We start from the raw sequence: 127081 nt of genomic DNA on the forward strand, positions 1-127081 counted from the left end.
TATATTATTCAATCACTTTGGATGAATCAGCTGATACTACTGACTCAGTGCAGGTATTATATTTCATTGAGGTCATAACAGTTTCTTTGCTATGAAGAATTACTTGCTTTGGGCACTCTTGTGAAGTGAACAGAACACAGGAAATAGATATCTTCAAAATAAATGTGAAATTGGTAAATTTAGTTAGTGTATGTACAGATGGTGCACTTTCCATGACAGGAAAACATGAAGGGTTTATTGCAGAGATTAAAAAAACATATATATTAACAGATCCAGATGTTCTCATTTCTTTTCCTTGCATCTTGCATCAGCAAAATCTCTGTCCTAAAGCTACTATTTTTAAGTGACACTTTGCAACAAGTTATAAGTATTGTTAACTATGTTTGTGCAAATGCAACACAGTGTCATCAGTTTCATAATATGCTAAGGTTGAATGATGAGGTATTTAGCCTTTATTTACCATATTATTCTAAAGTGCTTTGGCTATTGCTGGGGCAGGTGTTAGCCAACATTTTGTCTCTGTAAGAATAGTTATTATAAATTTTATTAAGCAATGTGAATTATTGAAAGAAGATTTCTATAGGAATGTAGAGGAATCTATAGGAATGATTATATGTCCAATCAAAATGACTTGAATATTTCTTTGCAAGGTAAAACTAAGTATATTTAGTATGTGGCAAAAAAATCCAAGCATTTCAAAAAAAAAAGCTTTCTTTTTTCAAAACACTTCTTCAAAAGGAAATTTCAGATGAACATTTTCCCCAGTTAGCAAAGGTCATTGATGAGTAGGATGATATATGCAAATAATGTGAAGAATAGGCACCTGTTGTAGACCTATTAATTGGACAATACAACGAAAGGTTCACTGACTTTGAGAATCATGACATCACACTCAAATTAGCATTTCAGCTTCACCTAGTTGAGATCACCGAGGCACCTAAAGAACTGCAGATGAAATTGAGTTCTCAGTAGGTGACATTTTAAAGTCCATTGTTTTATGCTAAGAATGATCCAATTGAAATATGGAAAAATGCAGTAGCCTTCAGCAACGTGCCTGAAAAATGTTTTTCTAATGCTTTTCAACCACTTATTCCTGCAAATCTACATTCTCCTACTTGACTCAAATCAAGATGTCCTTAAGGTCACAAATGACTGGTACCCACCTAGAGGATCCGCTGAAACTGGGGACCTTCGTGCTTCAACCAAATATTCAAATGCTTTCCTACAAAAAGCAGACACAACAAAGTCATTAAAAAGTCAGTTAGCTTTAAAATTAACAAATAGTTTTCATTTTTTGAAATTACTAAGTACATAGTAGTTAGATTTTTACAAAATAATGTACATTTTTAAGTATATCTCATTGAGGTTTCTTGAGTGCAGCCTTATTTGATTTCTGCTAAATTCATGTGGACTTCCAACATGAAAAGTTTCCCCTGGTGTGGACTAGGTGGTACACTAATTAAGTTTGTAGATAATAAGGGGCTTGGAGGGTTAGCCTTTTGTGGAAATTAGTGGAGTATAGCAATATAGGACACAACATTGGCCTTGGAGTCAGCAGACCTGGGTTTGAATTCCAGCTCTACCACTTAATAGCTTTGTCATCTTGGGCAAGTTTATTAACCTCATTCTTAGTGTTTTCTTATCTCTAAAATATGGCTCAAACCTTCTACATAGAAGTATCATAAGGGTTGAATAAGTGTACAGGGCTTTCACATCATAGAACTCTGCGGAACACCAGGTGGAATACAATGTTGTTGAGGTTTGTTTTATGACTTAGTATATGGTCTGTTTTGGAGAATGTTTCATGTACGCTTAGGAAGAATGCTATTATTAGGTGAAGTATTCTGTAGATGGGCATTAGATCTAGTTGGTTTATAGTGTTTTTCAAGTCTTTGATTTCATTGTTGATTTTTTTTGCCTAGTTCTATTCTTAATTGAAAATGGGGTATTGAAGTCTCCAAGTACTTGTTGAATTGTTTTATTTCATTTAGTTTTTGTTTCATACATTTAAGGATCTGTTGTGTAGTATATATATATGTGTATATATATATATGTTTAAAATGTTCTATCTTCTTGATCTGTTGGCCCATTTATAATTATAAAATGTTCTTAATCCTTTGTACCATTTTTTGTTTAAAGTCTATTTTTATTTTGTCTGATAGTGGTATGACTACTCCAGCTTTCTATGACTGCTGTTTGTATATCTTTTCTTTTTACTTTCAACTCTTTTGCATCTTTCAATCTAATGTGTGTCTCCTGTAGACAACATATAGTTGGATTTTGTTTTTTGCCCAGTCTGGCACTTTTTGCTTTTGGGTTGGATTATTTAATCTATTCACATTTGGTATTAATATAGTTGGACTTAGATCTGCCACTTTTGTTTTCTTAGATCTGCCACTTACTTTTGTTTTCTATGTGTTTACTTTTTGTTCCTCTATTCTGTCTGGCTTCCTTTTGCATTAAGTGAAGATTTTTTAGCGTAACATTTTAATTCCTTTTTAATTTTTTCAACTTTTTTGAAGTGTTTTTTGTAGTGGTTGCTCTAGGTCTTACAATGAATCTTATTGGAAACTACTTCATGTTTATATTATTTCATTGAGATAAAGAAACTTTTCTTTTATACAGCTCATTTCCCTCTTACCTGTGTGTGTGCATGCGTGCTGCTATTGCTCTACACATTGCATCCGATATATTTCAAACTTAACAATACCTTCTTATGGTTATTATTTTATATAACTTTGTGTCTTTTAAAGAAATTGAGCTAGGACGTAATTATAGCATTTGTTATATTAATATTACCTTCTTATTTGTCATTTCTGGGTTTTCTTCATTTCTTCCTGTGGATTTTAGCTACCATTTGAAGTCATTTCCTTAGTGCAATACAGCTTTGCTCCCATCCATCTCCTCTGTGCTTTTATTTGCAAAAGTATTAGATTTCTATATGTTATATTTCCAAAAATACAGTTGTGTGTATGTTCTATACAATTGGTTTTTTTAAACTAGTTAAGAGAAGAAAGAAGTAATATGCATTTATACTGTTAAATAACATACTTATCTTTACCAGTGCTCTTTGTTTTTTCATGTGAATTGGATTACTGCCAGGAGTCACCAGTTTTTAGCTTGAAGTATTTCTAGAAGGGAGTATCTGTTAGCAATGGATCTTCTCAGTTTTTGTTTATTTTACTTTTGAATATCTTTGCCTTTATTTTGTATTCAAATTTTGAATGTCTTTATTTTGCCTTCGTTTTGTTTCTATTTTTTTGTTTTGTTTTGTTTTAGTATATGTGCTGCCGAAGTGAGCACTTGTTTCTGTTTTTGAACTTTTTTTTTTGAGACATAGTACAGTGGCATCATCATAGCTCACTGCAACTTCAAATTCCTGGGCTTGAACTATCCTCCTGCCTGAGCCCCCTGAATAGCTGGAACTACAGACATGTGCCACCACACCTGGCTGATTTTTCTATTATTTTGTAGAGATGAGGTCTTGCTCTTGGTTAGGCTAGTCTCGAACTCCTGTCCTCAATCAATGTTCCCGCCTTGGCCTCCCAAAGTGCTAGGATTACACTTGTGAGCCACCATGCCCGCTGTTTTTGAACACTTTCCTTTTTTTTGTTTTTTCTTTTTTTTGTGTCATCCTTGCGCAGGGGCCATGCTAATCTTCTCTGTATCGTTCCAATTTTAGTATATGTGCTGCTGAAGCGAGCACTGTTTTTGAACACTTTCATTAGTATGTGTCTTGGTGTGGCTCTCTGCGCTTACACTTGGAGTTTTTTGAGCTGCTTTGATGTCTAGATTGTTTTCCATCAACTTTGGTAAGCGTTCAGCCATTAATTCTCTGAATATTTTTTTCTGCTCCTCTCTGTCCCTGCCTCCCTCCCTCCCTCCTTTCCCTTTGGTACTCACATTATATTATACCTATATGGTTGCTCTTGTTGGTGTCCCATATTTATGAGGCTCTGTTTATTTTTCTTCTTTTTTTCCTTTCTATTTTTTGGATTGCATAATTTCTATTGATCTACCTTCAAGTTTACTTTTTATTTTTTTGCCAGTTCAAGTCTATTGTTGAGCCCTTCTGGTGAATTTGTTACTGTACTTTTTAACTGCAGAATTCTTTTTTTAAAATAATATCTATCTATCTATCTATAGTGATATTCTCCATTTGATGAGATATCATCATCATACTTTACTACTTTAAGTATGGTTTCTTTTGTCCTTTGAACATATTTAAAATGGTTATTCTGAAGTCTTTGTTTACTAAGTCTGGCATCTATTCCCCCTCACAGGTGGTTTCTGTTGTCTGAAAAAGAAACACTTTTGTTCCTTTGCATGTGATGATTTGTTAAAAACTGGATATTTTATGTAATATATTGTAGCAACTCTACATATTGGTCCCCACTCCCTTGTGTATGTTGCTGCTTTAAAAAAAAAATGCTTGAACTATTTTAATGAAGTCCATTCTCCCTATAATGAGAAGCTGCTGATGTTGCTCTGCAGAGGGCACAGCTGTGGGCATGAGCGCTGTCACCTTTAGCAGGGTTCTTTTTGACTGTCTGCTGGATCTCTCTGTTAACCTATCTGCCTCTGCTGGTATCATACCCAGCTGTTAGGATCCATTCAGTGCCAAATGATTGGCATGTTTTCTCAACAATTGTTTTCAACAGCGCCCTAGAGCCTGACTTGCTCCACAGTCTGATCCAATTAAATCTGGCCTCCTTTACAAGGGTTGCTTTTGAGGCCAGTGTTTGAGGTTTGTTCTGACTCCAGAAGGACCCTTTTTAATTCTCCCTTGGTCTGATTTTCTCTGGTAGACTCTAATAGTAGACTTGTGGTTTAGCTTGTATCTCTCATGAAGCTACAAGCCTTCTCTAAATTGTTCCACTGCATTTAACGGTACCCTTACCCTTGAACTTCTCTACAGGTTGAAATAAAGTCAGTTCCTTTAGGGAGATATTTGGAGCAGGTGTTGGCACTGTGGCATGCTTCTCTCTGAGTGAGAGTCCTGCTTTAGGAGCAGGGTACTAGGTGCGGGCAGCACTCTGGTTTTTCTGCTTACCTCCCCCAACATGGAATCTCCACCCTATGAAAGAGCTGGGGTAAAAGCATTTGGGGTCTAAGTATTCTCAGTGTGCCATGCCTGAAATAGAGCTTTCCTTTTATGAGTGGCAATGGGTGAGAAAGAAGGGAGACTCAAATCCCTTAGATGCACTCATCTCAAATTTATGCCCTTCATTGTGTAACTGGGGTGGGAGTGAAGCTTGGGGGGAGATAAGAAATGTGGGTGGCTTGCTCCTCTCAGGAAGATCTCATAGCCTTAGATTGGGAGTTTCTTCCTAGAGTGGAGGTTCTGTCATGCTGAGCTGAGAGGGAGGGGTGTTTGTTGTGGCTCAAATGCCACATATTCTTGCTATTCTTTTTTTTTTTGGCAGACGCCTGAACAGGGACTTGAACCCTGTATTCTTGCTATTCTTACTGAGTCTTAGCAGATCTTCTTTAGTAATTGTGTAGTCATTTCCTGTGTGCTTTAGGACAATTTCCAAAATCTTTGAATTTTTTTTTTAAAATAACTTTTACCAGTTATGCTTCACTGGGGCTTGTGGAGCTCCTCATGCTGCCATTCAAGAAGTGGAACTCTGGCTGTGAATATTCTTGTTTGTGTCTCCTATTGACATGACTAAAAGTTTGTTTAGGTTAGAAATACTGCATTACAGGGCATGGAATGGAAATCAATTTGGCACAGTCATGTAAAGTTGAACAAAGTAGTTGTACTAAATTACTACCAGCAAGATGTTAGAGTTTTTGTTGATACACATCTCTCTGATACTTCATACTGTCATTGGACTTCTTAATTTTTGCTTGTCTAGGTACATATAAAGTGATATCTCACTGTGGTTTCATTTTTTTCAGTTTTTATTAATTTATTTTAAAGTCTTTTTGCTGATTTTTAAACTTTTTTTTTTTTTTTTTTTGGAGACAGAGTCTTTCTCTGTCACCCTGGCTAGAGTGCAGTGGCATCATCATAGCTCACTGCAACCTCAAACTCCTGGGCTCAAGCGATCCTCTTGCCTCAGCCTCCCGAGTAGCTGGGACTATAGGCATGTGCCACCATGCCCGGCTGATTTTTTCTATATATATATTTTAGTTGGCCAGATAATTTCTTTCTATTTTTTTTTTTTTTTTTTTTTTTTTTTTTAGTAGAGATGGGGGTCTCGCTCTTGCTGAGGCTGGTCTCGAACTCCTGACCTCTAGCAATCCACCCGCCTGGGCCTCCTAGAGTGCTAGGATTGTTAGGATTACAGGCATGAGCCACCGCGCCCGTCCAAGTTCTTGCTTTTAATGTAGTTGAATTTATCAAACTTATTTTAAGAAATCCTTCCCTATCCCAAGGTCAGAAAGATAATTTTGTATATTGTCTGAGATTTTAAGATTTTTTACTTTTTATGTTTATATCTTTAATGCACCTAGGTTTTTGTGAATGTTTGTGAAATAGGCATCTGGAATATCAACCTAAAAAGAAGAGTCTGAGGCAGACTTTTTTAATATAAAGAGGTTTTTTGGGTCAAGTTGAGGACAGCTGACTGGGACATACTTCCAAGTTGCCTTGAGGAGTGCTCTGTTTGGCTTTTATTACAAGCAGGTTTTTAAAGCCACAAAAGGGGACAAGGAGTGAGCTGATAAAAAGTTTGTCAGGAGTGCTCATTGATTTACAGAAATATCATTGATTAGTGATTGGTTATACATTGAGCTGTATGGTGTGGCTTAGGGTGTCCAATGTGTGGCTTTGTTAGGATGATTTATAGCTACTTGTGGCAATAGCAAGCATTTTCAAGAGATGATTACATAGCTAGTGGCGGTTGTGGGGAGTAGGATATGATAATTCCTCTCATTTTAATGCCTCTCTGACCCTGATAATTTAAAAGGACTTGAATTTCTCAGGAAATATTTGTACATTTTTTTCTTTGTCAAATTTCATCTTTTCCATATAGATGGTTAATTGACACAGCCCTATTTATTGAATAGTCTCTCCTTCATAAATCTGCAGCGCCTTTTAGGAAAATTTGATATGACATACCCACATGAGTCTATTTTGGGGTTGTCGATTTTATTAGTCAGGTCATATATTCTTGTTACCACACCATCTTAATTATTGTAGCTTTTTTTTTTTTTTGTGAGATAGAGTCTCACTCTGTTGCCCAGGCTAGAGTGAGTGCCGTGGCATCAGCCTAGCTCACAGCAACCTCAAACTCCTGGGCTCAAGCAATCCTTCTGCCTCAGCCTCCCGAGTAGCTGGGACTACAGGAATTATTGTAGCTTTGTAAATGGTTTTGATGTCATGAAGGAAAAGTATTTTGAGTTCTTCAGGAGTATTTCACCATATGCTTAGATTTTTAATATTTTAAATAGCTTTGAGTGAAAAATTTTTCCATCTTACATATAATAATTAGCAGACATGAACTTCAGTGTGTACTAATCACTTATTCAGAGCATTTTACAGCGTTGAAAGAAATGGAAGAAGAAAATATGTGATGATTATGCTTTATTAGTTCAGAGGTCACAGTTGTTTTTTTTTTCTCTTTTAACTATAGGAACAGTTTTGATCAGAAGTAATAGTGGTCAGTTGATGCTAGTATCTCCTCAGCAAGCCACAACAAGAGCTGAGACCACAAGTAACATAACTGCAAGGCCAGCAGTACCAACGAATACTCAAACACTCAAAATCTGTACCGTGCCGGTAATATACCTTAAAGCTTTTTTCAACCTCCTATTTCCCAGCTCTTATCTTCATGTAAATGCGTATGTGTTTGCCAGGAAAAAATTAAGAGGTGATTCTGTTCAATTTTTTAAATCCAGCACCTTTTGGGGAACATGTTAATTTAATCAAGATTTTTGGTTTTGTCCTTTGATGATTGCTAAAATAATGAAAATTGTGTCATCATATTCAAAGATTTTATAGTTCTCAAAAGAATGTTCAAAGGACCAGTTTTTTTTTTCATTTTTGTGCTCTCCTAATTTTGATTCTAGGTTCTTAACCAGTCATTTTCTCTATTACTGTATCAATTACTGTATCAATTACTGTATCAGTAATAGCTGCTCCTTCCCTTTCTTGTTTGGTTTATCTAACTGCTGTGGGTTGAGAATATAGGTTTATAATTAAATATTAAATAAGAATCTATATTTTCTGTATGAACCAGAGTCAAGATTTTAGTGCTGAATACTATAACATTTACTTAGTTTGAAATTGCAGATAAATGAGGTGTTTATTGAATCAGTTGCCTCCTTAGAAATAGGAAATAAGTGTTAACTGGTCCATTGACCAGTTAGGTTTATAGTATAGAATGTGCGTGAAACCCATAAGGTTGTTATTAATATAAAGCCAGTTATAACAAGTAGGTTTGCTATGGTAAAGTGTTCTGATGTCCACCATAGTACTGACTGTTTTTAAATTACTAATGTCAATGACTTTATGTTACCTTGCTCACCTCTTCACCCCCAAGAATTCTAGCTCACAATCAATCAAGAAAGTGGCAGTGACACCTGTTAAAAAATTGGCACAAATAGGAACTACCGTGGTAACCACTGTTGCGAAGCCTTCCTCAGTACAAGTAAGTTGTGACTTGAAGCCATTGTGCACTGGTTATTCTCTCATCTTTATTTATTATTTAGCTATTTCCTGCCAGATGTATAAGTTGCTGACTGTGGGACATTGAAGACAGCAATTCAGTGATATATGATGACCCTTATCAAATTGGGAACTGTTGGAGGTATGGGAAACAAGATAAATATGGTATATATTCTTGGAATCTCAGTTTTACTTAAATGTTTTACATTAATACAAATCCATGTAATAGCCATGTGTTGCAGTGCTGAGATAAAACTTGGTGTATGAGATATTTAGGGATCAGTGTCTGTGGAAGGGAAAGAGTAGGCATTTGAACTATATGCAGGTGAAATAAAGCCTCAACCGACATGGTAGAGAACTCTGGAACATATATGGTTTGTCAGCATTGTCCCACTGTGGGCCAGGGGGTCGGTTGGGCCTGAGTTCCCACTCTGAGATCAGTCACTGGATATGGACTCTCCTGGGAAAGTTATACTTTGGGGCGAGGTGATTCTCTGCAGCTGAAGGAAACCTGATGGAACTGACAATTGGAGGTTGTCCAATAGCATTCCCAGTAGCTAGCTGGGACAATCCAAATCTCTCCTTGTGGTTCACAGTCTACGCCTTGCGTCACTTGATTCTACTTCCTCATACATGTCGAAGATCACTGTTCTGGGATTCTAATGGGTTTCTTCCTTGGGGAAACAATGAAGAGGAGGTTAATAGGATGAACTGCAGTCCGCATTGCTACAGCTGGTCTCAAGTTGCAGCTGATACTAATCATCTCCTTCCTCTACTATCCATTCTAAATTCCCTTTACCCTCAACTACCAACTATACTGGTCTTGGTAGCTTAACTGGTAACATGACCAGACCCTCATCCCTGAGAGAGCTGAGATCCTGATCACCATGCTTTTTTGAGGCCAGGGTTGCTGCACTTGTCCATTTATCATCACATTTGGGCAAGGAAATACTAGGGGGCATTTAAATGAATCACCTGGATTTACCACACATATTCGTTTCTCTTTGCTTCCATTGTATAATAGCAACCCTACCTCCTCCAGATAATCAGCATCAATTATGCCTCCCAACATAATGACTGCTCTCCTTGCTGCTGGTCCCTGGACATAAGGAACCAGAAATGCCCAGGTGGCAACCATAGTGTCTAGTTTAATGGACACAGTGGTTTGATGGAAGTGTATTCCCTGTAGGCAGAAATGGGAAGCACAGAGTTTCCCAGTGAGTCTTTGGGAGTGACGGTATGTGGGGCTGCTTATGCTTTTCCTTGATTCTTTGATCTATGTTTTGGTTCTATTGGGGACATAGTATCATATAGAAGTTTTTGATTTGGTTTGATATACTGAGTCTTAAAGGATGGAATCCCATCCTTATAGAGTATTGCCTCTGAGTTTGCACTTCACTCATCCCTTCTACAGGCTGTTCTAATACTTTACCAGGCCAGCAACTTCTAAGTCATGCCATGTGTGATACAACCAGTAGATCCTGTGGTCCCAGGACCACTGTTGCCCTTCCTTTGCCATAAAGAGGATATGTCTTGAAGCATGCTCTTTAGAATCTTATGGTAGTAGATCAGACCCTCTTTTGGTATTCCAAAATTAATTTAACCATACTACTCACATTCTTTTCCTCTAGCAGATTAAGTTAGCTCACAGATAAGCAATGAATGTGATTTTAGACATAATGTTTTCTAATAATGTCTACCATTTATTGAGCACTTAATGTGCTTGACACTTTTTTAGGGGCCTTACATCCATCATCTCATTTCATCCTTGTGATTACTCTATAAGGAAGTATTTTATTTTATTCTATATTATATTATATTTTATATTTTATTTTAGTCTGTATGACAGAGTCTCACTCTGTCAGCCTGGGTAGAGTACAGTGCCATCATAACAGCTCACTGCAATCTCAAACTCCTGGGCTTAAGCAATCCTCTTGCCTCAGCCTCCCAAGTTGCTGGAACTACAGGTGCACACCACCACACCTGGCTAATTTTTCTATTTTTAGTAGAGACAAGTTCTTTCCCTCAAGCTGATCTTGAACTCCTGAGCTCAAGCAATCCTCCCGCCTTGCTTGGCCTCCCAGAGTGCTGGGATAACAGGTATGAGGCACCGTGCACAGCCTATAAGGAAGTATTGTTTTCATTTTATATGTGAAAATAGGTTTGGAGAGGTTAAGAAACTTGCTATGTGGCAAAGTGGGTATTTGAGCTTAGGTTTCTTTATTTGACTTTGGGAACTCTGTTCTTAATGACCTCTGTATTGACTATCTCAAACTTGTTTTTTTTTTTCCTTAGGATAAATTCTAAGGAGATTATTGGGGCAAAAAGTATGGATTTAGGCCTATTAATATCTACGATCATATTGTTTTATGAAGGGGTTTAACCATTTAGACTAGCAATGCTTTGAGTATATCAGTTTTTTCATTGGTTGTATTTCTTAGAGATGTAGTACATATCTAATGCCACGGGTTAAAAAAGTATATTACAGAGAGATCATACTTAGCAATGTGATCTTGGATGCTTAAGATTGCTGTTTGTACATTATGGGTTTTCAAGACACAGCAATTTACATTGTACTGGGATAACTGAAGGAACTCCACTACACTCATCCTTCTTTAGGGTCCTTCTGGGAGCCAGTTTAGTGGTAAAGTGAATTTCTTGGACATCTCAGAGTGTTTCAAAGATTCTCCACATCCATGGGCTTTAATCTTTCCCTTGCCAGCTGTAGCCACAGCTCTATTTCTGTACTCTCTGAATATTCGTTGAAGTCTTAATAGTTCTAGAAAGTGAAAGCTTGCATTCATTTAGTTAGTAACCACAGTTGGTGAACACTAATTACATTTGTAGTTTTTATAAAAGGGACAACCAGGAGTTTTTTTTTTTTTTTTTTTTTTCAATATGGAACATGTCACAAATTTGTGTGTGTCATCCTTGCTCAGGGGCCATGCTAATTTCCTCTGTATCATTCCAATTGTAGTATATGTGCTGCCGAAGCGAGCACAAACCAGGAATTCTTAACCTGGAGTCTGTAAATTCAGATGAGGGAGGAAATCTTTACTAAGCTCAAACTAAAACTTAGAATTTTTTTCAGCTGTGAATGTAGGCTCCAACCCATGGAACCAAGAAGTACTACATCATATTAGTATATATATGACTGTCACAATAGAAATCATTGATATTTTTATATTTCCTTATGTTATAGTTATCTTGAAATGTTGCTCATGCTAATTACTATATTGGAATTATAGTAGTTATTAGCTTTACTACCAATCTTGTTATTTAATATATTAATAAAGAAGTTGCATATTTCTTTTTTTTTATTCTTATTTCACCATATTGTGGGGGTACAAAAGTTTAGGTTACGTATATTGCCCTTGCCCCGCCCCCCAGTCAGAGCTTCAAACGTGTCCATCCCCTAGACAGTGCGCATTGCACTCATTATGTATGTATATACCCCTCCCCTCCCCCCCCACATCTGCCTGACACCCGATCAGTGTTATTCCTAAATGTGCTCTTAGGTGATGATCAGTGAAACCAATTTGATGGTGAGTACATGTGGTGCTTATTTTTCCATTCTTGGGATACTTCACTTAGAAGAATGGGTTCCAACTCTTTTCAGGAAAATACAAGAGGTGCTAAACTATATCACCATTGTTTCTTATAGCTGAGTAGTACTCCATGGTATACATATATGACATTTTATTAATCACTCATGTAGTGATGGGCACTTGGGTTGTTTCCACATCTTTGCAATTGTGAATTGTGCTGCTATAAACATTCGGGTGCAGATATTTCTATATCAAAAAGATTTAGTACATACAGTTCTAAAATGGTATATCCGGGTTGCGTAGTTTTTTCCTTGGATTATTTTTCCATATATATGTGTATCATTGATATTTCCGTGTGGACTTTTTCATAATTTAGATTGATGTGTTTTTTTCCTTTTGAGATGGGGTTTCTGTTGCCTAGGCTGCAGTGCAGTGGTACGATCATAGCTCACTGTAGCCTCAAACTCCTGGTCTTGAGCAATCCTCCCATCTCAGCCCGCTGAGAAGGTGAGACTACAGGTGTGTGCCACCACACCCAGTGACTGAGGTGTGTTTTAAACTGGCTTGCTCCTCAGTGGTAGTCTAGAGCAATAGGAATTATCAAAGAATGAAGTTAATATCTGTCCCCTTTGAGGGGTAAAACATCTCAGTTTTAGGCACGTCTTGGAATTAAGGAGCTAGAACTCAGAAATGAGCGAAGATAAAGCTCTTTCTACTTGATTGTTTGACTATAAAGGCACCTGTGTGTATTAAGAGATTTTTTTTGAAAATATTTTCCTACTAGTAGATATTGATATTTGCTTAAAACAACTTGGAACATGACTCAGTCTGGTAAATATAAAACAAGAACTCATTTGAAATCTTTGAGTTCACTTTTATGTTGTATTTCATGATGAAGGTAGAGTTTGGCCTATTGTTATATTGGAATCTAATGTGCAAATGATTTGATTTAGAATTCCTATTTCTAATTAAATATAAAGGGACCTAAGTGATTGCTCCTTTAGACAGATACAGAAAATGACCCTCCTTGAAATGCAGTTTCATCTGCAAAATTTGCATACAATTCATTTTACTGGCTCTGTTTATGATTCTCACTCATTTATTTCACATACTCCAGCCCTTTTCTCTCCTGTCCCCAAGACATGCCTAGTCAGCACTAATGCAGCCTTGCAAAGCATGGAAGTACCATCAGCTAGTCTAGATCATCAAGTCAAAGTCAGTTACCATTGAGTTTAAGAGGATCCATCCAACACTGAAATGGGATTAAAGAGATAGAGTAAGACCCAGGTTGTGTACCTCTCTATGCCTCTAAAGGGGTGGAAGTGGCATGGAAGGTGTGTATGTATCTGGTAAGATACGGGTAGTAGGTATGTTACAAAGCACTTTGAAGGACAGATTTTTGTATTGGAAACAGGATAAAAGATTGATAAGAAAAGTAGAATGCCATAAATGCTCCTTCTCTTTCCTACTCAGAAACAATAGGACGCTTTTCCTAAACTCACATTTCACTGGATCTTATTTTGCTTCACAAGGGAGAACAGTGCTCCCCTGAAGAACCTGCCCCATCAGTCCTTAAAGTAAATCATAATCACCAGCTAAAATTCCAGATTATACTTTCTTAATATAGTAGTACAGAGAGATAATGGCTCATTATAACATAGATTCACTATATATGAACCTAAATGTTTATTAGAAAATCTGTGGAAGGATTGAGAAGAAACTGCATGACAGTTGTCTCTGGAGAGTAGAACTAAGGCTTTGAAAAGGAAGGAGACATTGTTTTGTTGCCTGTGGGGCTCTATCTATAGTTAATAAAATTGTACTAAATTAGGTATAATTTTAAATTTTACCTCTTTTGCTCAGCATTTCATCATTAGTTCTTGTCTTCATCATTAATCAGTATATTTTAAATTTTATTAAAATTCTTTCCAAGCAAGCCTTTAATTGATTTTCCTTCTAATATTCTTATTCAATTTGAAATATAAGTTACAGACTGTCTCAAAATGAATTGGACAGCTTTTCCTACTCTTTTTTTTTTTTGGAACATCTTTTATAAGACAGAAATTATGCAAAAGTGAGGAAAAATCACATGGAAAGTATCTGAGCCTGGAGATTTGGGAGAGGGAGGTCTCTTTGATTATTGTTTTAGCTTTAATTTGTCTATTCCAGTCTCTGTATCTTCTTGTGCCAATTTTATCATTTCATATTTTTCCAGAAATCTATCCTTTTGATTTTCATTTCAAATTTGTTACCATTTGGTAGCTAATACTTTTATTATAATACATTTTTATTATGAAATATATTTAGTACATACAAACAAGATTATATGTAATATGTACACATACAAGTTGAGAAAAATAATAGTAAAATAAAGGCCCATATACTCCAAACCCACCTTGGGGTCACCATCTATCCCCACCCTTCTCCTGTGAGTCCCTAGCATTTTTACTTTTCTTCCCACTTTTACCCTCAAAATGTTCTTGTATAATATATATGTTCTAATCTTTGTAAAGTGGGAAATTTCAGTGTACATTCAAATTCATCTATCTTGACTATTACAGAGGGAAATTTTCTTGAAGGTGATAGCAGCTTGACCTTTATGCTTGTAGAACAGAGGCATTTAAATTAAAGTGATGTGCAATTTCAGTTTTCTGTATGAATTGTAAATACTGCTCTTTCCCTGTTCCCCTAAACTTTTCTTACATCCTGTAACTTTTGGTGTTTGTCTTTAAAATAAGATTGTTGCATTATCTCAGTGTGGCTTTCTAAATTACTACCCAACTTGTGATTTCTTGTATAAAGCTTTTTTATCCTGCAGATGGTGCTAGAGTCACACTTCATTTCGATAGAAGGTGGAAAAAAAGACTGAAATTTTTTTCAGTGTGAAAATAAGATACCACATTTTGTAATCTTTTTTGTTTGGTGTTTGTTTTTTTGAGACAGGGTCTCACTCTGTTGCCCAGGCTAGAGTGCAGTGCATGATCACGGCTAACTGTAACCTCACACTCCTGGGCTTAAGTGATCTCCTGTGTTGCCTCCCAGGTAGCTGGGACTATAGGTGCATGCCACTGTGTCCAACTAATTTTTCTATTTTTTTGTAGAGACAGGGTCTCGCTCTTGTTCATGCTGGTCTTGAACTCCTGACCTCAAGCCATCCTCTTGCCTTGGCCTCCTAGAGTGTTAGGATTACAGGCGTGAGCTACTGTGCCTTGCCTATAATATTCTTTATGCTTACTCTAATGGTCTACATAAAAGCAGTTTACCTGAATATAAGATAATCAGTATATTGCTCTGCTTGATAATTAAGAAAAGAATATTCTGTATTTTCATATAAAGACTTGCTATTTCAAATACTTTTCAGAGATGTATTAATAATATTTTTTGAGGATGTATATGCTTGTCACTGTTTTTCACCAACAACCCTAGGACAGTAGGTACCATTAATCCTTGTTTTGTATAGGCAGGAATCAGAGGATTAGCAGAATTAAGTAACTTGCCTGTCATCAACACTTGGTAGGTGGCAATAAAATAGTAGGTAGACAGGTGAAAATGAAACCCAAATCTGCTAGAGCCTACAGTTCCTATAAATATGTTACGTTGCTTTGGACTAGTAGAGTATAACACAAAACAAAGATGTCCAAATAAATTTGTAGTCTTATAAGTGTGAAATGAAGCACCCACTAATGTGTCATAGGAATGCATATCTAAATACATATTACTTTTAATTTCAGTCTGCGGCTGTGCCAGCCAGTGTTGTCACAGTTACTCCTGTAAAGCCGTCGAATACTGTAACTACCTTGAAGCCTTCAAGTTTGGGAGCATCATCCACCCCCTCAAATGAGCCCAATCTCAAAGCAGAGATCTCAGTACCTGCTCAGACTGATCTCTCTCCGGTAAGTTCTCACTTGTACCTCATAAATACAGTTCCTTACAAATATTCTTGAATTCTGTTTCCTCACTAACATTTGTGAGTGTTTGTTTCCATTTATATTTCCATATGTAGACAATGCTAGAAAATGTGAAGAAATGTAAGAACTTCCTTGCAATGTTAATAAAACTAGCATGTAGTGGATCACAGTCCCCAGAAATGGGGCAGAATGTGAAGAAGCTGGTGGAACAACTTTTGGTAAGTAGTTCTATAAAATTTTGTAAGTTCTGTAAGCATTCATAGAACATGTTTTAAATGGAAAATATATATATTTCAATGAAATTTATTTTAAATATACTTCTTGATAAACTATGTTTTTGCTTTTTGGGAGCTTTGTAACGATTATAAATCTTAGACAAGTAAATCTTTCATGTTAATTTCTTTTTTAAAATTTACTTTTTATTTTTTATAGTGTACATTTAAGGTATGCAACGTGATGGTTTACTGCATATTATTTTCTGTATACTAGTCTTGTTTCCTTTAGCCTAAAAAGGGCCTTGGAGAGAAGGTTGACTATTGGGTCAATAAATAGGAAATTGTTATTAGAATTACAAAATGTCAGAAAGCCAGGCTATCAACAAATAATGAAATTCAAGCCAAGCTTTGGGACCTTTAGAAGTTAGTTAACCTTCTAAGGCCTCACTTTCCTTATCTACAAGACAAGAAGAATAAACGTGATGATCTTTGAAGTTTCTACAAGTGCCAAGATGCTGTGACTTTTAGCGATCAAATTTCCTTGGTTTCTTATATCCTTTTTCAGGTAAAATAATTAGATACGCTAAAGAGGATGAAGGTGGAGGTTAGTAAATATATGCTTAACACAGCTGAGGATGTAAGAAACAAATGTAATTTTAGATCTTTTTGAACTATTATAATCTACAGATTTCTCTGATCATAGTTAGAATTTCTTGTATATTTTTCATAAAAAATGGTAATTTTTTCCCAGGAGAAATCATGCATATTTTAAATATTATACAGGGAAAACAAGCATAATCTATAAGTATTAGCATACCTTCTTTACTACTGTTTTTATGCTACCTATAAGGTATAAGACATAGAGCACATTTGAAATGGTTAGTTTTTCATTTGGGAAGATGTTTTTATTTTAGATATCTAAAATTATAAGCCATGTAAACAAATTTTTTTTTTGTTTGTTTGTTTTGTTTTTTTTTGAGACAGTCTTGCTCTGTTGCCCGGGCTAGAGTGCTTATGGCATCAGCCTAGCTCACAGCAACCTCAAACTCCTGGACTCAAGCGATCCTCCTGCCTCAGACTCCTAGGTAACTGGGACTACAGGCACTCTCCACCATGCCTGGCTAATTTTTCTATTTTTAGTAGAGAAGGGGGTCTTGCTTTTGCTCAGGCTGGTCTCGAACTCTTGACCTCAAGTGATTGGAGGATCACTTAGCACTCCCAGAGTGCTAAGATTATAGGCTTGAGCCACCTCACCCTGCCTAAACAAGTTTTTAATTTGACTTTTTTTTATTTTTTAAAAGTTTTAAAATTTTTGTATAGATGAGATCTCACTATGTTACCCAGGCTGGTATTGAACTCCTGGCCTCAAGTGATCCTCCTGCCTTGGCCTTCCAAAGTGCTAGGGTTATAGGTGTAAGCCACCATGCCCACCTCCTTTATATTCTTAAAAACTGAGGACTCCCCAAGGCATTTTGTTTTCATGGGGTTGAAATTAAAACTGATAAATTTTTAAAATTTTCAGTTATTTAAAAATAACAGTAAACCCATTACATGTTAACATAAATATCATTTAAACAAAAACTATGGTTTCCAAAATAGCAACAATAAGAGTGGGATTGATTGCTTTACTTTTTTGCAAATCTCTTTACTGTCTGACTTACTAGAAAACGGCTGGATTCTTATGTCTCCTTCTGCATTTAATCTGTTTTGTAATGTGTTATTTTGGGGGAAGTATTTGGAGAATATCAGAGAAGTGGTTGGAATGGTGAGTATTTTAATAGTTTTTCTCCAGATTATTATGGATATTCTTGAGAGTCTGCTGGTTTAGCTTGCACTCTGAATGAATCTTTTATCCATTTTTATAATGGCATGTATTGGTCATTTGGAAAATAGTGGTTCACTGAGTTATGTAGATCTTTCAAATCTTTCCAGATCTGTTATTTAAGATATTAAAATAACATGTTCATTAATTTCACCAATAATCTTATTAGAAAATTCTTTTAAGTGCTGGGAAGCTAATCAAGCTTAGAATAGTGGTTATAAATTATCCAAAATTCTAATTTTGGCTTGATAGCCTTTTTCTTTTTTTTTTTTTTTGAGACAGATTCTCCCTCAGTAACCCTGGGTAGAGTGTAGTGCCGTCATTGTAGCTCACTGCAACCTCAAACTCCTGGGCTCAAGTGATCCACTTGTCTCAGGCTCTTAAGTAGCTGGAACTACAGGCACTCACCATGATACCTGCCTAATTTTTCTATTTTTAGTAGACACGGGGTCTTGCTCAGGCTGGTCTTAAACTCCTGAGCTCAAGCAATCCTCCCTCTTCGGCCTCCCGCAGTGCCAGGATTACAGGTGTGAGCCACCTTGCCTGACTGAGAGCTTTAATTTTAATCATTAGCAACAAATACAATTGGTTGTTTTCATTACCATAACAGGCTTAGTTTGTTTTTGAGGAAATGTTGACCAAATACTCAAGTCTAAATAACCACAATTGCCTTATCATTCTTTCCAGTGAAAATGAATAAAGCAGCTAGTTCAGTCACTGATTCAGTGCTTTTCCTTGATCGCCTTACTTGAGTCTCAGCAGAAATGTTTTATGTATGGTTGCCATTTGTTACATACAATATTAAAAGGTATCTACTGAAGAGTTGAGATTTAGTAAAATTAATTTTTATTTCATCAAGAAAATTTTAAAGTGAAATGATTTAGGCTGGGTGCAGTGGCTCATGCCTATAATCCCAGCACTTGGGAGGCTGAGACAGGAGGATTGCTTGAGGCCAGGAGTTCATGACCAGCATGAACAACATAGCAAGACCCCACCTCTACTTAAAAAAAGAAAAATTAGCCAGATGTGATGGCACCCACCTGTACTCCCAGCTACTTGGAAGGCTGAGGCAGAATTGCTTGAGCCCAGCATGTTGAGGTTGCAGTGAGCTCTAATGACACCACTGCACTCCTATCCTGTCTCAATAAATAAATAGAAAGAGAGAAAGAGAGAGCAGAAAGAAACTGTTTCTCTCTCTCTTTATTTTAACTGGAAGTACATAGCAATGTAGAGTAAATGACTATTTCACTTTGTCATTGCCTTTTTACTGGCAGTTTTACCCACTGTTGCTTTTTGACTATCTGTTGAAATCTCAGCACAATGTAAAAGGCCCCCTAAAAATTTTGGTATTAATGCGAAAATAATTTAGACCTCACAGACCTCTGAAATGCTTGAGAGTATAAAGCATTTTGTAAGGGTTCCTCAGTTCTTTGGAACTGATATTACAGACTTGCAATGGCATTCTATTTTTTTTTTTTTTTTTTTTTTGAGACAGAGTCTCACTCTGTTGCCCAGGCTAGAGTGCCATGGCATTAGCCTAGCTCACAGCAACCTCAAAATCCTGGGCTCAAGCGATCCTACTGCCTCAGCCTCCCTAGTAGCTGGGACTACAGGCATGCGCTATCATGCCTGGCTAACTTTTTCTATATATTTTTAGTTGTCTAGCTAATTTCTTTCTATTTTTAGTAGAGACAGGGTCTCACTCTTGCTCAGGCTGGTCTCGAACTCCTGAGCTCAAACAATCCACCTGCCTTGACCTCCCAGAGCACTAGGATTATAGGCATGAGCCACCACCCCCTGGCCCATTCTAAAAATACAGTCTTAGCCTGGTTAAAGTAACTTAGAAATTAGAAAAAAACCCAAAAAACAAAACCAAAATCCCAAGGCTCCCAAACCAAATATTTTCATATTTCTTACCCCAAGACTCCTATGTCGTCACTTCTTTATTTTAATTAAATTAATTAATTAATTGATTAATCAATTTATTTATTAAGGCTGATCAAGTGAAGCAGTTGGGAGTGGAGAAGGAACAAAGGAATCTTTAACTGGTTGTGATCAATTAGTTATAAACACCACCGCACTCGGACCAACCAAGAACCATGCACTTCTTAACTGTTCTTTTGACAGTGTCGCTTTGTTGCCCTGGCTAGAGTGAGTGCCGTGGCGTCAGCCTAGCTGACAGCAACCTCACACTCCTGGGCTTAAGCAATCCTACTGCCTCAGCCTCTCTAGTAGCTGGGACTATAGGCATGCACCATCATGCCTGGCTATTTTTTTTTTTATATATATATATTTTAGTTGGCCAGATAATTTCTTACTATTTTTAGTAGAGACGGAGTCTCACTCTTGCTCAGGCTGGTCTCGAACTCCTGACCTTGAGTGAGCCACCTGCTTCGGCCTCCCAGAGTGCTAGGATTACAGGTGTGAGCCACGGCGCCCGGCCTCTTAACTGTTCTTAACAAACTATAATAATGTAGCATTATTCTGCCAGTCAACTCTTCTCTCATTTTATTGGATTAAAAAAAATCATCCCTTTATTGTATTCTCTATGAATAAATATCTCTATTATTTATGTTTACTCATAGGTGACATAAAAAAATGTCTATTTAATGATGGACTTTACTACTTGTAAAAGCTTGCTGTGTCTACAATCATGAATTATATACTTTGCCCCTTTTAAAGTATTTGTAGACCTAAAAAATTTTTTTCCCTTCATTCCTCAGGATGCAAAAATAGAAGCAGAAGAATTTACTAGGAAACTATATGTTGAACTGAAGTCTTCACCTCAACCTCACCTAGTTCCTTTCCTGAAGGTAGAATTTTATATCACTTAGAAGAAATAGTTTGGGTTAGAATACTATAAAATAATTTAAAACCTGAGTATTTCAATAGGATAATGTGAAGATACTAAGAGTATGGGAGAAACCTCAGTGCTTTTGTAAGCTATAAAGCACATTCATAGTATTCTTTTCATTTGAACACTTTGGAAAAAACAGAAGTAACATCTTATTTATGAATATAACTTAATGATTTTGTTGTTTCATGCTTGTACAGGAGTATACCATAGAGATATTACAGGTTTGGTTCCAGACCAACATAATAAAGCTAGTATCTCGATAAAGTGAATTATGTGTATTTTTTGGTTTTCCAGTGCATGTAAAAGTTGTGTTTATACTATACTGTAGTCTATTAAGTGCACAACAGCATTATGTCTTAAAAAATGTACATACCTTAATTAAAAATACTTTATTGCTAAAAAATGCTAACAATGATCTGAACCTCTAGTAATTATTTTGGTGGTAGAGGGTCTTGCCTCTGTTTAAGGCTGCTGACTGATCAGGGTGGTGGTTGCTGAAGGTTGGGGTGGCTGTGGCAATTTCTTAAGATAAGACAATGAAGTTTGCCACATCCATTGACTCTTCCATTGACAAAAGATTTCCCTGTAGCATGCAATGCTATTTGATAGCATTTTACCCACAGTAGAACTTTTTTCAAAATTGGAGTCAGTCCTGTCAAACCCTGCCACTGCTTTATCAACTAAGTTTATGTAATATTCTAAGTCCTTTGTTGTCATTTCAATAATGCTCATAGCATCTTCACCAGGAGGAAATTCCATCTCAAGAAATAACTTTCTTATGTTATCCATAAGAAGCAACTCCTCATCTGTGAAAGTTTGATCATGAGATTACAGTAATTCAGTTACATCTTTAGGCTCCACTTCTAATTCTCGTTCTCTTGTTATTTCCACCACTTTGGTTCTTTTTTTTTTTTTTTTTTTTTTTTTTAAAGACAGGGTCTCATTCTGTTGCCCAGGCTGGAATGTGGTAGTATGATTATGGCTTACTGTAACCTCAAACTTCTGGGCTCAAATGATTGTCCTACCTCAGCCTCCTAAGTAGCTGGAACTATAGGAGCATGCCATCGTCCCCAGCTAAATTTTTCTTATTTCATTTTTTTTTGAGATCAGAGTCTTGCTATATTGCCCAGGCTGTTCTTGAACTCCTGGCCTCAAACAATCCTCCCACCTTGACCTCCCAAAGTGCTGGGATTACAGGTGTAAGGTACTGTTCCTGACCTCCACTGAAGTCTTGAACCCCTCCAAGTCATCCATGAGGGTTGGACTAAACTTCCAAACTCCTGATAATGTTGACATTTTGACCTCCTCCCACAAACCACAAATGTTCTTAATGGCGTCCAGAATGGCAAATCCTTTCTAGGTGATTTTTAGCTTGCTATGCCCAAATCCATCATAGGAATCACTATCTATGGCAGCTATAGCCTTACAAAATGTTTTTCTTAAATCATAAGACTTAAAAATTTGGCCCACCGTGCATGGTGGCTCACGCCTATAATCCTAGCACTCTGGGAGGCCCAGGCAGGAGGATCACTCGAGGTCGGGAGTTAGAGACCAGCCTGAGCAAGAGCGAGACCCCGTCTCTACTAAAAATAGAAAGAAGTTATCTGGCCAACTAAAATATATATATAGAAAAAATTAGCCGGGCATGGTGGCGCATGCCTGTAGTCCCAGCTACTCAGGAGGCTGAGGCAGGAGGATTGCTTGAGCCCAGGAGTTTGAGGTTGGTGTGAGCTAGGCTTACGCCACGGCACTCACTCTAGCCCGGGCAACAGAGTGAGACTCTCTCTCAAAAAAAAAAAAAAAAAAATGCTGTCTAACATTTGAAAGTAATTTAACAAAAAGTCCTAGATTCTCCTGTGATATAAATGTAAATAAACCTACAGTTACTGAAGTTATTAATAATCCATCATGGGGTTTAGATGGCTACAGAAAAGTATGATACAGTCTTTTGTTTTACCAAATTTATATTGAGGTATACAAAATAAGCTTCACACTGAGACATAATAATTTCACATTGAAAAGTAAAGCACTTTTGGGCCTTAAATTGATTGGATTCTAGATATTGACAGGATTTAAATAAGTGATATCAGATGTCTTCAACTGAAATAATTGATACACTTTTGGTTGGTTTTGTTATTAAAGATATGAAATATCAAGTTTTGTTAGTAGCTTATTTGTTTAGTTACCAGTGTTTTTTTTTCCCTCCCCTATGTTTCTAGAAAAGTGTGATTGCCTTACGACAACTTCTGCCTAACTCTCAGAGCTTCATTCAGCAGTGTGTTCAGCAGACTTCTAGTGAGGTGGTGATTGCTACCTGTACTGCAACAGTAACAACTGCTCCTGTAATGACAACAACAGTTGCCCCAATCCAGTCTGAAAAGCCCATCGTTGTTTCTGGAGTGACAACACCCAGAACTGTGTCAGTGCAAACTCTGAATCCACTTGCTGGGCCAGGGGGAGCAAAGGCTGGAGTTGTGACACTTCATTCCATGGGCCCAGCTGCTGTACCAGGAGGAACAGCAGCTGGAACTGTTTTGCTTCAGACTTCGAAACCACTTGTGTCATCTGTACCAAATACAGTTACAACAGTCTCACTTCAACCAGAAAAGCCAGTTGTCTCTGGATCTGGAGCAGCAGTAACACTGGCCCTTCCAACAGCGACTTTTGGAGAAACTTCGGCTGCAGCTATATGTCTTCCATCTGTGAAACCTGTTATTACTTCTGCTGGGACCACATCAGACAAGCCTGTCATTGGCGCTCCAATCCAAATCAAACTTGCCCAGTCCGGTTCTGTCCTTCCACAACCAGCTGGTATTCCACAGGCAGTTAAAGTCAAGCAGCTAGTGAGTAACATTTCATTTCTGCCTCAATTATTTATTTTGAAAATTTTGAACATTCACAAAACTGACAGGACTAGTAAACAACTGGCAAGACTGTATCCCCTTTATCAAATTTGACCAGTTGTTAATTTTTTACCTCATTTGCTTTGTCTCCCTCTTTCTACTCACATCCACAAATACACACATGATTTTTTCTGAACCATTTGAGAATTGGTTGCAGAAATTATGACAGTGCACATTGTATGTGTCTCTTGAAGGGTGATTTTTTACATAACCACAACATATTGTCACACATAGAATATTAAGTTTGGTATAATATTTCTTCAGTTGTGCCAGCAATTTTTTTGTCTTGTTTTTAATGAAGAATTGCATATTACATTTAGTTAACATTTCTCTTTAGGCTCTTTTAATCCAGAATAGTGCTAGCTTTTTGTGGTGGTTCATTATGTTGCAGTGTTTTAAGTGCCCAGGCTAATTGTTTTGCAGAATGTCCCTTTATTTTGTTTTACTGGTTCCTCAAGATTAGATTCAGGTTAAATATTTTTGGCAGGGTTATTACATAGGTGTAATTATGGTAACATTTCTTTTAAAAAAATACTGAGGGGAGTAAATAAGTAAGAAATTGTTTTTTCCCTAAACCTGGTAGATTGGGAGGTTCTTGGGTAAAGGAAGGAAATTTTGGCTGTTTATCAATTAGTATTTAGAATGTTCTGCTTAATTCAAGAAAAGATAAGTTTTGTCAAAGACTTTGAAAGTATTGTTAACCCATGGGAGATACACTACATGGTGAATTAATCAAAAATCATACTGTTTTTCAGTACAGTTCCCTACCTTATACCATAACAGAGCTTGCTGTTCTTGTGAATTTTGGTGATTGCCCTTGTTCTCTTTTGTAGCCCTTTGTGTTAGAGGCTATGTTTTGAATCTCTTTGTTTTAGTTCCTTCTGCTTCTTGGCATAGTAAACTCTTTAGACTTTCCAGACATTTGTGTGATCGGCATAAGAGGTTACTATCTGTGGATGACTGTTTTGTGAGGCAGAAGGGCTGTTTTGGACAAAAGGGGGAAGATCAGTGACCAGAATTGGAGACTAGTCAAATTCTTGGGTAGGTAGAAAGTAATAGTCATTTCCTGGGCATTGATCTTTTCTCATCCCTTCCTACTCTGGGTATGATTTTCAAATGGAGAAATGTATCTACCTTGTAGGATTTCTCTTGGGTGCCTGAATATTAATCTCCGAGATGAAACAACATTGTAAGAAGCATGATTTTTCAATATCGTTCTGGGCAGCCAGGTTTGGGAACCACTGGAACAGAGGAATTGCCTCAAGGAAAGGCCTCTTTTTGGTGGCACTGAACAGAATTGAAATCCTCTTTATGTGTCATAGCTGATTCTTGAATCAATGTTAATCTTTATTCAATATCCATAGCATTTAGGTCCCTGTGGTGAAATAATACTTTATAGCCACCTAGAGCTTTAAAAGTGTGTCATTTATATGCTATGGGTTTTTAAATAATTTTATGATGAGAAAAATGCAGGAAGAAAACTGCAGAAATTCTAAGTGACCCATCCAGTGGCAGCCAAGTAATGGATCTCAGACTAAAACCCAGTGACTTTTAAATTAGGTCACGGTGTTCCTGTCAAGAACTTCTAGATTTCTGGTATGTCCTGAAGCAGAAAACTGTCTGGTGATAATATCTTGACGGCATTTACGTTTCATAGGTTTGACTTATTATTCATTAGAAATCATTTCAATAAAGAAAAAATGTAACAAAATCTGATGTTAAATATTTGGGGTTTTTTACTTCCTGCTTTCATTCTTAAAAGAGTATGGAATAATTTAATTTTCCCTGTGAATTCTGCTTTCTTGTTTTGGCCTTTGTTTCAATTTTATACAACAGATTTGATGTTAATATTCATACCTATTTAAAATGGCAAAAGCCAGAGTGGCTGGACACTGAAGATCCATTGTAATTTATTTCACAACAGATTTAGGGACAAAACAACATAAATCATTCTGTATGGTGGTGCCATAGAGAGGATTGAACTAGGAAATTCTTTCAAATGAACTATTTTAGAAAGCTAGTATTACTCAAGTTTGAAAATAATTAAAGAATATCATCAGTCCAGTTTAACCCTAGATCTAAGTGAGGAGGAAAACTCTCAGGGTGCTAGAAAATAAGAAAGCGTTCTATGTAGCTTATAAGAAATAGGACAAATAACCATTTAAAATGTGAGAATTGCCACATTGGATCAAATCTGTGGTGCATGCAACTCAGTCTGGTCTGAAGAATAGACATATGACTATCTTGTTTGATGCTAGATTTAAAATTTTTGTAATTTATTTCCTTTAATCATGGATTTAAAGATTCCTTCCTAATATTTGTTTCTCATTTGTGTTTGTTTTTCTAGAGAGTCATATAGATCTCCTGCCTCCTGGAAAATATGTTTAAATACAGTGTTTTCAAGTTATAGGAATAATCCTATCAATCTGCCATTCTAGGGTTTAGATTTTATATTTTATGAAATGATTAATTTTTATCCCCTCATCACTTTACAAAAATTTAGGTTTATCACTACAGGCTATCTTTTCTCATTGATTATTGTATATTATCTTCTGAGAAGTAAATTAGCTAGAATTGTTCACAGTTTTTTTTAGGTGTACGTTTTTTCTTTTGTGCCAGCAGTATAGCACTTTATATATTTTGGTCCTCAAATGCTTGAACTGTTCAAGTATTGATCTAATCAGCAGTACTGAGGATTTCACCAAAGAATCTAGTTCTTATAAATGTTTAATCTTTTATCTATCGGTTCTGGTAGTTTGCTATATGATGTTACGACATCAGAGTAAATGTTGAGCTTAACATTTTATCTTTGAGTTGTTGAAAAGTTAATGAAAAAGTGAATGACATGGATTATAACAGATAATGAGTAGAAGCTTTCAGGAGACTTGATGCTTCCTTTGGATATTTTTGAAAAAACTTACTCATATTTGAGCAAAAGCTAAATTTTTAATTAAATTCAATTTTAATTAGTAAAAGCTAATTTACTTTAGAAAAACTAAACTTTAATTTCAGTCTGCTTATTTTTAAAATCTAAATTTTGATAAATTCTTATAACCAATTTTATCACATAAAATTAAAAAATAAAGCCCCTCAAATCTGTAGGATATGCAAATAAAATTTATGAATGGGAAAGTTTAACCCAAAATACCTAGTCTTTAGTTTTGGCAAAGAAGGCTGATAATTTTTAGAGTAAACTGGATATTATTACTCTTAATAATCTTCTATTTATTTAACACTTAGGTGTCTTTACTTGGAGATAAGGCAAGAAGTTTTAGTAGTATTAGGTTATTGAGCATGACATGTCTGATTTCCTTAAGTACCAAGTTTGACAATTGATATCTGTGACATTTCACTTTGACACTTCTTGTTTTATTTTTATTGTGAAAATACAACCTCATTCTTTAAAATGCACAGTTTGGCTTGTGATTATCTTTCAAAGTTGTTTTTAGAGGAATTTTTGTGAAACCCTGGATAAGTTAAAAATTTGTGTTATTTTTAAATATGAGTTCTGTTGTGGAACCAATGCAGTGTAGACAGCTTGAAATATCAACGAAGTGTTTAGGAAGGATGTGGATAATGAACACATAGTACGTTGTGGTTTGAGAAGTTCCGTGTTGGTGGTTTCTAGACCTGTAGTTTCTATAAACTATTAGAACATTAGTTTATGTTAGCATCCTAATAAAACATCAGATCTTGACATGTCAAGAGAAAACCTAAGGTATGTACTCTTTTCTTAATTCCAGAGGCTTTTTCAAGGGAAAGTAAATAAAGGACTTAATTTTTTTAAGAACATAAGAGCTCTTTCTTTTGCTTGCGAAATAGGAGCAGATACCTTTCCTTTGGGCCAATTTCTGTCTCTCTAAAATAACTTTAATGTCCATAAGAGACCTAATACTATGGTTTTATATGGTACTTTCTTTGAAAGAACACTAATGAATTCTCTCACATGCTATCACTCAGTTTGTTTGGCAAGAGTGGAGGAGTGCTGCCCATATTTTTTTTAGACTAGGTACATATACTGCCCCAGGTGTCTGTTGTTAAGATGAGTTGTGATGGAGATCTAGGGTTAAATCCCAGCTCAAAACTTTGTGTTATATTTTTGTGTACTCATCAAAAATGGTATGAAGACTATCTGATGTCAACCTAAATAACAAAGACTCTCTAAAAGAAACAGATATTTATCTGGGAACAGAGCATTGCAGTGGGAATACATGTGCCATATTAAACTATGTTTGTATTGAGGGAGATAAAGGAAGACAAAGATTTTTTATTTTTATTTATTTATTTTTTTTGAGACAGAGTCTCACTCTGTTGCCCCGGTTAGAGTCAGTGCCGTGGCATCAGCCTAGCTCCCAGCAACCTCAAACTCCTGGGCTCAAGCAATCCTTCTGCCTCAGCCTCCCAAGTAGCTGGGACTATTGGCATGCGCCACCATGCCCGGCTAATTTTTTCTATATATATTTTTAGCTGTCCATATACTTTCTATTTTTAGTAGAGATGGGATCTCGATCTTGCTCAGCCTGGTCTCAAACTCCTGACCTCAAGCGATCCTCCCGCTTCGGCCTCCCAGAGTGCTAAGATTACAGGTATGAGCCACCACGCCCGGCCTGGAAGACAAAGATTTTTAAAAGAAAAATGAAGAGGGTTACATAATTGTTTTGAAATTGTTATCCTCAGCTACACAGATCAATAACAAGGGTGACACCAGTCTGAGGGTTGGACAGGCAGTTGCTGAACAGATGTCCTTGCAGAATTATTTTTTGTATAAGGTTATGATGGCCTTTTTGCAAGGTTGTGATTTTGGCAGTCTTTTGTGATAGTTTTTTGTTATTAGGCATACAAGCATGAGAACTGTCTCTTAGCCTTCCCTTGCTCTTTGTCAAGGTTTTCTTTTTTTTTTCCTTTTAAACACAAGTTTAATTTTGATTCTGACAACTTTTATATTGGTAAACAGCTTTCTTAATATTTGATTACTATCTTTCATAATTAAAATTCTGAAAAGAATACCTAATGAAGAGCATTAAGGAAGAAAATACAATTTCCCTAAGTAATTTCCCTTATTTCCCTAAATAAGGTGGAATTGTTGGGAGTGTTTCTCTAGATTTTCAGTTTGAAAGAATAAGTGGAACTTTGAATTGTTAGAGCCGGTTCCCATCTGCCCCGGGAACAGAATCAGAAGACTCATCCAGAAGAATTTGCAGTTTTGAAGGTGCCAGGGCGGTGCATTGTCAAGCCTCTGCCTGGGGCTGAGGAATGTCTCTCAGAGGCCTTCCCCTGGGCAAGACACTCGACTCTGCACCTGGTCTCCAGGCACCGGTGGTCGCCACTTGCACTATCTTAGGGCAGGATCTCGGTGGAACCTCCAAATGTTATGGTCTGAGATGCGAGAAATGACCACCTGAAGATCGAATTGAGCCAAATCAGGAGTCTTTATTAGCTGGCCAGCGACTGCCCTCTGCACCGCCCAAAGGCGGCACAGAAAGCAGCAGTGAGCCTTTGAAACAGAAAGTTTTTATAGTGTAAGTTTGTGGGTGGACAATTACTAAGACAGAGCAAGCACGTGTACAAAAAACCTTGAGTAAGCATGACATCATTTTCTTATCTTTGGTGTAACAGGATCTGGGCAGTTTGGGCTCTGGGCCATATCTTGTTCACGTAAAACATGAGTGTCATAATAGCTTTACGCAAAACGTGGGGGCTGTCATCATTTTACGCAGAACATGGGTGTTGTAGTCACTTAGGAATTTCTGTGTTGGGGGTAGCAAGCAGGAGCAAGCAGGTTTACAGAAGCAGAATGGCAGATTAATGATCTTTCAGCGCAAAACTCAGACTGTAACAGAATGAATATATTACTTTGTATAATTTAAAACTGATTCCTAGGGCTTTGTAATACATGAATTGAGTGTGATGTAAGCTTTATTGAAATGTGCCAGGTATGGTGGCTCATACTTGTAATTCCATTGCTTTGCATGGCAAAGGCAGGAGGAGCTTGAAGCTGGAAGTTGAAGCCAGGAGACAAGTCTGGGCAGCAAGCAAGACCCTATCTCTACCAAAAAAAAAAAAAAAAAAGCCAGGCGTGGTGGCCTGTGCTTGTGGTCCTAGCTTCTAGGAAACTGCTAGGGAAGCTGAGGCAGGAGGATTCCTTGAGCTCAGGAGTTTGTGGTTGTAGTGAGCTATGATTGTGCCAGCCTGGGCGACAGAGTAAGACCCTGTCTCTAAAAAAGAGTTCATCTACTCTCAAATAATGATGGTGATTGAATTATTCTAACTTATATTTCTTCTCTAGGGGCATTAGATCCTATAGGATTACTTATAGGACATTTGTGGTTTTTGTTACTTTTTTTTCTTAAGTACACATTAGACTTTTAAATTTTATTTGCAAAAAATTAGAAAGTTGAATAAGTTTTATTCCCCAAGTTCCGTTCAGAAGTTTCATTTAAGATTGTGACTCATATGTATTAGCTGTATAAGAGCTTAAGTTCTAAATAGTTCATTACCAATAGCTGGCTCAAATACATGGTGACTGTTTTTCTTCTTTGGAGTAAAAAAAAATGATGCTCTGCTATTCTGTTTTTTCTTTAAAGCTAAAAGTAAGGCCCTGCTATTTCAATGTCTTTTCCTTTATTTCCTTCACCCTTCACCCTCTAGATTTCTTGAACATCTTGAAGAATGCCTTTAGCATTGTCACTTTCAAATGGTTTAAAAGAATACTTTTAAAAAATGGCACATAAAAAGTCCTTATCTTTCAGAGATATATTTTGAAATATTTATGGATCAAAAGATGTGTCTGAGATTTGCTTTAAAATAATTGAGGGTGGCAAGGAAGTGGGTAGGGGTATAGATAGATGAAACAAAATTGGTCAAAAATAATCATTGTGGAAGCTAGGTAATGGTATAAGTGGTTTTATTTTTTTCTCTCTACTTTTGAGTATGTTTGAAATTTTCCACAATAAGTTAAAAAAATAAAAACAGAATCCATATAGAGATTTAAATTGAGCAGTGTGAAATATAAATTTGAATTCTACTCTAAAAGATGTGTGAGATAGTCATGTTTTTTACTTTTGCACAAAATAATTTTGGTACTTAAAAACTTAACTTTTAACTAGATATTCTTGTTATGCCAAGATAAAGGTGTATTTACAGGTGAGTGAGCACAGTCTTTTGTTAAAACTGAAAACATGTCCTTTTCTAACTCTGGTTAAGTTGGATGACTTGACTGTATTGACAGTTCTCATTGTTTCAGGTAGTTCAGCAGCCTTCAGGAGGCATTGCAAAACAAGTGACCACATTTTCCCATCCCTCAGCATTGACCATTCAGAAATCTGGACAAAAGAAGATGCCAGTGAACACTGTAATACCTACCAGTCAGTTTCCAACAGGTAGATGCTGGCCCATCCCAGACCTATCACATTGGTTTTGGAACATGTAGAGGAGTTTTGCATAATTTTATTGTTGTTATGTTAAGAGAGACTGGTCTTTCAAAGTTGGCAACTATGAAAGAAGACTGCAAGATGACTACTTATTAGATTTATTGTACATACAATGTAAACCATATATGTTGTTTTAGAAGAAACTACTAATGGTGTTCTGTAATTAGATAAAATAATCTAGTAAATGAGGATTTTTTAAACTTATAAAATTTGCTATAGCCTCATTTCTTCCTCAAATATAGTTCTTTCTCTAAGTTTGGATATCAGGCCAGCGCAGTGACTCATGTCTGTAATTCCAGCACTTTGGGAGACTGAGGCCAGAGGATCTCTTGAGGCTGGGAGTTTGAAATTAGCCTGGGCAACATAGTGAGACCTCATCACTACAAAAATTTAAAAAAAAAAAAAAATTTTTTTTAGCTGTGCATGGTAGTGCCTGACTGTAGTCTGAGGCTACTTGGGAAGCTGAGACAAAAGGATTGCTTGAGCCCAGGAGTTTGAGGCTGCAGTGAGTATGATTGTGCCACTGCACTCCGGCCTGAGGGACAGAGTGAGACACTGTCTCCTTAAAACAAATAAAAAATAAATTAAAAAATCAGTCTTACACATGTAAGGTAGAGCTTTTATGTGTTTTTAAAATATACTGATACAGATAACATGTTTCAGTAACCTTTTGTTCATAGTTTGTAATGCTGCTAATTCTACAGACAATTTGAAACCATGCAAAAAAAGAAATGGAATGATCTTTATTTCTTAAGATCATTTCTTATACAGGGAATAAATTCATTGTCTTGTTTGAATTTAAACATAGTTCTAGGGCAACTTCAAATTTTCTTTGATTATTCTATACAGATTAAAAACTGTTGTCCTGAATTTTTCTTAATATGGCATGATTGCTTTTTTGTATTCTACTTTTTTCTTTCTTGTTTTGTTTTTATAGCTTCCATTGTAAAGCAAATTACTCTGCCTGGAAATAAAATTCTGTCACTCCAAGCATCTCCTATTCAGAAGAATAAAATAAAGGAGAATGGAACAACATGCTTCAGGTAAAGAAAATAGTTAAATGTGGTTTAAGGAAGTAATATTAAAAAAAAAAAAGAGATGACAGAATAATACCTTAATAAAATAGATTTATTGATACCTTTTTAGAGAGCTAACAGCACTTTATTGAGTATAATTTGTAAATAGTAAAGTACACAAAAGTGTATAGCTCAATGAGTTTTGTCAAATACATATACCTATGTAATCATAATCCAGATCAAGATAATGAACATACCCATCACCTTTGTGTACCTTTCAAATTAATTACCCCCATCTTCTGACTCCAGCAGCCACTCAGCCACTGTTCTTATGTCCATCGCCGTAGATCATTTTTGTCTATTCTAGAACTTCATATAAATGGAATATTACATTATCACATCCTCTTTTGCATCTGTCCTTTTTTACTCAGCATGTTTTTGCGATCATCCATGTCATTTTGAATACTAGAAGATTGTTCTTTTAAATTGCTAAGAAGTATTTCATTTTATGAAATTAGTTTATCCTTTTTGCTATTGATGGACATTTGGTTGGTTTCCAGTTTTTAGCAATCATATATAAAACTTCTATAAACATTCACATACAGAATTTTGTGTGAATGTAGGTTTTCATTTTTATATAGTAAATATCTACTACTATGATTGCTGAGTCATTTGATAAATGTGTGTTTAACTGTTTAAAGTCCTATTAAACTGTTTAACAAAGTGGCTGTGTAGCATTTTGCATTCCCACCAGCGATGATGAGAATTCCAGTCACTCTCCAACTTTGTCAGCACTTGGTACTCTCAGTTCTCTTAATTTTTTACCATTCCAATAGGTGTGTAGTGGTTGTTATTATTGCAGTTTTAATTTGCATTTTCCTAATGACTAAAGATGTTGATCTTGTGCCTATTTGTTATCCTCAAAAATCTTTTGCCCATTTTTGTTTATTGCCTATTTTTGTTTTCTTATAGTTTAGTTTTTTTTAAGAGTTTTTAAAATATATTTAAGATCCAAGTCCTTTTCCAGATAAATGATTTGGAAATGTTTTCTTTGTGTCATGATTTTTTTTAATTCTCTTAACAGTATCTTTCACAGAGCAAAAGTTTTTAATTTTTTGTTGATTTTTAATTCTTTAATTTTTATCTCTTATTAATTGTTCTTTTCACGTCTAAGAGATGTTTGTGTAACCCAGGGTTACAAAGATTTTTTCCTATGTTTTCTTCTAGAATGTTTACAGTTTTAGGTTTGTCCTTTTTGTTTTATTGCTATCCTTTAATTCTCACCTATTGTCTGCCTATATAAAAACTGTCGTGTTCACATTCTATACTTTCCTCATTTTAATAGCATAATTTCTTCTTCACAACATATAACATTGGTACCTCATCTTCCTCATCCCCTCCTTTATTTGTTGTAAGTCTACTTTTATATGCATTTATTAAAGTGCTTACCTTCTGTCCTTTTTCTGAAGTGTTCTCATTCATCTCTTGATTGGATGAAGTTTATCCAGTAGTAGGTTCCTCAGGAGAGGTTCATAGGTGTCGAATTCTCTGAGTTCTTAGAATTCCCTAAGTTCTTGTGTGGTAAAACTGTTTTTCAGTGTCCTTGATACTTAAAGGATAGTTTGGCTGGATTTGAAATTCACACTTTTTATGTTGCATTTTTAAAAAATGCTGTTCCATTATTGTCTTGATTTGTGTGCTATTATTCAATCTTTTTGTCTGAAGGCCTTGGGGATTCTTTTTGTTTATTTTTGAAATCTCATAATTTTGTACTAGGATATGTTGTGAAGGTAATTAGTGTAGCTTAATTTTCCTAGGTTCCCATTTGCCCTTTCGGTATGTAGATTCTGGTTTTTTGTAATTTCTGGAAAGTTTTCTTGGATTGTAGTTTTAAATATTCTAGTCCATTGTTTTGTGTTTTTTTTTCCTTTATAGATTACAGTAGTATGGATTTTATTCCTTTTGCCTGTATCTCATTTTTGTTACTTTGTCTCTAACCCTTTTTTACTTTTTTAAATTTGTTTACTTTATTCGTTGAACTTTAATTAATTTTATTTTTTATTTCAAAATATTAATTAAGGGGGTACAGATGTTTTTGTTACATGGGTATCTTGTATAATGCTTAAAAGTCAGGGCGTTTGGTGTGCCCATCACCAGAATAGTGCTCGTTGTACCCAATAGGTAAGTTTTTATTCCACACCCACCACCTACCCTCCCCTCTTCTTGGTTTCTCACGTTGTTTATATCACTTTGTGACCATGTGTACCTATTAGCTCCCACTTATTAGTGAGAATATATGGTGTTTGGTTTTTCATTCCTGAGATAACTCACTCACTATAATGGTCTCCAGTAAAGTACCCGTAAGGAGGAAGTTCCTAGCCTTAAATGCCTACATCAAAAAGACAGAAAGAGACCGGGCGTGGTGGCTTATGCCTGTAATTCTAGCACTCTGGGAAGCTGAGGCAGGAGGATCGCTCGAGGTCAGGAGTTCGAGGCCAGCCTGAGCAAAAGAGCGAGACCCCGTCTCTACTAAAAATAGAAAGAAATGGTTTGGACAGCTAAAAATAATATAGAAAAAATTAGCTGGGCATGGTGGCTCATGCCTGTAGTCCCAGCTACTCGGGAGGCTGAGGCAGGAGGATTGCTTGAGCCCAGGAGTTTGAGGTTGCTGTGAGCTAGGCTGACGCTACGGCACTCTAGCCTGGGCAACAGAGTGAGACTGTGTCTCAAAAAAAAAAAAAAAAAGATCACAAATTAATCTAACGTCACATCTCAAGCAACTAGAAGAAGAACAAACCAAACCCAAAGCCAGCAGAGGAAAAGGTTAAAGCAGAACTAAATGAAATGGAAACCAAAAACACAATACAAAGGATCAATGAAACAAAAAGTTGGTTCTTTGAAAAGATAAACAAAATTGACAGACCACTAGCCAGACTGACCAGAAATAGAAGAGAAAGAACCAAAATAATAAAGATTTATTGTTTTTCACTTTTATTTATAGTTTAAAATTTGGGTATTCTTTGTCTTCAAGTTCTGCTGAGGTTGTAGTTACTGTTTTATATTGTTTTGGGAGGAAGTATTGAAAGATCGTGTTCTAGGCAGTTATTGTCTTCCAATTCACTGAGTTTTGACAAAAAGCTAAACCCCACATTACATCCCAGGCCCCAGACAACCACTGATCTGCTTCCTATCATTGTGCATTAGATTTATCTTTCCTAGGGTTTTGCCTAAGTGATGTCGAAGTCAAAATAAAAATGCAGAGGTGAATCTCTAAATTTAATGTTTTATTTGGGAAGAAAGAACTGCAATTCGGGGTTTACATGCAGACCAGATGGGAGTTGTTATGTATGAAAAAACAAAGTTGAAGGTTTTATAAAAAAGAGAAATGTTATATACGGCTCTTTGAGAAAGTTCATTGGCACTAGTAAGGTTCTGGAGAGCTGGTTAGCTCTGATTGGTGAGTGTGGAGGTAGGCAAAATTAGTCCCAGGTTTACATCAAGTTATCTCAGCAGTTACAGATAAAACTGGTCTCAGGTTACAGCAGGTGATTTCAGCAGCTGGACTTACAGGGAATTACATTTCTAGAGCAATGTTATGTGTCCTGAGTGCTTTTTTCAGCCTTCTCAACTCTGTCTTAGTTGGGTTTGACAACAATGACTCAATTAGAATGATCAATTTTAATGCATCATACAATTTGTGTTCTTGTATCTGGCTTCTTTTGCTAGCATAATGTGTTTGATAGACATCCATGTTGTTGCATATATCAGTAATCTCACTTTATAGTTTTTCATTATATGGATATATTGCTTTTGTTTGCACTGAACTGTTTATCTGTTGGTGGACATTTGGATTGTTTCCACTTTTGGGCAATTATAAAGCTCCTAGGAATACATGTAGTCCAAGTCTTTGTATGGACATAGATTTTCCCATTACTTCTGTAAATACAGAAGAGTAGAATTGCTGTATCCTATGGTAAGTATAGAAGTATATGTTTAACTCTGTAAGAAACTGCCAAACTATTTTCCTAAACGGTTATACTATTTTACATTCCCACCAACAAAGTGTAAGATTTCGTTCCATTTGCTCCACATGCTTGCTAAAAATTGATACTGCAGTTTTTTTTACTGTTTTCTTCTTTTTGTTTTTTTTGAATTTTAGCCATTCTGGTTGCTCATTACAGCTTTAATTTGCTTTTCCAAGTAACTAATGATGCTGAGTCTATTTTCATGTCCTTCTTACCCATTTGTGTAACTTCTTTTGTGAAATGTCTTCAAAAATTTTGTCTGTTCTTAAATCAAGTGTTTTTTTCCTGAGCCTTTTCTGCATCTATTTAAGGTGATCATCGATTTTTCTTGTTATTCTAGTATTGTTAATTACATTGCTTTTTAAGTTTTGGGTTTTTTTTTTTTTTTTTCAGAGACAGGGTCTCACTCTGTTGTCCAGGCTAGGGTGCAGTGGTGTCATCATAGTTCACTGCAACCTCAAACTCCTAGGCTTAAGTGATCCTCCTGCCTCAGCCTCCCTAGTAGCTGGGACTATAAGCACTCACCACCATACCTGGCTAATTTTTCTATTTTTTGTAGAGATAGTGTCTCATCCTTGCTCAGGCTGGTCTCGAATTCCTGGCCTCAGGTGGTCCTCTTACCTTGGCCTCCCAAAGTGCTAGGATTACATGGGTGTGAGCTACCACGCCCAGCCGGTGCTCCTCTTTTTCTAGCCTCTTAAAGTGGAAATGTAGATCATTAAATCTAAATCTTCTTTTTCTAATGTAAGCATTTAATACTATCAATTTCCCCCTAAATCCTGATTTATCATTCAGTTAATTTTAATGTTTTCATTCGTGTCAAAATATTTTTCTCCTTTTTCTTCTATTTAATAGTGCAATATTTAGGGTTTTCCCATATATTTTATGTGTTTATTTTCTAATGTAATTTTGAGATCAGAGAACATACTTTATATAATTTCCATTTTATTAAATTTATTGAGACTTCTCAATGTGGCTAATTTTGATAAAATGTTATGAGCACTTAGAGAAAAATGTATATTCAGTTGTGGGGAGCAGATTTTATTTTTTTATTTTTGAGATAGACTCTCACTCTTGTCGCCCCAGATAGAGTGCAGTGGTGTAATCATAACTCACAGCAACCTGACCTGGGCTCAAGCGATCCTCCTACTTTACCCTCCCGAGTAGCTGAGACTACAGACGTGTGCCACCATGCCCAGCTAATTTTTTCTATTTTTATTACAGACAGGTCTCACTCTTGCTCAGGCTGATCTTGAACTCCTAACCTGAAATAATCCTCCTGTCTCAGCCTCCTAGAGTGCTAGGATTATAGGCATGAGCCACCATGCCCGGCCTTATTATTTCTAATGATTTTCAGATTATTTTAAGTTATTTATATAGATGGCATCAAGACTGAGATTAGAATTACAGGTTTTTTTTTTCTTTTTTTAAAGATGTCATTCTGTTGTTTTTTGGTATTTTTATATGTATTCACAGTAAGGTAAACATGTAAGGAAGTCACCTTGAGTCAAACTACCGAGAAACAGCAACATATCTGCAATTCCAGTGACTTTTTAAGAATTGAATTTGATCAAATATTGAATATTAAAAACCATTATAAAATGTTTAAAGTATGGAATCACAAAAATGAGCAAGATACAATTATTTATTAAAAAATGAATACAGAAATTTCACAAAGAACCAAAGAGAACTTTTGGAAGTGAAAAATGTAGTTATTGAATTTAAAACTTTGTTGGCTAGGTAATCAGGTTAAACGTGAGGTCCTAAATTGAGTTTGCTTTATTCCAGAGAGGATTTGTGCTTGTTTCTGGGAGGAACCAGGGATGACTATTGACTTGGAAGCCCTCCAGTCTTGTTGTCCGGAACCTGAGTTACCCAGGAGTCTTAGATACAGTAATAGAGACCCAAGCACTAGTGCTAGCCCCTGAGGTATTTGCCCCTGAGGCAGTTCTTCCTTTAGGATGTGCTTATTGCTTATTTTTATTGACACCTTTTTTGAAGGAATCTGTGAACCCAGTAATGGAATGAAAATGCCTTATGCTGGTCCAGTTATAGTGCTGTATAACATTGCTCCTCAGTAAATGTCCATTTACTACCTGAGGCAAAAATGTCACCATTCATATTTTCTTTGGGAAATTTCTGGCTTATTACTTTTGCTCATTTATCTGTTGAGTGCTTTATTGCTTTCTAGACTCATGTGTATATACTGGAGAATAATTCTTTGTTGTTTATGTTGGAAATATTTTTCTCCCTATTTTTTTTTTACAAGTTTAACTTGTAACTTTGTTTTTAGTGTCTTGTATATGGAAATTCTAAATCACAAAGTTTACCAGTCTCTTTGTGGCTTTTGAATTCTAATATGTCCTTCTGTATTATGAGCCCATAATGATGTGCTTCTATAATTTCTTAACATATGTATACATATTTACTTTATGTATGCACTTTACATCTGCAGTACTTCTTGATTTTATCTTTGTAAATATCTGAAGCAGAGATTAATTTTTTTTCAAATGGATTGTCTCAACAATAGTTACTCATCGTCTTCACCTTATTTGAAATGCCACCTTTATCTTATAGTAAATTCCCATTTATACAAAGGTACATTCCATGTTAGTGACATGTTTTTGTTTTATTTTGATTTTAATATTTGGTGGTTTTGATTGTTATAGTGTCATTATTTATCTTTATATCTGATAGTGTAAATCCTTTCTCTGTATTCCTTTTTATCAAAGGTAATCTTCATTTTACTTGTTATTTTTCTTTTTTTTTTTTAGGCAGAGTCTTGCTCTGTTGCCCAGGCTAGAGTGCCACGTATCATAGCACACAGTAACCTCCAGCTGCTGGGCTCAAGTGATCCTCCTGCCTCAGCCTCCCAAGTAGCTAGAACTACAGGCAGTGCCACCTTGCCTGGCTATTATTCTATTTTTAGTAGAGATGGATCTAACTCTTGCTCAGGCTGCTCTCGAACTCCTGAGCTCCAGCAGGCCTCCAGCCTTGGCTTCCCCGAGTGCTAGGATTATAGGCATGAGCCACTGTGCCTGACACTTATTATTTTTCTCTTGTGTATGAATTTTACAATGAGCATGGCAGTTCCATGGAAATTTCATATTGAAATTATGTGATTAGGTTAATTTGGGGGAAGAATTGCCTTTTTTATAATATGAAAGATTCCTATCTGAAACCATGGTTATATTTGTTAGAATTTGGTAAGGTTGTGGTTGACAGAAAAACTGAAAAATAGTTGCATGAAAAGATGGATTCTCACGTTCAAGAAAATTGGAAGTATTCCATCCATTGCCAGTGTCATGTTCTTTCAGTGTTGGGGACCCATGCTCCTTGTTTGCTTTCTTTCTGTTCTTCAAACACACTAGTCGCATAAGTACTATACAGTTTTAGGTGTGGTATGTGCTAAACTCCGTGACCCCCACTCTTCATATGACATGGTCCTTCATATTTCAGAGTTACCTCCTTAGATTTTGCTTGGCCAACCGATATAAAGCAGCTTTCATAGACAAATCTGCTGTGTTAAGGCACTTACCTAAAATTTTATTCATGTATTTGTTTACCCTTCCATGTATTTCCTACTCCTTTTTAATTCTTTGAGAGTTTAAAATAACTATCACTTCCTGTTGGTATGTATTTCTAGTGTTTAGAATAATGAATGGTTCATAATAGACATTCAAATATTGAAATAATGAATTTTGAAAAAGAGAATAGGAGTATTTATAATCTTAGCTATTTCTTAGATATCTTAGTTTTACAAAAAAGATAATGCTTTTCATATTTGCATAAAACTTTCTAATTCAAATCCTATGTGGTTTTGTGCATATCTTTTCATAGTGATATCTTTTTTTTTATTTATTTGCTTTCCCGGATACTTACTATCATTATCACTTCAGTTATTGTTAAAATGAAAAGTAGACCCTTGATGTTGTTTCTTTTGTTAAAAAAGAGTAAATAGTAGTGTATGGCATTAGATCTTGTCCTGACTAAACTGGATGAGGTTTAATAACATAGATACCTGCCTCATTTTTCAAAACTATCAAGTTAATTTAAAAGTTTTTTAGTCCATTTATGACTTTTTCTACTAAGAAGATCGTATCTTCTATTCTGCTTGTGACTGTAGTTTGGATTACTGTGGGAAGCTATATAGTGCTTAAACACCAGAGGGTGCCAGAGATTCATGTTATATCAGTCATACAGAAGTGACAAATACTACAGTATCTTTGCCTCTTGTATAGTTACCCCTATTTAAACTGGGTATTGGGTGATAATAAGGAATTAATATTGAAATTTTGATGTGATAATGATATATGGTTTAAGAGTCCATATATTTTACAGATACATATTAAAAATAAAATATTTATAGATGAATTATTTCTGGTAGTGAAAGTATTTTTAACAGCTAGAAGTTCAGTTTAACTTTATCAAATATAAATTTAGGTAACTTTTCATCATTTGTAACTCATTGTTTCATGTATTAAGAGTCTGTTTGAGCCAGGCACCGTGGCCCATGCCTGCAATCCTAACACTTCAGCAGGCTGAAGTGGGAGGATCACTTGAGGCCAGGAGTTTGAGAGCAGCCTGAGCAAGAGCAAGACCCCATCTCTACTAAAAGTAGAAAAAATTAGCTAGGCATCATGGTGTGCGCCTATAGTCCTAGCTACTCGGGAGGCTGAGACAGGAGGATCATTGAGCCCAGGAGTTTGAGGTTGCAGTGAGCTAGGATGATACCACTGCACTCTAGCCTGGGCAATAGAGCGAGACCCTATCTCAACAACAACAACAACAAAGCCTATTTGTCCTTGTCTGTGCAAGTGTATCAATAATATGCTGGCTACATAATGTATGATATAATGGTTATTCCAGAGCAGGGATTTTAAAAAAGAGAGGAACTCTCTGGTGAGAAAAAATGCTCTCATCTTGGAGTGACAAGGGAGACAGGGAAGATGCCTCCATGTAAATAAACTGTGCCCAGATTAGAACATAGGATTAAAATTTAACAAAAAGGTCTTAATAGAAATTAGGTTCTTGAACATTCCACACAGGGAAATTATGTGAATGAAGACTTAGAGATGAGATTGTGAAGCCTTTCAAAGTTTTTAGGCACATTTTGTCATAGTAAAATGATGTTCAGGAAGAACTATCTTTGTATTTATGTACAGAATATAGAATTTATCTTACCTGTCCTGGGCATCCTCAATAAGGATCAATGCCAAGAGGCAATGATAATGCTGTGGTGTGATTCATGCTAAAAATTTCTTAACAGGATTAATAATGTAATTGAGAACATGTAAATAAAGGAAGGGCTGGTAGGTATTTTTAGAAGCAAATTATAAGCAAATATTTGCTAGTACAGTACAGGTCAGCAGTTTCAGAATTGTTAAAATTTCAGATTCTGGGACCCATCTAGAATGAAATCTCTGGAGATTGGATATGACAGGAACCTGTATTTTAAAAGCTGTTATTGTATTTCTGATGTTCATTGCAGATTTAGGAACTATACATATAGACTAGCATTGACAGACAGTTTCATGAAAATGAATGAAGTGAGCCTTTCACTTTAGGGGGAAAAAAACTTGACAACTTTTTTTTAAAACCAGTGATAAAGTTTGCGCTTTCAAGCACAGATTAAAATTTTGGAAAACTTCTACTCACTACCATGAGTTTGACAGCTTCCCAATACTTAGATTTTTCTGATCTGATTGGTGGAGATATTAACACATGATTTTTGGATTATGTATGAGTTTAAATTTGGAAGATCTATACAACTCAGTAAACCAATATTTTCTACATTATCAATGCGTGATGTTATAAAACCATGCATGGTTAAAGGATCCATTCAAACTGCAAGAGGACCAGTGGATTTTTAAAGCGATTTGCAAAATTAGAAGACAGTGCTATTGTTCTGACTATTTATTAATTTTGGTATGTTAGTTTTCATAAAAGTGTGTTGTTTATGTGAACATATACTTCTTAGGTCATTCCCCAGGACACTAAAGTTTGAGAAGTACTGCAGTATGCTATACTACATTTGAGTTAAGAAGAAAGAGGAAATTTCCCATGAGAAAAATAACTTCAAAAAACATATAGAAGGAGGAATAAACAGGGTATTATGTGAGTTTACAGACATGCTACAGTAGAAAGGCCATGCCTGAGAGAGCTGAAAAAAAAATATTAAAGGCAAACATATTTTACTAGGGATTTAATAATCTAAGGAAAGCAATCAATCTTCCTAAAATAAAATTTTTTTGTTTATATATGTTTAAAATAAATTATTTATTTGACTAGGTAACATGTACATTTTACATAAAACTCAAAAGATACAAGAGGGAAAAATAAGACTTTCCCCCGCTTTATTCTTCTGCTATCTAGGTTCCCAGCCTCAAGCCAACCGCTGTTACCAATTTGTTGTGTATCTTTCTAGATATAGCTAGTCTTTTTTTTTTCCCCCTTTGTGGGAAACAGAGTACTTTGTTGATGGTACATGACAAGAAAAGACTCCCTAGATATAATCTTTTCAACACAGATGGTAATATACCATACATACATACATAATGGTTTTTTGTTTGTTTGTTTTATTTTTATAAAAGACAGGATCTCTGTGTTACCCAGGCTGGAGTGCAGTGACAATAATCATAGTTCACTGCAACTTGGAACTCTTGGGCTCAAGAGATCCCCCTCCCTCAGCCTCTTGTATAGCTGAGACTATAGGTGTGAGCCACCACACCTGGCTAATTTTTTAATTTCTTTCCTTTCCCCTCCGCCCTCTCCCTCCCCCTATTCCTTTCCTTCCTCTTCTCCATTGGCTCTCTTCTCCCCTCTACTTTCCTTTCCTTAGAGATACAATTTTGCTATGTTGCCCAGGCCGGTCTCCTGTTCTCAAAAAATCCTTCCGCCTTGGCCTCCCAAAGTGCTGGGATAACAGGTATGAACCACCATGGCCGGCCATGTTTTACCTTTTGGTTTTTACAACTTAATAACAGTAAATCTTGCAGTGAGACTCTGTCTCCCAAAAAAAAAAATAGTAGTAAATCTTGGAGATTATCCCATATCAGTACATGTTTGTTGTGATTTGATATTTTTAACAAAGTTCCATAACACATTAACTGTCATGTGAGTTGTGTTTAACTCACGCTAGTTTTGAGCCTGGGACCTGGTGAAGCATATATAACACACATATCTCTCTACCGTATTCAACATACCTATAGGATACAGAAAACCATAAAAAATAACAAATTTTTCATTAAATTAGAAAGGATCATTTTGTTTTCAAAGTTTTTATTCTGTTTTTGTAATAAACCACCATGGCCTCAAGGAAAAAAATTTTTTTTTTTTTGAGACAGAGTCTCGCTCTGTTGCCTGGGTTAGAGTGCCTTGACGTCAGGCACTGACCTCAGCAACCTCAAACTCCTGGGCTTAAGCAATCCTTCTGCCTCCGTCTCCCGAGTAGCTGGGACTACAGGCATGTGCCACCATGCCTGGCTAATTTTTTTTCTGTATATATTTTTAGCTGTCCAGATCATTTCTTTCTATTTTTAGTAGAGATGGGGGTCTCGCTCTTGCTCAGGCTGGTCTTGAACTCTTGACCTTGAGCAATCCTCCTGCCTCGGCCTCCCAGAGTGCTATGATTCCAGGTGTGAGCCACCGTGCCGTGCCAAAAAAATATTTTTTTTTAGTGTGGCAGTCAATGTCATAGTACAGTTTAGGTTGTTTCCATTGTTTTGTACTAGAAAAACAAAGGTGCAGTGACTATCATTTTACATAATTTTTAGGAAGAGTGATTTCTTCATTTTAAATTGTCAGATAACGCCAAATAGCCCTTCATGGAAGTTGTATTAACAGATTATACTCACAGCAACAGAGCTTAAGATAACATATTTCCATGTGTTCTGGTGAACTTTAAAAAAAATGGTTGCCAATCTAACAGGTGAAAGATTATAACTTATATTGCTGTTATGAGTTGGATAGAACATCTGCATCTTTTTTTCTTTTCCTGTTAACTGAAGATTCGTATGCTTTGCCCATTTTTCCATTGGATCATTAGTCTTTTCCTTAGTTATTTATAGGAGCTCTTTATATATTAAGGTATTTCCTTTTCTATGTTATGAATTCCTTTAATCTTCATTCTAAAGGTAGGGACCATTATTGCCCCAATTTTACTGAAGATGCAGTTTTAGAGTGGTTAATTGCTTTATTTCACGTAGATAATAAGAGGTAGAGTCAGGATTCGAAGATAGACAGTTTGACCCAGAACTTTCATTTTTACACATTGTTCTGCTTCTCAATATGTTGTAATAGATAAACAGCTGTTCTGAGTGCATAGAAATTTTTAAAATATTTAAATATGATTTACATACTAGGGTGTGATAGGTAATGAAGATGATTAATATGATTAATAAAATTAGTCTAGTTGGAATTTAAGGCAAACACATTGACTATTAAAGAAGACAATAAGACCTATCATAACAGAGACAAACATGTATTCTCAGAAATTCAAAAGTTATAGCTATTGGATAAATGATTTAAAAATAGTCTTGAATGTCAGGTTGAGTTCAGGGGTACATGAAAGGTTTTTCAACAGGAGATTAATGTGATTCACTTTACTTTAGAAGAATTAGTCTAGTGCTGTTACCAGTGTTGAGGGTGGAAGACATTTAAGAAGGCAGGCATGAGCAATGGTCAACTTTATCAAAAGCTAAAGAATTAGATCAGTTTCAGAAGCCAGAATGCAAGGCATTTCTGATAAAGGAGTGATATTTTGTAATTTTTGCATAGTACTCTGCTACACTCCATAGAATCTTGAGTTGGAAGGTTTTTTGTACTGAGTCAGTCTTCAGTGTATTTTTCTGAATATCTTTTAAAACAAAACAGATTGCCTTTCACAGCACCTTCATCAGAAGACACTGCATCAGACCAGAAAACTTGAAGACTTGGTTCAGTGATTCTTGCTTTTGTCTACTTTAAAATTAAAATCAAACCATAATCACAAATATCCCTCAATATCAAAGCTTTTGTTACTCTCCTGGCTTATCTTACCTTTACTGATAATGCTGCTAAAACACTGTGTTGTCTTTTCTTTCCTTCAGTTACCCTTTCTTAGAGGAAGTTTTAAATGGTGTGGGTGCTGTTTATTGTGGAACCGATATTCCTCTTCCCTCAATAGGGTCCTCCTCTACTCCCTTTGCCATCTGTAACCATGGTAACTGGCAGCTGTACTAGAGGGAGCTGTATTCAGCTTGGGGCCAGATAAGGAGGGATAACAGGCAAGAACCAATCTTAGTGGGCATTTAGTTCTCTGCTTATTTATAGGGAAAGGCGGCATGATTCTATTAAAAGACATGGGACTGTCCCCTCCTTGACTGGATTCTGTTCGATTTTATTACTATGCTAGGTACTGATAGTAAATTAGCGTGGTACTGGTCTCTGCAGCCTGTATGTGAGATGTCAACAGGGGCTATATAGGAGCCCTGCTACAGAAGCAAGGTGCAGGTTACAGGGGCATGTGTATCTGACACACTTGAGATTACAGGCACTCAGTGTTGTATGTATATTGTATAAAGGCCATGTGGCATTACCTTTAATAACTCCAGTTTTATTTTAAGGGAAGGATGAAGTTACATGTTTAAACTTCATTTTTTCTATCTCATCTTTAGTTTTCTTTCCCTAAATGTTTATTTTTGACATCACTAATTATTTTGATTAGGTAATCCATGTATACAGTACAACATTCAAAAGTTAGAAAGGGGTATAATAAGGTATAAAGTAAGTTGTCTTCCTAGCCCCGCTTTCCTGTTTCCCTCTCCAGAGCACAATTTCTCATGTATCTTTCCAGAGATATATTATGCCCGTATAAGCTTGTATGTACTCAAGGTGCAGTGTCTTCATTTTAAGTCAGTCCAAAGAGAGCTGCCTCATTCTTTTAAGTGGCTGAGAGGGACCTTAGAAAGCATCTGAGTTATTCAATTTTTTTTTTTTTTTTTTTTTTTTGGAGGAGGAGGAAACTGAGTCCCAAAGATGTTAAGTAACTGGTTAGGATTCTGTTTTGCAGTGAACTGACTTTTCACTGATGTTTACTTGGTCTTTTAAAAATACTATTTGCTCAGTCCCTTTAAAATATTTTTTTATTCAGATTTTGGTCCATCTTTAGGCTTATGATTTCTACCATTGTTACACTTTAGATGTTTTTTTTTCCTTTTCTTTTTATCTTAATTTTTTTAATTTTTTTATATTTTTTTGAGACAGAGTCTCACTCTGTTGCCCAGGCTAGAGTGCCATGGTGTCAGCCTAGCTCACAGCAACCTCAAACTCCTGGGCTCAAGCAATCCTTCTGCCTCAGCCTCCCAAGTAGCTGGAACTACAGGCATGCGCCACCATGCCCAGCTAATTTTTCTATATATATTTTTAGCTGTCCATATAATTTCTTTCTATTTTCAGTAGAGACGGGGTCTCACTCTTGCTCAGGCTGGTCTTGAACTTCTGAGCTCAAACAATCCGCCCACCTTGGCCTCCCAGAGTGCTAGGATTTCAGGCAGGAGCCACCCTGCCGGCCTAAGATTACTTTTTTCTTTTCCCTATTACAGAGACATACTTTTTTTTTTTAAAAACGGTACAAAGATACATATTTAGAATTAGCCAACTGGACTTGGTTTATATGATCCCAATTTTGTTGGCAACATACAAAGCATTGTAATCGGGAGCAAGTCAAACATATGCCTTCTTCTGTCCGTCAGGCCTGATCAGGGTGTTGACCTTGGCCACATCAATGTCATAGAGCTTCTTCACAGCCTGTTTGATCTGGTGCTTGTTGGCTTTGACATCCGCAGTGAACACAAGTGTATTGTCTTCTGTCTTCTTTATGGCAGGCTGAGTGGTCGGGGGAACTTGATGGCACAGTGGTTGAGTTTGTTTCTTCTGGGGGTGCTCTTGCAAGGATATTTGGGCTGCTTCCGGAGCCGCAGTGTATTCAGCCGCCGGAAGTTGCGTGATGTACGGATCTTCTTTTTTGCGTGTGGCTGTGGATGCCTTAAGCACTACCATCTTGGCCTTCAAAGCCTTTGCTTTGGGTTCGGCTTTGGGAGGGGCAGGAGCCTCCTCCTTCACCTTCCTGCCATCTTGTGAAAAGGCAACATACCTTTTAATGTTGAGCTTTTGTTATACTGTTCAGATGATAAGACCATTGTGCTTTTCTCTTTACGTTCAATTGCTGCGTCTAGCACTTTCTTTCATTTAGCTTGCATCTCTTATATATGTTTGAGTATGGGCCCTTCCCCCTCACCCCTAATGTATTGTTTTTAAAAGTTGAGCACTAGAGGCCTGAATTTCTTGAGCATTTGACAATTATAACTTATTTTCCTTTCCTCTGCACAAATGCATTACCACAGGGAGGTTTGTAATTTAAATCTATTGACATGAGACCACATGACATACCATTTGGCCCATGCAATAAAGAGAAACAACAGCTTTTTAATATAATCCTGTTTGTGTAAATTATGTTTTGCATTGTTGTATGAATTATAACCAGTAAAGTGCTTGCTATTACATAAGGTGGTAAGGATGCTGTGAGGGAATTTTATATTTCTTTCTTCCATCTCATTTCTGTGCTTAAATATATATGAGGGCTGTCCGGAAAGTATCCAACCATGTAGCTTTCTTGTTATAGTCACAATGGCTGAATACTTTCCAGACAGCCCTTGTTCACTCATCTTAGTGCTATGGCCATGTAGCAATTCTGTCAGATAAAAGCTACTGTTTGCTGGTGCAAAGCAAGGAGCCCAGATGTGGTTTGTATTTTATATGTATGTTCTTTATGGTATTGTATATGTATGTTTGTACGTGTGTGTGTGTGTGTAATTTTACATTTTATCTATAAGCCCCTTGCAGCCAATTGCTTGAGGATGTGGTTTAATGAATTCAGTTGGTACAGATGGAGCACACCAAAAGTCTGAAGCAGGAAAACAAAACTAGTTTTAGTGGTTTGGTTTCAGAACAGCTAGTTGAGTAAGCTTCTTCTAAAGGGCCTTTATGTGGGTGCTGACTTTTCAGGACCAGGGAGTTTCTGCTGGCCTTCAGTGCAACGGTGGCGTGCGCTGGGAAATCTGAGGGCGTGCATGAAAACACAGATGTCTGTCTTCATTTCTTTGTCTTTCATTGTAGAGCATTTCTAAATGAATTAGTATGACTCCAAATATCTCTAGGTGTATCTCGTTTACCAAATTAAGAAAGGGAAAGATGTGCCCTCGTAGACAAAGTTGCTTCTGATTCATCTTTCTGATATTAGATGTATACTAGTGGTTAGGGGCACCAATTAATTTTAAAGGCTTGTAGGGAAAGATAGCCATTCTTCAATTCTCTTCTTTGCTGGATAAATTAAGTAAAATAATATCATTAGTCATGAAGGGAGATCTATGATTCTTTTCCTCTCTGAAACCAGTCATTCATATACACACACACTATACACACTCCACCAAAAAACTACAACTTTTTTTTTCTATTAGAGAGGAAGATGACATCAATGATGTGACTTCCATGGCAGGGGTCAACCTCAATGAAGAAAATGCCTGTATCTTAGCAACAAACTCTGAATTGGTTGGCACGCTCTTTCAGACATGTAAAGATGAACCATTTCTTTTCATTGGAGCTCTACAAAAGAGAATTTTAGACATTGGTAAGTACAGAGTTATAGTTATTGACCTGATAGAAATGTCTTTTTGAGGAAAAATATTATCATAAGAGACAACCTGGGTTGGTTGTCCAGGAACTCTGAGGCTTAAATAAGGCTCTAGAAATAATCAAGGTTTTGTAGGTGTTACAGAAAAATATTTTATTTTAAAAATGATTACTGTGACTTAAATAATATAACCTATGGTTTTTGGTTTAGATAATAGACGTTCATATTTTATTCATATTTCTTAATGGGGGAAAAGTTGAGTGTATTTTTACATGAATATATGTTATTTTTTTTCTGTCCTTTGGCCCTTGGCATGTATGTATCCAAATGCCCATTTATGTATGTTATATGTTTGTGTTTATGAAATATAGGAACAGCCAATGAGAGTAAGTCCCTTTTCCCTTTACTCTGAAATTTAAACCCATCCTCACTTTAAAAGAACTGGATTAGAATCTTAGGGTTTTCTTTAGGTCCAGTAGTATAGTTAAGTAGCTGCAGTGTGTGAAAGAAAATGGGAGAGAACATATCGTTGCTATTCTGGAGCCAAACAGCTTTTAACTGTTGTTTGATTCCAAACTTACAGGAATGTGAAAGACTACAATCTCCCCAAATTAGCTAGAAAAAAAAAGACACATTGGAGAGAAATTGTTGTGTGTGATTTAAACCATTTCTTGTATCCTGACCCTGGGACTTATTAGAGACCAGCTATACTTGACCCATGTTAAATTTTGGGGGCCAGTACTAATAAGCATTGAATATACTTGAGTAAGAATCTTTACATTTTATAATGAAAGTATAACATAAAATGTGAAGGCTTCTGATTTTTATATGCCCATGGTATATTTAAGGACTACAAAGTATATTACTAATAAATATTTGAGGTCTACTTCACAATTAGTAAGTAAATGTTTGATGTACTGCATGCTACAAATGACCACTATTTTATATTTCTAATTTAAATTGAAAATCCATTATCTTTCTTTTGTTGTGAAAAATTATAATTTATAATTCTGCAAGATAGGAATTGAGACAAGCTGATGGTAACATGTTTGCTGTTTGCTTGTGTTTTGCCTCCCTGGCTGCCTTCCATTTCCTTCTTTGCATATATCTTTTGTATTGTATAGGAACCAGTTCCTTAATTGTATTATAGAACAAGCCTAAGCACTATACCTTCCTTTAATGGCTTGGAAAATTCACTAATATATTAACCCCTTAATGACATAATTATCTAGAGCTTTGGTGGAGTATAAGTAGTTACTTAGTTTTATCACTTTATACCTTCCTGTACAAATTTTATTTCTAGTTTGATTTATATGTGGATTATATGATAGAAAAATTTTTAGCACTGAAAGAGCGTTTTTGATTACTTAGGACAGGGACCAGCACCCCTTTTCTCCAAAAGGCCAGTTAATAAATATTTGTCACTTTGTGGTCCATATGGTCTCTGTCACAACTGCTCAACTATCATAGTGCACAAGCAGCCATAGACAATATGTAAACAAATGGACAAGACTGTTGTCTTAGCTTGGGTTGCTATAACAAAAGACCATAAACTGGATGGCTTAAAGGACAAACATTTATTTCTCACAGTTTTGGAGGTTGGACATTTGAGATCAGGGTGCCAACAGGGTCAGGTTCTTGGTGAAGGCCCTTTTCCTGGTTTTCAGGCAGCCAGTTTCTTCTCATTCTCGTGTGGCCAAAAGGGAGCTAGCTTGTTCTGTGGCATGGGGCACTTATGTCATTTGTGAGGGCCGTACCTTTATGACCTAACTATCTCCTAAAGGCTCCACTCCAAGTACTATCACATTTGGGTTAGGGATTCCACATGAATTTTGGGGGAACACAAACATTCAGTCCATTGCAACTATATTCCCATAATCTTCATTTACAGAGAGAGATCATATTTGACCTGTTAGCTGTAGTTTGGCAGTCTCCAATTTAGGAGAATAAGGGGACAGTTACGCATTTTCAGTTCTTAATGATCAAGTACAAACTTACAATACGATGGAAAACTACAAAAATTCTTCTGAATGATCTAAGCTTTTTTTAAAAAGGAAAACCATAGAATGAATGGAATTATGTATTTCTAGGAATGTTTTCCATTTATATTATTAAAAATAATAAGCTTTTATCTTTATAGAATAGGTCAGAACCATGGCCATTCCTGAAAAACAGAAATTACAAATTTACCCAAAGGATTTTTTTTGGAAAAAGGATTTTTCTTTTTGAATAATGTTATGAGATTAAGTGGCAATGGTTTTTCATTTTTTCTAATTACCTAAATTAAATTCCACAGACATTTAATAAAATCACATAACTAGAATTCAAGCACCAGTTAGAGTTCTTTAATCAGTTATGTTGACTTTGTTAAAAAGTGTTTTATTAATATTTAAAAGAGGGAATTTTTGTACAGTATTTAAATTTGTAACTTTAAGTTGTGTTTTATTACCAATATAGTGAAGGAGTTAGAACATTTAGTTCTTAAGCCCTGAAATTGTTTAATTGCAGGACCTGTTTATTTCTCATATTTTTAAAATATGAATTTATTGTTGAGTGAATTACTTCTGTTTTATGAATGCATATGAAATTATTTTTAAAGATTCTCCCCAAATACTAAATATTTTTGAATGCTAATTTTCTTTAAGCATAAAATAGCATGCCATCCCCTATTTACCCTATATTTAGTTGTAATTTTAATTATTGGATTGTTTTCAAATTGTACTATCTCTTTTATAGAACAGGGGTCCCCAACCTTTTTGGCACCAGGGACTGGTTTCATGGAAGACAAATTTTGGTTTCAGGATGATTGAAGCCCATTACATTTATTGTGCACTTTATTTCTATTATTATTACATTGTAATATGTAATGAAATAATTATACAGCTCACCATAATGCAGAATCAGTTGGAGCGCTGAGCTTGCTTTCCTGCAGCTAATACTGCTGCTGATCTAATAGGAGGCAGAGCTCAGGCAGTGATGCGAGCAATGGGGAGCAGTTGTAAATGCAGATGAAGCTTTGCCCTCTCCCCTCCCACTCACCACCTGCTGTGCAGCCTTTGTTCCCAACAGGCCAAGTACTGGTACTGCTCTGCAGCCTGGGAGGGTTGGGGACCCACAGCTATAAAAGGCTGCACTTTTTGTTTATGCTGCAAGTTTTAATAAAGTAAATTTGATTTTTGTAGTATTTTTTTCCCTGCTTGAATCAGAGATTGGAGAGGAATTCAGTTTTGGTATAATACAAAGTAATGAATTCAAAGGCTTGGTTTAGGACAGGTTTGATAATTTTATATCTTCTTTCTATTGGTTTTATTGTGTAATAATGTCAAAGAATGTATTTAAGAGTTGTTGACTTTTAATTAAAGCATATTTCTGCTGTAGTCATTCACCCTTTGATGAGAATTTAAGAATATGTTTCAGGTAAATTAGAATGGGAAATCAAACAATATTTCAAAAATTTCTGTGTCTGTGTTAAAAACAATAATAGTAGTGGTTTTAAAAATTCATTTAAATTAGACTCCCTAATTACCTATATTTTTAGGTTTGGGTGTCTGTTGATACAGGTGTTTTCACCGTGCCTGAGAAATACTATTTAAATACTGATAAAATTGGTTTATAAATGAGCTTTTTCCTCTGAATTTGTGGTCCAAATTGTTTCCTTAAAACTTTCTTCCTAGTTAGCAGAAGGAGGAAAACTTTGGTTTATTTATAGAAAGGTGATCTAGTGAGAGAGAAGTTATTTAAATAGGTGGATGAAATGATAAAGCTTTGAACTCCTTTCAACTTGTAAATTGATTACCAGGTCAATTTATCAAAACATGAGTTAGTACTAAATATGCATGATTAGTAATGGACAAAAAGGAATATAGGTATGTCTTGTAGATAGGCATTAACGGAGACTCATAGTCTGAATTCATTGAAATAAATGGCATAAATTGTTAACAGTGTCAAACAGGGCGAAATGTAATTTTCTATTTTTTTAATTACTAAAATTAACAGAATACGGCACTAATTTCTGCAGTTACCATTTTCCTCCCTGAACACTAGACTTGATTTGTGTTCTTATTAACTTTGTCCTATAAATGACCTTGCAAGGAGAATGATTCTAGAGGCTAAGTGAAACAATGTCTATATTTTCTGAGGCTTCAGGCTAGGTTTTATTAATGTAATGTCTAAGATCTTTGAAGTTGTGACTTTACCAGGAAAATCATAATCTCCAAACCTTTATTCATAATGGGTATGACTTCCAGGGGGAACAGAATACCTGCTGTGCTAATTATTTCAATTATCAGCCACCACTAAAACACGTAATGGATTTTCTCTGCTTCCACAGGTAAAAAGCATGACATTACGGAACTTAACTCTGATGCTGTGAACTTGATCTCCCATGCAACACAGGAGCGATTACGAGGCCTTCTAGAAAAACTGACTGCAATTGCTCAGCATCGAATGACTACTTACAAGGTAAAGGAAATCATTAAAGAAGTACAAAGTCTTGAGTGTTACAGGCAGTTTTTTGGGCATGAATTTATATTCTAAATATGTTTTTAAAGGAATGATTGAGACATATTTCATATTAGTAGAAAATCAAAGACTTGTTCTTAATTTGCCTTATTTAGATATGCTTACATGATTAAAAAAATGAAAATAGAGTGTAAAATGGTATCCAAAGCATTTATGTCAGTGTAGATTGAAATATGTATCTGTTCTGCTGAGGCTCCTTAAGCTTTTGACTGGGAAGGAGGATATCATAAAGTAGAATATTGGCTACTTGTTTCTCTTCTCTTCTGTGGTCTGTACTCTACTAGCATTCCTGTTCCTTTTTTTGCCTTTAAGTTTTGCAGAGATTTATTTATTTTAAAATAAACTTCATTGTGTATATTTAAGGCTTACAACATGTTATATATTAACACATATGTAGTAAAACTGTTACTATAGTGGAACAAATGAACATATCCATCATCTCACATAGTTACCCATTTTTCCCTTTTGTGGCAAGAGCAGCTATAATCTACTCATTTAGCAAAATCCTGAATAGAATATATTATTAACTATAGTCTTCATGTTCTACATTAGATCTTTCCACTTGTTCCTCTTCTGTTCCTTTTAATAAGTGCATTGAGTGCTAATACTGATGCCACTCCTTGTTGTTATTGACCACAACACATTGTAACAAAACTAAATGCAAAAATACCCTGTCTTATCTCTAGTGGTATGAACCAAATGGCTTGCTGTTATCAAGATGAAAAAACTTGGTATGTTTGAATTATACATTTGGAGGAGGGTAAATATATTGGGTGATTAGGGATGAAAAAAAAGATAACCTGGGATAAGAAAAATAAGATAACCCCTTCCCTTTTTATCAAGAAATGCTGACAGCTAGTTTTTAAACAAGATGGTATGTAGTTAACTTTGTGAGATACTGAGTTTACAAGAATGGTCATTGCCCCATAGTATCCTAGTCATAGACTAAAAGGAATCCAGGAAAATATCAGCTACCATACTACCAGTAAGTTCCCTGGAGGAATCATTCTATTTTCTTTCCTTTCTACTTCATTTAGAACTTTGGAAGAACTATATATAGTTGCTGAGGTCTTCACTTGCATAAATATTTGTGAGAATTTGCTGGACTGACTTCAAAATGCATGATCAACAGGAGGAAAGGCTGTGGAAAAAACAAAATTAATATCAGTATCTATTTTTGTGTGTTTCTAGGAATGTGTCCATTTCTCCCAGGTTATCTGATTTGTTGCCATAAAACTTAATAATTTTCTTACATTCTTTTTTATTTCTATAAGATCAGTAGTAATGATCCTCCTTTCATTTCTGAATTCAGTGATTTGCATCTTCTCTTTTTTTGTCAATCTAGCTAATGGTTTGTCAGTTTTGTTTATTGTTTTGAAAGAACCAACTAACTTTTGGTTTCATTAAATTCTTCTATTGTGTTTCTATTACGTTTCATTTATCTCCACTATATATATATATATATATATATATATATATATATATATATATATATATATGTATTTGTTTGTTTGTTTATTTGTTTGTTTTCTCTTTATGAACCAGGGTCTCATTCTGTCACACAGACTGGAATATAGTGGCTTGATCATAGCTTACTGCAGCCTAGAACTCCTAGCTTTAAGGGATCCTCCGCCTATGACTCCCCAAGTGCTGGGATTACAGGTGTAAGCCACCATGCCCGGCCTACTCCAGTCTTTATTATTTTCTTCCTTCTGCTAGCTTTGGGTTTAGTTTGCTTTTCTGTTTTTAGTTCCATAAGGTATAATGTTCAGTTGTTGATTTGAGATTTTCCTTTTCTACTGTTGGCATTTACTGCTATAAATTTCCCTCTGAGCACTGCTTTCACAAGTTTTGGTATGTTGTGTTTGTTGTGTTTTAATTTTCATTTGTCTCTAAGTATTTTCTAATTTCCTTTGAGATTTCTTAGACCCATTGTTTGTTTAAGAGTGTGTTAATTTCCACGTATTTGTGAATTTTCCAGTTTTCCTCTGTTTTTGATTTCTAGCTTCATTTTATTGTGGTCAGAGAAGATAATTTAAATGATTCAATCATTTAAACTTTATTGAGACTTGTTCTGTGCCCTAACATATAGCCTATTCTGGAGAATGTTCCATGTGCACTTGAGTGGAATGTATATTCTGCTTTTGTTCGGTATTTTTTTTTTTTTTTTTTTTTTTTTGAGGCAGAGTCCCACTCTGTCACCCTGGCTAGAGTGCTGTGGCGTCAGCCAAGCTCACAGCAACCTCAAACTCCCGGGCTCAAGCAATCCTTCTGCCTCAGCCTCCTGAGTAGCTGGGACTAGAGGCATGCACCACCATGCCCAGCTAATTTTTTCTATATGTTGTTAGTTGTCCAGCTAATTTCTTTCTAGTTTTTAGTAGAGACGGGGGTCTCACTCTTGCTCAGGCTGGTCTTGAACTCCTGAGCTCAAATGATCCACCCGTCTCGGCCTCCCAGAGTGCTAGGATTACAGGCGTGAGCCACTGCACCCGGCCCTTTTGTTTGGTATTGTGTTCATATATGTTAGTTAGATATAGTTGGTTTATAATGTTAAGTCCTTTATTTTTTTATTGATCATCTTTCTAGATATTCAACTATTATTGAAAGTAATAGTTGAGTAAAAGGTTAAAAATCTCTAACTATTGTAGAACTATCTATTTTAAGAAATAATTCTGCCAGGGTTTGTTTGCTTCATATATTTGAGAACTCTTGTTTGGTGTATATATATTCTTGATGGATTGATGCTTCTATCAATATATAATGTCATTTTGAAGAATTTTTGACGTAAGTCTGCCTTCTCTGATATTAGCATAACCACCCATACTTTCTTTTGGTTACCATTTACATAGATTACCTTTTTCCATCCTTTCACTTTCAACTTACCGGTATGGTTTTATCTAAAGTTCAGAGAGCATATATTTTGATTATGTTTTTTATCCATTTTGCCAGCCTCTACTTCATTTGGGTGGGGAACCTGCAGCCTTGGGGCCACATGTGGCCTTCTGGATCCTTGAGTGTGGCCTTTTGACTGAATCCAAAGTTTATAGAACAAATCCTTTTAATAAAGACTATGTCAGAGGCAATTGTATCCAAGTTGTAGGGAAGAGAGGAAGGAATCGTAGCATGGGAATATGATTGGGTTAAAATTTAGAAAGTCTGTGTCCCCTTTAAATTTAGTTTTTGTTGTCCTTTTTATATTAAATCCTGTCAGTAAACTATCTCCAGAGTGTCTGAACACAAAAACGGTAAAGATGAAGTATTTAAAATACCACTTGTTATTATGTTTAACCTCTATGGTTAGCCTATAATGTATTCCATATTCTATCTTGTGCTATTTAACTTTAAAAACATTTGGGAATTCTTTTTGTATTAAACATGAAGTAAAGTAAGTAGCACTAATACATCCTTATTCCTTAAACTATGTAATACTCTTTTGATCTAGTTAAATACCAACAATAAAAATTTAATTTAAAAAGAATCTTGGGCATATGAAATCTCTCAGTCCCTGTTAATTGAATCAGCCATTAGCATGGGGATAAAACAGATATGGGAGTGGTGTTATACCCATAATTTCCAGGCCAGGCACTGGCTATTGAGCCAACTGCTTAAAAACATTCAGCTTTTCTGCTCTACAGGCTCCTTGGGGTGTGTAAATCACTGAGATGAGTAGATGGCTGGATGTCTTAAATACTGACTGGGAAGGTCCCCACCCTCCTGCCCTCCAGCACACACACTGCTCTAGGTACTACAGAAAAGGAAGGGTGATCATGTAGGCAAAGAATGTTAGAAAGTATTCAGGTTGGAAAGCACTGTTTTACAATCTAGAATATCAGAATAAATGGAACAATTTGAATTTTATCATTTTATGGAACAATTAAGATAAATAATCATACTTCTATATTCGTGCTCATTTATAAATTATATACTTACATTTTTTGACTACAGTTTCTGTCCAAATTCATACCTTAAGGGAATCCTCAAAACAGGGTTTCAGTATTTTAATGTTTGCCATCATGTTACATGTTGTATTCTGATAGAAGTTTTATTCATTAGTCAAGGTTGAACCGATGGTAACCAGGTAACCAGGTAACCAGAGTGATAACTTTTGTCTTTGGTATATTTTTCATTGAGGTGATTGTTTCTTTTTGTTTTTCATAGGCCTAAAGTTTAATTACTGGTATTAACATCTGCTGAGGTAAATTATAATTTAACTAAAAAGATGATAGGCAAATGGCGTTATCCTCTTGCTTTCTACTTCTTGTCAGGATCTGCTTGGCTTAATACCTTTTCTCCCTTCTGAATGAAGTTCATTAGGAAAGCTCTTTGAAACATAAATGGTTAATCACCTCTCAAATTTTAAAGATGATTAAAGTTCCGTGGGTTTTTTTAGGGGTAAGTTTATTTAACAGAAACAAAAATATTACTTTCTGAAAATTCAGCTTTCTATTTATTTAGGTGATACTCTTTAGCTGATTTATAACAATACTTAATGTAGAATATGTTGCCCAGCATCATAAGACTTTCTTTTCTTTTTTTTTCCCCCAGGCAAGTGAAAATTACATCCCATGTAGTGATACCAGGTCACAGCTCAAATTTCTTGAAAAGCTGGATCAATTGGAGAAACAGAGAAAGGATTTAGAAGAAAGAGAAATGTTACTTAAGGTAGCCAAGGTAAGGGCCTGTATGAATTATAAGTGAACATAGCCTGGCAATGTGGTCAGAATTGGTTTTATCATTGGTTGACTGTCTTGGTTTTATTAGGCCTTTAGATTTCTCTGGAGGATTTCCTAAAATGAAATTACTAATAGAATGTCTCACAGCCAGGATGGTGTGGTACAGTGGCTTTCAGATAATTTAGTTTAATGAGTCATAATCTTTTGTCTCCTCACATTTGCTGTGTACCAACCGCCCCCACCCCCAGGTAAAAATGTTTTATAAAGTTTTCAGAGTCTCCATCTCTACCCTCTCCCCCACCCTTTCTACACAATCATTAGTCTCCTCCCTTCTTCCCTACATCCTTCCTTCCTTCATTTTTAGTATTCACGAAGTTGTATAACTATTAACACGAATTAGTTTTTTCTGAACCTTTTTGAAAGTAGTCTTCAGACATGACATCCCACCATCCCTAAACATTGTAGTGATTTGCAAAAACAAGAACATTCTTCCTTATAATCCTCCAAGTCAAGAAGTCAACAATGAAACAATACCATCGAATGCACAGACCCCATTCCTGTTTCATCAGCTGGATCAACCGTGTCTCTTTCTTTCATGGTCCATTTTCTCATTCTGGAATATGTATTTCATTTAATTGTCATCTCTCAAGTTCCTTCAGTCAGAGTTTCTCAGTCTGTCTTTCATGCTCTCGACAGTTTTTTAACGAGTACAGACCTTACCTTCTGTAGGATGACCCTCAACCAGGGTTCATCTGATATTTCTTTAAGATTGACTTAGGCCATGCAGTCTTGGCAGGAATACACAGAAATGTGGTACATTCTTCTAGATGATCATATCAAAAGGGTCATGCGGGGTACCTACCAGTTCTCACCATTTTAAATTTGCCATTTTCCCCTTTGTGATGGATTACTTTTTCATAAGAAGGTATTCTAAGATTATGCCCATATCCTATTCCTCATCAAACCTCCACATATCAACCATAGCATCTGTTGTGGTATCTGCCTGAATTAGCCACTTCTGTGATGGTTGCCAAATAGTGAGTCTTTATGCCTGTCAACTCTTCTACATTTATTGGCACTGTACTGTATGGAACAACTTTCCCTTCTTCCTTATTCATACCAGTATGGGCTTGTGGATTTCTCTTTGATTCAACAGGTTTGATCTGTTATTATCATTGATTTTGATGCTCGATGCACCAATTGCTCCTGAGTGGGAGATCCTTCCAGCTGTCACTTGGGTCCTTTAGTCATGTGTCTATCACTAACTGAGCATGTCCTTACTTTTTGGCACAAGGGATTCTGGGTCCACTTTTTATTTTTCCTGCCCTAGCCTTGGAATCAGCCATTTCTCTAGGGAACCTACTTCTTTTTATTTGAGAATGATAATCAGATTAGATCATACAGTGTGCTCATTGCTGACAGGGTGTCACTACATGTAGGCACTCTCAATGGATAGATAAAAGAATTATATGTATATACACACATGAACATACATCTGTAACTTTCTATATCTGTATGTATATATTATAAAACCATGAGTTCATATGGATACCTCCAACTCCAATCCTGTACCTCAGGGTTCTTTCTATCCATAACCTTTCCATGTTTGTAAAAACTTTCTTCAGTAGTCAGAAACTTGGCTTCTATCATCCTTGTTATATTCAACTTATGTCCTCAATCAGTTTACTTATTTGATCAATGTAACTAATCTTTCAACCAGCCATCCTGACTGTCTCTTGTCTGCTATTACTATCCCCTCCACCCCATTTTGTTGTCCACATAATTGGCCACCATGCCCACTGGCTCATTCCTTGATGAGTCTTCCCAGTGCCTCACCACCCTATATTCTTGGTCACTAGACTTACTCTCATGGCCTGAACCCCCCAACAACCTTGTCACTGTGCAGCTTCCTGCTGTCCCATGGTTTTAGCCCTCATACTGCCCCCATCCCCCGCACTAGGAAGGGCAGGAAGATGCTCTTCCTTGAGCACTCAAGTGTTATAAGCAAGCACTTAGCCATAATAGTGAGGTGGTTTATTGGTATTTTATTTTCAATTACTGTGCTGTAAACAGGTTATAAACTATTAAATACTAGTTTAGCTATTATTGGATATAATGTATTATGCTTGCTTTCAGTTTCTAAATACCTTTTACTCATAAAGGTTTTCTGACCTAACTCAATAAATGACACCATCATTCAAGCAAAAAATCCTAGGAGTCATCTTTAACCCTCTGTTGCTCCTCTCTCCCCACATCTAGTTCACTTCCTAGTATCTTTCCAAAATGTATCTATCTTCTTTTCATCAGCATTGTCACCACTCTAGTCTAAATCATCTTTCACTTGGACTTTTATATCTTCTCACTCTGTGGTCCCCAACCCCTGGGCTGAGGACCAGACCATGACCTTTTAGGAACTGGGCCACGCAGCAGGAGGTGAGTGGTACATGAGCAGAAACTTCATCTGTATTTACAGCCACTCCTTGCTCACATCACTGCCTGAGCTCCGCCGCCTGTCAGATCAGCAGCGGTATTAGTTGCAGGAAAGCAAGCTCAGGGCTCCCACTGATTCTGCATTATGGTGAGTTGTATAATTATTTCATCATATATTACAATGTAATAATAATAGAAATAAAGTACACAAACAAATGGAATACACTTGAATCATCCCAAAACCATACCCCTCAGCCTGGTCCATGGAAAAATTGTCTTCCATGAAACCAGTCCCTGGTGCCAAAAAGGTTGGGGACTGCTGTAACTGGTCTTTTCCTTCTACAATCCATTCTTCATCTAGGGTCAGAATGTTTTCATAACAAGTCATGTGTGTCTCCGTTGCTTGAAAGCCTTTAGTGGCTTCCTGTTGCACTTAAAATCCAAACTTCTTACCAAATTTTAAAAGGCCTTATGTTATTTGTCACCTCACTCCTTCTCTGAGCTTGCCCCATGTCACTCCCTTCACTCATTATGCTCCCGTCACACTGACCTTTTTGATCCTTGAGTATGCCAAGCTTATGCTCACCTTAAGATATTAGACTTCTACTTAGGCATCTAGAAGTGAACATTGAGCTCTCTTCTGCTAAATCTGCTCTTCCTTAGATTTTTACTTTGTCAGAAAGTTGGAATTACCATCCTCCCAGTTGCTTAGGCTAAAATCCTAGGCATCATCCTCGATTCTTTACTTCATACCATATGTCAAATCCATCAACAAAGCTGATTGGCTTTTACCTGACAGATATGTTTTGAATGAAAGCTAAATATCATCATCTTCTCTGCTATGGTGCTGGTCCAAGCTGCCTTTGTCTTTCCTAATCAGTGTCTTAATTCACAACAGCTGTTTTGGAACAATCTCCTCCTTGCTTTCTGTGCCCACACCTTTAATCTTGATCCCTACAGTGCACCTTCTACATAGCTATCAGAGCCATCTTTCGAAAATGTCACATTAGTGGCATCTTACTCCTGTGTTCCAAACCCTCCAGTGGCTTGTTTTGATCAGTAGAATTAAACCTCCAACTTCTTGTCATGGTCTACAAGGCAACATATGATCTCTAGCCTTTCTCTCTTTCAGCTTTCTCTATGCTTTCAACCACATGGGCCTTCTTTCTTTTTTCAAATATGCCCAAGCTTATTCCCATTTTAAGATTTTTAGCAATTACTGTCCTTCTGTTTGGAATGTTCTTCCCCCAGATGTTTGCATGACTACCTCTTTCTTGTCATTCAGATCTCTACTCAAATGTCACTTCTTAGAAATGCTTTCTCTACCATCCTGGCTGGAGAAGTACCCAGATTCCTCTCCCTTCCTTTCTATCACATTATTCTATTTTCTTTATAGCACTTAGTACCAGCAATTATTTGTTTTATATTTTTACCCATCAGGAATGTTTTACATATTATAAATGTGATTACTTTTTATGAAATTGTTTTATTTTTCTCTTCTTAAAATATAAGATACTTGAGAGCAAGGACTTTGTCTAGTTATTTCATCTCTGTATCTCCAAGGCCTAGAACAGTGGTACATAGAGTAGAATCTGTCCTGTAGATGACCAATAAATACTTGATGACTTACAAAGAAAGACTTGATACCCACATGTGCCCATTTTATACTGGGGCAAAAAATTATATACATATCTGTATACATATATATACATAGGTATATATAAACACATATATAAGCATACTCATCCTCTCCTCATGCTATAGCTATACTAACAAAGGAATTTATCTTAGTTTGGGTTGAAATGAAATTGTTTAAATAGTTTGGGGACTAAAATTAAGAAAAAAATTACTAGCTTTGGGTAGAATTTTGTGTAGCTACTTAAAAGGCGCACTCAAATCAAACCTAAACAATCTCTTTTTTCCTTTAACAAAAGTGCTGGTCATTCAATAAAAGATCAAGTAAACTTAGTAAATATGAAAATACTTCTAGCTTTATTTTGTTAGCTGTCTTTAACTTAGGTAAGGTTGCACTTTATAGAACAAACATTCAGATTTATAAGCAGTTAAATAACTTTGTTAGGATGAGAAGAAAGATATACCTATCCCAAGTATATTTTCCAGTGGACAAATGTTAATGGTGTCAGAAATAAAGTTCCTTATCCTTTATTCCACGATAGCTTTATATATAATAGCTGTCTTTTTTAAAAAAATTATTTTATTTTTAATAGTTCTCTTCTTATTCCAGTCCTGTACTGTGGAAAGTGGCATTCAGTAAACATTTATTGAACATTTACTTGTGTACAACATTTTATTAAGTGCTATAGAGGGCCCAAAGATGATGAGATACTCTAATTAAAATATTGGGATGGATTTCCTAATTACACTTTTAGAAATTATGCTTTTCAAAGGAGAGATTTGGTTTAAGGTTAGTCAGGTTCTTGATTTTAATAGTCCTTGAAAATACCATGTTTTTCCGAAATGGCTTCACCTCAAGATCAGCCAGTGTTGATTGTTTTCATTCATTTGAGCCAACAGTTACTCTTTTTTTTTCTTTTCCTTCATGTTTACCATGCGTTTTTTAGTTTTCAGTGTTCCAACAAGAACAACGTCATGCCTCAACTGGACCTGACTGACATTGTTAGCATCATTTTCAGTATAAGCTTCCTCCGGGCTAGATAGAGCTGCAGCAGCCGGCCCAGATGACGAGGGGAGGGGGAGTGAGGGTGGGAGCGCAGCTAGACTGGATTGAGGCATTTTCCCCTGGAGCTAAGATACTCAATCACAAGAGAAAATTGTCATTTATTAAATATTTAACGGCAACTGTGGTGTTTAGATGCTAGTAATTTCTATTAAAATTTTCTTTTCCTTTGATAGAGTCGTTCCAATAAAGAAGATCCAGAACAGCTGAGATTAAAGCAGAAAGCCAAAGAGGTAGGACTTTCAAGTTACCATGCTTGTCTTTGTGTCTGAGGGAAGGTTGGCAGCTCTCTCCTGGCAATTAGGTCAGGGTTTATTTTGCTGTTGCATACCATTTGCAGAGGCCTTAGGGAAGGACAGGAACTGCTAAAGGCAAGGGCAGTACTTCAAATGAGGTCAATGAGTTATGTGCTCTCTTTTTAAAATTTATTTTCAAGGCTTAGACCTGTCTAGAAATGTCTTTGTAAACTACAGCAGTGTACTTGGAGGAATATAATGTGGGATTAAAAAAAAAAAAAAGAAACTTTTGAGATTTAGCGTCTGGGACTGTACAATAGGCTACATTTTTCCAGGGTAATTGTTCGTTTTGTAAATCTGATACTGCTTATAATTCTGTGGCTGGGAGGCGGTACTGGGATTTAGTTTTAAATGGAAAACGCCTCTGGCTTTTAATTTTCTGGGCCCAGCAGTTTTCTGTTCTGGAATGGAGCCCTTGTTTCACACAGTTCATGTTTAGCTGCAGGGGTTTTAGTTTATAGCTTAGACTGGTTAAGCTTTTACTCCCAGAGGCCTCTGCATAGCAACTGTAGAAATCAACAAATAAGTTCATTTATGTCTGCAGCCTCCTCTCAGTAGCTGACTTTTTACATTTCCCAATATCCATTTCCTGACTTTTCTAGCCCCAGAGAAAAAAGCTCCACTAATTGGAGCTTATTTTAATTGAGCCTTAATATTGGATCTCACTGGAGTTGCCCCCAGAGCTGCTGAGAACAGAATGAAATGAAAGTACCTAAGGTTGAAGATGTGGCGTGTGTATGGGTGTGTGTGTGAAATTTTTCACTTGACCTACAGATTCTTTTCCCTGCTGAATAAATCATCAAGCCTGTTCACATTTCTGATTAAGGATCTGACAGCAGACGATAATAAAGACAATTGAGGTGTGAGACGTGTGATATGGAGCTGAAGAAATTGGTTTCTATAGTTACTTGACTGATTTCATGCAATTTTTAAGGATCTTTGTGCTAAATAAGAGTGATTTTCTGAGCAACCTTTTCCCTTAACTGTGCCTCTTGAAGTATGAAATTTGTTGTTGCTTAACATTGCTGCAGTTGACTCCTAGGTGCCAGCAGCAGCAGGTTATTTATGAATGTTTTAGAGGCCCTTATTGTTTGGATTAATGTAGGAGCTGAGGCAAAACAAATGGAAATCTAGTAAGGTTCTTATAATCAATGTGGTGTGCTTGCATTAGCAGAGAGAGGGAAAATACATGAACTCTGGGTGGAGGGGTTTCCGGATTGGGACAAGAAAGACTGGAAAGGGAGAACATTAGAAATGGTTGAAACCAGAAATACTTTATTTTCAACAACAAAATACTCCTCATGCTAAATGTTTTCCATGGAAAATTTATCTAGAAATATTAATGTGAGAACTGTACCTGTAATTTCAGTTAAGCAAACCTGGCTTGATGATAGATTATTTGGGGATGGGCAACCTATTGTTGCCCTGAATCCTGGGTGTCTGTCTCTCCTTGTTTCAATTAAGGACTGATTCTAGGCTTATCTCACTATTTTCTAATTGCATTCCCTTTTTGGAAAATATGTAGCAGAGAGCTTGCCCTTTTAACCTTAAAGATTTTACCCTGTCTGTTCCTCCTTCATAGACCTTCAGAAGTATCTGTATCTTAGATTAGTTTTTCCTTCAGCTTTATATGGGATGATTTTGTTTTGTTTGAGGTTTTTTTTTTTTCAGTACAGTGTTGTTTAATTATTCTCTGAGGAAAGACTAGGTAGACATCATTTTTCAAAGAAAATTGTGAGAGAAAATGTGCAAAAAAAAATATAAATGCCTCTCGCAATGAGAACAGGTGGTAGCAAACCTGATTTTTTGTCTCCCTTTGCACCTCCATTTATTTTGTTTTTCCAAGCAAGATTAAAAGAACTCAATATAATTTCTTTCCAAAATATTTTGAAAGTTTTCTAGTTGCTTCCTATCATAAATCCCCTTTGATCAAAAAAGGAATCAAATACATTGGCCCCATTCCAAGAACAGAGCCACTCTGTATTAGTTGCAAATGTTTGATGAAAATTAAATATTGTCGTTTTTGTCATCCTCCTGCCCCCTAGAGCTCTTAATAACTTTAATGTTCTAAGGGCTCTAGTTCAGAATCAAACACACAGGGTTACTGTATTTTGTTTGATTGCATAAATATTGACCCTATTTTAATGTAGAGTTGAATTATTTACTTGTATAGTCAATTATAATGTTAGCACTTGTGATACACTAATGACTATCCACCAGTATAGACTATAAAGTTTTGGTTTGTCATTTTTTTGGTATTTGGCTGTCTGGGAAGTTTTCTTTGTTCACAGTTGTGAAAATTAGCACAGATGCCTTATGATGGTTTTATTTAGACTGCTTTGCTTTCCTTTTCCAGGTAACTACCTACGTACCAAGCTGGTGACAGGAATTAGATTGACAGTATCTTATAAATGCAAAACTCCGAAAAACTGATTAGAGACATTATAGGCTTTATGCTGGGAAATGTTTCAGCAATGATATTTTTCGTATTAAATATTAAATCACAAACTGAATCCCCTTCATATACAGTGTTATAATCCATGTTTGCTTTCAACTATTAAGGACTAGAGATTTTTTGTTGGTTTTTTTTTTTTTTTTTTGAGACAGAGTCTCGCTCTGTTGCCCGGCTAAAGTGAGTGCCGTGGCGTCAGTCTACCTCCCAGCAACCTCAAACTCCTGGGCTTAAGTGATCCTCCTGCCTCAGCCTCCCAAGTAGCTGGGACTACAGGCATGCGCCACCATGCCTGGCTAATTTTTTCTATATATATATTTTAGTTGGCCAGATAATTTGTTTCTACTTTTTAGTAGAGACGGGGTCTCACTCTTAATCAGGCTAGTCTCAAACTCCTGACCTCAAGCGATCCACCCACCTCGGCCTCCCAGAGTGCTAGGATTACAGGCATGAGCCACCGCACCCAGCCAAGACTAGAATTTTGATCTTGATCATTTCTCCTGTGGTTTTACTTTTCTCTAATAAATTTTTAGAGGCTATTCGTTTCTTCTTTGCATTCCAGGTGTAAAGACAAGTTGTATTAAATTGGACAGGCTTTTATAAAGGTGTCTGGTAATTTCTTTTCATTCTTCCTATTGACTTCCAATTTTGTCATTCTCATTTGGCACCTAAAATAAAAAAAAAAAAAAATAGGCTGCCTTTGGCTTTCCCTCCAGCCTAGTCTCTATCCATTGAAATGGTTCCTGCTACATACTGTTCTTATTGACCTGAGAAGTTATCTATCTACTTGAAAACCTTATTGTTTTCTGGCTAAAATGTCTGTGGGTATACCTGTAATTCAGATGTCTTATTTTAAACTTAGGGGCTGTCTTTTTTCCCTTTTTCTGTTTTTGCCTGAAAAAAAAGTTATAAGCATTTTCTCTCTCTCTATTATAACTTTATATTTTTAATACTAGCACTTTCAAATTCTGAATTTAAGATTTTCATAGATGCTTTTCCTAAAATATCTAAATACTGACATTCTTACATTTCAACATCTCTTTGTGAAAGGTTTTAAATAGATTACTAATTGCCAAATTCTAACCTCAAAAAAGCAGGCACATCTTTTGTTTAATGTAGCTGAAAACTTGTCTGAAATATGTGTTGTGTTAGAATCTAGACCTCAATATTTTCCTTTCATACCACATCATCCAGATTTCCACAGAGCAAGGCATCTGACCTTGAAGTTCAAACATTTTGATTCCTTAAACATTTGTTATATATTTTGTGACCTTTATTTTGTTTTGAATTTCTTCTTTCTCCTTTGGGAAATGTGAGTTCAGTGCATCTGTGCAGAGTGAGACAAAGAATTCATTTGCTTTCTTTTTAACAATTCCTAAGATTCCCACTTTGGTTTGTTATCAGACAGTAGAGGGGAGAAAAAGGAATACAAGTTCTATACCTGTTGACACAGGACAGCCTGTAGGAACTGGGCAAGAGAATAAGTATTTGATGATTAAAATGCATACCAGATTAGAAAATATGTACCCTGAAGTATTTAGGATTTTTGTTTATAAAAAAATACAGGATATAAAGATTGTCAATATAACTCTCCATAAAGCATTATGGTACAAGAAATCAAATACTGAATCATAAGGCTCATTACTGATTACAAAACATCTTTTAGGTATAAGAAAGGCAAAGTATATTTTTAAATGAAATATGAAAATATAGAGGCTGTGACACATAATAGTTAAGGATAACTATCAAATTATAGTAATTTATATTTAAACTTTATGTTAGTTCTGTATGGGCCAAAACTCAGGGAACATTGGGCAGGGGAAAATGAAATTTGTCATTAAAAATACATTCTAGGCTAGGTGTGATAGCTCATGCCTGTAATCCTAGCACTTTGGGAGGCCAGTAGTTCAAGACCAGCCTGGGCAATATAGGCAGAGCTCCATCTCTACAAAAAAAAAAAAAAAAGGCAGGCTTGGTGGCAGCCTGTAGTCCCAGCTACTCAAGAGACTGAGGCAGGAGGATCACTTCAGCCCAGGAGCTTGAGGTTGCAGTGAGCTGTGATGGCATCACTGTACTCTAGCCTGGGTGACAGAGCAAGACCTTATCTCCAAAAAAAAAGTAATGGAGAAAACAATCTCTAAGTGACAAGATATAAAGAGCTTGTGTATGACATAGCAGAGAAACAGATTCAGAAGTTTCAAAGCTTTGATAGTCTAGTCACAGTGGTGGTTTACAAACTTTGGTGTGCATGAAATTATCTGAAGGGTTTGTTAAAATACAGATTGCTGGGCCCCATACCCAGAGTTTATGGTATTGTAGTAGGTCTAGTTTAGGGCCTGAAAATTTGCATTTCCAACAAATTACCAGGTGCTGCTCCTGTTGCTGCTGCTCTACAGATCACACTTAGAACCTTTGGTCTATGATCAGAAAGAAGGAGGCTTTAAGATTTATCACTTTTATTTTCCCACTAAATGGTCAATGAAGGCAAATACTGTGATTTGGGAATCTGATATTTGACATCTTGAACTGGCAAAGTTCAGATACCATCCAGTTAACATTCAATCAGTTCTTTTGGAACTGGGAAAGCTATGTTAGGTCTTTTCATGGATATTTTCACAAAAGGACTTTATTGGTGGTGTTTCTTTACTGGTATACCTTAAATAGAAAATATTTTATTTAGAGATCATTAGAAGATTGCATGTATCCTTAATTTTGAAAAGTAGGACCTGTGTCTCTCTTGGTAGAAGAGGTGCATGTTCTAAAATAAGTAGCATTGAACTAGAAGTCAGGAGTCTTGGATTCTATAATAGATTGAGCCTGCCATTATTGAAATCTCACTTTTGGAAAGTTACTTTACTTCTTAGAACTTACTTCAGTTTCCTTGTATTTAAAATGAATTTAATAATACCTGCTCTGCTTATGATACAAGAATGTCATAATTTAGGGAAAAGTGAGACATGAAAGGGAAAAACAATAGCTTAAGAGCATTAGCTGTATGAACATTTACAATAGATGCCATCAACTCTTAGACTTAGGTTTGAGATTTATTTATATGTTAGGGTTTTTTTCCTTCAAAAGGACTAAAAAGAAAGTGAGAAGAAAAAAGAAGTAAAGGTGAGAACTGGAAAAAAAATTTTGTAATCTAGAATAACTATAGCACATTATATTAAAACAATTCATAAATCAAGTATTATGTTTAAGAATGAGTTTAACTGAGATTATGGGGAAGATGCTTTTTTTTGTTTTTTTTTTTGAAAGGTAGGGATGGATGAAAAGGGCTGACTAGCAAGGCACCAGAGTATATGTTTCAAATTCCAAGAATCTCAGGTGTTCTGAACAGTTTGATATGAAAACTTGTCTTATCGGTTGGGAGAAAAAAAAATCAGACTCTGTATCATTTGATTTGATGGAATGCCTCCCTAATAATGGTCTTTGAGGACTTGAAAAGGATCCTGTATTTCTGCTGTGGTAGCCTTGAATTTTAGATAGGGATGGTGGTTTTTTGGTAACTTGTTTTTTGGTTCCTTTGGCTTAAGATTCACCTGTTAATGTTTAGTGGTTTGTTTGTTTGTTTTGCATACTTTAGGATTTAACCTTGCTTTCCCAGGAACTTTGGTATTCTTAGCATTAATTCAGAATTATTTACAAGCATCAGTGAAAATTTTAGAGTTTGATCAATGAATTTTTGTAAAATATATCTAAAATTCAATTTAAATTTTTACTATTTTAGAAGTTTCTAGTGTTTAGTGTTAGGGTTTTATTGTTATCTTTATGTATACTTGCATTATGAAATCTAAGCAGGGTATTACTATTTGTATGCTGAATTCAAAACCTGGTGTAATGAACTTTATTTTTATTATTTCTTTAGATTTGTTCAAACATTCCTATTTGGTGACATTAGCTATTTTCATTGCTACTAGTGTATTCAGTGTTGGTACAGCATGCGTAAATTTTGCAAAGTAATTAACTTACCTCTCAGCTCTTTTTTTTTTTGGTCTCAGGGATTACCCATTGTTTCATACCTTTTTATTTCTAAAAGTTTGTAGCAAAACCAGGCTGAAAATGACATCACTTCATATTTTTGGATCATTTGTTATGAGGGACAGCTCTGCTGTTGTCTTTTGTACTTTTAGTGCCTGCATTTTCCCCCCTATATCTTGCCATCCTTAAGCATGAAAAATAAACACATTTTTGGTTTTCCCATACTGCCAGTGTCATAACTATCTGGATAAATTTGGCCCTGTATCTGTCCAGGCAGGTAGCAAATATGACACTTGGCTAGCTCTTCTGATTCTGTCTAATCTTTTGGTTTCTGTTTTCATTAATTTTTATTAACATTTTCCCATATCCTTTGTTCTTGAAAATTATATGCTTAACATCAAGAAGTACTTCTATTGAACTTTACCTTTGAGAGTTTATGTGATCTTTAAGGTAACCTATTAGTGTTTTTGAGGTCTTGATTTAAGGCTGTAAACATGAGTTGTACTTAAATGAAGAGACAAATACTGAGCATCAAGAATAAAATAATCTTCCATTAGTTTTCTCAGTTGCTCTCTAGTGCACTAACTTGAATTTTAGGAGACCTTTACTTCTTATCAGAGAGTCTATGATAAGGGAAATAAAGGATTCTGCCTTTTTAATTAGCCACAAAGGAAGGAATGAGCTGTACCTTAAAGAAAACATGCCAAGCCTATTTGATCTCTTAGGAACAAAGTGTGTGTTGCTGGTATTGGTGAGCAAGCTGGTTTATATTTTATTAAAAGCAAAGTCTAGTCGAAATATAAATAATGTAATATTAAATATAAATTTATTTATTTATTTATTTATTTTCTGGAGACAGAGTCTCACTATGTTGCCCAGGCTAGAGTGCCGTGGCGTCAGCCTAGCTCACAGCAACCTCAAACTGCTGGGCTCAAGGGATCCTCCTGCCTCAGCCTCTTGAGTAGCTAGGACTACAGGCATGTACCACCATGCCCAGCTAATGTTTTTCTATGTATGTTTTAGTTGTCCAGCTAATTTCTTTCTATATATTTTTTTTAGTAGAGATGGGGTCTCGCTTTTGCTTAGGCTGGTCTCGAACTCCTGAGCTCAAACGATCCGCCTGCCTTGGCCTCCCAGAGTGCTAGGATTACAGGCATGAGCCACTGCGCCCGGCCTAAATGACCAATTTCTTGAAAAGCACAAACTGTAAAAACCCAAAGATTCCACCAAGAGTCTTCTGGAGTTGATAAATAAATTCAGCAAAGTGTCAGGATACAAAATCAATGTATATATACCAGTAGCATTTCTATATACTAATAACATTCAAGCCAAGAGTCAAATCAAAGACTCAATATCATTCATAATAGCTACAAAGAAAATAAAATACCTAGGAAAAGATCTCTATAAGGAGAACCGTGAAACTCCAAGGAAAGAAATCACAGAGGATCCAAACAAATGGAAAAACTTGTGCTCATGGATAGTTACAGTCAACTTTGTTGGAATGTCCATTCTACCTAAGGTGATTTACAAATTCAACGCAATTCCCATCAAGTTACCAAAGTCATTCTTAACAGATCTAGAGAAAATAATTCTTTGCTTCATTTGGAACCAGAAAAGAGCTTGAATAGCCAAAGCACTCTTAAAAAAGAACAAAACTGGAGGCATCACGTTACCAGACTTCAAACTATACTGCAAGGCTATAGTAACCCAAACAGCATGGTATTGGTACAAAAATAAAGACATAGAACAATGGAACAGAACAGAAAACTCAGACATAAAACCATATACCCACAACTAACTGATCCTTCACAAAGCATACAACAGCGTATACTGGGGAAAAGAAACCCTATTCAATAAATGGTGCTGGGAAAATTGGATAGCCACATGAAGAAGAATAAAACAGGATCCCTAACTCTCACCACTCACAAAAATTAATTCAAGAAAGATAAAAGACTTAGATCTAAGGCATGAAACCATAAGAATTCTAGAGGAAAATGTAGGAAAACTCTAGATATCAGCCTAGGCAAAGAATTTATGAAAAAGACCCCGTTGGCAATCATGGCAACAGCAAAAATTACTTGCATTTGATCAAACTAAAAAGGTTTTGCATGGCTAAGGAAACAACAGCAGATAGACAACCTACAGAATTAGAGAAAATATTTGCAAGCTACACATCTGATAAAGGGCTAATAACCAGAATTTACAAAGAACTCAAGCAAATTGGCAGGAAAAAAAACAAACCTATTAAAAAGTGGGCAAAAAACACAAACAGATGTTTCTCAAAAGAAGAAAGACAAATAGCCAATAGACATATGAAAAATTGCGTGATGTCACTAATCATCAGGGAAATGCAAATTAAAACCACAATGAAATATCAGCTTACCCCAGTTAGAATGACTTTTATTAAAAAGTCCAAAAACAATAGATGCTGGCATGGATGCAGAGAGAAAGAAACACTTCTATGCTGTTGGTGGGACTGCAAATTAGTACAGCCTCTATGGAAAACAGTATGGAGATTCCTCAAAGAACTAAAAGTAGACCTACCATTCAATCCAGCAATTCCACTACTGGGTATCTACCCAAAGGAAAAGAAGTCATTTTATCAAAAAGACACCTGCCCTCAAATGTTTTATTGCAGCACAATTCACAGTTGCAAAGATGTGGAATCAACCCAAGTGCCTATCAATACATGAGTGGACTAATAAAATGTGGTGTATATACACCATGGGGTACTATGCAGCTATAAAAAATGATGAATTAATACCTTTTGCTACAATCTGGATAGAACTGGAGAGCATTCTCCTAAGTGAAGTATCACCAAGAATGGAAAAACAAACACCACATGTATGCTATTACATTGGAATTAACTGATGAGCACACAAGTGCACAGAGGGAAGTAAAACTTAGTGGAGGGGAATAAACCAACCTAATGGGTACTATGAACACTATTTGGGTGACGAGCACATCTATAGCCAGGACTCAAGCATTATGAAAATGATCATGTAACCTAAAACATTTATGCCCCCTTAATATTTTGAAATAAAAAACTTTGTCAAGATGAAATATATAACCTCAGTAGTTCTGTAATTATTAAGTGAATTGAATTTGTAGTTAAAACCTTTTAATAAAGATATATTTAGGTACAGATTATTTTACTTAGTAAATTCTACCATATATTTACAGAAGAATCAACACCACTTCTGTGTAATCTTTTCCAGAAAATAGAAGAGATAGAATATACTTCCAGTTCATGTTATGAGGCCAGTATTACCCTGATAATTAAAACCAGAAGTATGTTACACAACAAGAAAACTACAGACCAACATCCCCTATGAACATAGATATAAACATCCTGAACAAAATATTAGCAAATCAAATCCAACAATATATAAAAAGAACAGCATGTACAGTGGCGTGTCCTGTAGTCCCAGGTATTCAGGAGGCTGAGGTGGGAGGATTGCTTGAGCCTAGGAGTTTGGGTCCAGTCTGGACAACATAGCAAGACCCTCATCTCTAAAAAATAAATTAATTTAAAAAAGAAAAATATACCATGACCATATGTGGTTTACCCCAGAAATGCAATGGCAGTTTAATATCTGAAAAATCAATCAATATAATCTACCATATTAATAGTCTAAGAAAGAAAAATTATGTGATCATATCAATGAATGCAGAAATACATTTGACAAAATTTAATATCCATAATGATAAAAATTCTCAGGAATCTTGGAATAGAAGGAAGTTCCTCAATCCAGTAAAGGACAGCTTTAAAAAGCCTAGTGATAAAATCATTCTTCTTGGTGAAAGACTGAATGCTTTCTTCCAAAGATTAGGAAAAAGGCAGGGATCTCTGTTTTTACCAATGTTAGTCAACATTATACTGGAAGTCCTTGCCAATACAGTAGACAACAAAGGCAAATAGATTAGAGTGTCTTCCACGAGCAAAAGTTTTTAATTTTGATTAATATATCAGTTTTTTTATGAATATGCTTTAAGTGTTATGTGTAAGAAGTCTTTGCTGGACTCCATGTCACAAGGATTTTCTCCTATACTTTTTTCTAGAAGTTTTTATAGTTTTACATTTTGAGTTAATTTTTGTATGAAGTGTGAGGTTTAGGTCCAGAATGGTGGGGCTTTTTGGCACACGGATGTCCAGTTCCTCCAACATTTGTTAAAAAGACTATGGCAGACACTAAAGTGGTAAGGACAGATTTTAATCAGTAATACACTTTTGCCATGGGGAAAAGAGTCCAGCGTGAACTGGACTCAACTTTGATTGATTTGTACTGAGGTGACTGCGTGTTTTAAAGGGAGAATGAGGGAGTAGGGAAGTGAAAAATTTAAAGTGGGAAGTTGGAGTTGGTCCATTGAAAACCATATGGGTTTGCTAACTGGTGCTTATCGAAGTTAGGCTCCTACCCTTCCACAAAGTGAGGGAGAAGGCCTTGTCTTCAGGTGTTGGCTGGAACAAATAGTAGATTCTTCTAGCAGCCTTGATTTTCTCAGATAGGCCCTTTTAGGTGGGTTAGGGTCATCCTAGGGATGTGGCCTTGAGCTGTTAGAAACTGTGGTAGTGTTTTGTTCAAATGTTTTTAGGCCAAGGTAGAGAGAGACCTAGTTGAGAGGAGGGTTCAGAAGTTTGGTCAAGGAGAGAATTTTTGTCATTTCTCAACTGCTGGATTCTCTGTTTTGTTCCTTTAATCTATGTGTCTTTGCCAATGCTACATTATTTTGATTACTGTAGCCTTTTAGGAAGTCAAAATCAGGTGGTGTGATTCTTCCAATTTTGTTGTTTATTTTTCAAAGTTGATTTAGCTATTCTAGTTCATTTGCCTTTCCATATAAACTTTAGAATCCACTTATCCATATCTACAAGAAAAATTACTGAAATTGTGCTAAATCTGTAGATCAGTTTGGAGGGAATTGAAGTCTTTGTTATGCTGAATCTTATAATCCATGAATACAGTGTATCTCTCCATTTTTTCTATTTTTTTTTTAAATTTCTTTCATGGGCATTTTGTGGTTTATAGCATAGAAATATCTATACGTGTAGATTCATATCTCAGTATTTCATTTTGGGAAGAGCTATCATAAATGACATCTTTTAAATTTTAAGTTTCCAATTGTCCCTTAATGGTAAATACCATTCTTTCTAAATAGAAAGATTATTGTGTGTGTTGACCTGGCATCTTGCAGTATTGCTAAACTCAATAATTTGTCGGAGGATTTTTGGTTTTTTTTTGGGTTTTCTGCGTAATCACGTCATTTGCAATCCTGTTTCCACAAGCAAGTCTCTAACTCAATGGCTATTTTTATTGAACTGCACTCACTCATTGTAGTCTTTACTCTTGGTATATGTAGCAAATCTACATTAATGCCCAGAACTTCCTCCTGTTCTGGTAAAAAGTGCCTGGTTTTTCTGTTTTGTGCTGGCCAAGATACACTGTTTTTGAGAAAGTGTTTTTTATAAATACAGAGTCAATCAAAACTATAGTCAGTTTCCATTTCTTTTAGATTTTTGCAAAATTTTCTAAAATTTTGTGTGTGAAACTTGAAAAAAACCAAAGTATAATTTTCAGAGTGGGAGAAAATGTTTTACCACTTAGATAGGGAAATTTGAAGATAGGAGTCAATTGAAAAATTTTTTATCTGGTGTGACTATCTTGCAGATGCCATTTCTTTACAGGGAAGGACTTTAAAACTTATTTGATTTATGCTGCAGAATAGATTAACTAAAATCATTATTTTGTCACCTAGAAGTTCTGGATTGTGGCAGCATCAGACTCTAAAAACTATCTTTTTTTATTAAAAAGGCCAGCAGCAACAAAAGATATTTTACAGCTTCTAAAAACACTTTTTAAACAATTTATTTATAAGTTAGCACACAGTTTAAAAGAAGGATTTCTGCCCTGTAATTTGTGGAGCAAACGGAAAATGGTTCTTAGTTCATTTTCTTTGATTAATTGTTGTCTTAGTCCATTTGAGCTAAGATGACGTACCTTGACTGGATGGCTTGTAAACAACAGAGTTTTCTTTCTCATAGTTATGGAGGCTGGAAAGTCCAAGATCAAGGTGCCAGCAGATTCTGTCTGTGGTTAGGACCTGCTTTCTCTTTGTGTTCTCCCATGGTGAAAGGCGCAAGGGGTGTCTCTTGGGTCTCTTCACTAATCTCATTCATAAGGGCTTCACCCTCATGAACTAATCCCTTCCCAGAGGTCCCTCCTCCTAGTACTATCAACCTTGGGTGTTAGGATTTCAACATTAGAACTCTGGAGGAGTACAGACATTCAGAACATAGCAATTGTCTTCTGCTTTACTAAAGATTGTTACCCATGGTTTAGTCATTGTCTATCCTATAATATTAAAATAATCTGAAGTGATCTTAAAGTGGGGTTTATTTACTTGGTATCTCCTTGAGACTGACCATTTTACCACAAATTATTTCCTATTTTCATCCTGCTCTTTTTTTTAAAACATGTTTAAAAATGTGGTTAGTACTCTTTTGAAAAAATATTCCCAATATATGTATGGGGTTTCTGAACAGGTTACTTTCGGTTGACTATCTTGATCTTGTTTGAAGAGTGACTGTCAACCAGCCCCAGGGTCTTTCCTCTTTTCCCTACGTAGTGGTAAGATTTTAATGGGAACTGAACATTATTCCTCTTCTGGAAAAACTGAAGGACTTGATTATGTAGTGGTGTTTTATTTTTACTTTCTCACCTTGTTTCTTTAAAGAATACCTGAGTAGACACTTAGCTGCCTTAATGAAATGATGCTATTTATGCCTTTTAATAGGACATTCTTCACATATACTTCTTTATAGTTTTGCCCACATATGAAAAAATTGAATCTTGTAGATTTGGGCATTCTAGATTAAGAATGATGAAAGCTGTACAACAAAACAGTACTGAATCACTTTAGATTTTTGCCATGAAGATAACTATAGAGTAAATCTAAGACTTTGATTTGCAAATGAGAAAGTGTGATATTCTGAAAAGGTTTGTAACAAGAACAGTTGGCTCTGAGTGCTGTATCTACCACTTACTACGTGCGTGACTTTTGTGAAATTGTCCTAACCTCCCAGAGCCTCACTGTCTGCATTAGTAAAAAGGGGATGACACGTATAATTTTCATGTTATAGCCATTACTGTACACCTTTGAATATGGTTGTGAGAATTAAGTACTTTATAAATCATATAGTGTAGAACTATGTCCTATTATGTCCAGAAACTATTTTTTTTTGAAGTAATTTTCTTTTAATCTGAAAAGTTTGACTATAGTTTGGCCAATTTCTCTCTAATTTACTTATTCAACTTCTTCTTGAGGCATTTCTTACCTGTGCTTAAACTTGGGAGAAATGAAGCTTTAAACGTCTTTCTTTCTTCTTTTTCTATTTTATACTTCCCCTTTACCTAAGTTCTGCCTGTTCCATATAGAGATTAAGGACTAAAGAGTTTGTTGCAGTAAAGGAAATGTGCCTTTGCTTTTAGGAGAATGTAATAATTATGTTGCACTATAACTTTATTTGGTGAAGAATACAGAAATAGGCTTGGTGATCAGTTTCTTTCTCTCTCTGAGCATGAGTGTGTGTAAATATTGATTTTTTTTTCATCTTCTAGTTACAACAGTTGGAGCTTGCACAGATACAGCAGAGAGATGCTAATATCACAGCTCTTGCAGCTATTGGACCAAGGAAGAAGAGACCACTAGAATCTGGAAATGAGGTATTGAAATAATGTTCATTATTTTATTTTTAATATCAAGAAAGTAAGCCAAAAAGAAGCAAAGACTTGAAAATAGTTTACCCTGCTCTGTGCGCTGTTGCTGCCAAATTCTCCTTTGCCAATTTTATAAAATCTTAATTTTTTCCAAGCTTTTAAGATTTATATTGCCTTGAGCTTATTACTTATTTATTTTATCATTCTACTTGTTATTCACTTCATATTTCTTTAAGTTCTCATTTCCTTTCATTCTGAGTCACTATTCCAGTTTTTTTATTTCTATTCATTCTTTCTAGTGGTTTTATGTAATCCTCACACCTGTAATCTGGCTGAATCTGCCCTCTTATTTCTTCCATGAACCCTGACTTACTCCCTCCTACATCAGAAAAGCTCCTTTTCTGAACACATAATGTGTTTGCGTGGCATTAATTGTTCCTTGTATGAATATTTTTTCTTCTGTTTTAAACTTCTTAAGAAAGGACTATGATACTACTCTTTTGTATTCCCCATAGAATTAGGCACATATATATGCTCAATAAATATCATTGTTTGATTACTATCAGGAAAGGATCTTTCTTACATTTTCAGAATAATTATTCAAGATAATATTAGGCCTGAGGATGGATCATCAGGGCTGGGATATAGGGGTATGTTAAGCATCCCGAGATGGGGGTCAGCAATGAAAGAGCTATAGCTCATCTATTTTGTTATTTAGAATTTATTTTGTTTTTTCTTAATTCTTAAGATGGAAAATTTGATGTAGAATTTAAATGTACTTTGAGGCAAGCTCCCCACCAACATTGATCCCGAATGTTGAAAGATTTAAAAAGTCTGGTTCTTTTCACTTTAAATGTAATGAGTGTGATATGCTCCCTGTCCAGTGTCCAACTAGATGTGAGCACTATTAAGTTTTTCACGTGTTCTTCCAGAAATTTGTTATAAATATGGGCACATTTCTGATGTGCATTCACAAATCTATATAAGTGATTTTGTTTTACTTTTTTTTTTTTTTTGAGACACAGTCTCACTCTGTTGCCCGGGCTAGAGTGAGTGCCGTGGCGTCAGCCTCGCTCTCAGCAACCTCAGTCTCCTGGGCTTAAGCAATCCTACTGCCTCAGCCACCCAAGTAGCTGGGACTACAGGCATGCGCCACCATGCCTGGCTAATTTTTTCTATATGTATTTTTAGTTGTCCAGATAATTCGTTTCTTTCTTTTTTTTTTTTTTTTTGAGACAGAGTCTCACTCTGTTGCCCAGGCTAGAATGAGTGCCGTGGCATCAGCCTAGCTCACAGCAACCTCAAACTCCTGGGCTTAAGCGATCCTACTGCCTCAGCCTCCCAAGTAGCTGGGACTACAGGCATGTGCCTCCATGCCCGGCTAATTTTTTCTATATATATTTTTAGCTGTCCATATAATTTCCTTTCTATTTTTAGTAGAGACAGGGTCTCGCTCTTGCTGAGGCTGGTCTCGAACTCCTGACCTCAAGCGATCCACCCGCCTCGGCCCTCCAGAGTGCTAGAATTACAGGCGTGAGCGTTGTTTTTCTTAAATGTGGTCAAACTGTACCTATTTGTTCTGCCCTTGATATATTTCTGCCTTTCCATAATGTACCTCATATAATTTACTTCCATATTTTTACTTCCCTATTTTTTAAAGGTCTGTGACATTACTGTGTTTAGATAAACCATAATTTATTCAACTAGTCCTCTAATGGACATTTAGGTTGTTTCCAGGATTTTGCTTTTATCGTCTCAGAGAACATGCTTGTACTTATGTTGTGTGCTTGTACAATGTAACTGTTAGTGAAATTCCTAGAAACGGAATTCCTGGGTTAAAGGGTATGAACATTAGGAAAGACTGTATGGGAAAAAACTCAAATGTTACAAAGATGGGGAGAACAGTATAATGAATCACCGTATACCACCACCCTCCTCCAGTGACTATCAATTTATGCCTAATTTTGTAATCACCACCTTTCTTAGGTAAATTTTTCACCGCTCAGATTATTTTAAAGTTAATCTCAGACTCAATACCATTTTATTCATAAATATTTGTTGCTTTTGATTTTTGATAACTTTTAAAATTATTCTCTGAATGAGTTGTATCAGTTTTTGTATTCGTTAGTGCCTATTTCCCCATACTCCCATCAACACTGGGAATTATTTTGTGATCTCATGGTTGAAAATGCAATTTTTAATAGTGTTTAAATTATGAGTAATTTGAGCAGTTTTTCATGTGTACATTGGTACTTTTCAATTTTTCTTTTTCACAGAGTTATATTGTTTAATTACTTAAGGAGATGGAAAACCTGTTACTTCCATTTTCTTTTGATTTGTCTGGGATTTATACATCTAAAAATTTTTATTTTTCCTTAGAGGAAAAAAAAAACCCCCAGTCTTTTATCTTTCATTTTTGTCTTTTGTGTTTATGTTCTATTTAGGAAGCCCATTCTTAATTAGAATTATGTGTTAGCACTTTGATTGTTTCAATTTTTTTTTTTTTTTTTTTTTTTAGTTTTGGTGGGGAAGGAGACAGCATCTTGCTCTGTTTCCCAGGCTAGAATGCCATGGTATTGTCACACACTGCAACCTCAAATGCCTGGGCTCAAGTGATCTTCTTGCCTCAGCTATCCGATTAGTTGGGACTACAGGTGCACACCACCATGCCCGGCTAATTTTTTTTAACATAGAGATGGGTCTCACTAAGTTGCTTGGGATGGTCATGAACTCCTGGCCTCAAGGGCTCCTCCCTCTTCGGCCTCCCAAAGTGCTAGGATTATAGGAATGAGCCCCCATGCCCAGCCTCACTTTTTAAGGATAAATCTTTGATTCATCCAGAATTTCTTTTTAATAAGAGTTGAGATATGGATTTAGCTTTATTCCCTGAGTCCTCCCTAATTTTCCCCTAGGCTAGCAAATTATCCCAACACCATTTGCTCAATAATTCTTTCCCCACTGATTTGAAATGCCACCTTTATCACACACAATTTTGTATCAAAATTACAAATTCCTATATGTATTTGAGTCTATTTCTGTATACTCTGAACCAGTGCTACCTAATAGAACTTTCTGTGATTTTAAAAATGTTTTGTGTCTACGATGTCTTGAATAGCCACATAATGTCTATTGAGGTCTTGAAATGTGGCTAATGTGAATGAGGAATGAGTTTTTAATTTTTTTAGGTTAACGTAAATTTCAATAGCAATATGCTGCTGGTGGCTACTATATTGGGTAGTACTAGAGGACTATTATTCTGTTGAGATATATATACTTATGGCTATTTATGTATTAGTACCAGTTCTATTTTTTAAACCATCTTAACCATTTTTAAGTGCATAGTTAAGTAGTGTTAAGCACATTCACATTGTTAAAAAGATCTCCAGAACTTTTTCATCTTGTAAAACGAAAACTCTGTACCCATTAAACAATTCCCCATTTCTCCCTTCCCCCAGCCTCTGGTAACCACCATTCTACTTTCTGTTTTTATTCATTTAACTACTTAGATACCTCATATAAGTGGAATCATATGGTATTTGTCCTTTTGTGACTGGCTTATTTGACCTAGCATAATGTCCTCAAGGTTCCAGATCTTAATAGATTTAAAAATACGGTAAAACTTGGCCACTATAGATTTTTTTATGTTTCTGTTTTTCTAGCACAAGACAACTCACTGCCCTTTATTTTTGGTCCATTTTCATGTAAAGTGTTTAAAAGTGTTACTAGAATTGGGACATGCTACTTCATCATTAAGCATATTCCTATAAATGTGTCTTGTTAGCATACTTTTATGGCACGAATAGTTACTTGTAATTTTTTTTCATCCATATAGTTATTACTTATTATAACTCCTTTGAGAATGAGTTAGGAATGTCTAAGTTCCTGACCTACTTTTTTATTATAGTAGCATTATACTACAAATTCTGTTAAATATCTGCTTTGTGGGGAATCATCATAGCATATGGGGATAAGTACATGTGCTTTGGATTCAGAGAAATCTGGATTTGGTTCGTAACTCTATTAAGCTTTGGAACCTTGGACAAATTCTTTAAACCCTATACCTCAATTGTCCGCATTTGTAAAATGGGTATAACACCTATCTTGTAATGTTTTAAGGATTGGTTTATGTGAAGTACTTAGTTCCTGGTCTCATGTAAGTGCTTAATTGTCATCTTTGTCATCATAATGATAATACCATTATTTCAGCTTTTAATAGCATTTTATAAGTAGCATTAATGACCCATAGTGAATTTGAAATGTTAACCATTAATCTCTCCAGAGCCTTGTTGCTTATTCTCATTTGAGTTTCTCACAAATTTTAGAAATATTAATCATTTCCTGACTTATATTAATCAGATTTTAAAGTGTTTTTCATTCATTGTGTATTTGAATCTGAGAAAGTCTATATTTCGGGGGGCGGGGGATGACTGAAATTTGCTGTTTGTATTCGAAACAGTGATAAAAGTCAGCTTATATGACTTACCTATCAGTATTAAAATGTTGAATTATTTAATATTTAGTTTCAATTGAAATTAGAAAAGTCAGGCATTTTCTAACTGGGATATAAATTTGTTAAATCGTCTTTTCACTTGGTGCTTCTTTAGTTTGAGAACCTAGGCATATGTATTTTCGCCTGTGTTTCCTGGACTTTAACCTTAGATAATTGTCAGACTTGTAAATAGAGTTGGTCCTTCAGATCCATGGGTTTCACATCTGCAAATTCAATCCACTGCAGATCAAATATATTTGGGAGAGAAAACCCATACAATTAATAATCCAATAATAGAAAATATAAGTTAAAAACAATACAGAATAACAGCTATTTACATAGCATTTACAATGTATAAGGTATTATAAGTAATGTATTATATGTAGTCTGATTTAAAGTATACAGGAAGATGTATATGCATTATATGCAAATACTATACCAGTTTATATCAGGGATTTGGGCATCCTCAGGTTTTGGTGTCTATGTCCTGGAACCAGTTACCTCCAGATACAAGGGATGATACCTACCTGAATTGAAAATATCTATATTTCTGTAATGAGCTGGTGACATTTTAGTACAATTCTTATTTTGAAATTAGATGAAGACTACTTTCTTTTTTGTCAATTTTTATTCATGGTGTTTTAATTTTAAAGGCATTTTTCTTTTTAAAATGGGAAACAAGAGAAAACTATTTTGTATGCTCTTTCAACATTTAGGTAGACTGCTGATTTATTGGCCCCTCCAATAACTTGAATTGCATTAGTTAGGCTTATTACAAATGCTTTATTCACTTGTTTTATTTCCTCACAAATAACACAAAAATGTTGTATGAAACCATTTTTATTTTAATATTCTGGAAACACAGGCTTTACTTTTCGTTTGCTTCTTTCTTTATGGATGGGAACCTGAAATCTTAACCTATTTGGTTTAAACTTGTTAGAAATCAGCATATAATCAATCCCAGAGGGAAGTGGGGGTAGAGTCTAGTTTTAAGAGTAACTCTTTTAGTTCCAAGTGCAGATTTTTTCCTATTGAAGTGGGGAGAGCTTTCAGTTTGGTAGATTGAATAGAGTGATGGTGATTTTTTTAAAAGATTGAAATAAAAAAACTTAATATCTTTAGCATTCAGAGATTATCATTTTTGTTGATAATAAATTGGGGAAATTGGTTTTAGACCTTTGTCCTTTAGAAAGTTTTTGTTATGATAAAACAAAGCTAAACTTCCTCTTTTCCATAGAAACGATCTTTCTATTTGTACAATTTATATACTAACCTGGCCTTTGGAAAGTTACACTTGATATTCTCCGAAGTCTTGGTAAAGTTGAATAGCATCACCTATTGTCTCCTTACATTATCCTGGCAAAGAGCAGTGAGTACCAGTTATCATTTTGAACCAGTTATTTATACTGTAGGCTTATTGGCTTTGGTGAGGGGTGGGAGGGAGAAAATAGTTAAAATTTACTACTAGGGAGTACTTTGAATATGTTCTTTTTTGTTGTTTCATTGCTGTGGTTTGAAGTTATGTATATGAAATTGTTTTTAAATTAATGTAGACTGTACAGATATTGATACAGTAAAATAGAACCTACTTTACAATTTAGAGTATTCGAGTGTATATTGTGTAAGTATATTACATCAGTGACGTGTTTGGGGTCCTTTGGAATTTTAAAACATTAATTACTTCCTGTATTAATTAGAGATCCTTAGATTAGAAAGGATCTCTCTTTTTCCCCATAAGCTATACTTTCAAACAGTTTGCATGACTTATTAATGATCCAATATGAGTAACAGTGTTTATTTTATTGAATATAAAGATAGATTTTATTTTAACCTTATATAATAACATATCTAAAAAATCAAATTATACAAAATCAACTTTTAGAGCTATGAAAGTATAAATTATGGAATGTAAGCATACAATTTTACTTTTGAGTGTTTTTTTTTGAGACAGAGTCTCACTGTGTTGCCCAGGCTAGAGTGAGCACCGTGGCATCAGCCTAGCTCACAGCAACCTCAGACTCCTGGGCTTAAGCGATCCTACTGCCTCAGCCTCCCGAGTAGCTGAGACTACAGGCATGTACCACCATGCCCGGCTAATTTTTTCTACATATATTTTTAGTTGTCCAGATAATTTATTTCTGTTTTTTAGTAGAGACGGCGTCTCACTCAGGCTGGTCTCGAACTCCTGACCTTGAGCCATCCACCTGCCTCGGCCTCCCAAAGTGCTAGGATTACAGGCGTGAGCCACCGCGGCTGGCCTTGAGTGCTTTTTTAACTAACAAATAAATGAAGCCTCCCAAGTACATTTAATTGTTCAATTGGTTTGAAAATGCTGATATTTCTGTACAAATTAAGATTAGCTACATGGGGCTTACAGTACTGATGTGCCTAGTATATTTTACTTAAAATAGTGTTCATTTGCTAACCAAAATGAAGACATTATAATGTGTTTAGGTATATGTTCTTTCTCTCTAAAAGTATGTTAAAGTGCTACTTCATATAATTCTCTTCTTGGGGATAAGAGGAAAAAAGGCCTTTCCGAAACTTTGCTTAGCAATAAATTAGAAAATCTGATTGAAAATCATGATTACCTAATCCTGATTTCAGACGACTGTAGTTTTTCCATAGCAGAACTCTAATTCAGAGAGGAATGTCAGGTATCAAAAATAGTTTTATCTCTTACCACAATTAAGTGTCAATTCCTAAAATGTATTTCTTTATTATACTTTATTTCTGAGCCTTGAAAATAACATATTTCATTTTGGACATTCCTGTAAATACTTTTTTTTTTTTTTTGAGACAGAGTCTCTCCCTGTCGCCGTGGGTAGAGTGCAGTGACATCATCATAGCTCACTGCATCCTCAAACTCCTGGACTCAAATGATCCTCTTGCCTCAGCCTTCTCAGTAGCTGGTACTACAGGCATGCATTACCATGCCTGGCTAAGTCTTCTATTTTTAGCAGAGACAGTGTCTCTTTCTTGCTCAGGCTGGTCTTGAACTCCTGAGCTCAAGCCATCCTCCCACCTCTGCCTCCCACAGTGCTAGGATTACAGGCGTGAACCACCACACCCGGCCTGTAAATACTTATTTTTAAACCAACTGTTCTTCAAATAACATTAACCAGGGAACTATTATTGGGATAGAACTGATAAAATGATTCTGTTGCAAAACCCTAAATCCATATTCTTGACCATTTGTATTCGATGGGCTCACTATAAGGTCAGTAATAGAGGTCATCACATTGCAGTATTTTATGAGTGGAGTGGACTTATTAGATGTAAGGGAAAGAAGATCAGAAGGACCTTGACAATAACATGCTAAATTCCACTGTCAGGTATATTTCATGTTCTGGCTTGTGAAGAATGATTGCTGGGAGAATTGAACTCTTGAAAGTCCTATACCACAAATAGTGTTCCACAGCAATTGTTTGCTGTACATATTCAGTTAGATCTTTTTTTGTAAAAAATGTAAGGTTTTATTAGTATTTATTTTACTATTGTAACAACTTACCTTTACCTCTAGCTCCAGTTTGATGTGTTTTAAACATTAGGGTAATTTGTTTGATAGGGGTGATGGGGTGGGGAAGAGGTAGAGGATTTTCAAAAGGTTATGGGAAAACAGCAAGTAATAATCAGGATAAAGAAAGAAATGATGCTGTTATAAAGGAAACCAATGTTTTAAGAATCTTTTCCACATTTTTTCTTTGTTTTTATTTGGCCCTGTGTCTGCATGCCATAAAATACAAATAAAATAGTTCTACTTTGCTAGACAACTGGTCCTCTGAAGGACAAAGTATATTGTTAGAGCCTGGTATACAACTTTAAAAATTACATAGCAAGTAAAGCTCTTTTAAAGAAATAAACTGAACTCATTGTAAGAAAAATCAGGCTGTGCACAGTGGCCTGCACCTATAATCCTAGCACTTTAGGAGACCGTTGTGGGAGGATTAATTGAGGCCAGGAGTTCGAGACCAGCCTGAGCAAGAGCGAGACCCCATCTATACAAAAACTAGAAAAATTAGCCAGGCATGGTGGCGCATGCCTGTAGTCCCAGCTACTCAGGAGACAAGAGGATTGCTCCAGCCCAAGAGTTTGAGGTTTCAGTGAGCTATGATGACTCCACTGCCTGGGTGACAGAGCAAGACCCTGCCTCTCAAAAAAAAAAAAAAGTAAAATCATAAGTTATCTATGAATCAGTGCTGAAGCAGTATAAACGTATTAATAATAAAGTGTGTTGTATTTTGAAAAATGTTTTCTTTAGCTTTATAAGTACATGATAGCATTTGAGATAGCTGAGAAAATAATTCACATTAATTTGGCAAATTTGTATTGCATGCCTACTATTTTGAAAAATTTAATTTTATTCGTATGAAAAAGAAAACTATTAATAGGCAGCCAGAAATGAACTAGACATGACATTAATTTGAGTATATCTGAGCAAAAATTTACCAGAGTTATAGTGGCACAAACATTCTTTCCCTGTTCCTCATGATTTGATATTATATCCTCAATGTCTTAGTTGAAGGCACTCCATAAAAGAATTCCTTAATGGAGTCCCCCAACTCTGGCTCTATGAAGAAATCTGTGTGGTAGATAGCCATTTCCCCCTCTGTGCCAGTCCTTACAACAGTGTCCCCCCTCTCTCGCCCATTATTCCTGTGCTTTGGTGGTGTGCTCTTTCTGGGAAGTCAAAGTCGGCTAGTTCCGTGCCAGGTAGTGATGCACCTGGTTTTTACAACAAGTACAGAAAGCATTCCGCAGCAGCTTCCTGCTCCTTGCCAAAAAGGCAGTCTCTGGAAGCTAGATGGCAGTGTCCTGGTAGGGCAGTAATGGAACTGGAGAGGGTGCTGTCCAGGAACGATCAGAACTCTGATGGTAAGAGGAAAAATCAGGAGGCAGAGTGAGATGGAATCCTTTGTCATCTTCAGAGAAGATGATATTAGAGATTTATGGACTTAATTATTTCCCCCCTATTGCATTTCCACAAATCATTTCAGCATGTAGTAGGGTAGGGCTCCCAAAGCACTAGGCTTGTGGTGGGCTCCTCAGACTCAGAGTGCCACTCACATGTCTTTGACTCTACCTGATAGAAAATATTATTTTGTTTTTATTTCTTGACTTTTTCTCTATTCCCACCCACTTTATAAAAGGACAGTTATATCAAATTATTAAAACCAGAGCTCTTTGGAATGTAATATTTAGATTAGATTTCAGGAATAACTTTCCGACAGTGTTTATACTAGCATGAATTTACCTCAGTGTGTAATCACTAAGATCCTTTCCAGTGCCAGCATTCTCTAAGTCTTTGAGTTTCTCTGAAATGAAGAGGAATCTCCCTTGAAAAGTAACAAAAGAAATTAGATTGCACAGTCAGCAAGTGATTTATTGACTTTAGGGGAAGGGTTGGGAAGGGGATCTCCTATGTCTGCCATGCTTTTAAAGTAGTACTGCTTAAAGCAAGGGGTATAGCTGGCTTTTAATGTGAGGGAGAGGGGGTGTTTAACTATGGTCATGTTTAAAATGTTCAAATAGTATAGAAGAGTATTTAACACAGCTCCTAAGTGTCTTGGCTATCTTTTCTGAGCTTAAATCATGTGAACTTACCATTTTTTTGGCAATTTGTAGGTAAAAACTGTTAAGTATTGACACTTTCATGTAGTTCAACCTTTCAACCTAATACAGTTATATATGCTTTTAAAATACATGTGTAATACTTATAGTTTACCTTAAGCAATTATAATAGGATGTATCATCTTCATTAGTCCTCACAACTTCTCTGTGAAATCATACTATCGTTTTCCCCAAATGAAAAAATTGAGGTATGGAGAGGATTAGTTACTTATACAAACTTCTACAATTAGTAAGTAGAGGAGCCTAGGTACATATCCAGAGAATTTGATGTTCATCTATTCTCTTAACCAGAATAATAGGATCATACTAAAAGTACTGTTCTATAACTTGTGGAGCATTGTATCTTGGACAGTGTATCAGGGTTCTCCAGAAAAACATAATCAATAGGATATATAGAGAAATATAAGAGGGGAATTTTAAAAATGGGAATTGGCTCACATGATTATGGAGGCTGAGAAGTCCCATGATATGCTGTCTGCAACGTGGAGACTCAGGCAAAGTGGTGGTGTAATTCACTCTTAGCATGAATTCCTGGGAAACAAAGGAGCCCAAGGTGTAACTCTCAGTCAGAGGCTGAAGGCCTGAGAATGAAGGGGGTGGGGGGCAGAAGTGGGCCATTGGTGTGAGTCTCGGAATAAGAACCTGAAGCTCTGAGGTCCAAAGATGCACGTCCCAGCTCCTGAAGAGAACTTCTTCCTTTGCCTTTCCTTCACCTTTCTGTTCTACCTAGGTCCTCCATGATGGAATCCTGCCCACCCGCGTCGCTGAGGGTGGATTTCTTTATTCAGTCTACTGATTCAAATGTAAATCTCTTTTTAAAACACTCCTTTAACAGACACTCCCAGAAACAATGTTTTACCATCTATCTGGGTATCACCTAACCCAGTCAGGTTGACACATAAAATTAACCATCATACACATTTTCCCATCCCATACTGATAGTTTTTGTTTTTTTTTTTCCCCTGAGACAGAGTCTTGCTCTTTCACCCAGGCTAGAGTGCAGTGGTGTCATCATACCATCACTACAACCTCAAACTCCTGGGCTTAGGTAATCCTCTTTTCCTCAGCCTCCCAAGTAGCTGGGACTACAGGCTCAATCTACCACACCCAGCTAATTTTTTCTATTTTTAGTAGAGGTGGGGTCTCATTCTTGCTCAGGCTAGTCTTGAACTCCTGAGCTCAAGCAATCCTCCTGCCCCAGCCTCAACAGAGTACTAGGATTACAGGCGTGAGCCACCGAACCTGGCCTGATAAATATTCTTGTGCCATAATTCACTGATCCACTGATAGACATTTAGAATATTTTCATTTGTTTATTATAAACAGTCCTGTATCTTCATGTACTCATTTCTTTTACAGGATTGACTTCTAGAAGTAAAACTTTTGGATCAAAGGGTGTGCACATCTTAAAATTAAATAAATATTTTCATAATGCTTTCCAAAGAGGTTGTGCCAGTTTCTACCACTGAGTGCCTCTTACCCCATTCCTTTGCTAGCAACAGACATGATCAATCATTTAAAAATGTTTATCCCTTCGATTTTTTATTTATGTCATCTCTACCATTCCTCTGTGCCTTCTTCATTTTAGATTGTTTTTATATGAACATATGGGATAGAAGTATTGAACAACCTCTAAAATACCCTATGAGAGAATAATACTTAGATTTTAAAACATTTATTTAAATATTAAAATTATTTAGGGATAATTTTTTCATAAGTTAGAAATATGTATATTTTAAAATAAAGAACCAGACTGAATATTTATAGATATTTAAATGCTCTTAAGTAGATGTAATTTTCTTTACTATATTTACTATTTTCATCATTTGAGGATTTGGGTAGATTATGACTGAAATTATTTTGGAAAACACAAAGGCTTAAAAATTCACTAGGGGACAAACAGTTTCTCAAATTTTCTCTTTCTGGTTGCTATTGCAGGTGATTCTTCACTCTGAAAAAGGTGTATAAGTAATTTAACTAAAAGGCTATTGACATGAAAGGCCCAGCTTTAATCTTCATTTCCTTCAGGGGCACAGGTAGTAGCCATTCTTTACCTCCATTCTCTTCCACCAGGCTACAGGGGAGTATAATTTTCTGAAGTGTTCATTGTTATCTATTACAGCTGACTTATTAGAGGTTTAAACAGATTTATTATCATCTAACACTTTTTATAAATACCATACAGATCTAGAGCATATTATTACTTTAGATAAAGAAGCAACTCCATATATTTTAAGAGATATTTTTTACATTCTGTTTTGTTCACACTTCATGAACAAAGCTGCCTTCCTATTCATAAATGACCTAAATGTAAGTCTAAGTTTTAGTTGGGTCTTTAAAATTTTCCAAAGATTTAGAATTTGACTCTTTATCAACTATCTTTAGGGACTTCCTATGAAATATGTTAAATTGCACATTATTGGCTTATCTTTCCTTCTTTCTAAATTCCCCTTAAATGATAGGAAAAGACTCAAAACAGCATACGTTCACAAGCATAAAGAAGAAAGGAGAAAATAGCACTGAGGGTATTCAGTAGCATTTGAGTTGAAATTGATTCAGATTAGACACTAGAGGCATTTTTTTCTGAGAAAAATTACTAGCTTAAGAGAGGAGGCCTTAAATATTAATAGTTAGGTGCCTTATTTTTAAATATAAACAAATTGGCAAGGATCACCAGGTATTTGAGGAAAACCTTTTATATGAAAAATAAAAGGGGAAATATGGAGGAAAAACAAGGCATGAAGCAGAAGGAAATTGAAAAAAGTATATTGCCACCATTATGCAAGCCTAGAAGGCTACCTAGGGCGAATGTAAGACCCGTTGGAAATGTAAAATATAATGACAGAAATAAGCAATGATAGAAGGGTTAGAAGTTAAACTTCAAGACAGCTCCAAGAAAGTGTTTTTTTTTTTTTTTTTGGTTTTTAAGATAAAGATATTGTGCTGGATTTGTGTTGTGTCAAACTAGCTAAGCTGGAACTAAGTTCCCCAGAATCTCTTTTTTTGCATAATTCTTGGTTAGCATGGGCCATGAGGCATTTTGACTTTGAAAGGTAGAAGTAAAATTGCAGCCATATTCTTCTTATGCTTGGAAGTTTGAGAGAGGGACGTCCGGTACTAATGCAGCTCACAGGCATTGGCATGGACAGCAGCTGGCCTCCTTAGCTCCTCTTTTGTTTTGGCTTCTCCAAACCCTGGGCCAGACCCAGCACCAGATGCAGAGTCAACAGCTGCACGTAAATGGTTTAACTATGTTCACAGTTATACACAGCCAGATCTCTGTATTGTCATAGTCTGTATCATTTCTAATGTTCTCTGGTCAAATGCTAGCTGATACAGGATATTGTACCATAAGTAGGTGCAGTGAAGTAACACCTTAAAGGATGGGTTCCTGGCCGGGCGCGGTGGCTCACGCCTGTAATCCTAGCACTCTGGGAGGCCGAGGCGGGTGGATCGCTCGAGGTCAGGAATTCGAGACCAGCCTGAGCAAGAGCGAGACCCCGTCTCTACTGAAAATAGAAATAAATTATCTGGACAACTAAAAAAATATATATAGAAAAAATTAGCCGGGCATGGTGGCGCATGCCTGTAGTTCTAGCTATTCGGGAGGCTGAGGCAGTAGGATCGTTTAAGCTCAGGAGTTTGAGGTTGCTGTGAGCTAGGCTGATGCCACAGCACTCACTCTAGCCCGGGCAACAAAGTGAGACTCTGTCTCAAAATAAAAAAAAGGATCGGTTCCTGAATTAGTTCTGGGTTTTCCAGAATTGGTTCTCTGCTCTAAAATTAGATCTAATGGCAGTAATGACCCTGTTGCTGGTGGTAAAGGGTACACTGGTGGTCCACGGCATGCAGTGGGAAAATAGTTACTCTAATTACAGCCTGTAGACACTGGAAATCAGAAGGCAAGGCTTTGGGAAACTAAGTATTTACTATCACAGAACATTTTAGTGAAAAGAATAATGGGATAGGCTGGTCCCTTCAAAGTATACTGGGGGACTTAGAGAAGGAAGGCTTTAAATTCTGAGCTCAGAATCCAGATAAGGGAGTGAAAGCTTCTATGATTGCCCTAAAAGAAATCCTTATCTCTTATAGACAAAGGCAGAGATTTCTGGAAATCAAACCCAAAGTCTAATCTTGCAGGTGGCTGAATTACAATGCAAATTGAACTAGTCGTGTAGAGTCTCTTGTATTAAAGTTGCAACGTTGGGAAAAATGGAAAATTGAAAGTTGGGATGGGGAATATGAGCAGATTCCAGTGAACCTGGGTACCTTGAACTCCTCAATTATAATTCTACTGAGCCACCTTTGCTAGTCCTTCTGACCCTGTATGAGGGAGGTTAGTCTCCGAAAGCATCTGTAGTGGCTTCCCTTAGGGTAGTTGCCTTGCAAGAGATTCTACTAATCTTCCCCGGGACCTCCTTCACCACTTCTCATTGCTTCTGTACCTATAACCAGACTCAAATTCCAATAGCCCCAGAGGGTGAGGCAAGAAGATATATAAGTTATTGATACAGACTCACTAAGCTGATTCCAGATAGAAGGTGTTAGGTCAGACGGCTAGGAGTGATTCTTAACAGTTTATTAAGTGTGTTGGCTAAAAGCTAGACCAGAAGGTGGCCTAAACTAAGTGAAATTGAACTATTAATAGATGCCAAAATTTTATTTGTGTATTATAAATACATGTATCTAAAGGCTTAGGAAAATTGGGATGCTAGAGTGGATTTACCATATAAGTCTTGATCACACATGTGGGTCCAGATCAAAGCTATGAGAAATATATTCGTGATGGGAGCCTTATCACTCTTGAAGAGTTCTGTGGCTATTTGCGGTAAGCCAGTAATGACCGGGAACTGCAGCCATCAAATTGGCTCCCAGAATTCACTGGGAATGACAGAATTCCAGGGGGCAGAGGCAGGTAGTGGTATTAATTGCTAAGACAGGTTACTATAATGGTCAACAAAGCCAGTGCAGTAATCAAAATAGTCTGAGCTGCAGAGATCTCTGGTATTGGCTTGTTGATCATGGTATCCCTAGAACTGAAGTAGATGGGCAGCCTATTAAGTCCTCCTTGATTTGTATTAACAAAAAAGCTCTAGGTCTGGTGAACAGATATGTGACTTAGATGACCTCAATGAAGATTTATAGCCTCTCAACCAGTCCCCAGACTTAAGCCAATTCACAGACCCCTGTACCTTTGGATGAAGGAAAAGCCAAGTCCTCTTGAGGAAAGATCCTGCCACATAGCCAAAATTCTACTGTGAATCTCTTCTAGCCTTTACCCAAAGGACCTACAGTCATTTACCAGGGCACCTGTGCATTGGGGAGGGGTAAATAATTAGACTCTTTAGGGACTGGGTGACACTGGCTCTCAATCTACATGAATTCTAGAACTATGGTTCCCACTCCCTGGTCCACGGACCAGCACCAGAACCGGACCGCCCAATAGCAGGTGACTGGCAGGCGAGTGAGCGAAGCTTCATCTGTATTTACAGCTGCTCTCCATACCTGGTGCCAAAAAGGTGGGGGACCGCTGTTCTGGGAGACTCAAAACACCACCGTTTTCCATGAATTAATGGAGTTGTGGCTTAGGTCCATCTCACAGTGGGCCCTGAACCCACACTATCGTTATTGCCACATTCCTGGAATGCGTAATTGGAAATAGACATACTCAACAACCAACAGAGCGCCCACATTGTTTCCCTGAGCCATGGAAATGAGAGAAAGTCAAATGGAAGCCACCTAGAATGGTGTCTGCCTACCAAAATAGTAAACTATTTCCTGGCAGAATTGCAGAGCCACCATCAAGGATTTGAAAAATGCAGCAGTGGTGATTCTTACCAAATCCCCATTCAGCTTGCCTGTTTGCCTTTGAAGAAGACAGATTGATCTTGGAGAATGACAGTGGACCATCATAAACTTAATCAGGTGGTGATGTCAATTGCAGTTGTTGCTCTAGATGTAGTTTTGTTGATGGAATCCCTGGCTTTGATATGCAGATACTGATCTGGCATATGTTTCTTTTCTGTATACCTATTAGTAAAGACCATCAGAATCAGTTTGCTTTTGGCTGGCAAGGTCTAAAATACACCCTCTCTAACCTACCTCAGGACTATATAAAGCCTTACCATATCAAGCCTTATGCAAGGATCTGGATAGCTTCTCCCTTCCACACATTTTGCTCATGCCTTATATTTATTTGTACCATGCTGATTGATCTGGTGAGCAAGAAGTAACAAAACTCCTCTTGACAGTTTGGTAAGGTGCGTGCTTACCAGAAGATGAGCAGTAAGTTTCACAAAAATTTAGAGGCTGCCTACCATCTTGGTGAACTTTCTAGGGCTTCAGTGGTTTGGAGCATGTTGAGATACCCTTTCCAAGATAAAAGGCAACTTGTGTGAGCCCTCTCCCTTCACAAAGAGAGGGGCATTTGGATTTTAAAAGCAGCATGTACCTTATTTGATCTGAAATGGGGACTGTCCTCCTTTCCATGGGCCTTGTTCTACCTTATTACCCTAATCAGGAGCTTCAAAACCTACCCGTTTCTCTTACATTTAGTGTCTGGCATCTTTTCTGTCTGCTGTCTCTTACTAGATAGTATTTTATTTCTAGTGAGTCCTTCACTATCAGCTCTTCCCTGGTCCCTTTCCTTTTGTCTTCACTTATACCTTTTAACTCCAGAGATTGGTGATTTTTATTAGCTGCCCTCCTTCCTCTTTAAATCTGCATTTTTAAATTAAAAAGTTTTATATTCATCAACATAAATGTTTATTATAGAAAATGTAAAAGGTAATTAAAAGTTATACACATCCTATTACTTTTGTACAAAATTCATAGTATAGTAATATTTTTGATAATACTTTTTTACTTAATATAATGTGTGTGCTATTCATGTCATGAAATGCTGTTCTACACGTTTCATTGACATACTGTAATGTATTCATCTCTACTGTTGGACATGTTTTAGTTTCTAATATAATGTGTGAATCTATTTGTAATTAAATCTTTGATCCATGTTTTTTTAAATTCCTGAAATAGAATTGCAAGGTCCAGTGGGATATTTATTATTCAATTTTGGGGGTATTTTTTTTTTTAATAAAAATATGAAATACCCTGGGCTAGCCTACCAAGTAGCTGGGACTACAGTTGTGTGCCACCATACCTGGCCAATTTTTATTGTTTATAGAGACGGGGTCTTGCTGTATTGCCTAGGCTGTCTTGAACTCCTGGGCTCATGCAATCCTCCCACCTCAGCCTCCCAAAGTGCTATTATTACATTTTTTAGAAAATTCATTGCCAATTGCCTTCTTCCCAAGTTGAACTAATTTACATTCCTACCAGTGGTATAAGAAAACATCTATTTATTAACATCTATCAATACTGGATATTATTATTTTTAAAAAAACCTTGATAATATTTATCCCTCAGTCTTTTGAAATATTAATCTCCTTTCCCTCCTTTATTGGGGAATCATAATATACTTGGCACTTGTATTCATTCATTCAGTCAGTCATTTACTCATCCAATTGTGCTAGATACAATGGTGAGAAAAATGGAAGTAGGTCTCAGCTTGCTTGGAATTTAATAGTCTAAAAAATTAGTGTGCTTTATCACAACCGTGCTGGATTTATGCTGCTCTGGCCTTTTCTGCTTTAGAACTAAACATGATCAGGGATGTATTTGGAGCCTGTAATGAACCTTGTTAGTGTGGTGGTTATGCTACAGCTCCATGGATACTTGTGGTTAAACTAGAAATTAGCCGTTTATTATTGGCAAAAATACTGCGTTCACAGAGCTGTGAACCTCTAAGATTCCTGTCTTTTCCTCAAGTATTTTTATTGTTACATTCCACTGCTCCATTAAGTATTTTGGTCACTGTTCTTCCCAGGGCAAATTGTGTTTTAATGGTGTTTTATATGTAATATTTGAGGCTTTATGTGGTATTTTTTTTCTTCGAAGTATAGTTAGCCTAATCATGAGCTTATGCTGAGTATGTTTTTGGTTTCTTTTTTTTTTAGGTTGTCCAGATTTAAGATAATGTCTATGAGTTTTCAGGCTCCTAGGAAGTAGTTTTTGAAACACTGTATCTTATCTGCCTGCTTCTTCTGTAATTTAGACTATTATTCTTCTTAAATTGTAGTATTCTCAAATGACCAGTTATATTGTTGTTGTTTCATAATGTTGTATCAGTAGATGTTTCTTTCAGCTTCTTAGGCAGCTATTTAGTTCACACTTTAATGACTGAAAAGCATGAATTAATTGCCTGTTATATAGGATTACCTATAATAACTATCAGTTAGGTCTTAGTTTTCCAAAGTGATAGATGAATGTTAATTAACAGCAAATTAATGTTTATGGAAAAAGTGGTTGGTAACCTTTCCATAGTTTAAATGAAAGTTAATTTCTCTGTGAAATTTGCCCAGACTGGATGTTCAGTTTTTCAATTAATGTTACCGGTAAAAACCAAGCTTCCATGGAAAACAATGAATCTGCCTTAGGTATCCCTTCTAATGGTATTTAGTGTACTTTATTGAGTTCCTATTATACATTTTTTTCCCAAGAATTTCTGTTGAATAGAAGAGTAAACACAGGTTGATTTTGAAGTGTTTATTTGAACTTGTTTGTTTTGACTTACCAGTGTGTACCAAGGTTTGGTATTTTTGTTTACATACAATAAATTCACCATTTTAAAGTACAGGCAGTCCCTGAGTTACAGGCAACCCAATTTATGGCATTCGGTACTTGCAAATGGGCTCCCAAGCCTCCACATAAGGATAACTTACAATTAAATAATTAAATTAATAATTTGGGAACTAATTTCTTCTGCACATGTAAACAAGCCCTCATGGCATAAGCGGTTTGTTGGCACAGCATCTTTACACTAGTGGCTACTCTTACAGTGTATAGGGTCACTTATGCACACCATCAGTTTTATCTTAACTTTTATAGCCAAATACAGCAGTCAGTGGGGGGTTGTAAACCAACTTTAGTGACAATAATGTTAATAAGTTCTGATAACCCACTACCATCAGACCAGCCTGTCTTAACTTTTTTATTCAATTTTGTGAGTCTGTGTTTACCCTTATGACCAAAGCGAAAGTCCACTGTGAGTCCAGGTGAGCCTGCAGTGAAGAAAAAGGTGATTACAGTGGAAACAAAAGTAGAAATAATTAAGCATACAAAGAAAGGCCAGACTCCATCATTCATTGGGAAAGCATTAGGCTTCAGTTACTGAGCTTTCAGAACAATTATAAAGGATAAAGTGAGAATAATGGAACATGTGAAAGGCAGTGGGACAATGAAGGCATCAATTATTACTAAGCAGCATAGTGGATTAATTATTGAAATGGAAAGGTTATTATTGATTTGGTTAGAAGATCAAAATAAGCATTAACGTTCCTCTTAGCCTAGCATTGGTGCAACAGTAGGTGAGTGTTAACCTTTAATATTCTTTTTTGAAATTTCTCCTATTTAAACTTTTTGCATGAGTTTGTTTTTATGTTCTGTTTGTTTGAATTAAAAGAAAGAGCACAATATAGTTTCTGTAACTTATTACAATACAGGGGTATTGTATTATTAGTATTACACTGTATTATTCTTACATATGAACCATTATAGTATTATTATTATTGTTACCATATGCGTGCTGTTCATCAGGAATCCAAGTTACATACAAATCCAACTGTATACAATTTAATCATTTTTACTATGTTCATAAGACTGTGCAGTCACCCATATTTCTTTTTTTTTTTTTTTTGAGACAGAGTCTCACTCTGTTGCCCAGGCTAGAGTGCCGTGGCGTCAGCCTAGCTCACAGCAACCTCAAACTCCTGGGCTCAAGCAATCCTCCTGCCTCAGCCTCCCTAGTAGCTGGGACTACAGGCATGCGCCACCATGCCCGGCTAATTTTTTCTATATATTTTTAGTTGTCCAGATAATTTCTTTCTATTTTTTTTAGTAGAGACAGGGACTCGCTCTTGCTCAGGCTGGTCTCGAACTCCTGAGCTCAAGCAATCCTCTGGCCTCAGCCTCCCAGTAAGTGATGTTACTGTATGACGCTAGACCAGGGGTGTGGGGAACCTTTTCACGTTGGAAGCTGCATAAATTTAGCTGTAATCCAATAAGGCTGCACTCAAGAAACCTCAATTAGATATACTTAAAAAAGTACATTATTTTGTAAAAATCTAACTACTGTGTACTCAATAATTTAAAAAGTGAAACTATTTGTTAATTTTAAAGTTAACTAACCTTTTAATGACTTTGTTCTGTCTGCTTTTTGTTGGAAAGCATTTGATTATTTGGTTGCAGCACAGAGCTCTGCAGTTTCAGTTGATACTCTAGATGTACCCATCCAGAGACGCTCTTAAGTTCATTTATTTATGACCATAAGGGCATCTTGATTTGGGTTAGGTAGGAGAATGTAGATTCACAGCAATAAGTGGTTGAAAAACAAGAAAGCATTTTTTCGGGCATGTTGCCAAAGGTGTGGGTGTCCTACTGCACTTTTCCATGTTTCAACTGGATCTTTCTTGGCATCAAACAATGACTTTAAAATGTCATCTGCTGAGAGCTCAATCACTTCCATCTGTAGTTCTTTAGGTGCTCTCAACTAGGTGAGGCTGAAATGCTAATTTGAATGTGATGTCATGATTCTCAAAGTCGTGAAACTTTCATTGTATTCTCCAATTAAAAGGTCTATAATATTGGCTGGGTGCTGTGACTCACACCTGTAAACCCTAGCATGCTGGGAGGCCAAGGCAGAAGGATCACTTGAGCTCAGAAGTTGGAGACCAGCCTGAGCAAGAGTGAGACCCCATCTCTACTAACAATAGAAAAAATGAGCTGGGCATGGTGGTCTGCCTGTAGTCCCAGCTACTTGGGAGCCTGAAGCAGGAGGATTGCTTGATCCCAAGAGTTTGAGGTTGCAATGAGTTATGATGATGCTACTGCACTCTAGCCTGGGCAACAGAGCAAGGCCCAGTCTCAGTTAAAAAAAAAAAGTCTCTAACAGCTGTGTATTCATTCTTCAAATGATTTGCATATATCATCCTGCTCATCAATGACCTTTGCTAATTGGGGAAAATGTTCATCCAAAATTTCCTTTTGAAGAAGTGTTTTGAAAAAAGGTAGGTTTTTTTCAAAATGCTTAGCTTTTTTGCCACATATCGTATATAGATTTAGTTTTACATTGCAAAGACATATTCAAATGGTTTTTATTTGACATGATATCACACAGAAATGCTGCATTCCTATAAAAATCTTCTTTCAACAATTCACATTGCTGATTTTTTTCTTCATAAAATTTAACTATCTAGTCTCTCAAAGTTAAAATTTTGGCTAACACCTGTCCCTGCTATAGCCAAAGCACTTTAGAATGATATGGCAAATCCACACTGAATAGCTCATGCTTCAGCTTTAGCATGTCACGAAACTGATGATGCCGTGTTGCAGTTGCATGGATATAGTTAACAAATACTTATAACTTGTTGCAAAGTGTCACTTAAAAAGTAGTTTTAGTACAGATTTTGCTGATATAAGATACAGTGAAAAGAAATGAGAGCATCTGGATCTTTTAATACTTTTTTTATCTGTGCAATAAACCCTCAGGTTTTCTTGTCATGGAAGGTGCACCGTGTGTACATACACTCATTAAATTTACCAAATTCAGTCTAACATCATGACATTTATCTTGGAAGTGTTGAAGAGATCTCTTCCCTGTGTTCTGTTCACAAGAGTGCCCAAAGCGAGTGACTCATCATAGCAAAGAAAACCTTCTGTTATGACCCAAATGAAGTATAAAACCAGCACCAAGTCAGAAGTATCAGTTGATTCATCCAAAGCAATTGAATAATACATATTTTCATTTTGAAGTATTGCATGAAGTTGTTCTGTTTAGTTGAAGGCTAATTCACGCTGCCGATCAGTTATGGTTCTCCTTGAAAGGCAGTTTTTTGTCCTTTGAAATGTTATTGAGGTCTAAGCGTCCTACAACTTTGACATGCATTCTTTCATATCACTGAATGGCTTTCCTTTTTTCCCAAGTGTATAAGCTACTTTGTAAGTTGCTTCAGTGACATTATTTCCAGGTCTTATTGCTGCCTGAAAGAATTGTCTTTGCTTTTGCTTTGCATCTTTTAATTTCTGCAATACAACCTTTCATGCCTCTCCCTCTAATTTAAAATATTTGTGGTCCTTATGAGTGTTATAATGCTGATGAACATTGAATTTCTTTACTGTTGATGTTGTAGTATCACAAAGCAAGCAAATCATCTTATCTTTAGCAGAAACAAGATAATATTGTAATTCCCAATCCTCATTAAAAAAAATCTGTTTTCTTCAGCATTCTCTTGGTCTTCTTTGGCATGATGAGCTGTTAAGCAAACAGAATTAAAAATACCGTCCAGCTGGGCAACTATTCACAAATTCCACTTCAAACAGAAGCACAGTGCACCGTTATCAAAAGCTGATAACAAACTGGTGTACTCAACCCCCATAAACTCTGTCTAGCCAGCCTTGTGCGGTAGTGGTGCCAGTCAGGCGGGGGAAGTTAGAACTAAATCATGAGCATAGCAGCCACCAATTTAGCCCTTATGGCTTACTAATGTTCTAACTGTGCTGTTCAATCTGGGAGGATTATTTTGTTGAAACTTATTTCATTCTTTGGTATTTTAAATATGTTCATTTTAAAAATAATACAAAAGATGAACAACAATGTATTAATGAAAATAAAGAGATTTGTCCTGTAAAATTGGGATTTGGTCAAAAGTTGCACTTAAGGACCTAGAGGTCCACATGTCGCCTAAGGCCACAGGTTCCCTACCCCTGTGCTAGACACATGGCTCTCCTACAAACATTGATTGCATACCACCTAAGTGCCAAACATTGTAAAATATTCACAGGTACAAAGTCTTTCCCTTCTAGTGAGTGATAAGTTAAAGAGATAATTGTTTTGAACTGAAGACGTGTGTGATGGTAGAGGAAAATACAGAGTACTATTAAAGTACATAGTAGTTGTGCCTAGTCTAGACATGGGGTAAGTTTGTCTGTAGGCATCTGGGAAACATGATACCTGAGTTGAATCCTAGAGAACATAGGTGATGTGACAGGAAGATAGGACACATGGATTGGAGAATAGGATTCCAGGATGAGAGAATGCCATATGTAATTAGCTCCATAGATCAAAGAGGAAAAAAATGTTCTGTTCCACAATCAATAGTTTAAGACAAGAAGAAGGGAATGACAGATGAGACTTGGGAGAGAAGCTTTGGTGTAGTCAAAGATGACCATACATGTCGTGCTTGGATATTTACACTTGGTTCTCCAGGAGAATTTTAGCCATTAGAGCATTTTAAGGAGGAGAATACTATTGTCAGATTACTTATTATTTTAGAAAGATCATTCTCACTGCAGTGTAAGCAATATTAACACTGGATGTAGGAAGGTTTCTTAGAAAAGGTTGTTGAAATAATCTAGGCAGGATACAATGGAATTGAAAATGTAGAAAGTAGATGATTTGGAAACTCTTAAGGAGGTAGAATTGATAAGAAGTGGCAGATGGACTATAGACGAAGAAAGGGTTGAGGAAGACATCCAGTTTTCTGGCTTGAGCATTGGAGGTGAATGATACTACTATTGCTTGAAATAAGAAAGAGAAGAGGAGGAAGGGAAGGAATAATGGTTTGAAACATGTTGAATTTGGGATCCTTATAATATATTCAGTTGGAGACTCCATTAGAAAATTGAACAACAAGGTCTGGAATTTGAGAGAGTGTTCTGTTGGCGATAAAGATGGGGGGTGGTCATTAGCATATGGCAACCAGTATATTATCTATAAAGTTCTCATGATTACAAAACTAGAGTTAGAGCTCAAAGCTGGTGATTCCATGTCACATCAGTGTGTTTATTTCTGTAAAATACTTTTGAAACAAAGGAGTGACAAAATAGGGCAGAAGTTAACATGCAGTATGTCTGTATTCTGAAATAACTTGAAAGGAGTAGGAATGAAGGTGATGAAGGTAAGAGATCTGTTGCTTCAGAAGTTCTGCCTGTTGACCAGCAGAGGGCAGTCGATCTTGAAGCTAAGTATTTTTCTGTCCTGTGTTCCCCTTAAGGCCTAGAAGCTCAGGTCTTTTGAATATAGATTTTTGGGGTTCTTGTTACACTGAGTCAGGCATCCAAGGAAGTTTTATTTATCATTGCATCTGAAACTTAGAAGATATTCAGTTTTTGTTCTGAACCCAGATCTTCATTCCAGCCCCTATTCCCCATGTCTAGTCCTTGTTTCCTCCTTAATGCTAAAAAGACTTGAGTCATCCCTTGAGAGCTGCCATGGTGGCATGAGTTTGGGGACTTAGTGTAAGTCAAGTCAGGTAGAGAGTCAGAGAAATGTAGCAAATCTGCTTCCCAATTCCTGTCTCTATTAAAAATGCCTCTTTCTGTGCTTGTTTAACTAAGAGTCAGGGGCACATTTGTCTTTTCTTAGTCTTACGATTCAGGGAATAGAATGAAAGAGATTGACTTTTAGTTCTAAAGACAATATCGATAAGCTTTCTTGGTTCTGTAAAGCAGCAAGCTCTTCCACTATTTGATTTGAGGGGTGTAAGGAAAAACTTCTTGTCCCTGGATATATCCTTATCCACCTGCCACCATGTCTGAAATGCCCTTTAGTCTACTTTTTAGCTTTAGGCATTTGAGGCTCCAATAAAATTCAAAAATTTCACTGAAAAGGACAAGATAAGTGTGGCAGCATTGTTTCTCTTGATTTGGCTAACCAATGATTTAGTAAGAACTTCAGAGAATAGGACATGGGCGGGAAAGTTTAACTAGTTTTAACTAGGGGATGGGAGAAAAGGTCCTGAGCTAGGATTACACTGTTTCCTGTTTATAAACCTTCAGTGCCTCCCAACTGACTAATGAATTCATTGTGATAATAGGGCCAGCGTTTATAGAGGGTATACTCTATGCCAGACACTGTTTTCATTTAATCTTCAAAGCAACCTTATGAGATAATTGCTATTGCTATCTCTAGTTTACAGATTAGAGAACTGAGGCCCAGAGAAGTTAAGTAATTTGTCTGAGACCACTTGTGGAGGGGACAGCCATTGTTTACCACTGTGCAGTTCTCCCCCTGTATCTCATGCTGCCCAGCACAGTTCCTTGCTCATTGTAGGTGCCCAGTAGCCCAATTCAAAATGTGGAGAAACAAGTGAAAAAGCTTTTAAAGGTTTTACTTCACAACACCTGTTCTGTTAAGTTGAGGGTATAACAAATTGGGATTACTGGTTATTTTTAGTTCTTGTCATTCTCAAAACTGTAATTTCTCTGAAATTGGTAACTGATGATACTCATTTTTTACTCATTTTTTTCTTATTACAGCAAAAGAGTTCCTCAAAAGTTTCATTATAAAAACAAGAAACTTTGTTTAGTGACATAATTTTAACAAATTAATGAAGGCTAACTTAATTGACCTGACAGTTTTAGAGTATGTTAACATTTAGGTTTGATTAGGCTTCCCAGGGCATTTGTTGTGAACTTGGTACGTGAAATTTTTCTTTCAGCTTTCATTTTACCCTCTTTTCATCCAGGTGAAGAATCTAGATGAAGGAATATCCTTACATAGAAAGTCAAGTGGAAAACACTCTAGTTCAGCAATAAACAGAACATTGTCACAAGAGGTTTTTCTTTCTTCTTACAGACTCTTAGTCCTTAACTACTTTAGTGTTGTTTGGCATTGACAGTGTAGTGTGACCAGAAGTCAGCGCTGGTCAGCTTTGGAGAAAGGACTTGGTGGAATGGAGGAAAATTAAACCTGATGGTGAAAAGTTAGGTTTGGTTTTTATGGCTCTAAGTTATCAGTGCACTGTCTGTCTTTTTGCTGCGGATAATTGAGAGGTAGCTGATTATCTGGCCAGGTCATTATAAAACTCACAAGTCAGAATTGTGGACTTTCCCAAATCATAAGCACAGGAATAGAAATGCTATATATTTTATATACAGGTTCAAGAAAGATTGACTTTCTAAAGGAGTCACTATTTGGGGGAAGAGAATGCTATCACCTTTGTAAAGCTGTGAATTATGAAAGACATTTCTGTTGGGTTACTGAATGTCCCTTGGGGTTTGTTTCATTTATAACATTGCCTCAGGCCTTCTGCTGCATCCTGTTGGAATGACCTCCTTTTCAACCCTGTGCTGGCAGCTGTAATACGCTCTTTCCTCTAGATCCTTCAGGCTTGTCACATGACAAACATGAACTGTGACCCCTTTGTTCCTTACCCAGATGATTAGGTCTCTTTATTTTTTTTTTTCTGTTTAGCAATTTTGCCTTATTTTTACCCCCACCTCTTGCTTCCATTTTAATTTCCTCCTAAGACAAGGTTTTTGTAGCAGTCTAATTTTTTTTATTGAAGTGTAACATCAGTATGAAAAGTACACACATTATAAGCTCACTGAATTTTTTTCACAGCATGAACACACTCATATAGACAGTACTTAAGAAAGGAACATCACCAAAACTCTAGAAAACCTCGATTCCCTTCTGACTACTTCTCATCTCCCCCAGGGGAACTCACTGTCCTGGCTTTTCTAGCTTTGCCTGTTTGGGGACTTGGTAGAAATGGAATCATACAGTATGTATGTCTTTTTCATTCAGCATCTTTGTAATATTTTTCCATGTTATGTTACACAGTTGTTATTGCTGTGTAGAATTTCATGATATGAATAATCTACTATTCTACTTTTAAAGGGCATTGGGATTATTTCTAGTTTAGGACCATTGTGAATAATAGTGCTAAACATTCTGGGTATTTAAATAGATGTGGAATTGCCAAAACATAGTATTCATCTAGCCATTTAGTTTAAAAGTTCATAGAAAACACTAAACTACTCATTTTAGGCAAACTCCTGGTAAGAAACATTTGTAAACATATGTAGATTCAGCTTTGGCATAATATATCTAATTTATGGCTAAAGAAAGTACCTTTTATTAAATGTACTGTAGTTTTAAACAGATAACTCCTGTAAATAACAAAATTGCCACTCATTGCCAGTTATACATTTCACTTTCTTCCTAATGTGTACTTTTTATTCAGTTTTCCAAAGCTGAATTGTTGGGCCCATTCTGCAAAACTCTTATGAAGATATTTGGATGGTAATAATTTACAGTAGTCAAGATTGCATCTGAATTAAATCACCTCTGAGTAGCAATGCTAGCAGAGAAGGATGACATTCTAGTGCTTCACTGCCATGCTTAGCCGAAGTTCCAGAGGCTGACATTTGTACTTGTACCAATTGCATTCATTACCAAGAACCCTGCAGAACTAGTGAGAGACTGGCCCTATGCCGTAGATGGGCTCCAGGATAAGTAACCAAACAGTTGTGCAGCAGAGACCAATCTTTTTTTTCCTCTCTCTTAAAACATAGACCTTCTACAATTTGTAACATGGATGCTTATAAACAAGTTTAACCTAATGAGTATAAAAATATGATTGTGATATCATCTTTTTCAAAAACTGGGTTGTATCTTTTAAGAAAATTTTATTTGACCATTAGATAAAGTGTTCCCCAAGTCATATTGTGAACATGCATGGAATTAAGTTGACTGTTTTTGACCATGGTGTTTTGGAGACTTTAAAAGATTCTCCTCACCTCCTTCAAAACAACCAAAAAAGTGGAGGGAATACTTAAGATTTGATTATAAAAGGACAGTAACAGAACCAGAAGATTTGCTTCCTGTCTTTTCTTATATAAGTCTATTGGGTGGATAAAGGAGAGTTGCCAATCTTATTGAGATGTTTTTTGAAACAAAAGATGGTAAAAAGAATTAAAGAGTAAAGAATTTTATTTTTTATAAAACTATCTTTTGAGAATTCTCTTTCTTCCAAATAAAAAATTGTAGTGTATTTGCATATTGATATTTAGAGAGCTATGTATTTACATATTGTTATTTAGAAAACTATCTTAATACAGAAGTATTGGGTTTCATTCATTTTTAAATGACATAACTCACATTGGTTGTTCTGTTTTAAACCAGTACATTCAAATCAGAGAATATTATTGATAATCTATGTTGTTCTGTGTATTCTGCTAAGCCCTAGAGGAGACAGAAACAATAGTCGCTGTCCTCAGAAAGCGTATGGTCTAGTGAGTGTATGGTGGTGGGAGCATATAGATTACTATACTATAAGGTAAGGTAACTGCCACAGTGAGAATTCTTTGTGGGGAGGGGACAGGTAGACCCATTTGAAATGGTTTTAAAAGATGAGTAGATGGGCCTAGTAGAATGGCTCCTTCACTGATCAATACCTCTTGGCAGAGGAACAGTGTGGCTGGAGTTAAAATGCTTTGTAAAGGAGCAATGGGAAGTAAGGCTGGAGGGAAGCCAGGGTGATGCGTTTATATAGATATCCACCTGATATGGTGGATTATATAGCACAGTAATTAAGGGCACGCACTTTAGATGATATTAGAAATTGAGTCCCAGCTCAATTTTGCTTTGTGACCTTAAACAGATTGCTTAACCTATCTACACTCAGTTTCCTCCTTTGATAAATGGGGACAGCACTCATATGACTTGCTGCAATGCTGTATAAAAGAAAAGAGATACATGTGAAAAGTGCTTAACGTAGTTCTCAAGTAGCTTCTCTGGACAATGGGTAACCACTGAAGATTTTGGAACCATGGTATGGTTGGATCTTAACCATGCAATGCTTTTACTGTTATTTTCATTATTGACATACAAAAGACTGTACACATTTAATTTGATAGATTTTTATATATGCATACACCTTTGAAATCATCACCACAATCAAAATAATAAACACATCTATTGCTCCCAAAAGTTTTGTATGAGACCTTTAAAGAGGAAAGTCTGGCCTGCAATGTGCAGGAAAGAATGGAGCACAGTAGAGCCTGGAAGTGGAGAAGTCGGTTCAGAGGCTATTGCCATGGTCCGGGTAATAGAGAAAGAGTGGATGAGGTCATGAGGGTATGGTGGCCTTTTGAGACGGGGCTGCTGGGGGACACAGTAGAGTCTTCATCTTTATGTTCTCTCCAGCACCCGGCCCAGGGACCAGAGGACAGTGGGCGCATACATACTATAATTTCTCTTTATGAAAGATTCCTTATTTTAAACTGCTTCTCCTTTTATTCTGTTTAGGGGTTAAACCTTGCTTCTGGGACATCCAGCCTGACCACCACCAAACAGTTACTCCGTCCAAGAATCACGAGAGTCTGCCTCAGGGACTTGATATTCTGTATGGAACAGGAAAGGGAGCTGAAGTATTCTCGAGCTCTATACCTTGCCCTTCTCAAGTGACTGCTCCACTCTCCATCCCGATCCTTGCTGTTTACTGCCAAAGAAGACATAAAGAGCATTGTTGCACTCACTGTCCTGAAATTGCAATTTGTGGAAATAATCACCAATATGGAAGATCATTGTTTACAGTTATAAACTTATTAAGTCTTACCTATCCATCCCATGGTGTTCTTACAGACTAGAATTCATCTTTGTTTTCTGAAAATCAGTTATGAAATGCACTTTACACAGAAGTAGGCATTTGTCTACCTGTGCATTTAATTACAGCAAGTGAAGGCCCTGTTTGTTACTACCTGCTTCGTTTGCCAGATTGTAACAGGTGAGGTGTCTTTCCCTAATTCAGCCTGCTGTGAGATGCAGGAGAAAGGAAGAGTCACTGCAAGGAAATGTAAGAAAAATACATTTCATCCTGTACTGAACCAGTCTCAAAGTATGTTAGGTTGTCTGGGCTGGAATCAGAAGTTGCTTAGCTAACTATGACAGTCACCTTCTGTAGTTGAAGGTGACTGACCACAAAGTTGGGCCCATGATGACTGGTCAACTGAGTCCCAGTGTTGTCAAAATGAGACAAGTGGGGATAGATTGCGCCTGGAATTGCTAATTCTCTGGTTCATAACACCATGTGCTGCTTCCGATACCAAGTGACGGGACATCTTTGTCAGCCAAACCTTAAAATTGAAGCTGTTGATGTGTACCTCATTGAGAAAATGGAAAAGGTGGAAAGGATTGGAAGGAATGATGGGGTGTTGCATTCAAACTGATGAGGGAAGGTGAAAATGGAGTCATAAAATGGGAACTGTGCTGCACGTGCCCAAGGGGAGCAGCGGTGGGGTTGGAATTCCAGAACAACTGGTACATGTTTTGTTGATGGGGGGGAAAAAAAACCACAGCTCAACCATAAAGGAAAATGTACCAGATAGGATCTTGCTATATTGCCCAGGCTAGTTTTGAACTGGTTTCAAGCAGTCTTCCCAAGTAGCTGGGACTGGTCAAATTACACTATTTCAAAAGGAAGAAGTTATTTTTTATTTTTGTTTTAAATCCCAAGAAGGATGGTATTTGTAATTCCTTCTCTCATAATATCTTTTAGTTACCCTAAGTTTTAAGCATCTTGGTGTATTTAAAAATCCCAATTGATGATTAAAAAATTTTAACAATAGAACTCCATTTTGGATTCTATCCTTAAAAGGTAATGTCAGTACCTCACTGTTGGGAATCTTGGCTTTAAATATGAGAAGCATGTTATATATATTCATGTGAGGAAGATGATGGGCAAAGTAAATCCTCTTTAAAAAAATATTCCACCTGTGTGGAATGAACCTGGTGAAAAATAATAACTAGTTAGAATCACATGCAGAAAGAATGATTAAATCCTCCAAAAAGGTTTAAAAAAATGGGAAATGCTGTGCTTTTTGGAAACAGAATTCAGAGGTAGAGAAAACCACCTCAAGTATATTACTCATCATCCTGTTCTTCCCATTGGGACTGTTATGGCCATATTATACACTATAGTAAATTTTAAATGGGCCACATTTTTTGTTTTAGCAAGTTATTATGTAAGATGCTATAAATTATGTATATGTTAAGAGTACTTTAAGAAGAGATCTATCCGGAAAGTCGTTTTTGTATATTTAAATGCTTAGCTTTATTTTTTTGTAAAGTGCAGCATACTCTCATATTTGTGTATAATCTTATTGATCAGATGTTTAAAATTATTTCAAATACTTCATTAAAATAATTATTTTACATAAGAATAACTTTGCTCAGTCACTGACTTTGAAAACAATTGTCATTAGTAGTCAGTCCCTGAAGTGCTTAAATCTTCTGGGCAGTGAATCTTTCTTGGCTCTGATTGTTAGTTACTTTGGAGCCTGGGCATTTGGATTCCAGAAACTCACTTCAGATCCAGGTTGCTATAATATATCACTTTCTTTGAAACAGTTGTAAATTTGCGTGCTATTTGACTCACAAAGTGAAGCATATTTATTAAAGCTTTTCTTGGCCCATCAGGGTTTCCTTACTAGGGTATTCTTTTTCAAAATTTATTTTCACTATACATTTTTAAACTTCTTGTTAAGTGTATCTTACACAGAAAAGAGTAAGTGTGTCTAAGGTATTCTTCCACTCAGTTTGCAAAATGGTGGCTTTGGAGTAGATTTGACCTATGAATCCATTCTCCTGACTCACACAGTATTACCAGTGTTTTAATTCACAAGAATCTATATATACATTTCTTTTGAAATATTAGATCGGGAATAACTAAGTTTACCCTTTTGTATGACAACAGTCCACTGGAGCAAACCAGTAGCTATCTACTTTAGATATGGGGGCATATGTTCACCTTCTCTTGCCTGATTCTTTAAGCATTGGACTTTGTGACCCTCTGCCTTCAATATTTGTCTTGGGTGATGAAAACAGTGAAAGACGAAAGTGCCAGAAATTCTCCATCTATTTACTATTTTTAAAGAAACTTTATTGAGGCATATTTTACATATATTTGCCCATTTCATTCATTTACTTTTAATATGACTGCCCTTTTAAATGGTTTCCTGCTGAACATCTTTGAGATTCTTCTTTTTAAAAAAAGCGAAGCTTGACATTTCTTTTAACTGCATTTTAGGTAAATTTTGTTTTGTTAGAATTTTGGCAAAACTTTCTTTTCTTTTTTTTTCTTTCTTTCTTTTTTTTTTTTTTTTCCTATTACATGCCAGTGCAGGAACAAAACTTTGCTTAGAATTAAGACCATTTATACTAGTTATGTCATGGTTGCAGCAGAGGATACATGCAATGTTAAGGCATATTCTTTAGAAAAATATGGAACCAGGCCGGGCGTGGTGGCTCACGTCTGTAATCCTAGCACTCTGGGAGGCCGAGGCGGGCGGATTGCTTGAGCTCAGGAGTTCGACACCAGCCTGAGCAAGAGTGAGACCCCGTCTCTACTAAAAATAGAAAAAATTAGCTGGTCAGCTAGAAACAGAAAAAAATTAGCCAGGCATGGTGGCGCAAGCCTGTAGTCCCAGCTACTCAGGAGGCTGAGACAGAAGGATTGCTTGAGCCCAGGAGTCTGAGGTTGCTGTGAGCTAGGCTGACGCCACAGCACTCTAGCCTGGGCAACAGAGCAAGACTCTGTCTCAGAAAAAAAAAAAGAAAAATATGGAACCAAGATCTCAGGCTGATTAGGTTGGACTTTATCTCTTTGCCTTTGTACAATGAACCAACTAAATGTTTATAAAACTTTGTCCTCAACAAGACTCAGGGATTCTGCAGGAGATGAAAGTATAATGTCACATGTTTTGCTTTTAGCATCCCCTTCAATTTCAAGCACTTTCATAGCCTCTCTGAACCGACATGACTTTTTTATTTTACACGTGGGTATGATTTACATCTGACATCAACATCTTTTTCTCTTTTTAACACCTCATACTATCTTCATATGCATTTTGTTTGTATTGCATTTATTATGCATTAGCTTTTTCACTGAAGTTGTTTCACCGGTTGGAAATTGGTCCTCGGTAGAATATTTTTGTCATATTTTTCTTTTGGGTAATATTGAAAGACTGTGCTGTGCAAACAAAAAACCTGGTGTTCACCACTGTATACCTAAACACTGGCTGGTTAGGGGAAGGAACAGATACATAAAGTAAGAGGCTCCGAGTCTGTGTGCCACATTGAATATCTGTGGGAAGAAAATATTCCCAGGGAACTCATTTTAAGACTTCTGACTTTGTTGGTAAACCTGATGAGAACAATTTTAATGGCAACTCTTTTAAACTAATAATGTCAGGTGGACGTGTCTGAGTTCTGTTATTACAGGTGGTATTGAGGCAGCATTGCCTGTGGGTAAGAGCACGCTCTGGCTTCCCATCTCTGGCCTCTTACCAGTGTGTGACCTTGGGCAAATTATTTAACTTCTCTGTGCCTTTGTTTCCTCATCTGTCAACAACTGTACCTACCTGGGAGGTGACTGGAAGGATTTAATTGTCATATGCAAAGCACTTAGAATAGTGCTTTCCATTTGAACAGTGCTAGAACTTGTAGTAAACAGCACATAGTCACACATGGGTTAATGACAGGGATACGGAGAAATGTGTCATTGGGTAATTTTGTTATTCGAATATCGCAGAGTATACTTCCACAAACCTAGATGGCAGAGCCTGCTACACGGCTAGGCTGTGTGGTAGAACCTATGGCTCCCAGGCTGCAAACCTGTTCAGCATGTTGCTGTACTGAATACTGTAGGCAGCTGTCACACAATGGTAAGTATTTGTGTATCTAAACATACCTAAATACAAGGTACAATAAAAATACAGTATTACAATCATGTGGCACCTGACTGTATGTTAGTGGTTGTTAGATTCTGGCGTAGAATGGCGTAGCTCTACTTCTGCCCATCTCCAGTACTGTATTATATTGATGAAGGTCACTGCCTGAATGCCTTGGTATCTTATTTAAAGAGTTCACAGATCCTGTGAAATTCTTCTGTATTGCATTGGGGCTTGAGGGATGGATGGGAGGCTGGAAGGAGAAAGATATGATAACAGAGTGGAGCCGTTTGACAGAGTAATTTTCATGTTCATGGCTTTGCCTAATAATAAGTTTCCTGTAGGATTGGAAGCAGTGAAGAAGCCATGCCATTACTTCCAAATTTTTAATTGAAAACATTGTAGATACATGGTGAACATTCAAGCAGTATAAAAGGGCATACCAAAATCATTCTCTAGACCACCCCAGATCCCTCCCCAGATCTGCCCTCCCTAGATTCACCTACTTTTACCAGTTTCATATCTCTCTTTTTTTTGCAAAATGCAACATTGTGTTCCAACAGTTTCATATATCTCTTTTCAGCATAGACTAGATACAAGCTCATAGTTGTATATTCCCCCTTTATTTGCATATGACAGCATATTGATCTATCCTTCGCCATTTTCAAAATCCCATTGTTCCTAATTCAATTTATACTGTGTTCCAGGCCAGGAGTCCTGGTAGAATCTTTCTGTAATCTTTGGGAAAACAACACATGAGTTTTTTCTCAAGGGATTTAGTTGCAGATTTTCTTACTATTTTGTAAATTTTACTATTTCGCTCAAAGAATCCACTTATGTCTGACTGTGTGAACACTGTTCCTCTACAAAGAGGCATCATGAAAATCAACAAGGTGAGTAGAGATTTCCTAAGGCGGGGAGGGAGGAAGGGGGGAGGAAGAAAAGTCATTTAAGGGAAGGTTTGAGTGTTCCAGTTGTAATTATAAATAAGTTTCACTGACAGCATCCTCCCACCATGCGCACTAACATCCTGAAAACCAACCTGAATTTTGGATCATTCCAACCTCTGTAAGATTTACATTCTTTGTTAAAAATTATGGATAAGAATAGGGATGATCTAAATCTGACGTTCCTGATTGTATGGATGCCTGATACCAAAAATACTCATTTAGCAAACTTGTAAGAGTTTTCTGTACATGAGGCACTATGGAAACGTGATGTATAAGGCACAGTCCACATCCTGAAAGGGCTCTCTGGGCAGAGAGATGAGATATGTATGTAAACACACTCACGTAAAGTAGCACATACTCTTCCAAGGAGGGGTGTAAATAGTGGCTCTCATGGGACTCTTAGGAAAAAGATCTGCCAAATGGAACAATTACGTTGAATAAAGCAATGAAATTTGATCTCAGCTATGAGAAAAAAAGGAATAAGATTTTTTAAGTCACATATTCCAGGGTCTTCTAAGGGAAAAGATTGAGAGGCATAAAAGGATAAAGTATGTTTAGGGAAGAGCATGTCTTTGCTGACTTCGAGAGTCACATAGGGGAAAAATGGCAGATAATTTTGGGAATGTAACCTGGGGCAATTAATATATTTACATTATCAGAAATTCAGAAAGTATCAAAGAACATGCAGTAAAGTCCCCCACCTTTGTTGCTTGGATAAATTCTTCACAGTTGTCAGCCGCGGTGGCTCATGCCTGTAATCCTAGCACTCTGGGAGGCTGAGGCAAGAAGATCGCTTGAGCTCAGGAGTTCAAGACCAGCCTGAATAAGAGTGAGATCCCATCTCTACTAAAAATAGAAAGAAATTTGGCTGGGCAACTAAAAAATAAAAAAATTAGTCAGGCATAATGGCACACGCCTGTAGTCCCAGCTACTTGGGAGGCTGAGGCAGAAGGATGACTTGAGCCCAGGAGTTTGAGGTTGCTGTGAGCTAGGCTGACGCCACGGCACTCACTCTAGCCGGGGCAACAAAGCGAGACTCTGCCTCAAAAAAAAAGAAAATCTTCACAATTTATATTTCAGAGAAACTATAGAAGAGTTAGAGGAGTTGCCTATAAGCTTTTATCTCCCTCAGAGATTTTCCCTTGATTATAAGAGTGATATATTCTCATTGAAAATTTGGAAAATAAAAGTTTAAGAAATTATAAAAACACATGTGGCACTGCTAATATTTTAGTGCACTTCTTTCTACTCTTTGTGCTAGATTTGTAAATGTTTTAGATCATGCTGTTGATCCAGCTTTGTGTCTTATCCACATACCATTGGGGATGCTGAGAAAAATGAGAAGAAACACACTTTTGAATTCTGTCCCTCAAAGTGATGTTGAGGCCATGTTTCTTGTTTCCTCAAATAGCATGCGAATTGGTTTAAAACGCTTTCAATTTGTTGTCCTTGGGAGTGAATTGAAAGTACCCATTTAGCCTCATCATTACTCACATGGTCCTTTGCACGATAAGATAATGTGGAAGGAAAACTGCCACAGTTCTGTGCAAATTGTTTGGCAGATGCAAAGCTAGATTAGAGATGTAACCCTTGAGGTTTAGGCTGTAGAACTGATAACGTCTGTTTGTAACATTAATGGAGGTTTTGCCTCAAGATGAAGAAAGGTAAGGACTTGCTGCTTGGCTTCTTGACAAAATCTTATGTCTTAGGCCTCCAAATCCCTAAATAGAAGTGTGAAGTCGTGCTGGGGGGGTTCTCCAAGAAACCCTTATTTTTTTTATTTTTGAGCCAGAGTCTCACTGTCGCCCCAGCTAGAGTACCGTGGCATCATCATATTTCACTGCAACCTCAAACTCCTGGGCTCAAGTGATCCTCACAATTTGGCCTCCCAAAGTGCTACGATTACAGGCGTGAGCCACTACGCCCGCTAATTTTTCTATTCTTTCTAGAGATGGGGTCTAACTCTTGCTCAGGGTGGTCTTGAACTCCTAACCTCAAGCAGTCCTCCCGCCTCGGCCTCCCAGAGTGCTAGGATTATAGGCGGGAGCCACCACATCCAGCTAAAACCAAATGAATTCTTAAAGTAGAGGGTTATTGCCTCTCACACTAAGGGGAGGAAGACAATCGAATAAATGGTGCATCGTGTCTTCCGTGCCCTCTGCCATTATCAAAAAACATGCACGGTGCTGGGCCAGACCCCAGTGGAAAAACAATATGAGCGTTACTGTTGATCTGTATTGAGCTATATCAGCTTTCTAGGGCTGCTGTAACAAATGACCACAAACTGGGCTGCTTAAAACGACAGAAATTTATTCACAGTTCTGGAGGCCAGAACTCAAAAATCAAGGTGTCAGCAGGGTCATCCTCCCTCGGAAGGCTCTAGGGGAGGATCCTTCCTTGCCTCTTCCGGCCACTGTTGGCTGTTGGCTTGTGGCAACAGAACTCCAAGGTCTGCCTGTCGTCACTGGTCTTCTCTGTGTCTTTCTGCGTCCTCTCCTTTTGTTATAAGGACACCAGTCATTGGATTTAGGGGCCTCGCTGATCCAATATGATCTCATCTTGACTCTCAACTGATTACATCTGCAAAGACCCTATTTCCAAATAAGGTCACATTTTGAGGTTGGAACATTTTGAGGTAGACATGAATTTTGGTGGAACACTAACCCACTATCGGAGCCTACTATATATGATTTTATATTCCTGATGGCTCTTCTACTTTCTACGTGTGGCTTTAATAATAGTGAAGACCTTATGGTTGTTAGGATGTGGATGGAGTTGATTTTGTCTCTTTACACTGGAAACTTAAAATCTTGCGGTCTGTCGAGATGTTGGTCTTTACTTTCTCTCCTTTCTCTTCCTCTTAAGGCAAGATCCAGAAGTTCCTAGTAGGTGACTCTGTCCTGAGAAATGTCTTTAGTGTGGGTAAGACAGTGTCATCCTAGTGTTTAAAGTAGTATTGTATATTTAAGCGAATGTCTTCAGAAGCCTTTTGAGATTTTGAATGCTATTTACATGTTGACTGTTCTTAAGGAAATTCTCTACCCTCATGAAATTTATTTTATGAGGAAGTGCAATTCTATCAAGTGTTAGAATGGTTTTTGTTTTTTATAAAAATGAACTCAGGTTCTCCCTACAAGAACTTCAAGGGACTCTAGTCCTCCTAAAATGAGAATGTGCCAATATGTGGAAAATGTCAGTAACTGTTCCTCTCTCAGTCTGCTTCCAAAGTACCAACTGGGGGTCCAGTCCCACTAAACCAGTCAAAATAATTGATTTGATACTGGCAGGCTCGCTTCTGAGGTGGGAATCTGTGTTATTGGAGAAGGTAAGGAAGGAGCAAAGCCTGGAACTACTGGGGAGAGAGGCATTTCCAAGGAGATTTCTAAGGAGACTTGGAAATTGGAGAAACATCAAGAATAGCTTTATTGACTTAACCACAAAGTCACCACTGGGCATTAGCCTCTGGAACTGGGAGGTGGTAGCAAGTTGTAAATCTAGGATCACTACAGGCAGCTCAGATTTCTATCAGATTAAAACAATGCCTAGAATATTAAAAAGATCCTAACTAATTTTTAAAAGAATGTGTCCTTATAAGAAGAGGAGATTAGGACACAGACACACATAGAGGAAAGACGACGTGAAAACATAGGGAGAAGACAGCCATCTACAAGCCACGGAGAGAGGCCTGGAACAGAGTCTACCCTTGCAGAGCTCAGAAGGAACCAACCCTGCCTGCACCTTGATCATGGATTTCCGGTCTCCAGAACTGTGAGAAAATTAACTTCTGTTTATTACCGCCTCCCCCAGTCTGTGATACTTTGTTATGGCAGCCCAAGCAAGTGAGTACACCATCCCCTTTCCTATTTCACTATTGCTTTTTGGTGGGATTGTTCATCCTGACTCTGGCAAGATAATCTGAGGTTTTAGCACAGCAGGCAGGCTGCTCAAGGTAAGGTCCACGGGCCAGCACATGAGCACCACCTGGGAGCTTGTTAGAAATGAAGAATCCTGGCCCCATCCCAGAGCTGCTCAGTCAGAATCTGCATTTTAACAAGATCCTAGGTAATTGGCATTGTAAGTGTGAGATGTATTTAATACTGTGTTACCAACCCCCTTCATTGATTTTTTCTTTTTTTTGAGACAGGGTCTCACTCTGTTGCCCTGGCTAGAGTTCAGCAGGGTCATCAAAGCTCACTGCAACCTCAAACTCCTGGGCTCAAGCAATCCTCCTGCCTCAACCTCCCAAATAACTGGGACTACAGACACACACCACTACGTCCTGCTAATTTTTTTTATTTTTGTAGAAACAGGGTCTCGTTCTTCCTCAGACTGGTCTTGAACTCCTGAGCTCAAGAGATCCTCCCAACTCGGCCTCCCAGAATGTTAGGATTGCAGGTGTGAGCCACCTCGCCTGACCCTTCATTGATTTTTAGTAAATCTGGGCTTTTCTGTATATTAGGTTGGCTTATAACTGCATATTCCTATGGGACAGATCAGATCCAGGCTTAGGAGTTTTAAAACTGAATTGAACCTTGGCCATATAGTCATATTTCAGAATGAAAAGTTGAAGCCCACAGAGATTAGGTAGTTTATCTGAGGACACAGCACTAGAATGCATTTTGATTTATGCACAATTTCTAGAAACACTGCTAATATATATATAAAAAAAAAACCTTTTATATTCAACCTGACAATAGGAATTAGTTTCTGAGCCAGATATGTTAAACAACTGGGCCTAACCTTAAAGTAATGGACAAATTATCTGACTACATACATTAATTGCATTAAAGGCATTAGTGCAATGGATGTTGGAAGAAGTCTGAAGGATTGTCTGCCAAAGAGAAACCAACACCACTCTTCCTCCAGTTAGAGGGGCTGACACCCAGCAGTTCACTGTACTTGGTCTTACCCTCATATAAGAGATTATTAAAGTCTGTCTCATTTCTAACATGGCTAAGCAAATTCTCACACCTTTTTTTTCTTTTTTTTTAAGAGACAGGGTCTCACTATGTTGCCCAGGCTGGTCTCAAACTCCTGGGCTCAAGCGATCCCCCTGCCTCAGCTTACCGAGTAGTTGGAACAACAGGTGCATGCCACTACACCTAGCTTCACACGTCTTTTATATTTTGAGTTTCCAGTTTGATTCACACAAGTTTTTCATCTAAATCAGACACCATGATAATAGAAGTAACTGTAGTAGCAGCAGCACTGGTAGTAAGTATATTAACTAAAGCATTTTGCATCTATATGAACGAGCTATTTGGGAATTTGCTAAATTGATACCATGATTCTGAAAAATTCTGCCATTACAATCATGAGGTTTTTCTCTGCTAAATTTTCCATTTGATTCATAAACTGATCTCACATTTTAAATATTTTTATGTTTTGTAATGGTCCTTACTCATTCAATATTCAACCACAGAATATCCATTTTATAGGACCTTCAAGATGGTAGAATCGTACACATGATTAGAGATTCTGGTACAAGCACTTCATTTTACAGGTGAGGAAAACAATGTCCATAAGTAGTTGTTGGCAAAGTAGGAACCAATGCCAGGGAAACAGCAGGTTTGAATCACCCCCAAGTCAATCGGGTGTTCCCCTGTGGCCGTGAGACTGGGCCCGGGAGCTGCCGGAGCACCTGACATCCCGGGCATTTGCTTGGGCCACCTGCTAAAGATTGACTCCTGTTCCCCAATGACAGATTTTAGCATTGAGTCTTCCCTCCAGGTCTGCAGTTTTTTTGTTTTTAAGTTGGTTACATTTCGACCCACACTACCATTTTCCCTCCATGTGTGATGTTGCTGCTCTTGCTCTATGGATTTCTTTTGTTCTTGGTTTCGCCATGCATCCAACAGACACATATTTGGTGTCTACTGTGTGCCAGATACTGCATCTCATGCAGTGGATTCCAGGGTAAAGAAGACAGCACCCTGCCTCCGGGAGCCCCCATGTAGTAGATGAGACGCACGGGCCAGCAGGTGATGAGATTGCAGCGTGGTGAAAGTAGTGTGTGCACCAAGAGCTGTGGGAGATTTGCTGTCATTGTTTGCTGCAACTTCTATTTCTTTCACTTTCTGCCTTTTCTTTCAGTTTCCTTGTCTCTTGAAAAAGTATAAGTGTTTATCAAATAGCTTAAAGTGAGTAGTATCTTTTTTTAAATTTTATCATACACCCATTATACACCAAGCATTGTAATGGGTACCCAGAGATGAACCACGTTGGGGAGACACATCTCTCACTAAATAACTACATGAGCTATGCTAGGGACTATGACAGCATGGGCAAGGCCCCGTGGGGTACACAGGAGGAGGGTTACTTCTGGAAGAGATGGGGACCAGGGCTCTTTTACATGAGACTTAAAGTATAAACAGGAGTTACTTAGACTGAGCGGGAAGGTTTTCCAGGCTGAGGGTAAAGGCTCCGTGGCAGGTCTTAGGGAATTTTTAGCTTACTAAGGCTGGAGCATGTCTGGTGCAAAGTGTGGACTGACAGTTTTTGTAAGCCAAGCTAAGGAGGACAGGAGTTAACTAGACTGCCTTGTCCAACCCCTCTGGTGGTCTTGCACAGAACGTGCATCCCTAACTCTCTTCCCTCTGGAGCATTTTAAATTATAATATGCCAACAGTGCATGCACAAGCACTCATGAGAGAGAGAACGCCTATTGGAGTATGAGTGGTCCCACTCTCAGACGGTCTCCACTTTGCCCCCTGTTCATGCTCATACCCAGCCACCTTCATCCTCATCCATCGATGAGGATGGTCTTTTGTAGGTTGCAGGTCTAATGATCAGACATCTCACGGCGGCTCTGCCAGCCTGCTAGGTACCACCACTGAAGGGACAGCCAGTGGCGGGGCACTGCCGTGCTGCCTAAGTCAGGATGTGACAGGGGGGCCCTGCTGAGCCCTGGCCTTGGACCCTGGAGCCTCTTTCTGGGGGCTCTCTCACACCTCCCCCATCCTCTCCCCCTTTTTCGTGGGATTGGTGGGGGGAGGGGAGGGCGGGACCCAGCTCTGGGTTGTCTAGAGACAGCCTCACGTGGGGGCTTGGTCCATGAAGGCCACACTTGATCCATGTTGTTGGTAACAAGCAGCAAGGGCCCCTTCACTGCAGCCCTGCTTAGGGGGAAACCCACGTCCAGTTAGAGGCTGGAAAACTGGCCCAAGGGCTCAGCCAGCAGGGCACCCTCCCTGGGGACACGCCTCCTGCCGGCTGGTGTGGACCTAAGGGGAGAGGTGCCCACAGCAGCCAGAATTAGGGATTTCATCGTCTTTCTTTAGCTCCTCTGGAATGGAAAGGCTGGAAATCAGCAGGAGCCAGCCCAGCTGGGCAGGGCCTGACAGTCGTCTTCCTGCCTGTGGGTGGCAGCACAGGCCACCCTGTGAGTCACAGGCATGCTCCCGGGCTCTTCCCAGAGGGCCGAGGCGGAAACTGAGTGCGGGACCCTTGCAATGTGCCTCGTGGAAGCTACAGCCAGCAGGTTCGCTCATGCCACTTAAGCCTTAATCCCTGGCTAAGCATTTTCCAGGGCATTCTGTAATAAAAAGGCAGCCCCAAGCTTTCCCGACATACCTCAGTGGGCCTCCTGAAAGCCGCTCTCCCCCGTGTGCAGGTCTGATCTGAGAGCTCTCGCTGTCACCCTTCTCCTCCCCCAGGCCGTGGCAGAGTGGCGTCCCAGCCACTGCTGCCCCAGAGGATTGGATGTTGTCTGTCGAGCTGGAAAACTGAGGAAAAAAGACTGGTGTCTCCCCTCTCATCCTTCTGTCCTGGGCGGCCCCGCAACCAAGAAGGACAGACCTGTTGGACCTCCAAACCCTTCCGCCTGTCACCGGAGCCCCAGTGTTTGTGCTCCAGCCCCAGCCAGAGGCCACTAACCAACAACTGGCTCCCCAGTCATTTTGCTGGGAGGGCTAGTTTGTCGTCTAGTATCCCTGTCTGTCCGTTGTAGGACGAGGTTTGAGAGAATAAATCCCTCCCAAGCGTCACCGTAGGCTCCCAGGTGAGCCCCAGAGAGGTTTTGCATTCACTGAGTTTGCATTTACAGGGGTGGAAGGAGGTTGGGCTCTCTCCCCAGACCCACAGAGTCCCTGCCGGTGTGGCCAGTGCCCCGGTCACCGTCCAGGCTGGAGGAGGAGGCCTGAGTTGCAGCCGGTGCATAGAATGCTACTGGCAGGGACAGATGCAGGACAGAGGCCAGTGGAGCGGCAGCTGCCCCAGCGCCCCTGCCTCTCCTGGTGGCGCTCCTGTCCCCACCCCGGCTCACAGGCCATGCGATCAGGAGGATAAATACATTCACCTGCACCTGAGGGTGGGCTGCACTCCCAGGAAGGTCTGCAAGGATGGAGCACAAAAGGCAGGGAATGGGGACCCGTGTGGCCCTGCAGCCACTGCTCGTATTTCCCTCCTCAACATCCAGAGCTGGGATTTGACTCGAGGACCCACGGCCACTGCATCCGAGGATCCACACGGAGGCGGGGAGGCTTCTGGGCAGGTTTATGTCGCAGCTCATGGGCACCTGCTTCTCCCGTCCCGCCCTCCCGGGTGGTGGGAGGTCCCCAGGGAGGGCAGCAGAGGGGGCTCTGGTGGGAAAGCCCCAGGCCAGGCCAGGCAGCCCCTGCCCTCGGCACTCGCTCTCCCTGGCCCCCCTGCGTGGGTGGGGTGGGGGAGTCTGTCCGGAGGGGAAAGGCGCCTGCCTTGCGGGGTCACTGGGATGCTCCAATATGCAAATGCCCCCCACAGAGGCTAGGGCAGGCGAGGTGCTTAATAAACTAAAGAGTAAGTGAGCAAACAAGCTTCTTACCAAATCTGACACCTCCTAGATATTTCCCCCTTACCCAGGACAAACTTGCAGCTTTAATTAAGTTTGATGGAAAAAAAAAAACCACTGTGCCGCCCTCCCGGTAGGAAGCCTGCCCTGGGGAAATCTATCTGGCAGGGCAGAGATGGGGGCTGGGGTCAGCTGCTCTGCCCCGGCCGCCCCGGTGAGCTCACTCCTGTCCCCTGCTGAACCTCTTCAGGGTCTAAATAAACAAGATCGAACGCAATCCATGAAAGAACCCTCAGAGTGTCTTTTCATCCCGGATTTAGCAATTTCGAACTTTCATCTGATGTTTTTCAGAGGAAGGGGAGAAGGGTCTTAAACTCTTAATTAAAAAACAAAAAAAAACAGACCACAGCATCTTCTTTAGATCCTAGGCCTCCGGTCCTGGCCCCGGAGCCTTTGAGCCCTGAGAGTTTATTGTAAACATCAGCGTCGCCAAAACCCACAACTGAGCGCTGGTACTGGGAAGTGGGAGGATGGGTGAATTTTTTTTTTTTTTTTTAATTCCGTAAATAATGTGGCTGCTTCTTCCTGCATCTTTACTTTGCTTGGGCTCTGAATTTACCCAGCTGGTCAATCTCTTTTATGGTAAATATGTGCCCATTTTATTAAAAGAAAGGCCTCTTAAAATGCAGCTGGTAAGCTTCCTGTTTGCTAGTCCTCGCAGATTCCTTTTGCAACCAAAGCGGGCGTGTTACTTTGATAGTCATATGAAATAACCTTAACTTTGCCTGGGGATATTTATAACAAGACATGCAGAATTATTGCACCATAAAGCCTGCTTCGCTGATTCTTGCTGATTAAAAACTTAAAAAAAAAAAGACTAATGTAATAAAAAACAAAAAGACTCAACAGCTGGAGTTGTGAAGACAGCCAAGCCGGAGCCGCGGTGGCTCGCCCGTGCCCTTTGTGACAACGCCTGCGGCAGAGAGGCCGGGCAGCTGCAGTGGGGCCCTTCCCGGAGGTGCTTCACGCGCCACCCACCTGCCTGCCCGCCCCAAGCTGAGGCGGAGAAGGAACGGGCTGGGAGGCACCGGCTTGTCCCTGCCACGCTGGAGGCCAGTGCCAACTTTGGCTTTAGGAAAAATAAAGGCAGAGCAATCCCTGGTGTTAGGTGAGGCAAAGACTCCCACCCTGTCCCCAGGCAGACAGACCAAACAGGACGGGGACATTTTTAATTGATGCCAGCACCTTGCAAGCATAAGCAGTTGGCAGAAGCTGGCAGAACCCTTATTCTTCCTTCCAAGGTGCCAGGTACCAGGCACATCCTCAAGGGCGCTGTGAAGTCGGCCCGGTGGGGTTGTTTACCCCTGGCTGGCGGCCCGAAGCGAACTGGTTGCATCAGGCCCCGAGCAGAGACGCCATGAGCGCTAAGCCAGCCGGTGCGCCCAGCGTTAATCCTCCTGTTCTTTCGGTGCTGTCATGTGCCTTCCCATGGCCGCTCCTACTGTGAGCTCGTCTCTGGGCACCTTCCCCACCCTGCCCTGGCCACACACACACACATTCACACCTACAGAACCCTTAATCCAGCAGGGTCAGAGATTAGAGCTCTCCCTGAACCTAGCTCAGGTGGAAAAACTGCTTGAAAAGATAAAGAGAAGCAAAGCCTCATCTTATTCCTGCGGGGCGACCAAAGAATACAGCGACACGTTGCCCCCGAGGCTGGTCTTACTCAATGATGGGGCCAGGGAAGGGCTGTGCTGTAGAGGCGCCCCTGACGTGCCCATGCCAATCCTGGGTGACCCGCACCAACTGTGTTTGATAATATCGGGTAGAACAAAAGAATAATGATTGAGGGAACATTCGTGTACTCAACACCCACTGTAACTAAAAGGCTCGTGCCACCTTTGGAGTCTCCTGGGTCCTGTCCCCCCCTTCTCTCTCCATGAAAGGTAATCCAACACCCTGAGCTGTGTGTTCACCGTCCTCGCCTTTCTTTGTATGTTTAACATGTGTCTTGGCATCTCTAACTGGAGTATTCCGTTTGCACATCTTTGGGCTCTACCTGATGGATGAATGCAGGACATGGTCTTCTGCAACTTGCTTCCTGCCAACACCGGGCTACCGGGAAGCACCATTTTTGGCTGCAGGTGAGAATCATTCAGTTTGGCTGCTGCCTTGAGTGTCCCATTGTACAGACACATTGGTTCTGATGGGTATTTGGGTTGTTTTCAGGTTTTTACTATTGCAGGTTTCCTCGCTATGCTATCTATGTACATTCTAGACATGTCTCTTTGTGCAAGACTTTCTCCAGAAGTGAGATTACTGGATTATACGATATGAACATCTTCAGTTTTCCAAAATGGCTAGGTCAGGCCAAGTGGGGTGGCTCACACCTATAATCCCAGCACTCTGGGAGGCCAAGGTGGGAGGATCGCTTGAGGCCAGGAGTTCAAGACCAGCCTGGGCAACAGAATGAGACCAAAAAAAAAAACTGGCCAGATGTGGTGGCGACTGCCTGTAGTCCCAGCTCAGCTACTAGGGAGGCTGAGGCAGGAGGCTGGCTTGAGCCCAGGAATTCAAGGTTACAGTGAGCTATGATTAGGCTGCTGTACTCCAGCCTGGTTGATGAAATGAGATCCTGTCTTTCTAAAAAATAAAATAAAATAAATAAAAAAGCAAGAAAACAAAATGTCTGGATCAGTCTATATTCTGATAGGCAGGGTAGTAAATGTACCACTTGTTGCACATCCTTACCAACACTTGAGATTGTTTTTGATATTTGCCAATCTGGTGGGCACGAAGTGAGAGTCCATGTGGTTTCAATTTGAATTCTCCTGTTGTTTAATAACAATAGTTTCCTTTCATATCCAAATTAACCATGGTGACAGACCTGTTCAAATCTTTTGCCTGTTTGTCTTGACAAATTAATAGGTGGATGTGCTTTATATATTTTGGATACCAATATGCTCCCAGTTTTGGCTTGTTAGTTCATTCAATTAATATATTCAATTTAGAGTATTATGCTGATAATACTTTAAATTGCATTTTTAAAATAAATTTTTGATTTGTTGTTGATAGATCTTGAAAATGCAATTGATTTTTGTATGCTGATTTTTATATCTGGCACCTTACTAAAAATTCAGTCAGTACTAATAATCTTTCTGTGGGTTGTTGAGGGTTGTTTGAGAAGACAGTTGTATCACCTGCAACTAATAACAGCTTTGTTTCTTTCTTTGCAATCTTTATTTTTTATTATTAATATTATTGTTAACATTATTATTATTTTGAGACAGAGTCTCACTCTGTTGCCCTGGATAGAGTGCAGTGGCTCATTGTAGGTCACTGCAACCTCAAACTCCTGAGCTTAAGTGGTCCTCTTGCCTCAGCCTCCCAAGTAGCTGGGACTACAGGCGTGCACCACGATGCCCGGCTAATTTTTGTATTTTTAGCATAGACCGGGTCTGGCTCTTACTCAGGCTGTTCTCAAACTCCTGAGCTCAAGCCATCTTCCCACCTTGTCCTCCCAGAGTGCTAGAATTATAGGCTTGAGCCACCATGCCAGGCCTCTTTGCAATTTTTATACTTTTTCTTTCTTTTTTTGTTCTTCTCTGTTGGCATCTCCAGTAGAAAATGGAGTAGAAGTAGTGACTGTAGACACATTTGTCTTGTGCCTGATATTAAAGGGAACACGTATGATGTTTCACCACTGACAATGATGTCTGCACATACTTTTTACTAAGCTGCAGAAGTTCCTTTATATCCTTAGGTTGTTCAGAATTTTTTGTTTGTTTGTTTGTTTGTTTTAAATCATGGATGGATGGAGTATTTTAAAAGCTTCTCTTTCTCTGCTGTAATTGAGAGGAAGACAAGACTTTTCTCTTTTACTCTATTAATGGAGTAAATTACATTAATTGATTTTTTTAATGTTTATAACCAACTAGGTCATAATGATTTTATACCATGCTGGAGCTTGTTAGTGCTCTGGTTATCTATTGCTGTACAGCAAACTCCCCTCAAAACTTAATTATTTAAAGCAACATCCATTTTATTAGACCTACAATTTTGCAGGTCAGGAATGTGGGCAGGACTCAGCTCTCGATGCTGCTGCTCCCTAAGGACTCGTTGAGGTCACTTGGTGGCATAAGATGGCAGATGGGCTGGTCTGGCAGGTCCAAGACAGCTTCACTCACATGTCTGCCTTGATAGAAATGGCTGATAAACTGGAATTGCCTGGGATTGTCACCGCAGTGCCTTCATGTGCTTCTGCAGCTGGCATTCTCAGGGTAGCCCTCTTAACCTCAGCTCAGGGCTCCTAGACAGAGTGTCCTGAGAGACTAATGTGGAAGCTATAAACTTCTCACTATCCTTGAAGCCACTCAGTGCCACTTCTACCACATTCTATGATTAAGCACTTTTCTAGAGCCAACCCAGATTCAAGAAGAAAAGTAATTAGACTCCACATTTCAGTGGGAAGAATAGCAAAAAATATGTGGTCATCTTCAATCTGCCGTAGTCAGCTAGTAGTTTATGATTTTTAAATCTATTTATAACTTTCTTTACAGCTACTGGTTTTGCTACCAAAATTACGCTAGCCTCGTTAAAATGAGATGGTGAGTCTTACCTACTTTTTTCTCTATTCTGAAATAATTTAAGACCAGTTTCATTCCTTGAATGTTGATAGAACTTGCTAGTAAAATCATCTGAGCCTGGCGTTCCTTTTGTAGAAAGGTTTTTAAATTATTGATTTAATTTATTTAATGGTTATAGGACTATTTGAGTTTTCTGTTTTTTCTTGAGTTTGTGATGGAAGGTTATATTTATCCTGTAATTTGTTCATTTCATCTACATTTTCAAATGTTTTGTCTTCTGTTTCTTTTTCTTTCCTTTCTTGTCTTCTTTTATATTTTTTAATATTCATTTTCTTATTTTAATTTTTCATTATAGAATAATTTAAACTCATGCGAAAGTGGAGCAATATCTCTCAGCTTTAACAATGATCAACAAATTTTGTCTATCCTCTATACCTTCCCCATAACCCACACTCGATTAGTTTTAAGCAAAACCAAGCCATCATATAATTTTATCCACAAATTCTTTAGTTTGTATCTATAATATTTAAAAGCTCTTTTATAAAACAAAACCAATTTACCATTACATCTTTTAAAAATAGCAATTCTTTAATATCATTAAATACCTGGTTAGTGTGCAAATTTTCCTAATTGTCTCACAAAAAAGTGGTTTTTTTTCCCTCTTTATTTGTTTGAATTGGATCCAACAGGGTTCTCTCATTCTTTCTTCCTTTAGAGTAAACATTATTTTTCTTCTCTCATTTTCTTCTTACTAGCTTGGAAATTATATAATTTATTCTTTCTTACTATTCTGCAAATTCTAACTTACCAAAGTCTGATGTTAATCAGAATTTTTTCTTCCTTTTTGAACAGTATTTGGTTCAGAACACTTTAAATTCTATCAATAAACCCCTCCCCCCATCTCAGATTTATTTGCTAATGGTGTCTTGTATTTTGGTTCTAATTTTTAACTCTGTAAGACATTATTATTATCTTGTACCATAAACATTTGTTTAGGTTTACTCATGTATTTATCACTTTTTTCTGCTCATCATTCTTTCTTTCATCTCATTTTTCATATGAAATCATTTTCCCTCAGCCTAAGTAACTTTTAGAATTTCCTCTGTGAGAGTCCTTTGGAGGAAACTCTATTTTTCTTTATCTGAAAGTGTCTTTATTTTGTTCTCATTCTAGAAACATTTTTCAGTGGTTATACAATATTAGGTGGATGACTATTTTTCTCTCAGTATGTTCAAGATGTCATTTCCCTGTTTCCTGACTTCCTTCATTACTGTTGAGAAGTCGCCTATCTGTCTAATTATTGTTCC

At 37.3% G+C, this 127081-nt stretch overlaps 1 protein-coding gene, 1 non-coding gene and 1 pseudogene across 2 annotated transcripts; 1 reads left to right on the plus strand and 2 right to left on the minus strand.

The window, feature by feature from the left end:
* Positions 1-3593: 3593 nt before the first annotated feature.
* Positions 3594-3706, minus strand: LOC123622030 (annotated as a pseudogene).
* Positions 3707-7560: 3854 nt separating this feature from the next.
* Positions 7561-108955, plus strand: TAF4B (TATA-box binding protein associated factor 4b). The gene is made up of 14 exons (XM_045527699.1): positions 7561-7729; positions 8493-8600; positions 15897-16058; positions 16169-16291; positions 20834-20923; positions 23187-23810; positions 31114-31249; positions 32238-32343; positions 48839-49008; positions 53342-53472; positions 58078-58203; positions 63510-63566; positions 77682-77786; positions 107051-108955. Exons 1-14 carry the CDS (start codon positions 7619-7621, stop codon positions 107207-107209), a joined length of 2208 nt encoding a protein of 735 aa, XP_045383655.1. The 5' UTR covers positions 7561-7618; the 3' UTR covers positions 107210-108955.
* LOC123622035 lies at positions 11510-11618 on the minus strand. Its single transcript, XR_006729397.1, has one exon. It is a non-coding gene; the product is annotated as a U6 spliceosomal RNA (small nuclear RNA).
* Positions 108956-127081: the final 18126 nt, after the last annotated feature.

Source organism: Lemur catta, chromosome 16 (assembly GCF_020740605.2).
Source record: "Lemur catta isolate mLemCat1 chromosome 16, mLemCat1.pri, whole genome shotgun sequence".
Classification (NCBI taxonomy): domain Eukaryota; kingdom Metazoa; phylum Chordata; class Mammalia; order Primates; family Lemuridae; genus Lemur; species Lemur catta.

Bases quoted from the DNA above. Each gene is read 5' to 3' on its own strand.
- TAF4B (XM_045527699.1), top strand. From the start codon at position 7,619: ATGCTAGTATCTCCTCAGCAAGCCACAACAAGAGCTGAGACCACAAGT. The intron at 16,059-16,168 runs GTAAGTTCTCAC...TTCCATATGTAG, and splicing joins CTCAGACTGATCTCTCTCCG to ACAATGCTAGAAAATGTGAA. The intron at 58,204-63,509 runs GTAAGGGCCTGT...TTCCTTTGATAG, and splicing joins TGTTACTTAAGGTAGCCAAG to AGTCGTTCCAATAAAGAAGA.